Source organism: Sciurus carolinensis, chromosome 7 (genome assembly GCF_902686445.1).
Source record: "Sciurus carolinensis chromosome 7, mSciCar1.2, whole genome shotgun sequence".
Lineage (NCBI taxonomy): Eukaryota > Metazoa > Chordata > Mammalia > Rodentia > Sciuridae > Sciurus > Sciurus carolinensis.
The window spans coordinates 130,737,339-130,851,132 of record NC_062219.1 but is presented as its reverse complement, the minus strand read 5'-3'; the positions used below and the strand labels follow the sequence as shown (position 1 = coordinate 130,851,132).

At 48.9% G+C, this 113,794-nt stretch overlaps 17 non-coding genes across 17 annotated transcripts; 6 read left to right on the top strand and 11 right to left on the bottom strand.

Annotated features, from left to right (window-relative positions):
• The first annotated feature begins 3,065 nt into the window (after positions 1–3,065).
• On the top strand, positions 3,066–3,155 carry Trnar-ucu (transfer RNA arginine (anticodon UCU)). The gene is given in 2 exon segments: positions 3,066–3,102; positions 3,120–3,155. It is a non-coding gene; the product is annotated as a tRNA-Arg (tRNA).
• A 5,936-nt stretch (positions 3,156–9,091) lies between these two features.
• Trnal-caa (transfer RNA leucine (anticodon CAA)) lies at positions 9,092–9,196 on the bottom strand. The gene is made up of 2 exons: positions 9,159–9,196; positions 9,092–9,137 (listed from the first exon to the last, which is right to left on the bottom strand). It is a non-coding gene; the product is annotated as a tRNA-Leu (tRNA).
• Positions 9,197–10,585: 1,389 nt separating this feature from the next.
• Trnak-uuu (transfer RNA lysine (anticodon UUU)) lies at positions 10,586–10,658 on the top strand. The gene has a single exon. It is a non-coding gene; the product is annotated as a tRNA-Lys (tRNA).
• An 8,575-nt stretch (positions 10,659–19,233) lies between these two features.
• Positions 19,234–19,305, bottom strand: Trnad-guc (transfer RNA aspartic acid (anticodon GUC)). The gene has a single exon. It is a non-coding gene; the product is annotated as a tRNA-Asp (tRNA).
• A 1,311-nt stretch (positions 19,306–20,616) lies between these two features.
• Positions 20,617–20,689, bottom strand: Trnak-uuu (transfer RNA lysine (anticodon UUU)). Its single transcript has one exon. It is a non-coding gene; the product is annotated as a tRNA-Lys (tRNA).
• Positions 20,690–22,437: 1,748 nt separating this feature from the next.
• Positions 22,438–22,509, bottom strand: Trnam-cau (transfer RNA methionine (anticodon CAU)). The gene has a single exon. It is a non-coding gene; the product is annotated as a tRNA-Met (tRNA).
• Positions 22,510–63,559: 41,050 nt separating this feature from the next.
• Positions 63,560–63,653, top strand: Trnai-uau (transfer RNA isoleucine (anticodon UAU)). The gene is made up of 2 exons: positions 63,560–63,597; positions 63,618–63,653. It is a non-coding gene; the product is annotated as a tRNA-Ile (tRNA).
• A 14,752-nt stretch (positions 63,654–78,405) lies between these two features.
• On the top strand, positions 78,406–78,479 carry Trnai-aau (transfer RNA isoleucine (anticodon AAU)). Its single transcript has one exon. It is a non-coding gene; the product is annotated as a tRNA-Ile (tRNA).
• Positions 78,480–79,460: 981 nt separating this feature from the next.
• Positions 79,461–79,533, bottom strand: Trnar-acg (transfer RNA arginine (anticodon ACG)). Its single transcript has one exon. It is a non-coding gene; the product is annotated as a tRNA-Arg (tRNA).
• An 863-nt stretch (positions 79,534–80,396) lies between these two features.
• Trnas-cga (transfer RNA serine (anticodon CGA)) lies at positions 80,397–80,478 on the bottom strand. The gene has a single exon. It is a non-coding gene; the product is annotated as a tRNA-Ser (tRNA).
• Positions 80,479–85,122: 4,644 nt separating this feature from the next.
• On the bottom strand, positions 85,123–85,195 carry Trnav-aac (transfer RNA valine (anticodon AAC)). Its single transcript has one exon. It is a non-coding gene; the product is annotated as a tRNA-Val (tRNA).
• Positions 85,196–87,903: 2,708 nt separating this feature from the next.
• Trnat-agu (transfer RNA threonine (anticodon AGU)) lies at positions 87,904–87,977 on the bottom strand. The gene has a single exon. It is a non-coding gene; the product is annotated as a tRNA-Thr (tRNA).
• A 525-nt stretch (positions 87,978–88,502) lies between these two features.
• Trnai-aau (transfer RNA isoleucine (anticodon AAU)) lies at positions 88,503–88,576 on the top strand. Its single transcript has one exon. It is a non-coding gene; the product is annotated as a tRNA-Ile (tRNA).
• Positions 88,577–92,998: 4,422 nt separating this feature from the next.
• On the bottom strand, positions 92,999–93,081 carry Trnal-uaa (transfer RNA leucine (anticodon UAA)). Its single transcript has one exon. It is a non-coding gene; the product is annotated as a tRNA-Leu (tRNA).
• A 4,350-nt stretch (positions 93,082–97,431) lies between these two features.
• Trnat-agu (transfer RNA threonine (anticodon AGU)) lies at positions 97,432–97,505 on the top strand. The gene has a single exon. It is a non-coding gene; the product is annotated as a tRNA-Thr (tRNA).
• Positions 97,506–98,683: 1,178 nt separating this feature from the next.
• Positions 98,684–98,756, bottom strand: Trnav-cac (transfer RNA valine (anticodon CAC)). The gene has a single exon. It is a non-coding gene; the product is annotated as a tRNA-Val (tRNA).
• A 13,160-nt stretch (positions 98,757–111,916) lies between these two features.
• Trnav-aac (transfer RNA valine (anticodon AAC)) lies at positions 111,917–111,989 on the bottom strand. The gene has a single exon. It is a non-coding gene; the product is annotated as a tRNA-Val (tRNA).
• Between the last annotated feature and the right edge of the window lie 1,805 nt (positions 111,990–113,794).

Here is a 113,794-nt window from a genome sequence, read left to right as displayed (position 1 = left end):
ACACACTCTCTTTGTACAGAGAGCAGCTTGCACAGAGAACAGAGCATTACTGACTGACATGTTTTCTTTTATGCAACCTTTATTACCAACCATATGTTTAAAAAGATTTTACAACATATTTTAAGTCCTTATTTTCTGCCTGTCCCTATAAGAATATCTTCAGAGCAGTCCTCTAATATGGGTCCCCAAATGTTTTTTGAAAGTATTAATTTTTAGTTATGAAGATAAAAACTCATAAAAGTTCTTTATCAAAGTATCCATTCAAAAATAATTTTAAAAGTCTAATTAAAGGTCAACAGATGAGGAGGGTGAAGCCTCCATGAAACTACAAACCTCTACATCAATTATTCAAGTAACAAACTCAAGTTGTGCAGAACTGATTGTAAAGGGTAGTGAATAAGGCAGTTGATCCAATCAAGGACGGCTTGAGGAACATGTTCAACACCAAAGTCCTTGTATCTACAAATACAGAAATCATTTTTCTTATGCCATGAGGTAAAATAAATATTTCAGACAAATAAAAGCTCAACTACCTCTTGATTATTGCCCACACAGAAAATAGGAAGTCTGAAATAAACTACTCATAATTGGTCTTTAAAGTGTTGGTGTTCTCTCCACTCATACATTGTTGCAATTGGTGCAACCACTCTGGAAAGCAGGATGGAGATTCCTTAGAAAACTTGGAATGGAACCACCATTTGACCCAGTTATCCCATTCTTTGGCATATATCCAAGGGACTTAAAGTCAGCATACTAAGGGATGAGGCCACATCAATGTTCATAGCAGCTCAATTCATAATAGCTAAGCTATGGAACCAAGCTAGATGCCCTTCAATAGATGAATGGATAAAGAAAATGTGGTACATACACACAATGGAATATTACTCAGCCATAAAAAAGAATGAAATTATGGCACTTGCTGGTAAATGGATGGAACTGGAGGCTATCTTGCTAAATGAAATAAGCCAATCCCCAAAAAGCCAAAGGCTGAATGTTCTCTCTGATATGCGGATGCTGATTCACAATAGGTGAGCGTGGGGGAGGGAGGAGTGGAAGTTCACTGGATTGGGACAGGGTGGGGAAATGGGGGGAATGGAGGTGGGATGGGAATGGGAAGGAATCGGACATAACTTTCCTATGTTCATATATGAAGATACGACCCGTGTAACTCCACATCATGTACAACCACAAGAAAGGGAAGTTATATTCCATGTGTGTATGTCGAAATACATTCTACTGTCTTGTATAACTATAAAGAAAATTTAAAAAGTATTGGTATTCTCTCCATTTATCACTCACCTTCATCAAGATACTAAGAAAAAAGAAGCCACTCACTGCTCAGCGGCGTTTCACAGGTGCTTACGGGCGGAGAGGTAACTTCTGCTTCCTTCTGCTTCCTCCTCTTCTGCATCTCATATTCTACGCCATACGACGTGGGTCACTTTCCATATATTTGCCATCCTTTTGCCTTCAGGAAAAATAAAGGGGCGAAGGTATGGGAGGAAGGGAAGAGGAAGGCCAGACCTGGCGTGTCGGGAGCTAGGACCCTGGAAAGGTCACTCTGCTGCCACAGGGCGGGTGAAACCGCGAGAAGGAGCTGCGCAGGGAACCTGCAGCCTCGCCAGACGTTTTCGTTCTCAAACGAGAGCGCCCTCTCCACCCACCTCACTGAATGCTCCGTGGGAGGAACGGGAGCACCGCGGGGAAGTGGCTGAAGAAGTTCCCGCACGCAGGAGTCGACACGTCTCCCGACATCTTATTCTTCCTCCTCCTCATTCCGTCAGCGCCTCCAAGGAGTGAGGGCAGCTGTGTGCGCTGAGGCCCACCGGGCAGCCCCGCTGAGAAGGGGATGCAGCCGGAGCCGCGCGGGCGGGTGGGAGCGGCTGGGAGGGGGGAGAGCGCCGGCCGGGGAGCAGCGGGCGAAGGTGGGAGCAGCGGGCGAGGGTGGGAGCAGCTGGGAGGGTGGGAGCGGCGGGAGGGGGAAGAGCGGCGGCCAGGGAGCAGCTGCGAGGGTGGGAGCAGCGGGCGCGGGGAGAGCGGTGGCCGGGGAGCAGCTGGGAGGGTGGGAGCAGCTGGGAGGGTGGGAGCGGCGGGCGCGGGGAGAGCGGTGGCCGGGGAGCAGCGGGCGAAGGTGGGAGCAGCGGGCGAGGGTGGGAGCAGCTGGGAGGGTGGGAGCGGCGGGAGGGGGAAGAGCGGCGGCCAGGGAGCAGCTGCGAGGGTGGGAGCGGCGGGCGCGGGGAGAGTGGTGGCCGGGGAGCAGCTGGGAGGGTGGGAGCAGCTGGGAGGGTGGGAGCGGCGGGCGCGGGGAGAGCGGTGGCCGGGGAGCAGCTGCGAGGGTGGGAGCAGCTGGGAGGGTGGGAGCGGCGGCCGGGGAGCAGCTGCGAGGGTGGGAGCAGCTGCGAGGGTGGAGCGGCCGGGGCCTCGCGCCGCGCCCTGGCACCCAGCCCGAGGACGGCCGGCGGGCTGGCTCAGCCCTCGGCTGGGTAACACTCGACTTCCCTGCTCCGGGCTCAGCCCGCGTGCGTTTCCCGCGTTTCCCGGACCTACTCCCTCCCTGCGGGCGGGCCCTGCGCCTGCGCCGCGCCTCCCGGGCTTCTCTCCCACGCGGCCGCCGCCTTCCGGACGGCGCGGCCGAGCTTTCTGCCCTGGCCGCTGACTCTCCCCTGCGGCGTGAATCCTGGCCGCTCGCCCGTCCCGCCCCGCCAAACGCGGACCCGGGTTCGCGGGGTGGCTCCGGCTCCGCGCGCCGGGAGAGGCGTCCCCGCAGGCGTTCCGGACCGGAGGCCCGCGGAGAGGCCGGCCGCCAGGGCTGGAAGGGAAGAGGCCGCATCGACTGCGCGGACCCTTGGTCCGTGGCGGAACTTCTTGATCTCGCCGGGACCCGAGGCTGACGGCACCCACAGGCTCGGAAACCCGCGGCCAGGGTCGCGCGTCCCTGGCGTCGCTTGCTTGCTTTTGTTTCTCGTCTTCACGGTGACTGGGAACAAGGCGGGTCCTCAGGAAACGTACTACGTCAGGGACCGAGCAAGTGACCAACACCTGAGGAGAGCGCCGCGCCCCGGGAGGGCTCTGTGGCGCAATGGATAGCGCATTGGACTTCTAGCAAGGGTGTTGAAGCCATTCAAAGGTTGCGGGTTCGAGTCCCGCCAGAGTCGCAGGTGCTTTTTGTCCTGGACGGATCCTGGTTCTTAGGCATCTTGGGCCCTTGGACTCCACGGTTCTCTCTCCTCTGTGATGTGATGGATTCCTGGCCTTTGAAGACTGCCACCTCACCTGCATGTGGTGCTTTCCAGCTACAGGTGAATAAGATTCCTGTTGTGTGCGACCCCCACTTAAAAGTAGTTTTTAAATGAAATACCGTGGATCAAGAGGCCTAGCACGGATTTTGATTTGAAACAATGATCATTGAAAAGTCCTCGGTCCCCTAACCCTACAAATAAAACTGTAAACAAATTTCTTTCATCATAGGACCCCAAGTTAATTGCTTTCAGGGGCCAAGTACCCTGAGAACCCAGGGCCTTGTGCTTGCAAGGCAAGCACTCTACCGACTGAGCTATCTCCCCAGCCCCCAGGAAATCTTATGTGTTATATAAGCCCATATGTTTATGTGTAATGTATGGATAATGCATTTCTAGGAATAGGCACATATGCAAGTGCCCATCTTGTGTGGAGTGCTGACTTGGGTGTGGAGCTTGCTCTTTCTCCATGAGAACTGTGCACTGTTGCACAGCATGGGTCATAGCCTTGCTTTATGAACACCTTGCATCTTCCATCCAGGTTGCCTGGCATCATGTGATCTGGCCCAGCCCCACTGAAAGCCCTGGAACAGGCTCCTGTGCTTACCAAGGGTGAGAAACCCTAAAGTTCTTCTGGGTTGCAAATCCTGTAGGTTCAACAGTGCCTCCACTTGGCATGCAGATGCTGCTGCACAGAACTCGCCTTTGCTTGCCCAGCAGCGTGCACCACCCCCCACCCCCCACTGAGGCCTTTTCTTAAGCCATCCTACATGCTGTGGATTTTTCCTCTCCAACATGCACAGCATTTGGGCAGTGAGCTTTTCTTTCACTACTGAAACTGGAGTCTCTCCAATTGTGCTGGTGCATAGGGTCTGCTGAGGCTGCAGGCCTCTGTCCCCAGAAAGTGTCACAGCTCTGAGTGGTGAGCCAGCTTCCAAGCGTTGCAGCAGACCCACAACTCCTTCTTCCTTGGTTCCTGTTTGTGAATTCAGAGAATGAAATCCACAGAGCAGCAGGAGTGAGTGCAGAGTAGAATACTAAGCATAAGCGGAACTCCTGCAGTGGAAGCCAGCCCACAGCGGGCTCTCAGTCTAGGCGTTACATAGCTCTCAGGTCGAGCTATGGGTCCAAGTTTATGCTAATTAGGGTACTAATCCAACGCACTGGTCACCGAGTCCTGACTTCCGTCCAGGTCTGCCCCACTTTCATTTCTCATAGGAAGACAGGAGTTTGCAGTTGTCGGATGGTCTGCGCCCGCAGGTTCTGGGGTGCAGCAGGCCACATGCCGACCTAGGACAGGCGGCCAAGGAGGGCAGGTCTGCGAGGCTCGCTCCCTTCTCCTCAGAACCGCCCCGCCCACACGTGGGCTCAGCGGCCACAGGCTGTGCTTCCCACCGTGCTCCAGCCTTCCCGGCCACCGCTCCGCCAGCCCCGCTGCTCGGCAGGGACCGGTGGGCCAGCGGCACGACTTGGCAGCTGGGGAACCGTGTCACTGTGGACGGATAGCGTCAGTGCTAAGCACAGGCCGAGTGGTTATTGTCTCCTGCCCGCGTCTCTCGTTCTGAGTCACACGTCTGGCCAGGCCCGGCAACCTCCCCTGCTTATTCCTGCACAAGTCTCTTCATGAATGTCTGCAGTGTCTTACTCCAGCTGCAAGGTCGCCGTGGTCACTATCACATTGACACACGTGGGCAGAGCACTTCCGAGCTCCTTCCATGACGCTCGGCGTGCCGACCCTTCACTGGCGCGCAAGCCTGACTTCTTCCAGCACGTGGCCACCCGCCTGCCTCGCCTGCTTTCTTCTCCAAATTTCTCTTGGCTGGTATTCTCACAGGGCACAGCTTCTCTCTCCCTTTTCTCAAGGATCATCGTGTTGGTTTGCCTGTTTCCTAAAGCCTGCTTTGTAAGGATTGCTTCATTTTCTATATCACTCCCCTTCGCAGGGATTGATTCCAATGTATCAAATGTTTAGATTTTCCACAAGGATGTTTTCTAGCAGGATATATAGCAATATTTGTGCGTGCTTTATTCTTTTATGTGAATTATGTTTTCTGTACATACTCTTCCATTTCTAACATAATCATCATCATGTCCTTTAAGCACTATGGTGTGCATCTGTGATGGTTAATCACATCACCTTGAGTGGGCCATAGAATATCCAATTAAACACACTTCTGGGCCTGTCTATGAGGGTTTTTCCACATGAATCAGCATTTGAACTTGTGAACTGAGTAAAGTGGCTTCTGTTGAGGGGTAGAGAGTGGATACATTTGACCTGGTCCTGCCTCAGTGCGCGAGCTGGACATTTTGTTCTGCCGTGGGGCCAGGTGGCACCTCTGGTTTTCCTGGGTCCTGTTATGTGTGGCAGATCACAGAACTCCTCAGCCCAGTGAGTGCATGAGCCAGGCCCTTTGGTGATCTCTCTCCTCTTTCCCTTTCTTCCTATGCATACATACCTATAACATTTAATATATAAATTAGACAAAGGAAGAGACTGACAACAATAACTAATAACCATTATAACTAAGAACAATTATAACAATGTGCAGTAATAAAAGTTATGTAACTATGTTCTCTCTTGAAGGAATCAAGATGAATCATATTTTTGGACCATGGTTGATTACAGGGAAATGAAAACATGGAAAGTCTCCTCATATAGTCCCCATGTAACAGGGCTCCACTTCCTGCTTGGAACAGAACCCTTGTGGCTTATTTTAAAACTGACCTTTTTTTTTCCTTTCTTTTCTCCCTCTCCTCCTCCCTAACCTTGGGGAAAGCAAGATTACCCTTTCTTTTCCATCATACACCACAGGAGTGAAGTAATTCAGCTTTGGGATTGTGCCAGAGGACCTGAGAAATGGCTATCTCCCCAATCTAGAAGTGAATTATGACCCTGAGAAGGTCAGCTGGAACATAGCCTTTGAATCGTCTTTTTTAAAGTCCTCTATTCCCCTGATGGGCAGAACCACGGACTCTAGGACAAAGTCCCCTGTGTTTCTCCTTTGCTGGCAAAGCAACAAAACTTCTTTTTCCTTTTTCTCAAAACTTTTTCCTCATTCTTGCATTGGCATTGGGGAAGGATTGTGCTGTTGGTAACAGTTGTATGTCCTGTTGGTTCTGTCTCAGGGGAACACTGACTCATGTGACATCTCCTGTACTTTGAATCCTCACAACAAGATTCCCTCCTAGTTCCTGCCAGGTCAATTAACTGCCAGACGTCTTCACGCACATCATCATGGGGTCATGTGTGGGTTTTCCCCTGCACATACCCATGTAGGCCATTATCAGCATCCAGAAAATAATGGAAAGGATCAGCTCACAACAGTGCTAGGCTGTGTTCAATACTTTCTCAGGAAAAGAACATAAACGATGAATGCTGAACTAAACAAAAACTGAAATGTAACTATTCTAAAAGAATAAGAAGTGGTGGGTGATGGTCATGCTGATGAAGAGATAGTTCTTCACTGACCACAGAGCGAAGTGCATGGTGAATGTTTGCATCAGTTAATAACAGTAGCTATGCATATTATTTAGGAAAATAAAGATCTGAAAGTCCATGAGAAAAAAAGCTAAAAAGGTTAATTTTGGTGGCATTTAGATAGGATATCATGATAAATTAGAGGGCCGTGAGGCTTATGCATTTCACAGTAAGCCTTCTAGAATACTAGACCTTTTTTTTTTTTTTTGGTATGGGGGATTGAACTCAGGGGCACTCGACCACTGAGCCACATTCCCAGCCCTATTATGTATGTTATTTAGAGACAGGGTCTCTCACCTGAGTTGCTTAGTGCCTTGCTTTTTGCTGAGGCTGACTTTGAGCTGGAGATCCTCCTGCCTCAGTCTCCTGAGCTGCTAGGATTATAGGCATGCACCACCATGTCCGGCTAGAATACTGGACCTTTTAAGCTATAAACATGTGGAATTGTGCAAAACGCATTCATTTTTACCTTTAACGTGGGGACTATTTGCAAAGGTGCATGCAGGTAGAGAAAACCATCAGGGAAAGGGAGTTCTCAGGGACAGTTACAGACAGTATCATCAACCCCACACCTGAAACAGCATGGAGGCACGTGACTGCGTGAGCCAGGAGAGCCTTGCAGACTCGCCTTGAACAAGGATGTGACTATTAGGGTTTAGACATGAAGTGTCCCTCTAAGGCTCATGTGAAAAAATGCAAGAAAGTTCAGAGGTGAAATGGTTGGGTTATAAGACCCTCGACCATAGACAGGGATTACCTGGGTGGTACCTGTAGGCAGGTAGGGCGTGGCTGGAGGAGGTGAAGCACTGGATATGTGCCTTTGGGGCATTCACTTTGTCCCTGGTGAGCCAAGCTTAGTCTCTCTCTTTCCTGGTACCATGTTCTGAGCTGCTTTCCTCCACTGTGCCCTTCTGCCTTGATGTTCTGCCTCATCTTGGACCCAGAGCAATGGAGTTGGCTTGTATATGAACTGAGACCTCTGAAACCATAAGTTCCAGATAAACTTTTCTTCCTGTATGTTGTTCTTGTCAGGGTTTTTGGTCACAGCAGTGAAAAACCTGACTAAACCAGTACCTTCATCTTCCACTGGTAAATACCCACTTATAGTGACTTTCTTAGAGGTTGTTACTGTGCTTAGTTAATGAAGATCACTAAATGAAAGTCTTACCTAGCATCAGAAGGAAAATGTGATCCATAGCTCATTTTTGGTCATGTTATAGTCATTTCTCATCAAAATATTAATGCAAAAATGAAGACATTATTTTACACTCCTAGAATAAGTATTCTTTCCGTAGTAGATTGGATAACATTCTGCATTCCACATGTCACTGCTGGAGGGCAAAGGTCTTGCTGGTGGAGTTAGAAGAGGAGTCCTGCATGCAGGGAATGTCTGTCCATTGTGCAGCTAGAATTCATCTTCAGTCATAAGGGCCTGTGGGCCTGGAGAGGCCATGGTCGACAGGATCCTGGGGGAGAGAGGCATGGCCACTCTGCAGCCACACTGACACTTGATATGGAGTGAGTCAAGGGGGGCATGGTCCTTGGGGACCATCATTAGGGGTGGGGGTGGCACAGAGTAGGTGCTGCAGACCCCAGGTGGCCTCAGGACACTACTGGGATGTCTGCTGCATGGGCCCGCAGTGCAGCTGCAGCCCAAGAACTGGTGTTGACACACGGCAGCCCAGACGCCTGTGCTCTGTCCGACGAGGATGTCCCCCCACATTGGTGCATCAGCACTGTTCTGGAGGCCATGACCTCACGATCCACGTAAGAAACACCACACTCATCAATAGGACCACTCTGCTCCCCAAAATACTTTTCTTGGAATGAGATGGCTACATGGCCTGGGCCACCTAATGGCCAGGGCAGCTCAGATTTTCACAGAAGGGGCTCCAAAGCATGGCCCGGGTGGACTGGAGGCTGGCTTGCACTGGCTGGTCCAGGGTGCTGCTGCTGAGTGCAGTGGCTGCTTAGCTGGTCACCTTCCAGACTCTTCCCCAGAGGCTATAGTGCAGTGAGAACTTTTATGAAGAAACAAATCCTTAGGTAATTTAGGGCACAGTAAGAGCCTGATGACTCCAAAATGCACGCAAAGTGCCACCTGAAGAAGAAAAACAAATTAAGGCCTGAAAGGGGAAGGGCCGGCAGGGGGATCCCAGAGGGATCAGGCGTGAGAAATGTTGAGCTCTACTCTCTGGGAAGGAGAGAGCCAAACTGAAGCTGAAAACTGCAAACAGGGCTGAGGTCCCAAGATCACGCAGGACAACCTCATGGAGGAAGGTGCTTATGTTGGAATTAGTGCTTCAGTTCAAAAGCCCAAAGCGATTCCGTCTGCCACTTCAGTCGAGGTTCAAGATCCGAGAACAAAAAGCACTCCTGTCAGAAGTGGGATTCGAACCCACGCCTCCATGCGGAGACCAGAAACCCAGAACGGGAAGCATAGGCTTGAGTCTGGCGCCTTAGACCACTCGGCCATCCTGACAGCCACAGGGACCTTCCTATTAACATCTGATATTAGTTACTGACCGTGGGACACAGGTGACCCCTGGGACAGGTAGGATGCGAAGCAAGCCGAGCTGCCTGCAGACCCGTAGAGACCTGACGAGTCGCGATGCGCGGCCGGAGCACACCGCCCTCGCCCACGTCCCCGCGCCCTCCGCTGGCCTCCGCTGGCCTCCGCACCCCTCAGCGCCCTTCCTCACCCTCCATGCGGAAGGCGAGCCCCAGCGAGGAGTGGACGGATGTGGACTAGGCCATGAGCAGCACCTCCGACAAGCGGTAGGCTTGCTTCTGCCCCAAGCAAGGACCGTCGTGTTTCATTGGATCACAATTTGTCACCTAGGTACCCACAATATCTGAAACCAAATTAGTGAATGAGAGATTTGAACTCACAAGTGAAACGCTTTCCCAAATGCTAAAACAAACGAACAGACACGCGAAATACCGTTTTCCTTTTCCCCAGTACCCGCACAACTGGAGGCAGGTCTTGGAGGAGGTGGTCCGAGGTATCCAGAATGGGTTTGAGAGGACTTCAGCTTCTCCACCGAGGGACACTTGATGTCGGCACGCCAGTCTGCAACCTGCAGCTCGACTGGTTGACGCATGCAGAGACCAGGGGTGACCGAATCAGATCCAGATGCACCCAGTGTGTGAGGAGAAGCAAAAGCCACTGGAGGCCGCTGGGCTCTTGTTCCTGCCCTCTCTCTGCACAGGGGCTCCAGCAGGTCTTTAGAAGGAGTGGATGCTGACTGGACCACAGGCTGTGCTGCCCTGAACAGACTGGTCATTCCAGTCTCTGAGTTGGACTCAAGAAAAACTGTGGAGGCAAAAATGAGAGGAAAGCCTGCTGGTCAGCTCCCAGCTCTGCAGCTCTGGAGAACACAAGACCTCCTGTTTCTGGAAGTGCAGGAAAAACACTGAAAGGGACCACAGGACCTGATTTACCTGCTGTGTGTCAAAGTGACAGCCTTCAAGTCCTCCTTCCATCTTTAGATTTTCTGGAGGATTCTCCTCAGTTCAATCATTCTTGAAAATGACGCCTTCTTCCCCGTTCCCAGCTCCAATCTGGTAGGAGAGCCTGCCATCACCATCTCCAAGAATCTTCTGTCTCCCAGATTCATGAACTGCTTTCTGCAGTAATTGATTCTTGGAATAATCTTCCTTCTTCCCACAAGTGTGTACGTTCACCGACTTGGTTGTCCAATGATAGTAGAGTGTGGAGGTTAAACGACCTGTTCACAACATTGCTCAGGTGACTGAGCCACACTTTAGGAAGACCCTAGTAATCCCTGGAATCATGGGTTGATTTTCTCCCAGCTAGTCCCAGTGAATTTAATTTCTTATGAAACTAAATTCAGAGTACATTGTGGGAGCCTGGGTAGCTCAGTCGGTAGAGCATCAGACTTTTAATCTGAGGGTCCAGGGTTCAAGTCCCTGTTCAGGCGTCCAATGGCGGGCTTGTTTTGTTGTCCCTTCAGGAATACTTGACCAGTACTAACAGGAATACTTGACCAGTACTAACCTGTACTCTTGAAAGTGAGAATTGATCTAGTTTCACTTAATTTAACTCTCCAAAAATTAAACTGGCCTGTCTGTGAATTTCCTAAGGAAATGTAGAACCATGGGCAACAAGGAAGAGTATTAAAGCAACAAGAAATGCCATTGGCCATCCCTTTTGTGCTTTCCTTTCAAACTTTCTCTGCCCGCCCTTCAAGGCAGATGATCTATGAAACTCTGGAAGTGGCCACTCGCCGTGTTGCTCGCCTATAAACCCTGTAAACTCGGAAGGCTGAGGCAGGAGGATGGCAAGTAGAGGTCTACCTGACTTCAAATGGTTTGGGTTTTGTTGCCTGCTTGTTTTTGTCTTACTTTACGTACCTCTTTCATTTTCCTTTTTTGCTCTACATCTCTACTGGTGTGTTGTAGTTGTACATGGTGATGGGATTTGTTGCTGCGTATTTGTTCACCCACACAATTAACAAGGCAGCTTAGCCAACACCTCCCTGCACCTCCCTGCACCTCCCTGCACCTCCCCACCTCCCACTCCCCACCCCTGCTCCCTTTCCTCTGCTGAGCTCCCTTTGGTTTTCATCAGATCCACCCACACCTTTCTTTTCCTCTCTAGCTTCCACACAGGACAGAAAACATACCATCCTCAACTTTCTGACCTGGCATATTTCGCTTAACATAATGGTCTCTAGTTCCACCCATTTGCCTAAAATGACATGATTTCATTTTTCTTTATGTATGGATAAAACTCCATTGTGTACATATGCCACATGTTCTTTACCCAATCGTCTGTTGATGGACACCTAGGCTGGGCCCATCGTTGGGCTGTTGTGAATTGTGCTGCTATAAGCATTGGTAGGCATGCATCACTGCAGTTGAATGACTGACTGACTTGTCAGCATAAATACTGAGGAGTGGTACAGCTGGGTCATGTAGTGGTTCCGTGCCTAGTCTTTTGAGGAAGCTCCATACTGATTTCCACAGTGGTTGTGTTAATTTACAATCCCACCAACAGTGTAAAAGTGTTCATTTTTCTCCATAGCCTCTCCAGCATTTATTATTATTTGTATTCTTGATGCCTGCCATTCTGACTTGTATGGAATGAAATCTGTACTTTTGATTTGCATTTTCCTAATTGCTAATGAGTTGAACATTTTTTCATGTGTTTGTTGGCCATTTGTATTTCCTCTTTTGAGAAGTGTCTGTTGAGTTCATTTGCTCATTATTAATTGGGTTATTAGATTTTTTGGTATAAAGGTTTTTGAGCTCTTTATGTATTCTAGATACTAATACTCTATCAGAAGAGTGGCTAGCAAAGGTTTTTCTCCCATTCCGAAGCTTCTCTTTTCACATTCCTAATTGTTTCCTTTGCTGTGCGGAAGCTTTTCAATTTGATGCCATCCCATTTTCTCACTCTTGGCATGATTTCCTGAGCATTAGGAGTCCTACTGAAAGTGCCGTTGCCTGTGTTTGTGTGTTGAGTGTTGACCTTGCATTTTCTTCTAGGAGTTGCAAAGTTTTTGACCTAGTTCCTAAGTCTTTGATCCATTTCAAGGTGATTTTTGTGCAGCATGAGAGATAAGGGTCTAGGTTCATTCTGGTGCATATGGATAACCAGTTTCTCCAGCACCATGTGTTAAAAAGGCCATCTTTTCTCCATCATGTTTTTGGCAATTAGTCAAGGATTGGACGAGTGCAGATGACTGGATTTGTCTGTGTGTCTTCTATTCTGTACCATTGGTCTGTGTCTGCTTTATGCCAGTATCATGCAGTTTTTATTACTCTAGCTCTCTGGCATAATCTGCAGTCAGGTATTATGATGACTACAACATCTTTTTTTTGGCTTAGAATTGCTTTGGCTATTCTGGGTCTTTTATTCTTTGAATGAATCTTAGGACTGTTTTTTGTAGTTCTGTGAAGAATGTCATTTATATTTTGATGGGACTTGCGTCGAATCTGTATATTGCTTTTGGTAGAAGTATAAGTTATTTTAAAATATTCATGCTGCCTATCCATGTACATGAGATGTCTTCATCTTCTGAGGTCTTCAATTTCTTTCTCCTATGATCTATAGTTTTCACTGTAGAGGTCTTACACTTCTTTGGTTAGATTTATTCTTAAGTTTTGTGGGTTTTGTTTTTGATGCTATTATGAATGAATTTGTTTCTCAGCAGATTCATTTTTGGTATACAGGAAAGTTATTGATTTTTGTATGTTGATTTTGTAACCTACAACTTTGCTGAATTTATTAGCTCTAGCAGTCTTTGGTGGAATTCTTTGAATCTTCTAGGTATAGGATCAAATCATCTACAAACAGTGATAAATCAACTTCTTCTTTTCCTATTTTTACCCCTTTAATTCCTTTGATTGCCTAATTTCTCTAGCTAGACTTTCTAGCACTACATTAAATAGGAGTGGTGAGAGTGGACATCCTTGTCTTATTCCAGATTAAAAAAAAAAACTGATTTCAGTTTTTTCTTACTATGAGTTTGACTTTGAGTTTTTCATATTTAGCCTTATGTTGTTGAGGTAGGTTCCTTCTATCTGTAGTGTTTTCAGTGTTTTTATCATAATGGGTGCTAATTTTGTCAAAGGCCTCAAATGGGTGCTTCTACTGAGATGACTAGATGATTTTTGCTTTGAATTTTATTTATGTAATAAGTTGCATTTATTGATATAGTGTATTAAAGCACCCTTGAATCTCTGGAATAAAACCAACTTGGTCATGGTGTATAATATTCTTACTTTGTTGTTAAACAGGATTTGCTAATATTTATTAAGTATTTTTCCCTCTATGTTCATCAGGGATATTGATCTGAAATTTCCTTTCTTTAATGTGTCCTTATCTGGTTTGGTATGATTTTTATACTGGCTTCATAGAATTAATTTGGAAGTGTTCCATCCCTTTCTAGTTAATGGAATAATTTGAGGAGTATTGGCAATAATTCTTCTTTAAAGGTCTTGTAGAATTCAGCTGAGAATCCAGCTGGTCCTGGGATTTTCTTTGTTGGAAGTCCTTTTATTACTGCTACTATCTCATTGCTAGCTATTGGTCTGTTCTGGTTTTCTAGGTCCTCTTGATTCAGTTTTGGCAGATCATTTATGTCTAGAAATGTACCAACTTCTTCAAGGTTTTCCAATTTATTGGAGTTTGAGTTTCCAAAATAGTCCCTAATGTTCCACAGGACTTCTGTGATGTTGTGGCAATTGCTCCTTTTTTCATCTCTAATTTTATTAATTTGGGTTTTCTCTCTTTTCTTTTGCTAGTTTGACTGAGGGATTATCATTGAAAAGTTGATCTTTTCAATGACCAACTTCTTGTTTCATTGACCCTTTGTATTATTTTTTCTTCTCAACTTCATTGATTTAGGTTCTGATATTATTTTTTCCCTTCTACGGTTCTGGAATTGATTTGTCTTCTTTTTGAAGGGCCTTGAGATGCATAATTCCATGATTTCCCATTTGTGTGTAATGAATCAAAATGTGCCTGTAAAAATAAAAAATACTTTAATAAAAAACATTAAAAAATAATTCCATGATTATTTGGGATATTTTCTTATGTAGATGCTCATAGCTGTAAACTTTCTTCTTAGAACTGTGCTCATAGTGTCCCAGAGGTTCTGGTATATTATATCACTATTCTTATTTGTGTCTAAGACTTTTTAAATTTCTCCCTTGATTTATTCTATCACCCATTCATCACTCAAAAAAATATTGTTCAATCTCCATATGTTCATGTAGTTTCTGTAGGGTTTGTCACGTTGATTTCTAATTTCATTCCATTGTGACAAGATTCAAGGAATGATTTCAATTTGTGTGTGTGTGTGTGTGTGTGTGTGTGTGTGTGTGTGTGTGTATTTTCTGAGAGTTGCTTTGTGGCCTACAATATGGTCTGTTTTTGAGAAGCTTCCATGAGCTCCTGGGAAGAAAGTATTCAGTGGTTGTGGAATGGAATATTTTAGAGATGTCCGTTGAGTTCATTTGTGAAATATTGTAAGGATGTGTAGAATCATGGCAACAGGGAGAAGCATATTAGAACAAGAAAAATAATTTAATTACTCAACATTGTGCAAGTTTATATCCCCACCTAGTGTGGTTGAAATCCCTTATTCTAGAGGGGGAGGTTCCGTTTGGGCCCCACTGCTTGAACACAAGCTCCTCCTGGGGTCAGTGACATCTGTCTCTTGGATCTCAGAATTCCATAAGTCTTAGGGGGGGAGGGCAGTACACAGCTTCCCTACCCTGCAGAAGGCAGTTGGGGCTGGGGTTGTAGCTCAGGAGTAGAGCACTTGCCTGACACACAGAAGACGCTGGGTTGGTTCCCAGCAGGGGGAGCAGATGATAAGCCAAGTCTAACGTGTTTTGAGGTTAGGTTGGCCGTCCCTTTTGTGCTTTCCTTTCAAACCTGCTCTTCCGCCCTACGCTTTAGACAATCTATAAAACTCTGGAAATGGCTAGGCAGGGTGGCACACACCTATAAACCCCAGGACTCAGGGAGCTGAGGCAGGAGGATTCCAAGTTGGAGGTCAGCCTAAGACTTCAAGGCCTCGCCTGGTAGATTCTGAACGTACCAAGCTAGAGCTGCATTTGCTGCAGAATCATTTCCTCTTCTCCATCATGTCCTCTGTCCCCAGGAGAAAAGGCGAGAAGTGATTTCCACCAAGCACTGAATCTGAAAAATTATGGGGTTACCCCTCTTGCCCCTTAAACTGGATCTCAGAATCTGCTGTGCCTGATTTTAAATGCGAAGTATTTCATCAGAAACATACATTGAAAGATCCAAAGCCCGCTTTTCCCCAGGTGGAACCTCACGCATGATCTCTTGAGTCCTAATTCTGCTGGTGAAAGGGTGGGATCTCCAGAGGAGCTGGAGGAACCCACGGCTTCGGGGACTCCAGGCTCTCCAAGGTGTGCTCCCTCAGGCGGGCTCAGGCTAGCAGCCACACCTTGCATCGCTGGGCCGATCACCAGCCTCCACACTGCGCACCGGTTAAGCAACCTTCCCAGATGCGCAGTCTCCGGGCAAGTGAGGATGGAAAGGGAGCGCAGGAGTTCACTGGCGTCGACCGGTGACTGCGGGAAACGGCCGCAGAGCCCAGGAGATGGGGCAAGCGCAGGCACCTTTTCATTTTTTTAATGAACCCAGGCGGGGACGTGTGCAATCCAGTAATGACGGCAGTAAGCGAAGGTGGGCCAAGAAGGATGAGCGTTACCACGCACAGCACAGGATTCAAGCCCGCGTCTCCCTCGGGGTTCTTCGGCATCCTCACGATTGGCATTTCTCAGGTTCGCCAGGCTGGGTGGCGGGAAGGGCGGGGAAAGGGAGGCGAGGAACCGCGGAGCTTCCAGTGGCCCGCGCCCCGGCTTCCTGCGTAGCCGCCTGGGCCAGCGCTCCGCTCCTGCGGCGCTCGGCGCCTCTCGGGCCTCCTTTCCGCTCGCCGCTTCCACCCTTCTTTCTCGGCTTCTCCTCACCTGCACTGGGCCTTCCTTCCCCGTCCGCAGGCGCAAAGTGCAAACAGTGATGCGCCTTGCTTGGAACTCCGGTCCCGCGGCAACCCGTCCTCTGGAAACGTTTCGCTACGGTTGATATTGAAGTCCCTCTCTTCCAAAGACGGGAAGGGGTTGAGATGGGTCAAGAAATGCAAACGCGTGTGTCAAGCTGCAATGCGCTTTCTGCTGGGGGAGCCTGGAACGAGGGAAAGCGATGATTGGGGTCTCAGACTCTGTGGCAGGTCCAGCTTCTGCTGCGTCCTTTCTTGTTCACGTTGCAGGAAAGCACTCTTGCCGCTCCACACAGGTTGTCTCAGCTTCACACGGAAGGACAGCTTCGTTCTCTCCTTTTCCTTCTGTATTCATCGGTCGCCTCTGTCCCCTTCCTTCATCCAAAACGTTCCTGAATTTCTTCTCTATGTCTAATAGCAAGCTCTGGCAAAGCTATGGGATGTGAAGGGAAGTGTGAACAGAGCGCTGAGCACTCCAGGCGGCACGAGGGAGATAGAACTTCAACTAACCTTAGATTGTTCCGAGTTTTCTCAAGAAGAGATTTAGGATTCCCTCCCTTTCCAGTTTTAAGTCATCTGTCTTCTCTACTCAGGTAGGCAATGGCTTTGTTAGAGTGAATATTGAGGAAATCTACTCATCAAGAAGACATGGAGAGACCAAAGCCGTGGACATGCAGTGAGCTGGCCTTCAGGGGGCCCCATCTGTTATGTGGTTTAAAACGTGGGCTACGGTCCTGCCAGGAATTCAGGGAGGCTGCAGCTCTGGGGCAGAGCATTCGCAGTCCCTGCCTCAGCTTGTCCTCTCTTGGAAGCAGACAATCCCCTCATCCTTTAGTGTTCCGCTGAAACCATCAGACCAGAGCCTTGTGTCTCCTGAAGTGCACCAACCAACCTATTTACAGCTACTCTCAGTAAGTGATGATAACAATGACTGAGCTTCTGGACTCTGGCTTCACCTACCATTCGCATGATCCACCTGCATTTCTAGCTCATTCCCTCTAGCAGGGAACCTTTCTGGAATGGATGGTATGATTTGTAAGTGTTGGAGATCACTAGGCCTTGTCAGTTTGTATGTGTTCTGTCCTCAGCCCAGGCTGAAGGAGGCCCGACACGGTAAACCCTCCCCAGTGGTTTATGACACCTCTTCTCAGCCTCCTGTGTCCTCAATCCAGGGGGAAATTTTGAAGAAGAGCATGAACATTTATTGTCTTAAAATGCCTCCCCATAGACTGCCTGTAAATTGCAAGAAAGAAGCAGAAGTGTGATCACACAAAACAGGCAACATCTTGAGTGGATGACCAGAATGCATGTCACTGGGGCATGAGGGACAGAGAGGTCATGTGACTCCAGAGATGTCCTGATACTGCCCATGTGGTACCACTGCTGAAGATTCAAGATGTCAATCTAACCACGAGAAAATGTCCAAGGCAAAACAAAGCATGATTCATGATTTAAAAAAAAAAAAAAAAAAAAAAAGGATAGGGTGGGGTAAGACCATCGTCTTCAAACATCATTGTCCTAAATATCTATTCTAGATAAAAGGTAAAGGGAATGCAGCTAAATGAGATATGTGAATATGAATGGATCCTTTTTTTTGGATGGAAAAAAAGAATTCCAAGAACATTTTTAGATGAACTGAAAAAATCAGCATATGGATGGTAGATTAGGTTAAAAATGTTTCGTCCTTATAAATTTGAGTCTGACAAGTGTAGAGTGATCATGTAAGAAAATAGACTTGTTTTTAGGTAGTGTACACTGAGGTGCTTAGAAAAGCAGGGAGAGTGTTTACATAATCTATTTTAAATTGTTCAGAAAGAAAACGGTACAGAGAAGGGTTGCAGATGTGGCTCATTAGTAGAGCACTTGTCAAGCATGTGCAAGACCCTGGGCCCCATCTCCAGTGCTAGAAAAGGGGAAAAAAAAAAAAAAAAAAAAGATAATGAAGGTAAGGTAAAGGCTGTCATCTGAATCACTTTACATTTTGCAAGTCAAATTTTTTTCCAGATAAAAAGCTTTAAATCAAGTATGTTCGTGAACATGCTAGTATAAACATCAAGAATCATAAGACTTTGAAAAATTTACTTCTAAATTCAGCTGAATGAATTTTATAGGTTTTTATTTTTACATCATTTAGATTTTCCCAAATTCAAGAAATAAAAGAAACTAGCATGTCATATTATTATAGTACTTTGTAAATTATGTTAGCTAGTACCTACTAATTGTGGCATTAATTATCAGACTTTCTTTGGCCCACGCCAAGGTTTTTCATTTTTATGTATAAAAATACAGATGATTTAACCATTTAGAGCTATGGAAGTGTCAATCTAAATGTCTTTTTTTTTTTTTTTTTTGGTACCAGGGATTAAACCCAGGAGGGGCTTACCCCCTGAGCCACATCCCCAGCCCATTTCGTATTTTTTATCTTGCGAGAGGGTCTCACTGAGTTGCTTACGGCTCTGTAGGGGGAAAGTTGACTTGTTAGTAATTAATGGTAAATGATATTTGCCCATTCCGATTCCAAATATTTTTGCCCAATATAAATAGAATCGTAGTAGAAAAGACAACCAAGACATCACATTTATGGCTCTGCAGATTATTAACCAGTGCTCCATTCATCACTCATGTAGCTCCCCGGAATTCCCGACAGGAATCCTTTCCTAAACGTAGAGATGAGAGTTGGGGACCGGGAGAGGCTCAATAGCCAAGACGACGCCGGGTTTGCCCGTGAAGCAGCCGGAACCCGAACCCGGCTCCCGCGCAGGCCGCGCGCCTTGCAGCCAAGGGCACCTCCGGGCCTCGACCCGGGCCGCGCGGCAGCCCCGAGCCTCGCGGCGAGCTCGGCCACGCTCGCGAGCCCTGGGTGGAGAGGCGCGGCCACCGCTGAGAAACAGAACAAAACGTCGGCGGACTCGGGGTAGCCGCGAGGGGGCCTCCCAGCAAGAGCCAGGAGCCATGCAGTTGGACTCCAGTGACAGATTTAAAAAAAAAAAAAAAAAAAGGCAACGCTATCCTCCCCGTCGGGGAATCGAACCCCGGTCTCCCGCGTGACAGGCGGGGATACTCACCACTATACTAACGAGGAAGGCGGCGAGTGCGTCCGGAGAAGCGGTGTTGAAGAAACGCCTGCAGGTTGCAGCCCGACCCACTATTCTTTGCAGAGGATCCTAGGAAATACACCTGTTTTCACCCTGGAAACTGTTTTAAGAGCCTATGAAGCAAATTCCCTATGTTACTTCAGAAATCTGAAGACAACGCTGCAGTCGTTATGACTGTTGCTGTAAATAGGAGGTCATCAATAGCAAGGAAAAGTTCATTAGGAGTAAGGGATGCATTAAACTTTAAGAACTCCCTTCACGCCATCCTCCAACTCAAGTTCACTGATGGCAGATTTACTTCAAGGTTTACCTTTGCCTGCGAGTTGTTCTCAGACCACTAGGAGTTAGATGCCTTTCCTGTGTGTGTGTGTGTGTGTGTGTGTGTTTACTTATGGATACATACGTCTGCATTTCTACATGGAACAAAGGCAAGTTCCTAGACTTAGTTTGGGTCTTAGATTTTTCAGCGTGGTATTAAATGCCGTATAACCTTTTAGTACCATCAATCCCATTTCTAGAAATATTCCAGGTGAAATTCCAGCTGAGCTCCACAAATGTCTTCACAGAAGATAGTCATCGTTGCAATTCGAGGTAGCAGAAAATTGGAGGCAACCTGGATGCATCAGAAAAACCAGTGTGTGCACTGAAAGAAGCACAGTGGGTTTCCTGGATCAGTCAGAAGAAAGTTCCGCAAACCGCGGGGCTTGAAACAACAAGAGAGCTACCCTTGAGCCTGAAACCAAAGGGTCAGCACGACCATCCTCCCTCTGCGGCTCCAGGGACGGCCCCCTTGTAATGCTGCCCGGAGGCTGGTGTCTTCCGACCGTCCTCCCTGACCTCGGCTTGCAGTCCGACCACTCTGGTCAAGGTCGCGGAACGGCACTGTCCTGTTTTTCTGGTGGGAATGCAAATTGGTACAGTCTTTATGAAGAACAGCTTGACTGTATCTAGAAATATTACATGCCCGTTACTCAGTTCTCCCAATTTAATTTATCCTTAATTTAAATCCAGCAAAACGAAAGCACACGTGCCCAGCCTGTCTAAACCACAAGGAACCACAGCGACAGCCTGCAAAGGTCCCTGCTCTCAAAAGGTGCCACCCGTCTCCGCTGGGGGATGCCGAACCACCTCCACGTCCCACGGTTAACATGTTATTTTCCCATTCCTTCGGAAAGGCAGGGAAGTCTCCAGTTAGCGGTGGGAAAGGGCGGTTGCTGGGGCAGATGTGTCACACCCCTTGCTCTCAAAATGTGGCTCAGAGGTGCGCAGATTTAACCTGGCCCAAAAGAGCCGCCTAGCGCCTGAACAGGGACTTGAACCCTGGACCCTCAGATTAAAAGTCTGATGCTCTACCGACTGAGCTATCCAGGCTCCGCGGAGCGCCCCTCATTCGTTATATGAAACGACGGATTAATCACCCAGGTGCCAGGGACATCGCTGGAGTATCCCAGGGGCGCTGGGCCTCGGGCACCCGGCCTTCGTTCTACCGAGCTTTCCATCTGAACGGCTTGTTCGTTACACAGGTGGTGCAACCTTTATGACTGGACACGACGAGGAAACGGGCTCGGGTGACCTCCGCTCCGCCGTGAGCTCCCCGGAGCTGAGACCGCAGGCCGCGCCCTTAGAGGCCGCACCTGCTGGCGGAGGCGGCTTCCGACCGCGGGAGGTCCAAGTTTCCATTTCACCAGGGCTTCGGTAGCGGAAGAAGCTTCAGGAAGGCGCAGAGTCGGGTGAAGAATGAAAGGTACGGCCCTAGGCAGGCGCCGGTTCCCGCCGCTGCCTCCCGTGTTTTCTTGGCCTTTAAGAATGGGCAGTTTCCCGTGTTCCGAACTCTTGAGTAACAGATACGACACCCTCTTCCGAAGGTCGCGGCCGGGAGAACGGCCTGGAAATCCACCCCGCACGAGTTAAGCTCGCCCGCAGCTCGCCCGCAGCTCGCCCTGGAAATCCACCCCGCACGAGTCAAGCTCGCCCGCAGCTCGCCCTGGAAATCCACCCGCACGAGTCAAACTCGCCCGCAGCTCGCCCTGGAAATCCACCCCGCACGAGTCAAGCTGGCCCGCAGCTCGCCCTGGAAATCCACCCCGCACGAGTCAAGCTCGCCCGCAGCTCGCCCTGGAAATCCACCCCGCACGAGTCAAGCTGGCCCGCAGCTCGCCCTGGAAATCCACCCCGCACGAGTCAAGCTGGCCCGCAGCTCGCCCTGGAAATCCACCCCGCACGAGTCAAGCTCGCCCGCAGCTCGCCCTGGAAATCCACCCCGCACGAGTCAAGCTGGCCCGCAGCTCGCCCTGGAAATCCACCCCGCACGAGTTAAGCTGGCCCGCAGCTCGCCCTGGAAATCCACCCCGCACGAGTTAAGCTCGCCCGCAGCTCGCCCTGGAAATCCACCCCGCACGAGTTAAGCTCGTCCGCAGCTCGCCCTGGAAATCCACCCCGCACGAGTCAAGCTCGCCCGCAGCTCGCCCTGGAAATCCACCCCGCACGAGTCAAGCTCGCCCGCAGCTCGCCCTGGAAATCCACCCCGCACGAGTCAAGCTCGCCCGCAGCTCGCCCTGGAAATCCACCCCGCACGAGTTAAGCTGGCCCGCAGCTCGCCCTGGAAATCCACCCCGCACGAGTCAAGCTCGCCCGCAGCTCGCCCTGGTGACCTCGCGTCCTCTCTCGCCCGCCTGCGCCGCGCCTTTCGCGGCTCGGAATTCGCGAACTTGGCCCCGCAGCTGCCGCGGCTCCGCACAGGGAGCGAGGCCGCCCAGCTGCGCCCAGCCGGCTGCCGCACGGAGAGCCGCATCTAACTTAGCTTATTTCTGGTTTTTGTTTAACTCCCCATTTATTTTGAACTCCATCTGTTTAAAGACAGGGAGACCGAGCAGTGAAGCAACGTCGCGGCCTCGGTCAAGCTAGCTTTTCACACTGAAGACCTCTGCGGAGGGCAAAGCAGGTGGCGCGCGGGCCTGGAGACGGGAGCAAGGGGCCGCCAGTCCTCACAGGTCGCCAGACAATCCTGACACAGGCAGAAGAGGACAGGCAGGCAGTCCAGCGGCTCTCCGGACGCCGCGTGCCTCTCCCGGGTATGCTTGCGGAAAGCTTGGAAAGTGGCAAAAGCTGAAAAGAAGAGCTAGCAGAGGATGGTTTCGATCCATCGACCTCTGGGTTATGGGCCCAGCACGCTTCCGCTGCGCCACTCTGCTCCGCGGTTCCTGGCACTTCTCTGGATCCCAGTATCTCGTCCTCACTCTCCTCCACCAGCCACCCGAGTCGGCCTTGCCCCCTCCTCTAATCCGCCTTCTCCTGGGTTCCCCGCACAACTCGTCTTCCACGTTGTCATCTACGAACCGCTCCTAGGTCGCCTGCGCTCCACAGCCTGGGAACCTGGCGCTGCCCCGCAGGGCCAGGTACAGGGGTCCCCGGGGCCGGCTGGCGGGCTCAGGGGGTTCACTTGGCCTCCCGCCGGGGCCTGCGGTGGGGACTTCCTGGCGACCCCGCGACTGCCCCGCCGGGCCTTCGGAGGTGCGCCCCCGAAGCAGGTGCTGCGCTTGTGACTGTCCAGCTGTGCAGACCCGCCGCTGCAGGTGAAGCGCTTGCGGGTTGGCCGTCCAGCTGTGCAGACCCGCCGCTGCAGGTGAAGCGCTTGCCGGCTGTTTAACTGTGCAGACCCGCCGCTGCAGGTGCAGCTCTGGCCGGCTGTCCAGCTGTGCAGACTCGCCGCGGCAGGTGAAGCGCTTGCCGTCTGGCTGTCCAGCTGTGCAGACCAGCCGCTGCAGGTGCAGCTCTGGCCGGCCGTCCAGCTGTGCAGACCAGCCGCTGCAGGTGCAGCTCTGGCCGACCGTCCAGCTGTGCAGACCCGCCGCTGCGGGCAGTCTGAGCGCGCCCGATGTTTCTAGAAAGCGTGCCGCCTTGCGGCCTCCGCGCTCGCACTCCGGAGCAGCCTCTCCCCGCCGGTCCCAGCGTTCCTCCTCCACTCCTGGGTCTCCCACCCCTGGAGGCCCAGGAGCATCCTCATCGGAGACCGCTCGCCGTGCGCAGGCGTATTCGGAGTCTCCTCTGGGGGGAACTAGTTCCCTTTTCTTTCCCAGGCGCGCCCTTGGAGTTATCAAAGCCTAGAGGAATTTTCCCTGGCCGAGGGGTCTGCTCTCGGCTGACCGTCCGACCCTGGTTGCCTCCTGACTTACGCAACACCAACCCCGATTCCGCTGCTGGGCAGCGAGCCGGCCAAGAAGGCAGAGCAGCAGGGCTGGAGGGCGACCGGAGACCCGGGAGCCTTCCGGTGTCAAACCTCCCCGCCATGGTCACAGCCCCCAAGACCACGCCGCGCCCTGCCGGGTGGCCCGGACCCTCCCTTGTCACAGAAACCGTCACAATCCCCGACGCCCTGCAACCAAAACACCAGGACCCCCACAAGGAGAGCTCGATGGGGCTCTTCAAAGGGTAGTGAACCGGTAGCGGGGCAGGGAATCGAGGCAAAAGCAGGGGGCTCGGCTTCTCTGACTCTGCCTTCTTCCGTGTCAGGCAGTCCCTGTGCCGTCTAAGGCCAGGAGGTGGACCGCGGTGGGGGGACTTCTAATAAAACTGGAGGGCAGGAGGGGCACTGTCCTCCTCTTGGAGGGCACACTGTCCCTCGAGAGTGTCCTCGTTCCCCCTTCCTATCCCTTCCAATAAACTCATAACTGTTACTCCAAACCTCAGTTCTGAAAGCTTTCTGGTTTGTCTGCGAGAACGGGGATGAGGAGGGGGTCTCCGGCCACCTCAGCTTGGTCGCAGCCTTTGCACTGTAACAAACCATGCTCCTTTCTCTCTTTTTGGCCTCCAAACTGTCAGGAACCAGAAACTACGGTTCTTCAAGGGCAGAGATGCTGCTGCTTCTTCAGCTGAACTTGGCCACAGATGCTCCGAAATCGGAAGGGTGCTGACGTTGCTGCGTGCACCTAACCTGGGGGTACAGGGCTGGTCCTTTGCTGAGCTCCTTTCCTCCTCAACCCCCTGAATTCCTCAGGGCCCCGGCTCTTCCCTTTCTCATCCTCTTTGCCTAGAAGCTGCCGAATTTTTGCTTACCTGCAAAGAAGGAAGTCCTGGGCCAACTCTTCACCCCTGGCTTCACTCCCAGTGACCTACCCAACAGCATTCATAGAATCAAATTATTACCTCTCAGAAGAGAATTGCTGGCCTCTGCTCTGGAAGCCAGCAACTTTTGGTCCTAAATGGTCCTAAATGGTCTCACAGGGTAAAACCCTGAAAGAATTGGGAACAGGGGTAAGGCCCAGCTGTGGTCCAGGTTCTCTCAGAGAGGAGAGGGACAGTGTGCCTCTCCTGCTCTAGCTTTATTGGGGATCCCAGAGAAGTTTCCAGAGAGTCCCACCCAGGTCCACCTCTTGACTTTTGATTGACAGCAGAATGATATCAGACTTTCAAGTCCCCACAGCCATGACACTTCTAGGTCACTTTGGCCCATGCTGATTGGTTCTAATTGGATTCTTAACCATAGAGTCTTATGGACTTTGTGGTTAGAAAGAATTGTCCTTATCTCCCTGAGTTCCAGGATCTGGTCTTTCAGGGCAACTTGGGCTCCCCTTGTTGGTATTTTAGGTCTTTGTTTCTCCTGCAGATAAAAGGGAGTTTGCTGAGAAACGTGATATATCCTGTTCACTTAGCCAGGCAGGGCTGCAGGTAAGTTGCTTCTTGGAAAAGAAAGCATGTGGGTCAGCACAGTGGGCCTATTTCTAGAACTATCCCCTTCACCTCATTTCCCACCATGCACATCTGTCTGTCCCCTATCTCCTGGTGTCTGAAAGTGTCTGCTCTTTGTTATTAAGTCTGTAATGTGCTAATTTTTTTTTTTATCTGTATGAGAGTTGTGGCTTTCTGGAAAATTATCTTTGCACCTGCTATGTGAAGACAGTTTTGGGAGTGAGGGTAAGAAACTGATTAAACCTCTGTTGGAGAGAATCTGTCTTGCACACAGATTTATATTTAACAACTACATTTTTGGTAGGTGGATATTAGGGATTGAACCCAGGGACACCCATACACTGAGTCGCATCCCTGGCCCTTTTTATTTTTCTCACTAAGGTGCTTAGGGCTTCACTAAGTTGCTGAGACTGGCTGCCTCCTGCCTCGGCCTCCCAAACCACCATGATTACAGGCATGTGCCACTATGGTCAGCAACAATTACTTTTAAGAGATCTTAAAACCAGTAGTTATTGTCAATTCTCAGTATTGAATTAGCCATTAACTCAGTTAAGTGTAATTGTATTAATATTGTCATTAGAGACTTTTAAAATCTCACTTAAGTGGATAATGAAACTAATTTGTATGTTTCCACCTTTCCATTTCCTAGATTTATATAGCTGATGTCAGAAAAATTGTCAACCCATTAAAATTATTAATATTCTTAGATAATTTATATCAACTGATCTCTAATAACTTCATTACTTAGATTTTTTTCTTTGTATTACTGACAATTGAACCCAGCAGCCATCTACCACACAGCTACACCCCCAGCTCCTTTTTATTTTGGGATAGGGTCTAAGTTTCGGAGGCTGACCTGGAACTTGTGATCCTCCTGCCTCAGCCTCCCAAGCAAGCTGGGCTTACACATGTGCGCCACCTCAACCAACTTCCTTAGAAATTCTTTTAACCAATGACAGAGACTAACCTTTAGTCAGTTTTCTCTGCATTCTTCTCCAAATTAGGCCCTAACTTCTGGACTTATGCATTGGTCTCTGTAGCCAACAATTTTAGCACGGACTGTGCTAAGGCAGTTTAGCCGGAGTCCCTGTCTGTGCACCTGGCTGTCCTCCCTGGCTGATGGGGCTTCTCTTCTGATTACCTGGCCTGTTTTCAAGAATTCTTAGCTGGCAGAGCCGGAATCCCCCACCCCTGACGTCCCCTCTTGGCAACTTTCCGGGCTCTGATCTCCCTGCCGCCCACCCCACACTCACAGCTGCTTCCTGAAGGTGAAGTTCCACTTTCCCCTGTCCACCTGGAGGTGAGCCCGCATCTCTCACCCAGGGAGAAAACTCCAGTTTGTGGCCCCCCTTGAACGGTCTTCCTTGCCATCTTCAGCAGATGTGAAGAACGTCTTGTTTCTTTAGCATCAACACCACACATTCGCTTTTTTACATATGAATAACCAATGACTTAATGAACTTGGGCTATGGAAGATGCTAAGGGAAATATTTCTACGAGGTTTGAAAGGTGTCTTTGCTGCACACTTTGGCTTTCTGTGGCAGCTGAGCGCTGTGCAGAAAGAGTGGCTTTAACTGTCACGTGAAGGAGAGTGTCAAGTGGATCTGTACTCTGTGATAGGGATTTTCTTGGCATCCTGACATTAGCTTTGACTCACTGTGTAATGGAGTAGCTTAATCAGGGAAGCCAGAGACACAGGGGTGGCCTAGAGTTGGGCTTCTCAAAACTGCACGCTGGAATCACCTCAGACTTCACAATCTCCCCCCCGATCTGACTTAATGTTTATGGGGTGCAGATGGGCATCAGAGTTTTTGTCAGAGATCCCTGGTGATTTTAGTGTGCAGCAACATTTGGAAACAATCGAGGACTTTAGATTCCAAACGGGGCTTCTATACAAGTAACATCAGCATCTCCACAGAGTACAAATTCCAGGCCTGCTGAAAGAGAGTTTGATTGGCAACTTGGTGTGTCAATGAAAACTGCAAGTAATGGTCAGACCTGGTTGAGCATCACAAGTTGAGGCTAGCCTGAGCAATTTACCAAGACCCTGTCCCAAAATAAAAAGGGCCAAGCTTAAGGTGGGGTTGCACCTCAGTGGTAGAGTGCTTATCTAGCATGTGTGAAGCCCTGGGTTCGATCCTCATGCACCACATGAAAATAAATGAATAAAATAAAGGTATGTGTCCATCTACAATGGATTTAAATATTTTTTATTTAAATATTGAGAAGGGGGCTGGGAATATGGCCTAGTAGTTAAGCAACCTAGGTTCAATCCCAAAAAACAATAGAAACTCCATGGGAAGCGAGTACAAATATATAAGCAGAGATTTAATCCAGAAAGGAAAGTGGGGAGGGGTCCACCTCCAGAAACAGAACTGCCCCAGGACAAAGGCTGGCCCACTGAGTGGCTGGCGGGGTCTGCTGTTTATTAATCACTGCCGTAAGCAGTTTCTTGTGGAAGAGACGAGTCACTTGTCATGGCCACGCACTTGTGTGCATGGCTGATTTAATTGAGAATAGAGAGTGGGGGGCAGGAAGACTTGCAGCCCGTAAAGATCATGAATCAAGGCTTGAGAATGGAAGGATTTATCAGGTGATAAGTTATGGGTTAGGGTCCAAATGTAGAGCTATTACTGGGGAACAGACTGTGAATTGAGACCCAGGGCTGTCTATGTCCCACAGGGCCCTACCGCTGGAGATGGTGGTTGATGTGAATAAGAATACGTAGGCGCCTCCATTACATCGTGGGAGTGGGGAGGACAGAGACTTCACACCAGATTGGGGATGCAGGCTTAGCACCACCTGTCCCCTGTTCTGTCCTGTCTTAGATCCGCATTGTAACAAAATACCCAGGTGATTCCCATGCACCTGAGTGCAGTATAACAGGAGCAGTATAACTCAAGGGATGGTCAGCTGGCCAGCAGGATCAGCCTGTCCATCAGCAGGAACAGGGAACTTTAAAGAGGTGACTGCAGTCCATGTGTTCCCTTTGGAGTTGTAATTCATCGTTAACCTGGGAGATAGTCATTTCTGAGGTCTTCTGGCACCACCCACAAAGTCTGGATTACTTCATTCCTATGGTGGGTGTGTGCTCAGGGACAGATTAATCTGCCTAGCATGGGGAAGAGGGGAAGAAAGGTAATCCTGTTTCCCCTGAGCTTAGGGAGGGGAGAGATCAGGGAGGAGCAGGCAGAGAGGAAGAGAAAGAAACATGTCCATCGTAAACATAGATTGCAGTGGCAGAGCAGCAAGGGCCAGCTCAAAGAATAAAGTGGACCACTGCTACACTGGGAGCCAAGGAAACCTGCAAATTCCTCACTCCAGACCCACTGAAGACCAGTATCTCTGGGGGTTGAAGGACATGGAGACTTACAAAACCCTCAGGGAAAAAGAGCTCAGGAATTCGACCTGTTACAATCTCTCTTATCTGCCAAAATCCCCTGCCCACTCAAAGTAAGCCTGCCCAAAGCAACTCACCAACTCCTCCATGACCTGTCCCTGCTACACCCTATGTGGCTCAGACCCTCGTTGTAGCCTGCTGCCATTTTCCCCTTGAAAATGTGCTCCTGCATTGCCTAATAAAGAAAGCATTGCTGATCTGTCGAGGTCTGTCTCCACCTCTTTTTCTTTGTTTATTCCCTTTCATTTCCTTCCATTTGGTGCTGAAACCTGGGGCGGGTTTGGCCCTCTCTCCCCTCCCCATCCCTAGTGGCCCTCTCCCCTCTTTTCTCATCTCCCCTTCGTTTCTTTCCTTCTTTCCTCCTAATAGAGGGAGGCCCTTCGTGCTCTCCAAGTCCACCGTAGCTCAACAGCAGCCAGTATGTGACCTGAAATCAAGCCCAACCTTGGGATAGGTTTTCGCTGCCTTACTGCCATGTGGATGGAGCAAGGATCTGTCTCAGGCCCTCCGTTGGTGTAGGAGGCAGCCTCCTTCTGACCCTCTTCCCTCCAGGTCCTTCCTTCTCTTATGTATTCAGACCTCCGGATCAGAGACTGCTTTCTGCCACTCTGTTCCCACGTGCAACACTGGCCTTCTCATTCTTCAGAGGTAAGATCCCTCTGCTCTCTGAGTCACCCTGCCCAAGGTCCTCACATTTTGACTTGAAGTAGGACAGAAGAGGCTGGACATCTGAGGAATTTTCAGGAAGCAGATTTATTGACTGCAGGGTTCAGAGGTGGCTCATGCATAAGAATTCTTCCCCTGAACAGTGAGTTTAGAAATTCTCTGAACTTTAAACCCAGTGTGTGTGGGGGGACCTAGGAGGTTCATATGACAAGCACGATTGGTTCCATCCTCTAGACAGACAGGTTTCACAAGTTCTTTCTGAAAACGGCATTTATGAACAAAAAGGAAGCTACTAACCACAATGCCTTCTGCAGATTTTTGCTGATAGCTGATGTCCTGTGCAAAAAACTCTCTGATAAGAAGAGAAACTTGCCTGTCACATATATGGTGGGGGTTTCTGCTTAATGGTTGAAAGCACCCAGAAAAACACTTCAGGCACAGGAACTCACACAAGAGATTTTATTATGTGGACGAGCAGAGTGTCTGTCCTCAAGGGTGTGTGTGTGTGTGTGTGTGTGTGTGTGTGTGTGTGAGAGAGAGAGAGAGAGAGAGAGAGAGAGAGAGAATGAGAAGGCGTCCAGAGGTCACAGACGAGTTGACTGGAGACGAGGTGGCAGCACAGTGAGGGGGGTCATCGCTCCCATCAGGGTGTGCCGGGCAAAAGCCCAGGGGGTGAGGACGTGGTGCCAGGACTTGTGAGAGGAAGACCGAAGGGGAGCCTCCACCCAGGGAGGAAATTTCCACCATAACGATGGGTGACTCACCCCTCAGGTGGGGTCCACTAAGGGGTCAACCATAACTGTAAAATCGTGACTGGGGGAACCCCACTCCTCAACCACCTCGAGGGCACCGGACGATCAACAGTCATGTCTCAGGTCAGCAGAGGAGTGTTTAAGTCGACCTAGGGGAACACTCACCAATCTGAAAGCCAGTGGTGGATGTGGAATGGGGCATCCAGGTGAACGGAAGGTGAGACCAGCATCCAGCGGTCTGGGGCATCAGATGGGAGTCCATTCACCTGAGTGGCAGTAGAAGAGCCCATCCAAGTCACAGCACCAATGAAAGCACCCAGAAAACCACTCCAGATGCAGGAACTCACACAGAGATTGTATTAAGAAGATGAGCAGAGTGTCTGCCCTCGAGGGTGAGAAGGGGAGGCAGACATGGCAGGGGAGCTATTCTTAAGCAGTGGACGGGGCTGGGGAGATAGCCCAGTTGGTAGAGTGCTTACATGGCAAGCACAAGGCCCTGGGTTCAACCCCCAGTGCCGCAAAAAAAAAAAAAAACCAAAAAAAAAAAAAAAAAAAAACAATGAGCTTAAGCAGTGGACGTTTATGGGCTAATAACAATTGGACCAATGGCTGACAAGGAATTTCATGGGCTCCTTAGATCCCATGAACCTAGATCCAGATCTAGGTTTCAAAATTGTAGCGGGGGAGCAGAACAATGGCAGCAGCAAAATGGCAGGGGAGCAGTAATGGCTGTAGCCTTGTTAAGCCTTTGTCCCTTCACTGGTAAAGGTGCTTTGGGTGGGTGTCTCTGGCCTGCTTCAATCTGGACCCTGGAGGTCCTCCACCACTGAGATTGTGGAAGGGATGCCCTTTCATTCTCCCAGGAAACTCTGTCTGGTGACAAGAGCCATCAAGGGACACTTTGATATCAAGCACCACCCGTCAAACCTCTCCAACATGGGGGCAAACCAGTCCATCCCATGGGACTCCCCCTTAGTGTTGGGGGCTGTGCCATGTGCGCTGTGCCAGGATGGTGCCTGGTGGCCAGCCAGAAGTTGTTTTGATCACATGGCGGTATGCGTGCACAGGTCTTCCCGAGTGCTCCTGATCGCGCCTGCTCATGATTGGGCAGCCGGCTCCTCGCCTGATCTCAACTGGCATGGCCCCGCCCTCCGCCTCCTGGAGGGAATATAAGCGGGCAGTAGGTAGAAGGCAAGAAGCAGCAACTAGCAGAAAGAAGCACAAGTGGCAAGCAGTAGAAAGCGGCAGGCAAGCAGAAGGCAGATCGCAGAGCAGAGAACTGAGAACACACCTTTAGGTTGCAGATCACAGATCACAGTACGCGGGACGCATCACTAAAGCACCTTAGGTAGACAGTACCTTTAGTTCACAGGATGCAGGACGCACCTCTAAGAAGCAGCAGACCTTTAAGAAAGCGTAACAAGCCTGTCTCTCTCTAAAACTTCCTCTCAAAGCAAGTAAGCCTCATTTCCTCTATCCTCTATAAAAAAACAAGCAAGCAAGGAAGGAAACAGCACAAAAATAGAAATAGCTTAGTTTCCAGTCCACCTCTGATAAATACCTGCACAATTGTTGCTGCAGGCGGTAACAAATTGCCGTGGGCGGCGACACCTTAGGTTTTCTCATTAAAATTCTTAAAGTCCTTCACCTTCAATCTGATCTCAAGATAAATGCCTCATTAGTCTGAGTACACATACTCACCACAATCCAGATTGGACAACCCAAGTTAGTGGCCCAAATTCAAGAATTCAGGACCTTTGACTCCCAAAGGCCTCCAAGCCTTAAACAATTTCCTCCAATGAAATGGCAAATGGCCTGAGGGTCCTGACCTCCAAGCTTCCTCTCACCTGCCATCTCACCCTCATCATGCCAGCCTTGCTCTGCATCCAATTGACTCTTGCTGACTCCCCTCTCCATCAGCCCCCTACTGACTACCTGCTCCATAAGCCCCCAGGTCAGGTCCTGACTCCAGCTCTCTTCTTCACTGACTGCCCCTGTATTAGCAGATGAACCCCCACCAAAAGTAAGTGAAGCTGGAGGCTATATAGGAATGTTTAAGGATAAGAATGCCTGATGACTATCAAAGGAGACTGTCAGACTCACAAGCTTTTCCTGAGTCAGTTTGAAACCTACAGATCTTCCTAACCTCCTACAAAGGCAAGCTTGATCTGTGATTCTGTTTTCTAGTATGATTATCTAGCCCCAATATTTATCCCTCATATTCATCTAAAAGATATAATGTGGCACATAAAAGTCCTAACTAACTTTACCAAGAAAGCCCTAAAGGGATCTCTACTAAATACAAAGGTAATGCCAAAAGAAAGGTATTTTATAAAAATCAAATAGCTGTAGACATCTCACCTACAGCTCATGAGGACATCTGTGACATTGCAAAAGCTACATGTTGTGAATAATAATGCTATCAAATGGGCCCACTGTGCTCACCCCACAAGCTTTCTTTTCCAAGAAGCAATTTACCTGCAACCTTGCCTGGCCTCTGTGAACTGAATACGTCACATTCCTTAGCAAACCACCTCTTCACTGCAGGAGAAATGCAGGCCCAAAATAATGTTGACAAGAGGAACCCAAGTGTCCCTGTAGGAAGAGACTTTTGTAACCAGATTCTGAAATTCTGGAAGATAAGGATAGTTCCTCCTAGCCATAAAACCTGTAAGAATGTATGGTTGGGAATCCAGTTAGAACGGTCAGCATGGGCCAAGGTGACCTAGAGTTGCCATGACAGTGTGGACTTGAAAGTCCAATGTCACCCTGCTGTCATTCAAAAGTCAAGAGGTGGCTTGGATCCCCCTCCACCCAGGTGTTGGTAATGCCATCCTGACTTGCTTCCCTTCCTTTTTTGTGGGGAGAAATTTGGTATGTGGGACAGAGACAACTGAAGGCAGCTGGCCAGGGCCATTCCCTGGTGCTGCATGAAGGCCTCATGTCCTGAGTCTGACCCTGACAACTGTCAGGGATACAAAATATTGACACTATCTGTCTCTCTCTTTCTGATTGACTCGGCCTGATGGTGTAGGGCACCCTCGCCTTGGATCCTGAGATGAAATCTCAGTCTGATCTGAGATCTTTGGGAAAGAGGTGACCCATTATCCCCAGAGCATAAGCCAAACAATTTCTCCCTCTTCAGAAATGCTTCTTCTCCAATTCTGTCCATACTGTCTGCTTTTAAACAGAGACCCATCGTACGAGATTCTCAAGAGAGAGCTCCCCCAGCTTTAAATTAAACGACCTTCTCTAGACTCTTGTAAGACATATTTTCTTCTGAACTTCCCTCAACTGGCAAGAAAAAAGACTACAAAATCTGTCTTAGTTAATCAGAGTTAAACTACCCCTCATCTGTCCTCATTCAGAAATCCAAATTATTATTTTCTCTGATGGATATATCACCTAGAGCACTAACAGACTTGCCTCCCACTTCAAATTGAGGAGCATAGTATGAAATCAGGGTCCTGTGAGTATGAGGACCCCAAATACAAAGGGAACATAAGCGATTTTAAGGGCACAACTGGTTGGCAAATGCCCTCCCTTAAATTAAAATAGTTATCAAGGAGTTAGTATCCTCCATTCTGAGTGAGGCCCCAGTCAGAGGTCGTGGAAGGAAAGGCAGAAAATGCTGACCCCGAAGGCTCCAGGATTGGGGACATGTCCCCTAGCCAAGGGGACAGTTTTGTCAGCACAGGTGCTCATGCCCTGTTCTCTTTCATTTGTCCTCAAAAGTAATAGTAGGGGATGACCTAATCACAGTTGAGACCAAGGAGATCCTTACCGTTCCCTGCGTCCAACCTGGTCTGATTACCAACTGGGGAAGGAAAAAGGGTCTCCAGAGGAAACATAACCCACAGGAGCACACCTCAAGAGACTGATTTCACCAAAGAGAAGGGGTCAAGATGCCCTGTGTATGAGGTCTTGCCTTTCAAGCTCAAAACAGCAGCTTCCCTTGCTTCTTAGCTTCTGCCAGGTGGCCACCTCTCCAGGTCTTACAGAGCTTGAATGCCCCCAACCGATTTGAGGCCAAAAGAAAAAGAGAGTGTCATTTTTGAATCCAAGTCTAAAAGGCTGACTCTCTTCTCTGCTCCTGCACTCTGCCACTCTGCCTCTGCCACCCTGCTTTCTTAACAAGCTCCTCCCTAAACGTGCAGCACGAGGGGGGAAATGGAATGATCAAGTCTTCTTTATCTTGAGAATCATTACCTAAAGATTTCAGGGCTCTCTCATTCTTTCAACATCTGAGGTGACTCTAATCTCAGCCAAAAGTGCACTTTGGTCTGATAAAGATGTTCTGCATGCTCCTTTACTAATTACAACCATGCCCCTTTTTTTTTAAGAACTCCTGTTTTTTGAAAAAAATCTATATTTTAGAGATAAAGGTTTTATGGTGAATTTACATTTATCCTGCATGCTTAAATTGAAATAATTTTCCCATCAATCTTCTTTTATCTAACTATAGAGGTTTTTAAACTCTGTCTTTGTTCAGAGGCCGAATTTTCAAGGTGAGCTCTGAAATACATTGGAGAATCTCCTTTTTCAAAAACCTAAAAATGGAAATCTAATAGAGGGTTTCTCAAAATTAAATTAAGAAAGTGATATTTATTACACCCTTGTATTTGTGGCCTATTCATGATAGTTATTTAGAGAATAAACTTTGAGATCAGAGTGGAATAATTTTGGTTGTTTTTGCATTTTTGCAATCTACCACCCTGTCACGGTTACTGGTTTTGGGGTTTTGTTTTAAGCTCCACACTTCTAATAGAGGTTTTAATAAACAACAGTAGTACTGCCTCCTGCCTGTGTAGATCTATGTACAAACAACTGCAAGCCCTCTGTTTTCTGTCTCTTTTGTGGATGTGTGCACACCTGTGTATTGTGTTGTTTTGTGTACATATGTGCTTGTGTCCATTTATCATGTACATGGTTTCAAAATTTTCATATAGGTAAATGAGCACTTACAAATTAAATTTTAAAAGAGAAATGGATCCAAATATCTTCTAGTTCACATGACTTTAAATGTTCAATTTTAAATTAGGTAAACAGATGAAAGTAAAGATGCCTTTAAAATTACTAACTCACAAGTTTTTCTAGGTGGTCAGACAATTCACAGAGTGTTGGTTTCCATAAAATGTCTGGAATGTAATATCCATTATTTCTAGGACTTTTCTGCAACAGGAAAGAAGAGATAGCTAGTGCTGTTAACTATACTTGTCTGATATCTTGGTTTTTACAGTAAAAAATGAGTAAATGAGACTTAACATCAATGTCAGTGGGGTTAGTTATAAGTGTATTTGTTAGAGGAGACATCTGATTAGTTTACAAAGCTAAAGTGCTAAAAAATCCACTGCTAAATATTAAATCAAGACAACTCTTTGGGTTTGTTGCCAGCTGCCCACCCTTGCTTGGGGTCCACCGATAGCCTGGCCTGCCTGGGCCCTGCCCACACGAGTGTCCTCCCAGGAAGGCAGATGGCACAGAGGAGGTTATAAAAACTGAAGGAATAAATATAAGAATAAATGACCACTGAGATCCAAGATGGCAGACTAGAGGGACCACTGAGATCCAAGATGGCAGACTAGAGGGAGGCTGTGTTCCTTGTCACTCCATAACTCAGGTTTTAAGAAGAGGATATCTGTTTCTCTGTGAGGCAGTCTTTGCTGCTTTTCAATCCACTGGTGAAGAAAAGAGAAATGTTTATGGATGAGAAAGTCTTTTGTGTGGTAAAGTAAAAATTTGTATAATGTCTAAGTAAGTTGTAGAAGGTTTGTGGAGGGTAAATTTCCAAAAGTTTGCATGTAACTAAATTGATCATACATAAGTAGCAGTTAAAGTTACTCAATGTTCTTCCCTAAGGTCAAATATTAATATACTGATATAAACCAAAGTTTAATACTCTGTGTGTTGAAGTACAAGGATTTCTTAAAATTTTAATCTGCTCTTATCTTTCAAAATAATTTCTTGCCTATGTTAAGCTTTATTCTTTAGCGAAACTAGTCTTAAAAGAATAAGAGTTTGTATAACTCTGGTTAAATAGCAACTGTTATTTTAGACTATTACACTACATTACAGATTCTGAACTTTTCTGCAAAAGCTAAACTTGGTTAATATAACAACATCAGTGTAATCATGGGACTTTAACTAGCTTCTTTAACTATCTTTCACGTATATAAGTCTTTAAAGTGTAAGGTTTAGAAAATACTTTACCAAGGTAGTGCTCTTTAAACTAAAGTTTAAAGTAAAGGTTTGGTTTTATAAAAATTATGTTTCCTGGTCCATAGCTGTTATACAAACTAAATATGTTTTTACTTTTGTTAATTTCATTTTGTATTTTCCTTGCAAACCTAAACGGTTCTGTGTTAGTGCCTTACAGGAGTATAACATCTAATATAACTACCTAAGTTCACTTGAGATAGTAGGCCATCACCTATAGGATGATGTGAGACTAACCTCCAGCACTAATACTGACCCCAATTTAAAAAAAGGTAAATAGCTGTAAAGTTGCCGACATTAAAGGTAAAGCCCAGTACTCTTACTTAACACTGGATTCTCAAAACAGCAGCTTCCCTGACTTGCTGATGTTTAAGACCAGAACTTGGAGCCTAAAGTTTAGGAGTCAAATGGCCGAGTAAGAAAATATCCAATATTTGTCTCTATCCCTCAGAGGTCTGCTTGAACCCAGGAACCCAGGGGATTTCTCTAAGGGTTTGTGACTGTGGGCCACATGACTTCCCCAACAGGGAGATTAACGAGACCCTGGAAAGCCAACCAGGGCACATGCTGCAAAGAGGAGGATAATTGGAGAAGGAGAAATTCCTGATGCTTCCCAGGGAAGCCAGCATCAAGGAAATCTGGATGCATCCTGGCAGATGGCACTAGAAGAGCTGAGAGGCTGCTCACAAGTTCCCAAGAGTGACCACCTGAGGGAACTCAGCTGACTCTTAACAGTAGATAGGAACACGGTCAGGTTGACCAGCTTGGTCTTGTACACCTATAGCAAAAGCAGTTACAACCAAAGTACAGCCATACCTGAGCATTTAAAAGAAAAGACAATGGTTCTTTTAATGGAACTTAAGATGTACACTTATATCAGACCCACAGCCCTGGTGCCCCCCAAATTCCGAGGCATTTTTCTTTTGAAAGGCTCATATTTACCCTGCCTACCAAAAAATTAGACTGGCCTCAGCAGCTTAGTCTTCCTTACTTCTTAAGTTGATGTTTAATGAGCAAAGTTTGCCTATACTGATAATGGTGCACACGAAACACAAGCGCGCCCTTCCGTTTATTCTCCTACTCCTAGGTCCACAGATATCTGCCTGGATTGGCACAAGAGCAGCAGAATTAGGAACGGTGCTTTGCCGCATTATTTTTGTCCTGCCATGCTCCCGTCCTCATTCACTGCTCATCTCGTCACCAGCCAACAACCATCATGGTCCTCTCCAGTGCCCAGATGCACCAGATGCCCAGAGTCCACAAAATTCCAGAAGGTCGTAGAAATATGATCCTCCATGTGGAAAAAAAAAAAAAAAAAAACAGATTTCCAAATGGAACTCACTTTTCACTTCTGTCTGTATAGAGTTGCAGGCCTCGGTAGCCAAAAAGGGTTGTAACTCCTAAATGGTGGGCTACCCTCTCCAGTGCTGCAGGAGCTCACCACCAATTTCTTCTAATTTCAGGGTTTTTAATTCTGATGCCAAAAAAGAAACCCACAGACAATAACGGGTGAGAGTTAATGGCAGAGATGTACTGAATGGAAACCCTTGCAGTACCAGAAAGAACCACACAGCGGGATTTCTCAGACCAGCACCCTAGTCTGGGGATTTATGTAGCACTTGGTTCACAGCTATTGGTCCAAACATGGTAATTAGGGTCTGGAAATGTACTGACACTGTTGGTTAATTCTCACGTTTCAATTTCTATTCGGGTCTAGCCCACTTCCATTTCTCGTGGCAGGTTGAGGTCATGGGAGGTCAGAGGTCATGGGAGGTTGGAGGTCATGGGAGGTGGTGGAATGTTCTGTGCCTGCAGGTTCCGATCTGCAGTGCTGAAGAGCAGGGGCTCCTGCAGCAGGAGTGGGCACCGAACCTAGGCCTGGCCACCAAGCTGGACAGGTCAGGAGCCCAGGCTTGCAGGCCTCAGGTCCCCGCACCATCCTGGCAGGCTCTGTGGGCCATGTGCTGTGGTCTGCCACTCCACTACCCTGTTGCTATTTATGGGAAGTGACCAGTAGGCTGGATGGGCAGTGAAGGAGCTGGGGAGACTTGTTGCATGGAGCTGCCTCCCAGCTTCTACCGAGCCCCTTAGACGGGCCCTCTGCAGGTTCTACTGACTTCCGCAGCTCACACCCACCATCTGCTTAAGAGGCCAGAGTGGTCATTAACCCTCTCCCCTGACAGCAGTCAAGGGCCCCTTCTGAGGGACGGTTGAGGCAGAAGATAGATTAAATGCAGGAAGATAGAAATGGGGAGATGGGAGTATGAGATCCCACTGTCCCAGATTGAAACACTTGGCTAAACCTCTTATGTTCATTATTGGTAGCCTGACTAGAAGGTCCAGCCTCAACTGACTGGAAGGCCCACACACTGACTGGAAGGTCCACCCCACTGACTGGAAGGCCCAAAACTGACTGGAAAGCCCGCTCATGACTGGAAGACCCACTCAATGACTGGAGGGCCTATTCACAATGACTGGAAGGTGCATTTAAACTGATTGGAAGACCCATCACTGAGTGGAAGGCCCACTCACACTGACTGGAAGGCACACACACACTGATTGGAAGGCCCACTCACACTGACTGGAAGGTCCACTCACTGGAAGACCCACTCACACTGAATGGAAGGCCCACTCACACTGACTGGAAGCCTCACTCACACTGACTGGAAGGTCATTCATTGACGGGAACGTCCACTCACACTGACTGGAAGGCCCACTCACTGACTGGAAGGTCCACTAATTGACTGGAAGGTCCACTCACTCTGACTGGAAGGACTGCACACTGACTGGAAGGCCCACTCACACTGAATGGAAGACACACTTACACAGACTGGAAGGTCCACTGACTGACTGGAAGGCCCACTCAAAATGACTGTAAGACCCACTCACTGACTGGAAGGCCCACTGATGACTGGAATGTCCACTCACTGACTGGAAAACCCATTCACACTGACTGGAAGGCCCTCTCATGACTGGAAGGCCCACTCACTGACTGGAAGGCCCACTCACACTGTCTGGAAAGTCCACTGACTACCTGAAACCCACTCACACAGACTGGAAGGCCCACTCACACTGACTGGAAGGTCCACTCGCACTGACTGGAAGACCCAGTCACTGACTAAAAGACGAACTCACACTGACTGGTAGGCCCAATCACACTGACTGGAGGTTCCACTCACTGACTGGAAGACCCACTCACACTGACTGGAAGGTCCACTCAAACTGACTGGAACACCACTTACTGACAGGAAGACGAACTGACACTGACTGGAAGGCCCATTCACACGGACTGGAAGACCCGCTCACACATACTGGAAGACTCACTCACTGACTGGAAGGTCCACTCACTTACTGGAAGACCCACTCACACTGACTGGAAGGCCCAATCACACTGACTGGAAGTCCCACTCACACTGATCGGAAGGTCCACTCACTGACTGGAAGGTTCACTCACTGACTGGAAAGCCCACTCACACTGAAGGGAAGGCCCACTCACTGACTGGAAGGTTCACTCACTGACTGGAAGGCCCAATCACACTGACTGGAAGTCCCACTCACACTGACTGGAAAGTCCACTGACTACCCGAAACCCACTCACACAGACTGGAAGGCCCACTCACACTGACTGGAAGGTCCACTCAAACTGACTGGAAGACCCACTCACACTGACTGGAAGGCCCACTCACACTGACTGGAAGGTCCACTCACTGACTGGAAGACCCACTCACACTGACTGGAAGGCCCACTCACACTGACTGGAAGGACCACTCATGACTGGAAGGCCCGCTCACTGACTGGAAGGCCCATTCACACTGACTGGAAAGTCCACTGACTACCCGAAACCCACTCACACAGACTGGAAGGCCCACTCACACAGACTGGAAGGCCCACTCACACTGACTGGAAGGCCTACTCACACTGACTGGAAGGCCCACTCACTGACTAGAAGTCCCAATCACACTGACTGGAAAGCCCACTCACTGTCTGTAAGGCTCACTCAATGACTGGATGGCCCACTTACACTGACTGGAAGACCCACTCAGTGTTTGGAAGGCCCACTCACTGACTCTAAGGCCCACTCACACTGACTGGAAGACCCAATCAGTGACTGGAAGGCCCACTGAAACTGACTGGAAAGACCACTCACACTGACTGGAAGGCACGCTCACTGACTGGAAGACCCACTCTCTGACTGGAATGTCCACTCACTGACTGGAAAACCACTCAATGACTATAAGGCCCACTCACTGACTTGAAGCTCCACTAACTCACGGGAACACCCACTCACTGACTGGAAGGAACACTCACTGCCTGGAAGGCCCACTCACACTGACTGGAAGGTCCACTCATGACTGGAACACCACGTCACACTGAGTGGAAGACCCACTCACACTCACTGGAAGGCCCACTCACTGACTGGAGGGCCCACTCAGACTAACTATAAGCCCCAATCACTGACTGGAAGGCCCTCTACTGACTGGAAGGCCCACTCACTGACTGGAAGGCTGACGGAAACTGAGTGGAAGGCCCACTCACTGACTGGAAGTTTCACTCACACTGACAGGAAGCCCAATCACTGACTGGAAGGCCCACTCACACTGACTGGAAAGCCCACTCACCACTGGCAGGCCCACTCACTGACTGGAATTTCCACTCACACTGACTGGAAGGCCCACTCACAGTGAAAGGAAGGCCCACACACTGACTGGAGAGCCCATTCACACTGATTGGAAGGCCCACTCACTGTTTGGAAGGTTCGTCACACTGACTGGGAGACCCACTCACTGACTGGAAAGCCCACTCACACTGACAGTAAGGCCCAATTACTGACTGGAAAGCCGACCCACTGACTGGATGACCCACTCACAGTGACTGGAACGCCCTCTCACACTGACTGGAAGGCCCAATCACTGACTGGAAGGCCCACTCACACTGATTGGAAGGCCCACTCAAATTGACTGGAAGGCCCACTCAATGACTGAAAGGCTGACCCACTGACTGGAGGGCCCATTCACAGTGACTGGAAGACCCTCTCACACTGACCTGAAGGCCCAATCACTGACTGGATACCCACTCACACTGACCTGAAGTCCCACTCACACTGACTGGAAGACCTACTCACTGATTGGAAGGCCCACTCTCACCTACTGGAAGGCCCACTCACACTGACTCGAAGGCACGTTCATTGACTGGAGGACCCATTCTCACTGAATGGAAGGCCCACCCACTGACTGGAGGACACACTGACACTGACTGGAAGGCCCACTCACTGACTGCAACACCGAGTCACTGACTTTAAGGTCAACTCAATGAACGGAAAGCCCACTCACTGAATGTAAGGCCACTCACTGTATGGAAGGCCCACTTACACTGACTGGAAAGCACACTCACCCTGAGTGGAAGGCCCACTCACTCTGACCCAAAGGCCCACTCACTGCCTGGAAGGCCCACTCACACTGACTGGAAGATATACTCACACTAACTGGAAGGTCAACTCACACTGACTGGAAGACCCACTCACACCAACTGGAAGACCCACTCACACTCACTGGAAGGCACATTCACACTGACAGGAAGGCCCACTCACACTGACTGGAAGGTCCACAAATGACTGCAAGGACCACTTACTGTAAGGCCACTCACTGACTAGAAGGCCACTTCACTGACTAGAAGGCCACTCACTGACTGGAAGGCCATGTCACACTGAGTTGAAAGCCCACTCAAACAGACTGGAAGGTCCACTCACTGACTGGAGAGCCTACTCACACTAAAAAGAGGTCCCACTCACTGACTGGATGGCCCACTACTGACTGGAAGGTCTGCTCACACTGACTGGAAGCTCCACTCACACTGACTGGAAGGCTCACTCCCACTGAAGGGAAGGCCCACTCACTGACTGGAAACCCCACTCATGACTGGAAGGCACACTCATTGCCTGGAAGGCTCACTCACACTGACTGGAAAGCCTACTCACTGACTGGAAGGAACACTCACACTGACTGGAAGGCCCACTCACACTGACTGGAAGGCACGCTCACTGACTGGAAGACCCACTCTCTGACTGGAAAGTTCACTCACTGACTTGAAAATCACTCAATGACTATAAGGCCCACTCACTGACTTGAAGATCCACTAACTGACGGGAACACCCACTCAGTGACTGGAAGGAACACTCACTGCCTGGAAGGCCCACTCACACTGACTGGAAGGTCCACTCATGACTGGAAGGCCTACTACATGACTGTAAGGCCACTCACTGACTGGAAGGCACCTCACTGATTGGAAGGCCACTCACTAACTGGAAGGCCACACGTCACACTGAGTGGAAAGACCACTCAAACATACTGGAAGGCCCACTAACTGACTGGAAGGCCACTCACTGACTGGTAGGCCCACTCACTGACTGGAAAGCCCACTAAATGACAGGAAGCCCACTCACTGACTGCAAGGCCCACTCACTGACTAGAAGGCCGAATCAAACTGATTGGAAGGCCCACAGACTGACTGGAAGTACCACTCACTCTGACTGGAAGGTCCACTCACTGACTGGAAGTTCCACTCACACTGAATGAAAGGCCCACTCACACTGACTGGAAATCCCACTCCCTGACTGGAAGGCCCACTCACTGACTAGAAGTCCCAATCACACTGATTGGAAGCTCCATCACTGACTGCAAGGTTAACTCACTGACTAGAAAGCCCACTCATACTGATTAGAAGACACACTCACTGACTGGAAGCCCACTCAAACTGATTGGAAGACCTACTCACTGACTCAAAGGCCCAATCACACTGAATGGAAGCTCCATTCACTGTCTGCAAGATCCACTCGCTGACTGGAAGGCCCACTCATACTGATTAGAAGACCCCCTCATTGAATGGAAGGCACAAACACACTGATTGGAAGACCTATTCACAGAGTGGAAGGCCCATTCACTGACTGGATGGTCCACTCTCACTGACTGGAAAGACCACTCATACTGACTGGATGGCCCATTCTCTGTCTGGAAGGTCTATTCACACTAACTGGAAAGCCCACTAACTGACTGGAAGGCCAACTGACACTGACTGGAAGGCCCACTCAGTGAATGCAAGGCCCTCTCACACTGACTGGAAGGCCCACTCACTGACTGAAAGGCCCACTCACACTGACTGGTAGACCCAATCAATGACTGAAAGATCCACTCACACTGATTGGGAGGCTCACTCACTGATGGAAGGCCCACTCACACTGACTGGAAGGCCCACTCACTGACCGGAAGGCCCACTCCCTGACTGGAAGACCCACTCTCAGATGAAAATGTCCACTCACTGACTGGAAGGTCCATTCACTGACTGGAATGTCCCCTCCCTGACTGGAAGACCCACTCTCTGACTGAAATGTCCACTCACTGATGGGATGGTCCACTCACAGACTGGAAGGCCGATTCACATTGACTGTAAAACCCACTCACTGACTTGAAGGTTCACTCATACTGACTTGAAGGCCCACCCACTGACTGGCAGGCCCACTCACTGACTGGAAGGGCCATTCACACTGACTGGAAGGCGCACTCAATGACTGGAAGGCCAACTCACTGATTAGAAGGCTCACTCACACTGATTGGAAGGCCCACTCACTGACTGGAAGTCCACTCACTGACTGGAAGGAACACTCACACTGACTGTAAGGCCCACATACTGACTGGAAGGCCACTCACTGACTGGTAGGCCCACTCAGTGTCTGGAATGCCCACTAACTGACGGGAAGTCCAGTCACACTGACTGGAAGTTCCACTCACACTGACTGGAAGGCCCACTCACTGACTGGAAGGCCTACTTACTGAGTGGATGACCCACTCTCTGACTGGAATGTGCACGCACTGACTGGTACTTCCACTCACTGTTTGGAAGATCCAGTCATGAATGGAAGGTCCACTCACTGACTGGAAAACCACTCAATGAAAGTATGGCCCTCTCACTGACTTGAAGACCGACTCACTGACTGGAACACCCACTCACTGACTGGAAGGCCACCTCACTGACCGGAACACCCTCTCCCTGACTGTAATGCCACTCACTGACTGGAAGGCCCACTAACACTGACTGGAAAGCACACTCACACTGACTGGAAGGCCCACTAACACTGACTGGAAGGCCCACTCACTGACTGGAAGGCCCACTCACTGACTGGAAGGCCCATTCACATTGACTCGAAGTTCCCCTCATGACTGGAGGCTTACTCACTGACTGTAAGGCCACTCCATAACTGGAAGGCAAACTCACTGACTGGAAGGCCACTCACTGACTGGAAGGCCACCTCACATTGTGTGGAAAGCCCACTCACACTGACTAGAAGGCCCGTTCATACTGACTGGAAGGCCCACTCACAGACTGGAAGGCCCACTCATTGCCTGGAAGACCCAATCTTTGACTGGAAGGTCCAAATACTGACTGGAAGACCCACTCACTGCCTGGAAGGCCCGTTCACACTGACTGGAAGGCCCACTCACAGACTGGAAGGCCCACTCATTGCCTGGAAGACCCAATCTTTGACTGGAAGGTCCACATACTGACTGGAAGGCACACTCACTGACTGGAAGTTCCACTCACTGACTCGAAGTTCCACTCATGACTGGAAGGTCCACTCACTGACTGGAAATCCACTCAATGACTGGAAGGCCCACTCACTGAATGGGGAACCAATCATTGACTGGAAACCCAATCACTGACTGGAAGGCCAACTCACTGATCAGAAGACCCACTCAGTGACTGGCCACTCACTGACTGGAAGGCCCACTCACACTGACTGGAAAGCACACTCACACTGATAGGAATGCCTACTCACACTGACTGGAAGGCCCAATCACTGACTGGAAGGCCCACTCAAACTGACTCGGAGACCCACTTACACTAACTGGAAGGCCCACTCACATTGACTGGAATATCCACTCATGACTGGAAAGCCCACTCACCCTGACAGGAATGCCCACTCCCAAGAATGGAAGGTCCACTCATGACTGGAAGGACGACTCACTGACTGCAAGGCCACTCACTGAATGGAAGGCCCACTCACTGATTGGAAGTGCACTCACTGACTGGAAGGGCCACTCACTGACTAGAAGGACCACTCGCACTGGAATGCCCATTCACTGAGTGGAAGATCCACTCACTAACATGGAAGGCCCACTCACACTGACTGGAAGACCCACTAACAGTAATTGGAAGGCCCACTCATATTTACTGGAAGGCCCACTCACACCTACTGGAAGGCCCACTCAGTGACTGGCCACTCACTGAATGGAAGGCCCAATCACTCTGACTTGAAAGCACACTCACACTGACTGCAAGGTCCAATCGCTGACTGTAAGGCCCACTCACACTGATTGGAAGGCCCACACACAGACTGGAAGGCCCACTCACACTGATTGGAAGGCCCACACACTGACTGGAAGTCCCACTCACTGACTGGAAGGCCCAACACACTGATTGGAAGCACCATTCAATGATTGCAAGGCACACTCACTGACTGGAAGGCTCAATCACACTGATTGGAAGGCCCTTTCACTGACTGGAATGCCTTCTCACACTAACTGGAAGGCCCACTCACTGACTGGAAGGTCAACTGACAGTGATTGGAAGGCCCACTCACTGACTGGAAGGCCCACTCAAACTGACTGGAATACTAACTCAATTATTTGAAGACCCACTCACACTGATTGGAAGGACAACTCACTGATGGAATGCCCACTCAAACTGACTGGAATACTAGCTCAATTATTTGAAGACCCACTCACACTGATTGGAAGGACAACTCACTGACGGAAGGCCCACTCACACTACTGGAAGGCCCACTCACACTGATTGGAAGACCTACTCACTGACTCAAAGGCCCAATCATACTGATTCTAGGCCCATTCAAGACAAGAAGGCCCATTCACTGACTGGAAGGACCACTCACACTGACTGGAAGGCCCAATCACACTGATTGGAAGGCACATTCTCTGACTGGAAGGTCTATTCACACTAACAGGAAGGCCCACTCACTGACTGGAAGGCCCACTCACACTGACTGGAAGGCCCACTCATATTGAATGGAAGGCCCACTCACACTGACTGGAGGCCCATTCACTGACTGGAGAACCCACTCACACTGACAACAAGGCCCACGCACTGACTGGAGGACCCACTCACACTTACTGGACGACCCAGTCACACTGACTGGAAGACACTCACTGACTGGAAGGCCCACTCACACTGAATGGAAGAACGACTCACTGACTGGAAGGCCCACTCTCACTGACTGGAAGACCCACTCACACTGACTCGAAGGCCCATTAATTGACTGGAGGACCCACTCTCACTGAATGGAAGGCCCACCCACTGACTGGAGAACCCACTGACACAGACTGGAAGGCCCACTCACTGACTGGAAGGCCCACCCACTGACTGGAAGGCCAATTCACTGTTTGGACGGCCCAATCACACTGATTGGAAGGCACATTCGCTGACTGGATAGCCCATTCACTGACTGGAAGGCCGACTCTCACTGACTGAAAGGATCACTCACACTACTGGAAGGCCCACTCACTGACTGAAAGGCCACTCTCTGACTGAAGACCAACTAAATGACGGGAAGGCCATCTCACACTCAGTGGAAAGACCACTCATACTGACTGGCAGGCCTACTCACTGCCTGGAAGGCCCAATCACACAGATTGGAAGGCCCATGCACTGAGTGGAAGGCCCACTCACTGACTGGAAGGCACACTCACACTGATTGGAAGACCTATTCACAGACTGAAAGGCCCAATCACACAGATTGCAAGGCCCATTCAAGACGAGAAGGCCCATTCACTGACTGGAAGGAACACTCAAACTGACTGGATGGCCCACTCACTGACTGCAAGGCCCAAGCACACTGATTGGAAGGCCCATTCACTGACTGGAAGGTCTACTCACACTAACTGGAAGGGCCACTCATTGACTGGAATGCCAACTGACACTGAACGGAAGCCCACTCAGTGACTGCAAAGTCCACTCACACTTAGTGGAAGGCCCACTCACTGACTGGAAGGACCAATCACACTGAGTGGAACAAACACTCATTGACTGAAAGACCCACTCACACTGACTGGAAGACACACTCACACTGAATGGAAGAACGACACTGACTAGAAGGCCCATTCTCTGGCTGCAAGTTCCTCTCACTGACTGGAAGATCCACTCATGAATGGAAGGTCCACTCACTGACTGGAAAACCACTCAATGAATGTAAGGTCAACTCATTGACTTGAAGACCCACTCACTGACTGGAACACCCACTCGCTGACTGGAAGGCCCACTCACACTGACTGGTAGGCCCACTCACTGCATGGAAGGCCCACTCACAGTGACTTGAAGACCCACTCACACTATCTGGAAGGCCCACTCACACTGACTGGAAGACACTCTCACACAAACTGGAAGACCGACTCACACTGACTGGAAGGCCCACTCACAGTGACTGGAAGTCCCACTCACACTGACAGGAAGACCCACTCACACTGACTGGAAGGTCCACTCATGACTGAAAGGAGCACTCTCTGTAAGGCCACTCACTGCCTGGAAGGCCAACTCACACTGAGTGGAAAGCCCACTCAAAATGACTGAAAGGTCCACTCACTGACTGGAGGGCCCACTCACACTAACAAGAAGTCCCATTCACTGACTGGAAGGTCCACACACTGACTGGAAGACCAATTCACACTGACTGGAAGGCCCACTCACACTGACTGAAGGTTCACTCCCACTGACGGGAAGGCCTACTCACTGACTGGAAGGCCCGCTCAATGACTGGAAGTTTCACTCACTGAGTGGAAGGCTCACTCACACTGATTGGCAGGCCCACTCACTGATTGGAAGGCCACTCAATGACTGGAAGACCAACTCACACTGAGTGGAAAGTCCACTCACACTAATTGGAAGGCCCACTCGCACTGATTGGAAAGTCCACTCACACAGACTGGAAGGCCCACTCCCACTGAATGGAAGGTCCACTCATGACTGGAAGGCCCAGTCATTGACTGCAAGACCACTCACTGAATGGAAGGCCCACTCACACTGACTGGAAGGCCCACTCCCACTGAATGGAAGGTCCACTCATGACTGGAAGGCCCAGTCATTGACTGCAAGACCACTCACTGAATGGAAGGCCCACTCACACTGACTGGAAGGCCCACTCTGACTGGAAGACCCACTTACACTAACATGGAAGGCCCACTCACACTGACTGGAAGTTCCTCTCATGACTGCAGGATTACTCACTGTTGTAAGGCCACTCAATAACTGGAAGGCAAACTCACTGACTGGAAGGCCACTCACTGACTGGAAGGCTCATTCACAGACTGGAAGGCCCACTCTTTGATTGGAAGGTCCACACACTGACTCGAAATTCCATTCATGACTGGAAGGTCCACTCACTGACTGGAAAACCACTCAATGACTGGAAGGCCCACTCACTGACCAGAAGATCCACTCAGTGACTGGCCACTCACTGACTGGAAGGCCCACTCACACTGACTGGGAAGCACACTCACACTGACTGGAATGCCCACTCACACTGACTCTAAGACCCACTCAAACTAACTGGAAGGCCCATTCACACTGACTGGAATGTCCACTCATGACTGGAAGGCCCACTCACACTGACAGGAAGGCCCACTCACATTGACTGGAAGGTCCACTCATGACTGGCAGGCCTACTCACTGACTGGAAGGCCCAATCACACTGACTGGAAGGTCTACTCACACTAACTGGAAGCGCCACTCATTGACTGAAATGCCAACTGACACTGAATGGAAGCCCACTCAGTGACTGCAATGCCCACTCACTGAATGGAAGGCCCACTCACTGACTGGAAGTGCACTCACTGACTGGAAGGCCCACTCACTGACTAGAAGAACCACTCACACTGACTGGAATGCCCATTCACTGAGTGGAAGATCCACTCACACTAACATGGACGGCCCACTCACACTGACTGGAAGACCCACTCACAGTAATTGGAAGGCCCACTCACACCTACCGAAAGGCCCACTCACAATGACTGGAAGACCCACTCACACTGACTGAAAGACCAACTCACTGACATGAAGGCCCACTCACTGACTAGAAGGGAAACTCACACTGCCTGGAAGGCACACTCACTGTGACTGGAAGGCCCACTCACTGAATGGAAGGTCCACACACTATGACTGGAAGGCCCACTCACACTGAATGGAAGGCCCACGCACACTGATTGGAAGGCCCACACACTACCTGGAAGGCTCACTCACACTGATTGGAAGGCCCACTCACTGACTGGAAGGACCACTCACCCTGACTGGAAGTCACACTCACTGACTGGAAGACCCACTCACAATGATTGGAATACCCACTCACTGACTGGAAGGCCCAACACATTGAATGGAAGGCCCACTCACTATGACTGGAATGACCATTCACTGACTGGAAGGCCCACTCTCACCGACTGGAAGGATCGCTCACACAGAATTGAAGGCCCACTCACTGATAGGAAGGCCCACTCACTTACTGGAAGACCCACTCAAATTGACTGGAAGGCCCACTCACACAGAATGGAAGGGCCACTCAACTGGAAGGCCCACTAACTGACTGCGAGGCCACTCACTGACTGGAAGGCCCACTCACTGACTGGAAAGGCACTCACTGACTCAAAGGCCCACTCACTGACTGGAAGTACCACTCACAGTGACTGGAAGGCCCACTCACTGAGTGGAAGACCCACTAACACTAACTGGAAGGCCCACTCACACTGACTGGAAGACCCACTCACACTAATTGGAAGGCCCATTCACACTGACTGGAAGGCCAACTCACACTGACTGGAAGGCCCACTCACACAGTTTGGAAGGGCCACTCATGACTGGAAGGCCCACTCACTGCAAGGTCACTCACTGACTGGAAGGCACACTCACTGACTGGAAGGCCACTCACTGACTGGAAGGCCCTCTCATTGACTGGAAGGACCAGTCACAGTGACTGGAAGGCCCACTGACTGACTGGAAGACCCACTCACACTAACTGGAAGGCCCACTCACTGACTGGAAGACCCACTCACACTAACTGGAAGCCCACTCACACTGATTGGAAGACCTACTCACTGACTGGAAGGCCCACTCACTGACTAGAAGGCAAACTCACACTGACTGGAAGGCACACTCACTGACTGGAGAGACCACTCACACTGATTGGAAGATCCACTCACTGAATGGAAGGCCCACTCACTATGACTGGAAGGCCCACTCACTGACTGGAAGGCTCACACACACTGACTGGAAGGCCCACTCACTGACTGGAAGGCCCACTCACTGACTGGAAGTCCACTCACTTACTGAAAGGCACACTCACTGACTAGAATGACCACTCACATTGACTATAAGGCCACTCCCTGACTGGAAGGCCACTCACTGACAGGAAGGCCCACTCACACTGACTGGAAGGCCCGCTCACACTGACTCGAAGTTCCACTCACACTGACTGGAAGAACCACTCACAATGACTGGAAGGCCCACTCACCGACTGGAAGGTCCACTCACACTGAGTGGAAGGCCCTATCACTGACTGGAAGGCCCATTCACACTGAGTGGAAGGCGCACTCACTGACTGGAAGGTCCACTCCCTAACTGCAAGGCCCACTTACACTGACTGGAAAGCCCACTCACACTGACTAGAAGGCCCACTGCCTGAATGGAAGGCAACTGAAAGACTTGAAGGCCTACTCACACTGACTGGAAAGCCCACTCAAACTGTAAAGCCCATTCACTGACTGTAGTGACCACTTGCACTGACTGGAAGGCCCTCTCACTGAGTGGAAGGCCCACTCACACTGATTGGAAGGTCCACTCATTACTGGAAGGCCCACTCACTGACTCTAATGCCACTCACTGACTGGAAGGCCACCTCACTATTGGAAAGCCCACTCACAGTGACAGGAAGGCCCATTCACTGACTGGAAGGCCCACTCACTGAGTGGAATGCCCAGTCACACTGACTTGAAGGGTCACTCACTCTGACTGGAAGGTGCACTCACACTGATGGGAAGACACACTCACTGACTGGAAGGCCCACTCACTGACTGGAAGGCACACTCACTGCCTGGAAGGGTCACTCACACTCACTGGAAGGCCCACCCACTGACTGGAGGACTCACTGACACTGACTGGAAGGCCACTCACTGACTGGAAGGCCCTCTCACTGATTGTAAGGCCCACTCACTGACTGTATTCCCCGCTGACACTGACTGAAAGACCCCCTCAGTGACCTGAAGTCCCACTGACTGGAGGACCCACTCAGTCACCTGAAGGCCCACTGAAACTGACTGGAAGGCCCACTCACTGACTGGAAGGCCCACTCACTGACTGGAAGGTCCACTCTTTCACTGGAAGGCCCACTAACTGACTGGAAGACCCACTCTCTGATTGGAAGGTCCACTCAGTGAGCGGAAGTTCCACTCACTCAATGGAAGGTCCACTCATGAATGGAAGGTCCGCTCACTGACTGGAAAACCACTCAATGACTGGAAGACCCACTCACTGACCGAAGACCCACTCACTGCATGGAACACCCACTCCCTGACTGGAAGGCCAACTCACTGACCCGAAGACCCACTCACTGACTGGAAGGCCACTCACTGACTGGAAAGCCCACTCACACTGACTGGAAAGCACACTCACACTAACTGGAAGGTCCACTACACTGAGTGGAATGCCCACTCACTTACTGGAAGGCCCACTTACACTGACTTGAAGACCCAATCACACAAACTGGAAAGCCCACTCACACTGACTGGAAGACCCACTCACACTAACTGGAAGACCCACTCACACTGACTGGGATGCCCACTCACACTGACTGGAAGGTCCACTCACTGACTGGAAGGACAACACACTGACTGGAAGGCCACTCACTGAATGGAAGTCCACCTCACACTGACAGGAAGGCCCACTCACACTGATTTGAAGGCCCACTCACACTGACTGGAAGACCCACTCACACTAATTGGAAGGCCCACTCACACTGTTTGGAAGGCCCACTAACACTGACTGGAAGGACCACTCAAACTGAATGGAAGGTCCACTCATTACTGGAAGGTCCACTCACTGCCTGGAAGGGTCACTCACACTGACTGGAAGGCCCACTCACTGACTGGAAGGCCACTCACTGACTGGAAGGCCCACTCACTAACTGGAATGACCTCTCACACTGACTGGAATGCCCACTCACTGACTGGAAGGCCACTCACTGACAGGAATGCCCACTCACTGACTGGAAAGCCCACTCACTGACTGGAAGTCCACTCACTGGAAGGCCCACTCACTGACTGGAAGGCCCCCTCACACTGACTCGAAGTTCCACTCACACTAACAGGAACGTTCACTCACTGAATGGAAGGCCCACTTACACTGACTGGAAAGCCCACTCACACTGACTGGAAGGCGCACCCCTGAATGGAAGGCAACTGGAAGACTGGAAGGCCCACTCACACTGACTGGAAAGCCCACTGAAACTGACTGGAAAGCCCATTCACTGACTCTAGTGACCACTCACACTGACTGGAAGGCCTGCTTACTGAGTGGAAGGCCCACTCACACTGATTGGAAGGCCCGCTCACCGAGTGGAAGGCCCACTCACACTGATTGGAAGGCACACGTACAATGATTGGAAGGCCCACTCACTGACTGGAGGACCCACTCTCACTGACTGGAATGCCCACCCACTGACTGGAGGACCCACTCTCACTGACAGGAAGGCCCAAGCACACTGACTGGAAGGCCCATTCATTGACTGGAGGACCCACTGACACTTATTGGAAGGTCACTCACTGACTGAAAGGCCCACTCACACTGACAGGAAGACCCACTCAGTGACTGGAAGGCCCACTGAAACTGACTGGAAGGCCCACTCACTGACTGGAAGGCCCACTGAAACTGACTGGAAGGCCCACTCACTGACTCGAAGGCCCACTCATGGACTGCAAGACCCACTCTCTGACTGGAAGGTCCACTCTCTGACTGGAAGGACACTCACTAATTGGAAGGCCCACTCACAGACTGGACGGTCCACTCACTGACTGGAAGGCCTACTCACTGACTGTAAAGCCACTCAATGACTGGAAGGCCCACTCACACTGAATGGAAAACTCACTCATACTGACAGGAAGGCCCACTCTCATACTGGACGGCCCACTCACTGACTAGAAGGCCCACTCACTGACTGGAAGGCCACTCAATGAATGGAAAGCCCACTCACACTGACTGGAAGGCCCACTCACACTGACTGGAAAATCCACTCACACTGCTCCTGTTTCTAGGGGTGAGTCTGGATTCCATCACAGGTCTGATTGAGAGGCTCCTGTTTCTAGGGGTGAGTCTGGATTCCATCACAGGTCTAATTGAGAGGCTTCTGTTTGTAGGGGTGAGTCTGGATTCCATCACAGGTCTGACTGAGATGCTCCTATTTCAGGTGGTGAGTCTGGATTTCATCACAGGTCTGATTGAGAGGTTTCTGTTTCTAGGGGTGAGTCTGGATTCCATCACAGGTCTAATTGAGAAGCTTCTGTTTGTAGGGGTGAGTCTGGATTCCATCACAGGTCTGACTGAGATGCTCCTATTTCAGGGGCTGAGTCTGGATTCCATCACAGGTCTGATTGAGAGGTTCCTGTTTCTAGGGGTGAGTCTGGATTCCATCACAGGTCTAATTGAGAGGCTTCTGTTTGTAGGGGTGAGTCTGGATTCCATCACAGGTCTGACTGAGATGCTCCTATTTCAGGTGGTGAGTCTGGATTCGATCACAGGTCTGATTGAGAGGTTTCTGTTTCTAGGGGTGAGTCTGGATTCCATCACAGGTCTAATTGAGAGGCTTCTGTTTGTAGGGTTGAGTCTGGATTCCATCACAGGTCTGATTGAGAGGCTTCTGTTTCTAGGGGTGAGTCTGGATTCCATCACAGGTCTGACTGAGATGCTCCTATTTCAGGGGGTGAGTCTGGATTCCATCACGGGTCTGATTGAGAGGCTTCTGTTTCTAGGGGTGAGTCTGGATTCCATCACAGGTTTGATTGAGAGGCTTCTGTTTCTAGGGGTGAGTCTGGCTTCCATCACAGGTCTGACTGAGAGGCTCCTATTTCAGGGGGTGAGTCTGGATTCCATCACAGGTCTGACTGAGATGCTCCTATTTCAGGGGGTGAGTCTGGATTCCATCACGGGTCTGATTGAGAGGCTTCTGTTTCTAGGGGTGAGTCTGGATTCCATCACAGGTTTGATTGAGAGGCTTCTGTTTCTAGGGGTGAGTCTGGATTCTATCACAGGTCTGACTGAGATGCTCCTATTTCAGGGGGTGAGTCTGGATTCCATCACAGGTCTGACTGAGAGGCTCCTGTTTCTAGGGATGAGTCTGGATTCCATCACGGGTCTGACTGAGAGGCTCCTGTTCTCCACAGCATGGCCTGGCCCTGAAAACAGCATTTTAGGTTCTCCATCTGAAGACCAAGAAGCAGAAAACAGAAGCAGAAGCCCCGCAGAGCCCTGACCACTGGGCACAAGGCAGGCTTCTGCTCGTGCTGCTTGCCAGTCCACGTGCTTATGTACCCATGGTCTTTCTGCAGGTGTCGGGCAACATCAGTCAGGCCCCAGGCAGCCAGTGGATCAGGCAGTGAGACACCAGGGTTGTGAAGGTGTGACGGGAAGGCAGGGGAGGGGAACTGGCGCCTCCCTTGCCTCCAGCCTTGGTTGGGGATCAGTGAGAGGCCCAGGATGTGGAGGAAGAGCGCGCCCCAGGTCTGAAGAGCTCTGCCTGGGCAGGGGACATGCGCCCTGTCCTGTCCCACGGGCTCCCTGCTGGTAGGTGCCCTGTGGCCGTCCATCGTGTCCCGGCCTGACGCTTCCCCAGAGGAGCATGTAGAGTAACGAAATGTCCAAGCCCTCTCCACTGAGTCCCCCAGTCCTCTGGGATGAGAAGACAGCACACTGGGTCTTTGCAGCCTGGGGTTGAACAGCGGGAAATGAGCAGCTTCCGAAAGCCATGAACGTGGGGTAGGAAATGAAACCATTCCTACAGGACACAATGAAAGGTTGAAGGCGAGTAAACACCTCTCGCTTTAACCAAGGCAGGAGGAGAGTCCACACCTCTCGCTTTGACCGAGGCAGGAGACGATGTTATTTTCGTTTACTCTGCAGGCATCTTAGACCCGGACGAAGCAGCATTGCTGACACTCTTTCCGCCATCACATTAGCTTAGGTATGTGGTACCACGGGCCCATGGGCTGCGTCCTGTCTCCCAATTCACTTCCTTCTCCCTTGGGGTGAGATAGGTGATGGGGGTGGGGCGTGGGGGGACCAGGGAAGGGAAGGAAAGCAGGAAGGAGGGGAGGAGAGCGGAGAGAGGGCAGCGCAGGGTGCAGTGGTGGGGTGGAGAGAGACACCGGGAGAGGGGGAGAGGAGACCTGCGGGACCATGCACAGGGGACATGGTTCACAGCCTAGATTTAAAAGGCACTTTTATGAGTGTGCTTCACAAACAGCACGAGTCACTTGTTAGACTTCGTCCTCAGGTGCCCCAATATAGCCCTGTTGAAATTCCCAAAGCAGAACACATCACACACAAAGGGAAAAAGACCTTCCCCTCCCGCTAATGGTCAACGTGTCAGTGAATGGCCCCCGGCTGCAGTGGTCAACAGGTTCATAGACGACCCCATCCCTGTCAGTGAGTGACCCTCCTGCTGTCCTGGTCAACGTGTTGGTACACAACCCCCTGCTGTGATGGTCAGCGTGTGGTAAGTTACCACCCCACCCCGTGATCAATGGACCACTGGCCAACACGAATGAGCTGGAACAGCCTCTCAGCTGTCCCTGGACTGCTGGCCTCACCTGTGCAAACTCACACAGCCAAGCGGCAGCCGGGTCCCTCCGATGGCACACTTGACCTCAGAGTGCACCCCTTCTCTCATATATCCAAGCTGCTCAGTTTGAGCATCTTAAATTCCTTTCCACTGTGACGTCAAGGACCCTCATGACCCGAGTTGAGTCCAGTTCCCTTGTGGGACCTCCTTGGGACACTCGCCGGGTGACAGTGTGATCTTTACCTAGTTGGAATCTGTTTTAACAAGTGTCCAAGGGCGAGAGGCAGGCGTCAGGACTGGCGTTCCTCCAGGATCCTGGAGCTGTGAGTCTGCTTGGCTCGCGTTGCACCCCCTGTGCTTCGCATGGTGGGAACTCCAATGCCGCCCTGCTTTTCTTAACTATGGATTTTTTTTTGTAGCAGTAGTAGTAGTGGGGATTGAACTGGGGTGCTCTCCACTGAGTGACACCCACCCCCACCCCTTTAATTGATTTATTATTTTTAAAAATTCTGAGATAGGGTCTCTCAATTGCTCAGGCTGGCCTCAAATTTGTGATCCTCCTGCCTTGGCCTACTGGGAACACCTTGAGGTGGAGAAGTAGCAACCAGTCCACAGATTGCTCATGTGTTAGTAAATGCTTAATTGAATGAATGCATTTAAGGATCAGAAAACTTAATCTCAGCCCTGGGAGTCTGTAAGAGCATTAAGAAATAAGACACCAGCCTGGTGTGGTGGCTCATGCCTGTAATCTCAGCAACTCAGGAGGCTGAGGCAGGAAGATCACAAGCTGAAGCACCCTCAGCAATTAGAGAAGCCCTAAGCAACTTAGCGAGACTCTGTCTCGAGCTAAATATAATTAAAATAAATAAAATAAAACAGCAAAAGAAAAATTAGGTTCATATGATTCCTCTGAGCATAACAGACCTGTGTTTCACTGAGATTGCACATTTGTCTTTAGATATCCACGGGGACTGGTTCCAGGAGCTTCCAGCAGATATGAAACTCTGCAGACGCTCCTGTTCCTTATATAAAATTTGCATATAAACCATGAATGTGGGTTATACTTTAAATCATCTCTAGGTTTCTTATAATGCCTAACATAGTGCAAATGCTATGTCAGACGTTGCTGTTCTATATTGTTTAAGGGATACTTGGAAGAAACCCATGAAAACCACACCAGACACGGGAAATCACATAAGGGAGTTTATTAAGCAAACAAACTGTCTCCCTGCAGGGTAAGAGAGAAAATGAGAGGAAAAGAGAGGGCACGCTAGAAACAGTGGAAAAGCTAGGAGGAGAGAGTAGGAAAGAGAAAAGATGGCGGGGAAGCTATCCTTAAGCAGTTGAGTTCTGCAGGGGTAACAGTGGACCAATAACAGAGGAGAATTGCAAGCTGATTGATGGACCTATAGCTAGCTAGGATGTTCACAGACAGACAAGTAGTTGGGAGGCGGGGAAATGGCTGCAATGGAAAGGGCAGGGAGAGCAGCTTTCAGACTGACAAGCTAGGTTGTGATGCAACACAAAGGGCCCGGAAGAAGCTTTGTATTACAGATTGTCTAGATGTTAGTAACCATTCTTTAGTTTGTACTTAAGTAAGGTCATTTTGACCCACTTCTCCCTCTGCTAATGATTTCAGATCTCATGGTATCTGTAATTGTAAAAAATAGCAACAGATACTTATGATTGATGTACTGATTTACAGTATTAAAAAACCTACAACCATATGATCAGGGCTGTTCTCCCAATAGCCATTTTTTTGGGCTTTGTGTGAGACAGTCAGCCGGCTGGCTTAATAAAAGACTCAAATTTGAACTTCTTAGTGATACCGCCGTTTACCGGTGACGAGTTCTGCTCCTTCTAATGTTGAAGATTGAACACTAGAGAAGCACGCCAAGGCAAGCATATTAAGCAGGTTTATTTAAAGGGAATAATACAGACTTTCCCGGCAGGGAGAAGGGGGCCATGGCTGATGTTCTAAAAGTCCCAAGAAGTGAGCGCACCCTACATCTTTTTTAGGTTAAAGTCTCTTGTTCTCCAGTTTTCTCCCCCCTTATCTCTCTCTCCTTCCTGCCTACGTGACTAGGCCCGGTTTTGCATAAGTGAGAAGCCAAGGGCAGGGGGAGGGCCAAGGTGATTCAGGCAGGTAAGGGTCCAGGGGGCATTAATTAGCATCTCCTTGCTTGCAGTCCTTGATAAAGGCAGGTAAATTTGGTCATCAATGGGCTCCGGAGATCCTTGACATTCCATTCTTCCAGGGGCAGTCTCCAACTTCCAAAGGCAGGTGGCTTCATGGCTTCATTTCCTCGAATTGACCCGATTCCCTATTTCTACACTAACTACCTGTCCTTAATTCTGGCTTCATTAGTGGTGATCAGTCGGTTCTTAATTGCGCCCCATAACACTGAGTCTTCATCTGAGCCTGCAAATGTCCGATGGGCAACTAAAAGCAGGATAAAGCTTGCAATCCCTGCATGTGTCACCTCTCTCGAACTCTGGGTCACTTCCCTGCTGGGCAGACATGCTACCTATTTAAGGTGTGTTCCCTTATAGCTGTGATTCCACGCCCCCTCCCAAGGTTGAGGCACCCAGGTAAGAGTAACTAGGTGCAAGTCTTGAAAACACCTAGGTCAGTATTTCAGGATTGATCAGGCAGGCCTTACTGATAGAGGTGGTTACTTTTCCCCTTTGATTTTTGGGGTGAGTGATCTGGCCTAGGGCTCCAGCAACAACTTGCAACCAGATCTTCATCTCTTTGCAAAGTGGTTTTCCTATTTATTGTCTTCATGTTTTTCCATTTTTAAAACATAATATCATGTAGTACCCTAAAAACAACTTGCATGCGTCCATAATGACATTACTGTTGGTGAAACCAGAGTTTGAGATTCCCATTTGCCAATTTCCTTCTGGGGTCTTGCCTCACATATTTGAAGAATAAAATCCATGGACAAGAATGAAGGGAAGAGATTTATTTAAGTGAGAAGGGTGTGGGTCAATGGTGCAGGCTGAGACCTGTATGCAGGAGTTGCAATTGTTCATTGGTGCGTTCTGCATTTAAATGGCTCCTGGGTGTTTCCTTTCAGACTCAGTATCTCTGTTTTCCCAAATCCCTACCTCAGGAGACAGTATTTTTTTTTAAAACATCAACAATTTAAAACATTAACTTTCTGTCTGCTTTCCTTCGTCATCGTAACTATGCTTACGAAGCCCAAAGCTTGGGTTGCAGACCTGCCTTTGGCAATGAGGGTTCATATACCCGGGGACTACTGCGAGTCTTGTGCAACACTGTCCCTTAAGACGAAAGTCCCGGCAGGTATCTTAGGTCTGGATCCAGCCGGGGAACACAGCACCGAGAGTAATCAGGAAGGTTTATGCAAATCACTAGCACAGTGTCTAGCACATGCATCTTGGTCTCTTGGGATTGCTGTAGCAAGACATTTTAAACTGGGTGATTTATTAAGAACTGGAGACTGGGAGGCCCAAGTGGCTGCCTTTTACCCAAAGCTCAGTCCTTGTCCATGATGCCAATCTAATAATGAGTACACGGCTTCAAGAAAAAGGAAAAAGAAGGCTTACTGCCTTCACAGCAAAGAGGAAACAGGACACTCCTGTCTCAGAGGCTGTGATTCTGCCCATTGGCAGGAACAAGGGTTTTTTAAAGAGGTGATTCAAAGGTCACATTCTACATGTTCTCCGTTGGAGTAATTCACCTCTTAATATGAGAGACAGTCATTTCTGAGGTTTTCTGGTGCCATCCCCAAAGTCTGGATTATCTCATTCCTATGGTGGGTGTGTTCTTAGGGACAGGTAACTGTGCCTAGCGTGGAGAAGAAAGGTAATCAATCGTGTTTCCCCTGGGATTAGGGAGGGGAGAGATTAGGGAGGAGCAGGGAGAGGAAGTGAAAGAAACATGTCCATTTTAAAAATAAGTCAGTGGCAGAGCAGCAAGTGCTATATTCAAAGCATAAAGTAAACTAGTGTTACGCTTTCTCTGCTTCTAAGATGATGCCTACTGCTGTACATGGCAGAGAATGTTGTGGGGCGCAACTTAAGAACAGACCAGCCACCACTGAGAAGCCCAAATTTGAGTGTTTATTAGCCAGCCCGCCGACTGTCTCACACAACGCCACAAAAATGCCTATTGGGAGAACAGCCCCAACCATAGGGCTGCAGGGGTTTTTATACCATTGGTCAGTACATCAATCATAAGTGTCTGTTGCTATGATTTAAAATTACAAACATCATGAGATCTGAATCATTAGCAGAGGGGGAAGTGGGTCAAAATGACCTCACTTAGGTACAAACTAAAGAATGGTTACTAACGTCTAGACAATCACTGTTGACAACACTGTTGACATGGTACATTGTTTAGGAAAAATAGGAAGAAGAAAGAGAACAATTTTTCATTATGTAAGAACTGCCATCTTGTGTTGCCATACATGTCATGCTAAGCAACTGATGATGGGTACAGAGGCGGGGTGTTCCCATGGTCCTACTACTGGGGTTCAATATCGACCGATCCCCAGAGAGTCAAAGTGCACACACGGCAATGCAAATCGCACAACGAGGTTTTATTGCAAGCTCGAGCCTGGACCGCAACCAGCCTCTCAGACCACTACCACGGCTGAGTGGGGAGCGGCCCCGAGGGACGAGAAAGCACTCTACTTAAGAAATTTCCAATCATTCACATACAAAGACCTGTACATTATTGGTTAACATTGGAACAGCTAAACATTTGTTCTCTTTTGGTTGGGTCCTGCCAATTTATTTGAATCTCACTGGGTTCCGCCAAAACCGAATGGTCCTGGAGGAAGAAGGGAGGAGGGAGGGGGTGAACTATGCAGGAGATGAGTCAGGGCTAGGCCCCCTCCCCTGTCCTTGATAGATAAGGTTTCCGGGCAGCTGCCCATTTCTCGGACAGATATCTCTTAACAGCCGTGATAAACTCTGGGGGCCCAGTATGTCCTGTTTGTCCTGTATTGACTCTTGAGGGTAGCACCTGTGCGCCCTTTCCTGGGGGGGGAGGTTTTACAGGCCAGTTCCCGAAATGGCTTGTTCATACAACATGGCTGCACAGATGTCACCTTGTTCTCAACACTACATAACGTGGGGTCTCAGGGTAAAATGGAGTCTGTTTAGTCATTGCCCACATAGCCTGGCCCGTAACATTACCGTGGAGTCTAATATGTCAGCCCATTACAGGGAGAGACAGGGTCCAGGCAGCTTTCTGAGCCTCTATTTTTTTTTTTTTTTTTTTTGGGTGCTGGGGATCGAACCCAGGGCCTTGTGCTTGTAAGACAAGCATTCTACCTACTGAGCTATCTCCCAGCCCCCTGAGCCTCTATTTCTGTTTTAAGGACATTAATACCATTCCAACAGGCAGGGCCTGCATGACTTAGGCACTTCTCAGAGTTTCCCATACAGCGGGAAGTACATTTCTTTCTTTTTTCTTTTCCTTTCCTTTGGTAATGAGGGTTGAACCCAGAGGTGCTTAACCACTGACCCACAATCCTGTCTTTTCATTTTTTATTTTCAGTCAGGTCTTGCTAAGTTGCTTAAAGCCTCAGTAAATTATCCAGGCTGGCCTGGAACTTGTGATCCTCCTGCCTCAGCCTCCAGAGGCACTGGCGTTACAGTCCTGCCATCGTGCCAGATGGGGACTAAAGTTCGATATGAACTTTAGGGGGACAAGAGAAAAACATTCAATCCATAGCATGGTCGTAAACTCATCTACTTTGGGGTGCTGTTTCTTATAAGTGCAAAAGGACAGGAAGCAGACCTCAAGGGATTCAGAGAAGCCTTTATTCCTTCGCAGACTCCGTTGCCATTAGGGTCCACTTTCAGTATGGGAAAATGGCTGCCAGTTACAGAGGGGATTTTGGTTTTATGGGGTACAATGATGCAATCATTGGACGCTGTGTACCTGCAGCTTTGAACCTCAGGTGATAGTTGAACAGGTTAAAACTTTAATTTAGGAGGGTAGTTGCAAAAAGGTTGAAACTCATTGTCTGGGGAGATAAGAGTCCAGATCCTGAGGGAGGAGTACTCAAATCATGCCCATTATTATTTAGGACTAATTTGCCATGCGGGAAGGTCAAGGTTTAGGGTCTAGCATTCAGTATCCGCTGCTTTCCCCCAGGGCCCATTGTTATCAGGAAAGACTACTCTGGGAGAAGTTTAATGTTTGGTCAATTTTCTCCTTCCTCCTTCAAAGCCCCACCGTCCCTCCATTTTTCTTGGGGAGCTGTCTTATAGGAATATTGTTTTCCATAACTGTTCATTTCTGATAGCGATCTTTAGAGGTTCAAGGCAGTGTCAGGTCTCCTGTTGGGCGTGGAGGGAGCACAGAAGATTCTTCTGTGAGGTGGTTATCTACCAAGAAGCCAATGTGGCTCGTGTCTGCTAATTAGTTTAAGGTGGTTTTAAAACACGCAATGAGCCCACCTGTAATCCTAGCTGATCCGGAGGCTGAGTCAGGAGGATTACAAGTTCAAAGCCAGATTCAGCAATTTAGCGAGGTCCTAAGCAAATCAGCGAGACCCTGTCTCTAATATATATACATGTATATAATATATATGTTTAAAAGGGCTGCGGATATGACTCACTGGTAAAGCGCCCCTGGGTTCAATCCCTGGTTTTAAAACAAAACCACAAACTCCTAATGATACTACACAGCAATCCAACAGGTGTCCAGCCGTGAAAGCAGTTCCTCTGTTTCCTTCACTGTGTGTGGATAAACCTGACACAATTGTGTTGTTAGGTGCTGAGAAGTCGGGAACTTGTACCAATATCTTTCTCGCTGACAGGAATGATTCACGAAACCCTCAGATCTGGAGTCTCACGTGTGTGCGACAGCTGCACTGTTGCCAGATCAAAACAGGCGCGTAAAGAAGCGCAATCGGCGTTACACCTAGAGGCCGCAGGTGGATCCGCGTCACACGGACCCGGTGTGGAGTCTGGAGGAGGCGGGCCGGGATCGCGCTGGCGCGCACAGCGCCTCTGCCTCCTCGCGGATTACCTGCGTGTCCTCCTGCAGCAGGATCCCGCCGACTGCTGTGACTGCGGGCGGGATGCTCAGGCTGGCCTGGGAGGGCTGGGGATCCCCAGCGCAGAGGCGCTGGCGCGCAAAGGCGAGCCTGGAGCGCGGCGGGGCGCGGCGGGGAGCTGCGCGGGCCTCGGGGACGCGCAGCGGGGCCGCAGGCGGGCGCGGCTGCGCTTGCCCTCCGCTGGTGGGCGTCTCTCGGGCTGCCTGGCCGAGCCGGGGCTGCTGCACTTCGCCAGCGAGCTCGCGTCTTCCGCTAAAGCGCTCTGTTCCGCGGTGAAGGCCAGGAGGAGCGAGTCTCCCTTCTCGGGCACTGCCGGCTCCGTGGCACAGGGTGGTTCCGCTTCTTTTCCAGGCGAGGTGGCGCATCTCCATCACCGCCTGTTTTTGGCTGGGCGAGCCGTGGCAGGGGAGGCGCAAGCCGGCGCGCCCCGCGGGGCTGGGCTGGGCTGGGCTGGGCTAGGTCTGGCCGGGCGCAGCCCGACCCTGCAGGCGCGACGCGGCTGGGCTCGGCTGGGCTCGGCCGGGCTCGGCCCGGCTCGCGGCGGCGCGGCGCGGGGGTGCCCTTGCCTCTGTAGAGCACGCGGGGCCGGTGCGGGGAAAGCATGCTCCAGTGGCGCAATCGGTTAGCGCGCGGTACTTATACAGCAGTATATGTGCGGGTGATGCCGAGGTTGTGAGTTCGAGCCTCACCTGGAGCATGTTTTCTTCCCTTCACGGCTTCAGGCCTTTCGTTGTCATGCCTTTTCCCCTCCTCCTTAAGGAAAGCTTAAATGTTATATTTTCCGTGGTGGGAACGCAGAGATGGCTGTGATGCAGGACATTTGGTCGATCCCAAACATGGGAAGAAAAGCCATCAAGCGGGAGAGAGATCGAGCTCAGCAGGCACGATGTTTTCCCTTCGATCAGGGGCGCGCAGAACCATATTACTGCTTCAGGGGGGCTCCCCTTCTCCCTAATGAACCACTCGGCCCTCTGGGGACCGAAGAGGGCCTGCGATGTGCAGAAGCTGCTCCGGCGCCTCCGCGTGGGAGCGCGCGAAGCTCCAGGAGGCGCGGAGCTCTGCGCGGGAGCCTAGCACCCTCCTGGCCTACGAAGACCTGGCTGCGGGACCGCAAGTGCCCAGTTCCCGCAGCAGCCGAACGCCAGGCCCACGTGCGCGATCCGTGCGTACGATCTCCTAATCGCATCAGGAAATGCACAGATGTCTTTGGAGAATTACATTCATCTTGAAGCTTGGTTTCAAAATAATTGTGTGCAGGCTATTCTGTATCGGGTCTTTTCAGGATCCAGTCTACCTGGACTCTCTTCGGGTTTGCAGGACCCTCCTCTTGGCTTTTTCTTTTTCTTTTTTTAATATACTTTAGTTGTCCATGGACCTTTACTTTATCGAGCTTTGCCGTATTTATTTGCATGTGGTGCTGAGGACCCAATGCCTCACATGCTAGGCAAGCACTCTTCACTGAGCCAGGACCGCAGCCCTCCTTGGAGCTCTTTGTTCTCCCGTTCCTTCAACATGAAGGTTTTCCAGTCAGTCTGCAGCTGCAGCTTCCCTCTGTGTAATGATATTCCCATTCCGTGTTGTTCTTTTCCAACAGAATACGTAGAGATGTACACAACGGATTTACTGTAGGGATTGGCTCAAGTGATTGTGCAGACTGAGAATTCCCATGCTAAGTTTTCTGCAAGCTGGAGAACCAGGAAGCCAGGTGTGATTCGGTGGGCGAGAAGGCCTGAAGAAGGTGGGCATGGTAGGCCCGGAAGCCAGTGGTTACTGGTTAAGGGCCAGCGTCCAGGAGCCCTGAGAGCCCAGGCTCCGTGCTGGAGAGCAGAAGACCCAGCAATGAGTTCCTGCCTCTACTGCCTTTCATTCTGTTGGACCCTCAACTCCTGGGAAGATGCTAGCCCACCCTGGGGGGTTGGGGGGATTTCTTTCCCAGTCTGATTTGGAAATTAAACTCTTTTAGAAGCATCCTCAAACACACAACCGTAATAATGTCTTATTAGCTATCTGGTTATCTTTTAACCCAGTAAAGTTTACATACAATTAGCCTTCACAAGTCCAGCCCTCCAGGTGGCTCACATAAGCATCTCCTCAATAAACTATAAACTGCACTTCATCGTCAATAAAGACAGCAACAAGGACATACCCCAGCCTGCCATGATGTGCTTTCTACATGCAACTGAAAACACACTCATCCCTGCCCCAGAGGAGGAGGTAAAGTCCTTGCACCATACTTACTCTTGTCCTGGTATCCTGTGACTTAAGTCCCATGGAATGCGAGGAGTCATACTTAACACCCAAATAAAATCAATGTGGCTTATGTCATATGGTAAGAAAATGGAGGAAAGGAAAAGACTTTTGTCCAGTACATAAACACAAAGGTATTCATAACAAACGGGAGGAAATGCTCATGAATGAAAGTCCTCTGAACTGGTCACAGGGTCATAGCTGCTATTCATGGCCACCTTCCTCTACTCCCATTGCAGACTTCCTTGTTTTTAGCAAGCGCTTCAGTGGTCTTTTTTTTTTTTTTTTTTTTTTTTTTTTTTAAGCAGGGTGACCCACACCTTTCCCGAAGAGTCTGGGCCATTCCTTGCCCCAGCTGGACTGGGGTAGAGTTTTCTATAGACCTTAACCACAGGATAATGTTACCAGAGTCCTAGACCCAGAGGAAAACAAATCAGTTTGCCACTCACCCCCCAAAAAAACACATGGAAAAGTAATGGTGAAAAGCAGGAAAGGATCTTCAGTCAGTATAGCCACTAGAAGACAAGGGGACCCTGGTCTTAACTCTCTCTTCCAGGGGCTGACAGTGACTTTGAGGTTTTATGGAAAGTGGACTGGGGGCAAGGGTTGAGGTGCACAAAGCTGGAAGCCTTGCACAGCAGCCAAAGCAGGGCATCTTAGGCAGGTCTTGTCTATGACAAGAAAGTTGCTCTTCTCTTGGGAAGAGTTGCTCTTGTCACGAGAGGTCCATCAGACCTGTCGTTCCTGGACTCCAAAGTGACTGCGGAAGAAAATGACTCAGGAGGACTCAGAAGTAAGGAGGAAAAAGAGGCAAGAAGCAGTGAACATGGACTGAGCAACTGGACCTTCCTTCAAACCCCACCGTCAGGCCACCGTCCCATTTCCGCGAGGGCGTTTCTTTCTCGGCTATTCTTGCTGACTGGGGCAGTGTGGGCACCTTGGAATGGAAGACTGAGAGCATGAGAAGACTGTTTCTTGTGCTCCCCGAGACTGCGACGGGCATTGGCATGCTGGTGTGGCCGTAGGAGCACCAGTCTTAACGCAGTGCATGGAGCCGCACCCAAAGGGGAGAAGAGAAGAAGTGACTGTGCTGAACGCTCAGCATCTCCACTCAGAAGGATCGACTGCAGCTGGTGCCCCACAGTGCCAAGGGCAGCGACATGCTGTCCAGGTCCCTTGCTGCTTTGGTGACACTTTCTGAGCCATTGGGGACATACCCACAGTACACGCTCCCCTCTAGTGGCATTCATACTGTCTACTGCCACCCAATTTTGGAGGACAACCTTGTGGATTTGTGTGGTCTCCTCGTTTGAGAGGGTGATGGCCTGTGGGGCTTGGGTAGAAGCAAGCTTAGTTAGGGCTTCTGCTCGTAATTCCACATCAGTGCTGGTCCTGGGGTCAGCAGGGCTGCAGGGGGGAACAACCAAGGGGCCCTCCTCATATATGTGCTGGGCTTCGACCACACTTCAGTTTGTGGACTCTGGGAAAATGGGAACATCGTGTCCTGGCAGGCCTGGGTGGCCCCAGGTGCACCGGTCACCCCATTACAGGGCCAGCCCCTGGCCCCCACTGTACAGGCTGTGCCCCATGTCTTCACAGAGCAAGTGTGTCAGTTAAGCCACGTGGACTTGGGTGACAGTCGTCACACTCACTCACCTCCCAGGGACAGGTCACTCTCACCCAACTGAACCTGCTCTGCAGTTTGCCCCCACCTCCACTGTGACCTGTAACCCACACCAGGAGGCCCTGACCTGCTCTCTGACCAGAGCAAAAACATGCTGTTTTCTGGCAGTTGCTTTTAGAACCATCTTAGGGTCCTGTTGCTTAGAGGAAGGGAGTAGGCACTTTCCAACAGGTGAGGGGAAAACATCCTCCCAGATTCCAGACCACTGGGAGAACTGCCATATGGGCAGAGTGGCTGCCTGGGTGTTCCAAGGCAGGCAGAGGCGGCAGAGGGCTGGCAGCCTGAGGGTAAGGGCCACTCAGACAGGTTGGTCTGGAGCTGTTCTGGAATGAGGGGTAGCCAGGAGTTCATCGTTGTTCAGGGTGGTTTGCCTGAGTTTGCTTTTCGAAGAGATATTTCAGGTCTCTCAAGGGCTTCACCGTCCAGCGAGAAGACTGTTGGTCCTAAAGAGTGTCAGGAGGTCATTGTCCAGGGGTGTCCTTTTATCTCAAGTGAGGTGGATCTCAAACAGCAAGTTTGAGGAAGTGTGAGTGGCTAAAAGCTCATCATGGGAGTCTGTCTACTCTTCCATCAGCTGGTTTTCTGGATCCCGATTTTTCCTTGTCTTCAACAGAATTCAATCTCCTGTGGACAGGGTGTAGGTCCTCAGGGCAAGATCTTATTCCAGAGGAAGCACAGACCTTAGAGAGTAGAACTTGGAGCTGCTACTCACAATGCTGACTTTCATCTTCCTATTCTGAGAATGTGGAGAATATCTCCTTTGTGGACGTCTGAAAGCCCCCCGTGTATCTCCACAGGGTCTCATCGGGAGCCCATGTCCAGGAGCCAGTCTAATGCAGAGAAGGGCAGCAGGCAGCATCTTTTGCAGTGTTAACCTGGCCTCTTGATGTGTTCTGGCTGGAGCTTCTTCTGGAGGATGGTTCATCTTCTCTGTCTCACCTGTCAACTGAGTTCTGAGACAGCAGGTGGTCTCCAGTGGATTCCTAGGGCTCTACTCACCTTCTGCACTACCTTGGAGACAGAGGCAGGGCTCTTACCACTGTCTGAAGCCAGGTGTGTTGAACCCGAAGGTGACGACCTTCAGGAGCGCCCCAGCCACTTCCGAGGCCTTTCTGTCCTAGTGGGACAGCCCTCAATCCAACTGGAAAAGACGTCAACAGAAGCTGGTAGATATGTGATGTCTCCAGCAGCCCAGGTGTCTGGGTGAAGCCCACCTGCCGATCTTCAAAGGGGCATGACCACTGTGGCCTGGTTCTTGGCAGCCTTCCCTTTTTGGGTTGTTCCTGGAGCACGGTGGCATCTTTGTTGCTTTCCCCAGTTCCTGGCCTCTGAGGCGTGGTCAGCATAACAAGCGCCTCAATAAATAGGACCAGCTCTAGCAAACCCAAGCTCTGCAGGCAGGAGGACCACTCCAGGGGCACTTGCCTCCCTGGGAGGGGAAGGCCCGCTTCTTTAACCCCATTCTCAGGCTTTCCTCTCATCTGCTTCCAAATACTCAGGAGAGAAAGAAGTCAAGTCAAATTTGGCACCAGGGGTGCCAAAAGCATGACCACCTGCCACTGCCTGGCATTCGATGGTCGTGGTGGTTACGGGTTTCCTTTCTGATGTCGGGGGCAGTGTGTGGTGGCCACTTGGCTTGAGGAGAGCCTCCAGGAGTTTGCTATCTCCTGAGGGCGCTTAATGTCCTTACTCGTAGAGGTGAGGAGCACTCTTTCAGTGCCGTGGGAGAAAGGCATGTTTTAGACTGGTCAGCTTTTTCCCCTTCGGAAAGCTTGAGGGCCCAGTAAGGGCTGTTAATTCAGTCCTTTGAGTAGACATACCTGTGGGAGGGAATTTGACTCCACGTGGTCACCTCTGCTTACCCGGTGTGGCATTTCCCTGGTTCGTGAAGCCGCTTCCAGCGTGAAGACTTCCTGGTCTGTGTGGCTGACCCAGCAGGCCTGTCGGCTGGCAGAGGCAGCGTTAGGAACTTCTGCACGTTATGGTGTGAGGTTGTAGGCTCGGGACCTGTGGGCAGCAGGGTGGCTGGGTGTAGAGCTGATGTTTCTTGAAGGTCACCTTAGGGTCACCTAACAAGGTGGCCGATTTAGCCGGTGTCTGGCCCTGTGCGGCAGCAGGGTTAAGACCTGGTGTGGCACGTAGATGTGACTGCCAGTCCAAGCAGCAGGTTAGGGGACTCCTTCCCCCAGCAACCAGATGGGAACCTGAAGCCCAATTCCTTGTCACTCATGCACATACAGTTTGAATGACTTTCTAAGATCAGGCAGCATCAGAGCTGGGACATGGACTGGTCTTTGAGAGGTTCAGAGGCAGTTTGACGATCGGCTGTCTAAATGAAGGGCTTAAGTTCTGTCCCAATTAGAGCTTCACATAGGTCTGTAAGTCCCAGATGGGAGACTGACATCCTGCAGTCGCCCTCCCTCCCCAGGAATCCTCACAACTGTTTGCAGGTCCAGGGACCTGAAGGCAGGTAATGGCCTTTTCTCTGCCAGTCTCTGGTCTTCATCAGCCTGCTGTGACTGAAGCCCAGGTAAATAACTTCTTCCTTCTAGATCTGTACCTTATAACCCCACTCGGCCAGGTGACTGAGTCTGACTGGTGTTTTCTAGGCAGAGCTCATGAGCAGGGCTGGCGATCAGCACATCATCTACAGACTGGAGCAGTTTTCCCAGCTTACGGCAACATTCTCAAACCTTTAGCTAGTCCTTCTCCAAAGATCATGGGAAAGTTTTTGAATCCCAGGGGCAGTAGTGCTCAACAGTATGGAAGGTGGTTTTTGATGGAGGATCTGTCCATTCAAAGGCAAAAAGTAATTGACTCCCCTTTGAGCAGGATGGATTAAGTTGCATTAGAATTTGTTTGAAGTATGAGTCGGATTCCTGGGAATGCCTCCTGTCACCGACTATTGCTTTAAGCAGAGTGCCTTCTTTGAACATGACCTTACCAGGCTGGTGGAGGCCCGTTGGCCCCCACTGCCTGGTTGACAGGTCTCAGGATTTCAGGGCCACCGACTCCCCCTGGAGGCTTCTCCTGAGCTCCTGCCACTGAGGCTGAAGTGCTGCCCGGGTGGCACTTCCACCTGCGTTTGTGCTTCCCTGGGAGATCTTACTTGAACACAGGGTTTGCAGAGGCACGGGACTTCCAGTGCGCCCGGGAAGCTGAGTCACGAGGTGCAAGGAAGTCTGCTGCCAGGCTCTCCTGCTGCTCCTCTCACGGGCACAGTGTACCAGTCCTGCGTGTGGGAGGGCCGCACCCCGTGTTGGCTAAGAAGTAAGCAGACCGGTGCAGCAGGGCCCCCGTGGGGAAGTGGCTCGGGAGCGTGAGAGCCATCCTTGGCAGGCTCATCTTGACTCTGCTCTTTCCTGAGCCGACCCCTTTGGTCAGAGATTCGGGGGTTTTCCTTCCAGTGCCCGTTCTCATCACAGATTGCACATCCATCTTCTCCAGGGGCCTCTTCCCTTCCTGGGCAGCACCTCCAGTTCCAGGGTTCCAGCCCTGGGCATTTTGGATGAAGATGGTGTCTTGTTCAGCCTTTTTCATTTGTTTGTTTTTTAATTTTTTTTTCAGTACCTGGGGATTGAACCCAGGGACACTTAACCACTGAGCCACATCCTCAGCCCTTCTTATATTTTATTTAGAGACAGGGTCTCACTGAGTTGCTTAGGGCCTCGCTAAGTTGCTGAGGCTGGCTTTGAACTTGCCATCCTCCGGCCTCAGCCTCTCAAGCAGTTGGGATTACAGGTGTGTGCCACTGTGCCTGGCTTTGCTCAGCCCTTTCTATTATTCTCTCATTATATTTAAGGCTAGTCCATCACCTGAGAAGATCATGCCCACAACGCCTCAATTTTCTGTAACTTCCTCGTAATGCCAGGGCCATTCTGCCCAATGAAGGTCAATTTGACAATTCATGTGTCTGGGGGCTTCTGAGCCTAAGCCAGCATATTGCCTGTAAGTTTGATAAGTTCTTTTTAACCAGGTGAGGGGTATTCATTCTCCCCCTGTTGTAATGGTTGTATTTATCTAAGCATTTTGGCTCGCGTGCCCTCACCCCATAGGAACCTACCAAGACAGACCTGCAGTAGTGGTTCAGTCAAATGTCATTACTGTCATTTGGGTTCCAGACTGGTTCTTTCAAGAGTACTGCATTTCTCGGATCAGGGGAGCTTGGAGGGTCGGCCTGAGGGAGGATCTGGGATTCCTCCTTAGCCTTATTTAAGACAAGTCATCTCTGCAGGCATCATTATATTGCACAAAGCTTGTTTATCAGTCCAAGTGGGGCAGTGGGTTTCAAAAATGCTGCAAAGAGTCCCACTGACCTTTGGTGGGTCCTTGCAATAGGAGTTTAGAGTTTTTCCAACTTAACAAGTCAGGAGTAGAAAATGGGGTATAAATTCAAAAGTAGCCCACGGGTTGGCCTTGGGCATTTAGCCCTCCCGTCCAATACTCTTGCTTGGGGCAATGCCCTTCTCCGCTGGGGTGAGCCCTGCCCCTCCTGGTCTGATACCACTGGCTTTGGGAGGCACCTCCCCTGAGGTTGTGGGCACATCTGCCGAGTAGGAAGACCTTTTCCACTGGCAAAAGAAAAAGTCTTCAGAAAGTAGACACTGAGTCTACAGCTCCTTCAGGGTCTCCCACACAGCTGCCCCCGCCCACCCCATACAGATCCCGTCTTTAGCCTGTCAATGCCCCACTTCAGCATAGATACCTATGAGGCTACTCTTCAACCTGTGTCACAATCCAGGTGATCACAGGATGAGCACTTGTGTTTGGTTTTCAGCAATTTCAGCCTCACAGTGACAGGAAGTGAGGCTCCCTCGGGGTACACCAGAGGCCCTCAGGCCTTGGGGCTTGAGCTCCTCACCCTTTTCTTTCACACTGTCCAGCAATGCTAGAAGCTTATGTCATACATCCTTAGTTTCCCCAAAAGTTCCAAGTGTCATTCATGGAGTTACTTGGCTTCCTGACTCTTATAGATGGTTATCAGACTCTCTGTGCAGATATTTGCATATCTCTATAAACAGTCCACATCACGGACTACCAGTGTTCCCTTTATAACCAGAAATAGTTAAGTCTAGTCAGATCAGAGAGCCGATTCCAGAAGTCTCAAAACCAAGTCAGAAAGATTGTTATTCTATTTTCACTATTGGTATAAAAAATCTGTATTTGTCAGGGCTCTCCAGAGAAGCAAACCAATGAGACCTGTGGGACACGTACAGGGATTTCTTGAGTAATTGACTTGTAAGTGCTAAGCTAAGACCAAGAAAACTCATCTGCCCTCCACAAGCTGAAGAACCAGGAAAGAGTCGGGCATGGTGGGGCACCCTGTGACCCCAGCGCCTAGGAAGGCCAAGGCAGGAGGATGGCAAGTTCATCCTGACTCTCGCGATCTACGCCGTCTCGGCTCTCCACCCCTGCCCTGGACACACGGGTCTTCTTTATGCGTCATAGTGGTCCTTCTGCTACCATGTCACATAAGCAGGCCCATTCAGGATGGAGGCCTTTGTGCCCGACCTCTGACCTAGCAGGGGTGCGCTGATCTCTGGAAACCCTTTTCTGTTTTCGTTTCATGATTTCTTCCCCTGCTGGTGATCACTAGCGTGTGCTTCAGGGCCTGCTGGGAGCTCCATCTGCTACAGTTGAATCAGATGTGCTGCTGGGCTTCAGGCACTGCGCTCAGCACCTGACGCGTGCTTTAAACCTACGGGATTTTCTCCTTTTTTCCTTGCACCGGGTTCTCTCTCTACTGCCCAGATTGACCTCAAACTCCTGGGCCCAAGAGCTCCTCGTGCCTCAGCCTCTAGAGTAGCTGGGACCACAGGCATGTGCCATGGTGCCTGGTTTTACAGCAGCTTTCTAATTTACAAGGAGGAGACACTGGTTTTCATAATTGCAAAGGAATTACAATTGTGAAATCCATTGTATTTCAGTTTTTCAAATAGTTATGATCCCTTTTTTCCTGTGTAAAACAGTACAGGAAATAATTTTGTTAGGATCATTAGGTTCTAATAACACCCTCAAGAATCCGGTCTTAATAGACAAAGGCTATCATGGTTGATGTGAAAACGGGCAGCGCTATGCTTTTAAGTTGGGGTTCTAAATTCAAACCCTTGTTATGAAATTTGAACTCCTGCTCTTCTGAATTTTAAAATTCATCTTGGTGAGGACATTGAAAGGTCAGGGGAGACATGATGAGGGTATGAGTTACAATTCCAGAGAATAGGGACCCTTCTGTGGCAAACTAGCAGACACTGGATTTTGCATGTCTTTTTTTCTTTTTCTTTTCTTTTCTTTTCTTTTTTTTTTTTTTTTTTAATGATGTGCTACCGAGACTGGCTTGGCTTACACAGAAGGACTTCTAGGGCAAAGAGAAACTGTGTCCCAGAGGGGGCTTGAGGTCTCCAAAGATGGAGCAGACCTCTTGTTAAACCTTTCCATATTCCTGACCACACCACAGGAAGGAATTTAATGAGTCAGGTTAAAATGAAGAAGGGGATGTTTATTCCAAAGCAAAGTACACACCCAGGGCTGAGCGTGGGGGATCCCAAAAGCTTAGCACCATGCCCAGATAGGTTGTGATCTACACTGGTGAGAGGAGTTCAAAATGACAAGGTGTTGACCATGCACGAGGATCTCTGGAATTGGAGACAAAATCCTAAATGAGATTTCACCAAATCAAATCCAGCCATATCTTACAAGAATAATCTATTATGGCCACATAAAGCTTGTTTTATACTGTAAGGTTGGTTAACATAAAAATAAATGTTTTACCACATTAAACAATTAAAATTATATATACATATCAGTGTATGCAAAAAGTCTATGAACCCCTATTCATAATATAGCATGCAAACTGAGAATAAAATGAACTTCTATGTAGCCAGGCACAGTGGTACATGCCCTTGGTCTCAGCTATTCTGGAGGGTCACCTGAGTCCAAGAGTTCTACACTAGCCTGTCTGTTGCCCTTGTTATGAAATTTCATCTGTTTTGTTTTCAAAAAACAAAACATATCTTATTCCATTAAGTCAAGGATACTGGGTGGGGGAGCTGCAGTTGACTTATACTTGTTAGTGAGACAATAAAATACTTGTTAGTAAGACTTTAAAATCTTCCTCCTCTTGAGGCAAGGGACAAGATGGACTGTCCACTATTGTGGAGAGCAGTGGCTGGGACCATGGTCTTTGACTGCCTCAGAGCTGTGGCTGCCCTCTGCCCTGGGAACTTTCTGTACAAAGATGCAGGAAATTGCCCAGGAGCCGTGGTAGTGCCCAGCTGAGGAAGTTCTGTGCAAAGGCAGGGAACAACAGTATTCTTGACCTTGAGCTCGGGCACCAGCTTCCAGGGACAGAATCTTCAGCATAATAAGCTGATCTTCCAAGTGCTGTGACCGTCAAGCCTGGCTGCTTTGCAGAAACTTTCCCACAAGTAGCCTTTAGATGATGAAACCTGTATAATAAACATGCTGTGCTAGCTCTGGGTCACTGCCCTCTATCAGAGGTCAGTGTTCCAGCTGGTCCCAACTTCTTTTTGTACACATCTGTGTGTCTTTCTTAGTCCCCCATTGCCCTACATTGGTTTCTAGGGTTGGGTCAGGCAGGGTGCAGCATACTGTCGTAACCTCGTTCAGCATTGTGCTGGTGGCTCTGAGCATTGGGATAAGGCAGGAGAAAGAGAGGAGCAGAAAAACCAGGGAGAAAGAAGCAAAATCACTACTAATACACTTGACATGGTTGCATGCATACGCCCAAACTATTCACAGCTAGCATCAATGAGTACATTTAACAACTTATTGTACATAGAGTAGGTATGTAAGAAGTTTGTCTCTACACTCACAATAGTTAGGAATGAGATTTTAAAAGAAATGCCATCTGCAAACATCAAATATAGATATTTATTTTTATGTTAAAAATACTTTTATATAAAAAATTACCAAACATTGCTAAGAAAAATTGAAGACCTAAAACAGAGGAACATACCAAGATTCTGACCAGAAAGATTCAATGTCACTAAAATGTCAGTTTCCCAGAACTGACTGACGGAGTCTGTGTAACCACAAACAAAACTGTGGCAGAATTTTATTTTCAGGGAGGCTAAAAGGGCCAGAAAGTGAAGGTTAGCTGTAAAACTTACATTGGAATAACAATTTTTAAAATTCCAGTAGCTGAAGAAATCTGAAGAAGGAAAAGCAAAACTGTAGTTGCTTTATTAGCAGGTATTATGATTTTAAAGTTATAGAAATTAAAAGTGTGGTATTGGTGGAAAAGTAGATGTGTAAACTAATCAGACAGAACAGAAAGCGCTCACCTGTACACATACACACAGTTTTCTGTTTCTTGACAAAGGAGAAATTGCAATTCGGTGCAGAAAGGTTTAATGTCTCAATAAATAAAAGCTGGGGAGTCACATCCTCTCTCACAGCATGTATAAACTACAGATTACAGATGTTAATATTCAGCGATAAAGGTTCCAGAAGAAAACAGGCAGAGACAATTATTTCTGATATAGGATGCAGAAAACAATAACCATAAAGACTTATAAATTGGACTTCATTAAACTTTGAGACTTCAAAATGTTAAATTAGGAGACCCAAAGCCATTCAACAAACAGGTGTTCACAATGCATGCATACATATCCAAAGTGTATTCGCAATATTTAACAAACCCCTACAAATCAACAAAACACTGACAACCGTCTCAATTTTTTAAATGGAAAGAAATACATGGAATGGTGCAAACTATTAGTTATGAAAAATGGCAATTAAATCACAAAGAGCTACCTCTACCTCCTTCTAAAGTCAGTGATTGATAGCTTCACGTGCTGCACTGAGGTGCCTGTACGCCTGGTGGAGTAACCTGGAACATCTGTTCTGGAAAATGTTCTGATTTAGCAGAGTCCAGGAAAGCTGCATAGCCTGTGTCCTGTGACTCAGCACTACCATCTGTCCATCATGTACCTGCCTGATAAAGGAGTGCTCATGTCACCTGAAGCCGTGCACAAGTGCAGGACAGTGCTTTTCATGACAGGCCCAAGCTGGAGCCCCTTCAAAGGCTCTAGGACACCAGAATGGGTGAGTAAGATGTACTCTAGCTGTGAAATGGGAGTTAGTGAAAAGAAACAGTCATTTTTATAAGTAGAAAATTGATGAATCTGAAAGATGATTTGGATGAAAAGAGACAGGAATGATTCTATTTGATTCAGTGTACATGAAGTTTAAAAAGATAAAAATGACAGTGGCCACCTTTGGGAAGGGTAAGAGGAGAGCACATGTGTGTTTCGGTCAGGACTGTCATGCGCGATAGAACCTCGTAATGTTCCACAGGCGGTTCACTTAGGGTTTGCCAGCTTCATGCAACATGGCCACAGAGCGGATGGGTGAAAACTGAAAAAATAAAAGATATTTGAGTGTCCAATCTGAAATGATCCCGACTCATGCTGTTTTCAAGCACAGGAAATTTCTCGTGGCAGCAAGAAGCTTTGGATCATTGAACCTGAATGGTTGGTTGCACAGTTCGTATCCTTAGGAGCCATGTATAAACTTTTCCTTTATCACTTAATGTTTTCATTCTTCCTGACATAGGAAAGTTTGTGTTAGTTTCCTCACTGTCTTTTTAAAATTATTTTTCCTTTGTATAATTATTTTTGAAATGGGCAAAATAAGACAAAGGATTTTTTAAAAATGTTTTTGGAACTATAACATGAAAAAAATAAAAAAGACTATTTTAAAGGAAGGGGTGAGACAAAAAGCCAGCCTGAGGGCAGGCTTAAGTAGCCTCAGGTGGAGAGCCTCAGCCAAGACCCACGGGTCCGTGGTGCAGTCTGGGGCTCACAGCTGTGTCCCCTTTCCATGCCCTTTGGCTTTCACATTGCTACTTGGTACAACTCAAGCTACACTCTTAGGTCCATAGTGCCTTTTGTACAGGGCCCTGCATAAACTTATCACCATCATGGACCAGACTTTCGAAAATCCTCTGCCTGTACACTTGGTGCCTTTGTAGCTTCCAGTGAGTCCTCGAGGGAAAACAAGAAAATCACTGCCTCATTTAGTATGAACGCCATGTTGCTGAAGGCATCTGCAAATCAGGCCTGCAGTGTACTTCAGCCTGCTTAGCAGGCAGGAGGCCCTGGGTTCCAACTCCACCACTGCTGAGTAAATAAATAAAACCTAAAAATAAGAGAAGCCCGGGTAAGAGTATTTTTAATACTCTTCCTAATTCTCTCTGTTTCTGCCTTCACTTAGATTCTGGCAGGAGCAGTCTTTGCTGCCAGCACTTTGAATTGTATAAGAAACTTCTCTTATTTTTCACAGTTTTTGTTGTTTGCAGCTTCAGGAATAGTCTCAGGGTTTGGTTAGCCATTTAACCGTGCAGCAAAATAAGAAATGATATCTTAAACAAAATTGAACTTTAGTAACAGCTATTGATTATGTGTGACTTACATGCACATATATATACTGCAGTAAAATAAAATACAGTGTTAGTTAATTTTAGTTTGTTATTCATATGAATGGTTGCAGGTCTCCCGCCAGCCGTGCTGGAGCTGGGTGCTGCTTAGTCCTGCCGGCGTGAAGGGCCCTGGCCCCCTACCTTAAGGCAGAGCCTTAGGCAGGAGACGGGGACTCCAGGAACCCCACCTACCTGAGGAAGGAAGGAAGCGACGCTCTTGGTGTTGACGTCGCAGGAAAAGAGCCGCTTCTTTTGCGAAGGCTAGGTACGGACACCAGGACTCCACTAACCCTGGCGAACGTCCAGAGAACGCGTGGCTGCGGGGTCCTATCGGTTCCTTTCATGTGATTTTTTAAGGAATCAAAAGCCTTAGCCCTTGAAACCCTAGGAAAGAGCTCTCGAAGGCTAGAAAAGTAAAGTGTCAAAAAGCCTAGTGAGACCTTTTTAGAGTAGAGCCCCACACTTGCCCCTTGGACCACTGTCAGTTTTAGAATCGATACAATTATAACTTTTGATTGATTTTACTGTTAAATCAGCATGTTCGTTGAAAAATCACTAGGCGTCCGTCTGCAGGAATATTCGAAAGCTACGAAAGAAATCATACAAGCCCAGAAATGTGGAAAAGGAGACTTCCTGGGGCTGCAGGCCTTCTTCAATTTGTCTACACCAGTGGGCCGACCTGGGGCGACCGTGCACTCCCGGGCGGGATTTGAGGGACTCAACCTGCGGTGGGGCCGGGCCAGCCGACGCCGGCCATGGGGCTCTGGGCTGCTGGAAGCAACGGATCCTGCGTTCCGCGTCGGGAGAGGCTTGCAGCGTGCCAGGCGCGGCCAGGAGCCTCCGGGGGTGGAAGCGCCCGACTCCAGCCCGCGGGCGGTCTAACTCGGCCTGGAACCACTGACTCCGCGGTTTCTGACCCGAGTCTGGAGGCGAGTTTGGACCCGGCGGAGGTCAGTGGATACGGCTTAGAAGGTCTCTTCTGGAAAGGTGGAGAAAGAGAAGATCTTATTTTTATTTACAGAAACAAACGTCAATGATTGACGTGCCACTTTCTCTAACACCCGGACTCCTCTGCCCGGCCGGTTAGCTCAGCAGGCTAGAGCGCGGTGCTAATAACGCCGAGGTCGCGGGTTCGAGCCCCGTACGGGCCAGGCAGCGGGACTTTTTGATCACGGGCTCCAAGTTTGAGCTTTCTATCCTCCAACGAGGACTATTGAGAAGCAACGAAGAAAGGCAACTCAAAGTTTTAGGGAAAGTTTACTGAGGCGATTGGGCGAGCGGGAGCCTCGCGCCGGTCTCCCCGCAGCCGCCGACTGGGCGGAAAGCGGGACCCGGGAGTCGCGCGGCGCGTGCCGTACTCGCAGCCCCGAGGGCGCGGCGACACTTCCGCCTCCCGCGCCGCGGAGAGGGGCTCTCCGCCGGCCCCTGCCTCTCCGCCCTCCCGCGGTTCCGCCCTTCCCTCTTTCTCTCTCTCTCAAAAAAGAAAAGGAAACGGCGAGGGTAAGAACGAGGTCTCTCCTTTTTCCCACTCGCAGATCGCGACCTGACAGCGAGGAGCAAGACCAAGCGGCGCGCCCCACCGCCCTCGGGCCTGGGGGGCGGCCTGACTGACAGCCTTGCGGAAGCCAGCGCGAGGCAGTGCGGGTGGAAGACACGCCCTCCTTCTGCTGACTGACACTCACTGACACGAAGACACGCCCTCCTTCCGCTGACTGACATTTGTGCGGACGCGAGCGCGAGGTCCTGCGGGTGGAAGACACGCCCTCCTTCTGCTGACTGACACTCACGCTGACACTAAGACACGCCCTCCTTCCGCTGACTGACGTTCGTGCAGACGCGTGCGCGAGGCCGTACGGGTGAAGGACACGCCCTCCTTCTGCTGACTGACACTCACGCTGACACGAGGCACGCCCTCCTTCCGCTGACTGACATTTGTGCGGACGCGTGTGCGAGGCCCTGCGGGTGGAAGACACGCCCTCCTTGTCCTCTGCTGCTGCTTCGCCTTCCCCAGGGGTCTTAGTGACACGACGACGAAACGCGTCAGGAGGTGGCCTGCCCCCTACTTTTGAAGCCTTAGGCTCGAGATCAAAAACCATTTTTAATAAACAGCAATCGGAAGGAAAAGAAGCCAGCGAGCCAGCCAGGAGTCGAACCTAGAATCTTCTGATCCGTAGTCAGACGCGTTATCCATTGCGCCACTGGCCCACGCCTGCCGGGCCTCCTAATTACCACCCCTGCGAGTCCTGCCCGGCGCTGCAGCGCCCGAAAGAAAGATGACAGCACCAAAAACCGCGCGGGGAGAGACGGGAGAAACAGCAAAGCCCAACAGTACTAGAAAGCGCGGTTCATTTTTATTTTTATTTTTGGCATAATATACATTCACATAAAATATCTATTGAAAACAATGGCCGATTTTCATCTTTGAGACATTGGTTATGTGATGAGTGAATGCCAATTCCTTCAAAATGGTTTTTGTGAGCCTGCTCTCTCTTTTTTTGTGCCTGATTTTGAGCTCTTCATTACTTTTTTCAGATCACATTTGCCCACACTGGAATTCATTTTTTATGTGCTTAGCATGGGCGCTGCTGATGTAGATGGATCTGTAATAAGCGACCCATATTATTTTAAAATATCGTGTTTTGCGGTAATTTCGGGAGACAAGAATCATAATATTTTCTTCCTGTTGTTTAAAAAAGGCCAAAAATGTGATCACTCACCATGGGGCACTTTACTGTAAAATGGTATTGTAGCTCAATAGAGCCATTGAGGCACTCAGACATTTTTTTTTAAATGTAGTAAGAACAGTACGACTAAGCAGAACAAATTTTAAAAGAACACAATCCAATAGACATACACATTTTATTCCTAAAACTTGCGTAGCTGCTGCAAGTTGACCAAAACGGCTGGAAGCGTACGCGGGAGGGGCTCGTCTGCGACCCGGCATAACAGCAAAGGGGCCTTTGAGCTTCCGGAAGCCCCGGGAAGGGGCCTGCGCCATCCGCAATCAGCCACCGGCGCGGGTATTCGGAGGTGTAGGCCAACGGATTTGGGTGCAGAGAAAACGCAACCGCTGTGAGCAGGATTTGAACCTGCGCGGGGACACCCCATTGGATTTCGAGTCCAACGCCTTAACCACTCGGCCATCACAGCCCCTGGCGACCTGCACTCCACCTGTTAGACTGAAGACGGTAAGGACCCACCTGCAGCTCACAGGACGCTCTCGCCCAGTCCCGCGCACCCTAGGTCTCAGCCAGCAACGCCCCCGCGACGCCGGCCGCCACGCCAGCAAGAACAGCAGTCCGACCTTCTCCAGCACTGGCCATCTCTTCTGTGGGCCTGCCGCGTGTCAGGCACGTGAAGATGACCGTCGCAAAACAGGCGTGGACCCTGCTCTGACCGCACCCGGCATCTGTGGTAGACAAGCCCACTGTGGGAGCCGGAGCCGCCGGAGGACGAGCTGAACGCAGTCGCCTCTGCAGCGCGGGGAGCCTGCAGCCGGGGTCCGAGTGTCAGGCAGAGGCAGCCCCGCCGCTGCCGCTCCACCTCCTGCAGGCTCTTCTGCATTCGCTCTTGAGACTCGCACTTGAGGCAGTCTCTTACTCCTGCCTCTCTCACTCCCTCAGGTTTCCACCCAGGTTTCTGCATTGGTCGCCTTTTGTCATCTGTGTACTTCCCTCTCCCTTTCGACCAAGAGCTCCTGGGATGTGAATTAGTGTCTTCATCTTCACTGGTCTTTGCTTTCTGACACGCTAGGCATGGGGGAACCTGCCTGGTGCACAATGCAGCTTTGTTACTTGAACATGCATCTGTTGCTGGAACAAAGCTCCACAGCAATCATCTTTTCTCTGTTTCTGCCTCCGACCCAGGCCCTCTCTTCTCCCTCCCTGGCACCGCCAGAGTTACTGCTCAGCCTCACTCGCAGCCCCTGCAGTCTTCTCCGGCACATCCTCCGCTGGCCAGCTGATTCTGGCCAGAGAAAGCACACAATTGACTGAGCGGTCTCATTTTAAATGCAGGACAGTGTCTCAAACAGTCCTCAGGGCTGCCATTCCATGGTACCCTAAGACACCAGACCATCCCACCGCATTCTGCTGAGTCCCCTTCATGACCTTCCTAGGCTCAAAGCCCGACCCCTCCTCCCTCGTCTTCATGTTCAATTCATGATTTTGCTCCCCACTTCACTGAGAAAAGTAAAGCAATCAAAAGTGGTTTCTACAAACATCTGTCACCACCCCGACCCGCCTCATCCTCTGTACAGCTGCTGTGGCCTGTGCTCTTGCAAGTGCTGAAGCTGTTTCCCAGTCACCTGGTTGGCACAGCAGTAGCTTGCAGTTCTCCTTTGCCACCTGACTTTAGGGTAACAATGCCCATTGTTAGTGATGCACATTTAAGGTTCTTCAACAGCTTTTTGTGATCTGAGGGCTCATTTCATTTAGTGCTAATATTCCACGGTATGCATATGCCACAATGTATCCATTTGCCTACTGAAGGACAGCTGTTGGCAATTATAAAGCTGATATCAACATCTGTTGCAGGCATTTGCGCAGCTGGGTTTTCAGCTCCTTTGGATAGAGGCCAAGGAGTGTGATTGCTGGATGGTATGGCAAGTGTGTTTTAGCGTTGTAAGAAACTATTTAACTATCTTCCAAAGTGGCTCTAACATCTTGCAACCCCCCCACTCCCCTCCTGCAATCAATGAGCCACCAGTGTTCCACATCCCTGCCAGCAATGTGTTGTTCTGGACTTTGGCCATCCTGATGGGTGCATAGTGGTATCCCACTGTTTCATTTTGCATCTCCTTGATGACGTGTGATAGTCACATGTTAATTTGCATTTTGTATCTCACTTTAATGAGGTGTCTGTTAAGATTTTGACCCCTTTTAGTTCGTTTGTCTGTGTTCCTACCATTGTGTTTTTAAAGTTCTTTGTACATTTTGAACAACAGTCTTTTGTTGCTTGTCTTCTGTGGCTTGTCTTCTCACTTGATGTTTTAGCAGAGGAGAAATTTTAAAAGTTAACGAACTCATCAATTATTTCACCACAAGTCATGCCATGAAGATTATTTCCTATTATCTTCTAGGATTTCTGTAGTTTTGCCTTTTACACTTAGATCTGTGATCTGTCTTGAGTTATTTTTGTGAGTGGCAAGATCTATGTCTAGATTCATTTATTTTTGCATGTGGATGTCCAGATTTTCCAGACAAATGGCCTTTGCCTCATTGTGTGGCCTTTGCTCCTTTGCCAAAGACCAGCTTTCTGCTTCTGCAGGTTTGTTTCTGGGTTCTCTCTTCTGCTGCACTCATCTGTGTCCAGCACCCCTTCTCTTCCCTTGCCCATTTCTTCTCAGTCTCCATTGCTCTCCCGTCCTCCCCAGGATGGCTGTACTCTTATTTTAATGTGTGTGATCACCCCCTTATCCACTTCAGGCCTTTTCTTCAATATCATCTTAGCAGTGAACTATACCCCAAATACTACATTAAAAATGGGAAACTCCACCTATTCCAGTATTTTTCCTCCCCATTCTTTGATTTTTTTCTCCATACCACTTATAATCATCTTTTAAACACATTATGTAAGTTATCTATTTTGAGTATCATTGGTCTCCACTATGAGAATGCAAACTCTGGGAAAACAGGGACTGTGTTTAATGCTAGATCCCTGGAATTCAGACGTGTCTGGCAGATGGGTGACACTTTCTATTTGCTGAAAACACATGATCCTTTCTATACTTGCAGAGAGGTCATGGGGTAGAGGTGCAGGGTGCAGGCAGAGTCACTGAAGTGTGGAAGACAAGCACTCTTGGGAAGGGGGATGCTGCTTGCTACTGAGTCAAAGAACTTCCATCAAAGGACGCATGTAGCTGCTGCCACATTTCAGGGCACCGTTCGGAGGAAGCACTGCCTCTCCATCTGCAGAGTATCTTGACACTGGACTTCCTCTCTCTCTCTCTATGAGGTCAAACTCATCTTCATATGGTGTGCTTAGCCTCACTCTCTACCAGTGTCTTTTTGTAGATTCTTTCTTCTCCCAGAAAACTACAATAGAGAGGAACACTTTAGTCTCAGACACATGTGGGTACAAGGATTTGGTCGGAATTTCTACAACTCGTGTGACCTTGGGCAAGGTATTTAACTTCTTTAGCCTTTCCACTTCTCAGCAATGCATCTGTAAGACAGGTAAATAATTGTAAATAACAATTGCACTTATTGCTGAAGCTTTCTTTGTTAGTTCATTTATGAAAAATTATTAATTAATATAGTTATTAGTATTAATTAATATTATTAATTAAACAATTGATTTAATAGCTAGTACTAAGTGGTAGTTCTTAGTATAGTTCTGGTGACTTTCCCATTATCAGTTTCAACAGCATGATTTGTAAACTGAGATATGGGTTTTGGGAATTTGAAAGTACACCCATGTCCAACAGAATACTAAAGAAGAGCAAGTGCTGGGGAGTCAGGAGGGCTCGTTTGAATCACATCTCACACACCAGCTCCACCCTTAGGTGAGGTCAGTTACCCTGCAAGCCTCCAGGTCTCAAATTAGGAAAATAAAATTTTCCTCAGAGAGTCATGGTAAGGGTTGTTTTATTTCCAGCTTGAATCCAGTAAGTGCCTAGTATGTTGTAGGCACTGTGGATTCATTGATGAACAAGAACAGACGCTGCCCCTGCCCCACTGCGACTTACATTCCAGAGAGATGGACAGAAATCTGGTAATCGCACTGATACTTGCAGGCCGCGCAAGGGAAGGGAGCCCGTGGTGCCACCAGGGGGTTTAAGGAAGCAATTTCTCAAGAATAGATGCTGGGATCTAATCAAGAGCAAGAGGTAAGCAGGCAAAGGCAAGGGTCGTGTGTTTCAGCTGGAGGGGGCTCCTTTGCAAAGCTGCCTGGACAGAAGGAGAGCTGTCCGAGCGACCCGCACCCGCGGCGGGGAGCAGCCTGCGGGACTCGGCCGCGGGCGGACAGCAGGCGCAGGGCGCTCAGCGGCGCGCAGAGGCCGGTTCACGCAGCCACACTCGAGTGCTGCGAGGCACGGCTCATACACGATGGGCGGTGTTCTCAGGCTCTTCCCTCGCTCCCGTCGAGATTCCCGGGATCTGATCTCCTGTGGCTTAAACTCTAAGGAGATGGATGGAGGATTCTCGGTACCAAAGGGTCACGAGTGCACTGATACCAGGGGCAGGGGCCTCGGCAAGTTGTGCTCCTGCTCCGCGTCTCGGATCGCATCTCCCACCCGGCGCGGTCACTATGCAGGAGCAGACGCCGAGCTTAGAGGAAGGCACAGGGCGGGCTGGGAGGCTGTCTCCACCCTCCTGCTGGTGGATGTCGTTTAAAACGCGTTCCTTTCCCTCTTTTTTTATTTCCGAGAAATCCTGAAAACATTAAACTGACTTCAGAAATGGCCGGGCACCTCCCTTCTCCCGGGACGGAGAGCCTTCTGCTGGGAGGCTCTCCGATCCGCGGGCGCAGCCGCGGGGTCCCCGGGACCTCGTGGGGGCCCCGCCGGGTGGCGTCCGGTCCCCACCCTGTCCCAGAGCGGACGAGCGGCGGAAGGACTGGGGGAGAACCCGGCGCGCGCCTCTGGTGCGGAAGCGCTGAGCTCGGGCGTCCGCAGGTGCAGCAGCGCGCTCTCCACGCGCTCGGCGCCGCCCGTTCCCTTAGCTTCTCGGTGAGGGGCTCGTTCCACCAGGGCATGTGCGTCTCTTCCCAGCTCGAGGTTGCAGGGTGTTGCCGAGTCCCGGACCACAGGAGGACCGCGTCGCTGGAACGCAGCAAAAGGAGCTGCCTTGCTGTTTCCGCCCGGTTTCGAACCGGGGACCTTTCGCGTGTTAGGCGAACGTGATGACCACTACACTACGGAAACGGCGTGCTGGCGACACTTCTTTGAGGGCAAATGAACATTGTTTGCTGCCCCGGGTTGGTCCAGATGCCTTGTCTTCCGGGCAGAAAAATCCCGGCTCACCGTGCTGCTGCTCCGTCGCGCCCTCCACTTGCTAGAGAAACGCATCCCTCGCCAGTGACGGGCGATCAGCAGCAGCGACGCGTGAACCCTGCGCAAGTCCCCCGGGTTCACCGCAGCCCCGGGCGAGGTGGCAAGGAGCTGGGAAGCCGAGTGCGGTGGCCTGGTCTTTGGGAGCAATTCAAAGATTCAGGCTCAGAACAGAAAGAAATCAGACCCGGGAAGCGCGAACGTAAGGAAATGGGAATGTGAGGGCCGAATCCGGGAAGAGTGTACTCTGAGGACGGGGGGCCATACTTGATCCGAAGGGGATGAGAGAAATCGGAGAGGTTAGGGGCTAACCTGTGATCCTTGGGATGTGGATGTCATCCACTGAAGAGTTTTTGTTTTTATCAGGTTGGAATGACACACATTAAAAAGCACAGGTCACTGAAAAAAATGTGAGATCAACTTGAGGGTTCAACTCATGAAACACCAAGATTCACATTGAAAAACTATAATTATTCAAAGCCACATTGAAATGGCTTAAGTCAAAGATAAGCACATCTTAAAAGCAGCTGGAGAGAAAGAATTACATTTTAGGTTAAAAATTTAAATTGAACAGTAAATACCAATTTATTGAATTGATATTTGAATAAATATTAATTTTTATTTAATAATATAAATTTGTTAATTTATATTACAGAAGGCAAAAGGAACAAAGAACAGGTGAGTCAAAAAGAAAACAAATGATACAATGATGGATTTAAATCCAATCATATAAATAATTGCATTAAATGTAAATGGGATAAGCCATTAAAAGAAAAAATATTGTCAGTCTAGGTAGTAAAATTAAAAAGAGAGAGAGAATGCAAGCTGAAAGTAACACAAATAGAAAAACTTTTTTTTTTTGAAAAGGAACATAAATAGGTTAAAAGTAGTGACAGGCTGTAAAAACACCATGAAAAAACTGGTGTAGATATATCAATATCAGACAGAGTAGACTGCACAGCCAAAGACCAGAGATAAAGAGGGATAGTATATAAGGACAAAATGATCAGCTCACTAGGAAGATATATTAATGTCATATGAAGCCAGTTGAGAATCTGAAACAACAAAGTAGAAAATAGCAACCCATAACCATGGTGAGTTCAAAGACCCCTCTGCCTAGCGGGTGAGCAACTGAAAGAAAAGAGCAAGTGCTGTTGGCTGTGGCCCTACCCAGGCATCCCACCTAAGGGGCTTCTGTAGCATCATGACCAATCCTGCAGAAGCACCACTTCAAGAGCACATGGGAAATTCATCCAAGTGGAACCAAAGAGCAAGACTCAATACAAAATAAGGGATTAAATCATTTTAAAAATGTGATTTCTGACAACAGAATTAGAGTAGAAATCAGAAACAAAAAGATAATTAGAAAATCCTGACATTGGATTGTTACCATTGTTACCATTGTTATGTAACAAGTACACTTCTAAATAACCCCCATATTAAAGTACCACGAAAACCAGAAAATATTTTGCACTGAGAGTGAAAATGCCGCGTGAAGTCAGAGCAGCACTTGGAAGGGAAGCCGGGGCCTAACCGTGGAGGAGGAGGAAGGAAGTTCACCACTAGGGAGCTGTTTTGTGTTGTGAGTCAGCATCTGAGTTGTGTTGAGAACCGGTCTAGACCACCCGTGTTGAAGCAGAGGCAGAACGAGGGGGTTATTTCAGATGGCGAGGAGATCACTGAGCGCTCAAGCAGGGACAGGGCAGAAGGCTGCCCCAGGCCTTACAGCAGGACTTGGTGAGGATTCGAGGTGGAGCGAAAGGAGGGGCGTCGGACTTCACCAGGGTTTCTAACAAGATCGTTGAGTTTGGGCTGCTGTGCTAGTGGTGACTACAGGAAAGCCAGGCAGAGAAGGACATATGGAGGTTTGGGGGAGACTTCCCTTAGGGACTGTTTTGGACTGCTCAGCTCCAGACAGGCAGACAAAATCGATACGCTGAAGGAAGAAATTCTGAGAGACCCAGGAATGATGGACTCCAAAGCTTGTGGTCAGTACAGACGTAAATGTCCGTCCTGGGCAACACTAGGTGCTTAGGGTGACCTCGTGTGACCATGGCTAATCTGCAGGACTCAGAGAGCTGAAAACTGCATACTATATGGGTGTTGGACCCTGGAGGCTCAGCACTGGACAGTCCCAACGCAGGAAAGAGGGCACTTAAACGGGCGACAGGCCAGTGGGCACCAGGACCGAGTCTGCAAAGTAACTGAGGTTGGAAGTAGTTTCCTAGTGTGACTCTCACCATGCTAACTTCACACCTAAAGTTCCTGGTTGGGGAGAAAGAGAGGACAGGGCAAAGGGCCACAGGGAAGAGTGACCCAGGTCACAGCGCTGGGGTCCAGTCAGTGCACCGCGAACATTCGCAGCACGAACGCAGGAGTTTTCCGGGACTCCTCTTGTACAAACCACTAGCGGACACCCGTCATTCTTCATCGTTGCTGTGGCTCGCGGTTCATCTTTTCAGCGGTCTTCAAATCAAACCAGAGCCCGAGTGCGAATTAGCGAAGCATATTCAGGTTCCCTGGAAAAGAGCCTCGTGCAGATTCCTCGGCGGTGGAATGTGCCAAAACGACGGGGCGGCGGCAGGCCCCGCTGGGATTTGAACCCAGGATCTCCTGTTTACTAGACAGGCGCTTTAACCAGCTAAGCCACGGAGCCGGCCCGCAGGCGGCGCCTCGCTGCGCAGCATTTGGATGTGCTCTCGCACCCCTCAACCACGGCAGGCCTGGAGGTGGATTCCTTAGACGATCAGGAAACAAAAGAGGATGGATACCGCAGTCAAAACCAAAGAACTTTATTTTGAAAGGGAGGCTGTCGAGAGGAGATTGGAATGGCTCCCTCCCTTGGTCGTGTCCTGCATGGACCCACCAGGCTCTGCTGGCCAGGCGGGGGCCTTTGCTGAGCCCCAGGGGAAAGTGAATTGACGGCGTTGCCTCCCGGGTTTGAGCCGCCCGCTCCTTCCCCACTGTGGAGAAGCAGGTCTCTCGTGGAAGGTGAGCAGCTGACACATGACCGAGCCTGTGGGCTGCACCTGTCGCCTCCGGTTCTGAGCTCCGGCGCGGAGCCCTAGGCCAGGGGCGCAGCCGCCTGAGGTCTGGCCCCCCAGGGCACCGCCTCGCAGGGAGGAGGAGCAGCCTGCGGAGGGTAGTGGTTTATAAGCCCAGAAGGAAGGGGCATGCGCGTGGCCGGTTAGCTCAGCTGGTTAGAGCGTGGTGCTAATAACGCCAAGGTCGCGGGTTCGAGCCCCGTACGGGCCAGCGGTAGGACGCTCTTTTGTGCCCAACACCCACCATTCCCGAGCTGGGAAAAGAGGCGAATTCCTCAACTTCACGCGAGCAGAGGCCGGAAAGATAAAACTTACCCCAACACCAAGCCTGAGAACCACCTGCCCATCCCGGACACGCCACTTTGACCTCCTTAATAACGTACATGAATGAAATAGCTTTTTTTTTTTTAACAAATATCTTTCTAAGGTCATTTGCATAAACAAAACATTCATTTGACTCAAGAAGCAGAAAGTTAAAACATTGCACTTAATTTTTTAAAAGTTCCCACCAGGAAGGGGAGAGAGGGGAAAACACAGAGGGTTAAAAGGAGGGTTGGCATAACCAAAATACAATAAATGCATGCGTGGAAATGTCACAGGGAAACCCCTTAATGTGTACGATCAATATGCATTTGTAGGTATAATTAAAAAGATAACATCTTTCATCTTAAAATAAAATAAAATAAAATAAAACGTTCCAACCACATTCCATATAGCTTTAATAATTTTTCTGGATTTATTGTAATTGGTATTAGCATGCAATCAAGTCATTGTGAATACAGTGTATATCTTAACAAGTTAGTTATACACAGTAGAATTGAGTTGCAAACGCATCTATTAGTGATATGAATGGAACTAAGACTTTTAAATTAATTTATGTATTCATGATAGAATATTCCTTATTGCTAGAATAAGGCATATTATAGCTTGAGAAATGCAATTTTAATTTGCTTAACTTTTGTGTTGCATGCCCAAATCACATGATAATCTATTGTACTATTAAAAACATGTATCGCTGATAGCTAGGGCAGGCCCTCCTTTACTTTTCTTAAGAGCAAACTAAATAATCAGAAACCACTGACCTGCAAAATAATTGTGTGGCTGGATTGGGCAGGCTGTTTATTTTCTTACCAGCACAGTTATTCAGAGTTCTTTTGTTTGGTGCCTCAAGGAAGCCTTGGGTACTGACTGAGCCATGCAATTCCTCACTGGGAGTAGGGTTGTGACAACAGAAGAAAGCAAACCTTCACCTTGACAAGCAGGTCCTCAGGCAGGTTAGTCACAAAGGAGCCCACATGGAAGCCAAACACCTGGAAAGGGATTCTCTCAGAGCTGTCCCTGCTCACAGGATGCATCCCCCAGGCTGAACAAGGAGGCACTTGAGGAGATTCTCTTAGAGTCCTGTCCTAGGCCTGCTTAAACAGAGAGCTGTCAGAGTTTGTCTCCCTCTCAGGAAATCTGTGCATCTGCAGGAAGAGTGGAGTTGAGTTGTGTCTCACATGTTGTTCAGGCTCAAAGTACAAAAATATAGGTCCTCTTTTTCTCCACATATTTTTTGGGTTGGTACTCAATTTTCCTGAAGGTCTCTGAAGTTCAGTAGAGTCATTCTCAGTACAACAGGCACTTCCCAATTCTCAAGTCCCAGGAGATTTCTCTCCATGCTGCCTAAGGACCCTTTGGCCCCTGCCTCAGACTGAGGTTTTTGTTCTCAGAGCGCTGGAGAATCCCTGGAATGACAGGTGTGCAGCCTACCCCATGCTTCTCTGGCCAACATCCCCCGAGTCCTCCCTCCTGTGTCTGCACTCAGAGGTTTTCCCCTTCTCCTCAGCCATGATGCTGCTAATCCATCTTCACAATGCAGCTGGACTAGTCAACTAGCTCTTGGAGTTTGACCTAAGTGTTCCTGGTGAGTTTTCCAATGTTCTCCTTCTGAACATTGGTGGTGCTGAGACCACCTTGGAACTTTGGTTCTGCGGCAAAAGAGGGCTAGCTTTTGGCTTCTCTAGTGTTGAAAATTTCAGTAAGTCAACATTTACTGAACACCGTCTCTATCTTTCTGTGATGGACTTGTCTATTCAGATGTTTGCAGACAGTGACTACAAGACCGTAACTGTCTAGGTCGTGGGGAAGAGGTCCCACCCTCATGGACCCTCCAGGCTGGTGTAAAGAGACAAAAGGTAAGGCCTTTGGCAGATGAGAACTGTGAAGAGAAGTCAAGCAGAGGAACTGCTCAGAGAATGACCAGTGGAGCACTCTGTCCTTTGGGGTGGAGAGGACTTCCTAGTGAGGCAGGACAGGAGTTAAGAGATACCAACTTTCCCTTGGCTTTATGTTTCTGGAGGACTGAACCTCATTTGCCCCAGGAAGAGAGAAAGCCTGGCAGAAGGTGTGGCTCATTGTGCTGTCCAACCTGCCCACAGGCTGGGGGCCAAAAGTCTCTCCCACACTTTTTATTTCTCGAAGGGCTGGGAGTCTGACCTGGGCCCTGTGCATGCTAGGCGAGTACTCTACCACGTAGCCACAGCCAGCCCATTCCCACTCTACCATCCTACTTTTCCTCTCACCCACCAGAGCCCAGAATCATCCACCTGGTCATTAGCTGGGTAACTCTGACAGCCTTCAGTCAGCTCTGGATGAGCGCAGTTTCTTCCCCATCTGGAGCAGAACAAGGAGACAAAGAAGGATGTCTTTTGTTAGGTGCCAAAGAAATCTGAGAAAGAGCACATTTGCTCTGTCAGCAAGAGTCGATAAAACCTGAATGTGGGCCCAGTGGGTTTTCCCGCTTTATGATGTCATCCTGCTTTATGACGTCACTAGTGGTTCCAATGATAAGGAGGCAGGTTAAACTGCCCATGCTCAGTGGGTACTGCTTCCCTGGCAGCACTGCTTCCCGGCTTTGGCTCCCCACTGTTCCAGACTCTTCTCTCCTTCCTCTTCCATAAAAATCCTTAGCCTCAAAGCTTTTGTCTTAGACTTCAGCACCCCTTCCCCTTATTTTCGCTTTCATCTTCAGGCTGTTGGAATAATTCTTCTTATTCCTTGAAAATCTAATGCCTGAATCACTCCTCGCTGCATGCTGTGCATCATTGTTGCTGAAAGCTCAGTCCTCATTCCCGATGCCAATACAGTAATGAGCACAAGAATTTGAGAAAAGGGAAAAACAGTTTCATTGCTTTGCTAGCACAGGAGAAACACAGGGCACTTCTGACCCAGAGGCTGTGATTCTGCCTGTCAGGAGAGCTACGTTCCAGCTGTGCCCTGTCAGAGGTTGTAATTCACTTGAAGCCGTGAGAGAGAGTCGTTTCTTAGGTTCTCTGGTGCCCTCCTGAAGTCTGAATTACTTCATTCCTGTGGTGCAATGAGCTGAGGGACAGGTAACTTGGTCCAGGACCAGAAGAAGGTTAGTCTTGTTTCCCCCATGGATAGGGACGGGGAGAGGGAGAAGAGAAAGAGAGGGGAACCATATCAGTTCTAAAATAAACCTCCGTGGCAAAGCAGCAAGGACTATCTTCAGAGCACGAAGCAGATGGGCTCCTGTTACCCATGACTCGGTAAGTTTAGCCTCCCGGAAGATGATCTCTCACAGGTCTCTTGCCTTCCCATTCCCTGATCTCTCATCCAGTGATTGTGTTTTTCACACTTTCTTTGCAATCTCCTGTGGCCAAAATTTAGACCCATGTTTTCCGTCTGCTACTTCAGCTCACAGTAATAAATATGTCCCACATTTTGACCTTGTTTTTCTGTGTGCATGTATTTTATAACAGACAGTTGTGCAACCCACGTTTTGCTCCTGCCTCTAGGCAGATGGGTGTGCTTCTCCCAGATGTCTGCTCACTTCAGTCTCCGACTTTCTCAGCCTTTGCTCAAATGCCACTTGATCAGAATTATTTCCTGACCAACTGGTAGGCAACGCCAGTGCCCACCTCCCCATCCTGCCTGTCTGCTTTGTGGTTCTCTACTTGGCTGCCCATCATCTGCTTCCTTAAGGATGGAAGTGCTCATGAGAAGGAAGACTTTCTTTGAGCTCCTGACTACTGAATTCCAGGTGGGAGGGCAGAGCCTGGCGCCTAAGCAGAGTTAGAACTATTTGCTGAATGATGTTTGTTAGGGAGGAGTCCAGGGTTGAGCCTCCTTGGAAAAGATCACTGACAGTGGAGATGGAAAACCTGTGTGTGGTGGGGTGGGGGTTAACTTGAAATGGAAGAAGAACAAAGAGGAAAAGGGATAAAAATGCAAACGGGTATGCGCCAAAGAAGGCAAGTAAAGCAGGAAGATTAAAACAAATAACGGAAACAGATTAATGGGAATTGTGTGGCAGGGCAAGGGTTAGGTGCTTGGCGCTCAGGACAGGTCTCAGTGCAAGAGCCTGTGTGGGGCATGATGAGGTCCTGGGTTCGCGCCCAGGTCCGCAGAGGTCACCAGTGAAGTTCTGCGGAAAGAGCAGAAGAGAGTTGCTAATTCTTTTGTTCTTGTTTTTCTATTATTCTGTCAAAAATACTTATCATTTATTGGCAACATTGTTAGGATTGAGCAGGAAAGTGGGCAATTTCTTTACATTTGAAGAAACGTGGGCAAGTGTTGCTGCAAAAGGCTAGAAAGCCAGTACGCCAAAGCATTTGGGGCTAAAACCACCTACCGAGAGTGGGGTTCGAACCCACGCGGGCAACAGCCCATTGGATCTTAAGTCCAACGCCTTAACCACTCGGCCATCCCGGTTCCCTGAACCCAGCCCTCTCCTCGTCATACCGCTTTCTCCAGTGGTCTTGACCTCCCCAATTCCATCATTTCTGCCTGGAGAAATCTTAGCTTTTGATTCCAAAAGAAAGACCCGCGGCGGCGACGCGGGGTCGCAGCCCCCGCGGGAGCCTCCCCGCCACCGCCCCGCGCGCCCCAGCTCCCCCTGCAGACGCCGGTGCGCGCTGGGCTGGGGCCTCCTCTGCAGACGTCGGTGGGTGGGAAGCCCCCGCACCGGGTTCGTCCTGCAGCGAGCCCGGAGACCTCGGCGGACACAGGGCCTCTGATTTAGTCACACGTGCTCCAGCTGCCAGCTCGCGGTCCCCCGCCAGCTGCACCGTCGCAGCGGTCAGTCCTCGCCCGGAATACCCGGGGGGAGACCGATGCAGAGTACAGACCCCTCCTGCAAGGATCCTGACTAGAGCTAAGGCTGACCCCGCGTCTTCATTTTACCAAGCGCAGTTAGAGCTAAGGACTCGCAGTCACCGGAGGGTGGTTGGCACAATGACGCTCAGTCAGGTGCCAAGAACTGCCACAGGGATTTAAGCTCCCGGGTGGGAAGTTTGGGCGTCCGGAGGAGATGGTGCCGGGATGAAAGCCCGAAGCAGAGTTGGAGTATCGTTAGTTACGAGACGGTGCAGAACGCCTGGTGCCTATCCTGCTGCCTCCTTGAGCAGGCAGCGCAAGCACCTCGGCCTTGAGCGGTGCGTCACCGGCACAGAAAGCAAGGGAGTCAGTGAAGACTCTCCCCGGAGCCTCCCGGCTGGTGAACAACCAGCCCAGCTCTTACCTGGATGCTCGGACCAGCTGGGCCCTATCTAGAGCTTCCTCTGCACGTGGTCCAATCATAGACAAGGAGTGCCCTGGGGTCCTCTGACTACCTGACCCTGGATTTCTCTCTGTCCAGATGAAGGTTCCATTCCAGGAAAAGCAGATATGACCTTAGAGGTTCTGCTCTACCAAGAACTGAAGGAAGTTTAGGTCCCAGTGCTGGAACAAGAACAGGCTTGGGGAATGGCGATGGAGGAGACCGACAGAAGGTTCTACAGACAGCACACTAGAGCAAGAATTCGTCATGTCTACAGACCCAAAGGTTTCAGTAGTCTCTTAGTGCCACTACCCAATCACGCGTAGCATTTTAAAACATATATTTATCAGAGAGTTGGCATATTACATGTGGAAGTAAAAATAAAGCTATTTGAAATGTATGAAGGAGATAGTCCTATGTGCCAGTGAGAAGCCAGGGAGCAGAGAACTTTCATAAAGGTCAGGGACTGGGGGCGTTGCGCGATGGCAGAGACTTGCCTGGCATGTGTTAGGCAAGCAGCACAAAACAATATCAAAATAAATGCTACAAGCAAACAATAAGGTACCCATAGATGTTTTTGCTTGTATTAAAAACAAGAATAGGAATATAAAGGACACAATAGAAATACATATAAATATAAATAGATGTGATAATATAATATATTTGAATTATCTTAAAATGGTGAGATGACATATGGCAAGAAGCCATGCAAATCTACAAGATCAGGACAGCAAGATCAAAAGGAAATGGGCAAAGGACAGGACAGGCAACTCGAGAAGAGAACTATATAAAGACTGTACAGCATAATTGGTTACCACAGAAATAAGAAACAAAAAGATACCACTTTACTTACATTACCTTGTCAAAATGTAAAAGTTGAATAAAATCTGTTGCTGCAGGACTAGTGATATTAGAGTCCTCATGTCCTGGTAGTGGGAGTTTAAACTGACGAAACCATTCTGTGGTTCATCTAATTCAAATTAAGGGTAGTCACATTCCATGGTGGAGCTAATCTCTGAGGTCTAACTCTGGTCCCACTCTCCAATCAAGTACAGACATTATGAATGTGAGGAAGTTAATCAGAGCACCATTTGTGGTCTTTTGAACTTGGAAAAAGAAAACAAAACAAAACAAAGCCCTGATTTCCATTATTTGACAGTAGGTAGGTAAGTTGCTGTAAACACATACCTTAGGATATTAAGCAGTGCCAAAAGTAACAGTAAGTCCATAGAGCAACATGGATGGAATTTAAATTATACTACTATTAGAAAAGAACACTCAAGCAGAGGTGTGGGGTTCTGCTTCTGCAGAGGTGTGGGGTTCTGTGATCCCTGCTATGGGAGTTGTTTATGGGGGAAGACAATGGACATAAAAGTATGTGAAATAACTGATTTTAGTCATTCTTCTACTCTCACTGTAGGACTGTAACCCCTCATTGATATAAAAGGGAAATAAATGAGTACCTTACAAATGTTTTATCTTATTGCCTAGGGATTTCAGATCTCAGCACAGTAAGGAGAAATTTACCAGAATTATGCAGTGTTACTAAATTAAAGACATAAAGTTAGGATTCCAGGAAGGTCAAAGCAGGTAGAATTGGTGAGACAGAATATCAAACAGGAGAAATCTGCAAAGAGAGAGCTTCAGAGTTCTGCAGTGGTATCTTTTATCTTTGGTGGAATACTGATTTGTGCATGAATGGGATTAAAACTCCCTGAGTTGAAGAAAAGAAGTACTGGAACACTGTAATCTGACCAATTCACACCACACACCAAGGCGGGAATAGTCCCAACTGTAGTGAAGATAAGTTGTGAGCCAGTCTCACAAAGGTACAACCTTGCTTTTGGAGCTATATTAACCCAACTAATTTTGGAGTTACATTAGTCCAGTTAGCTTTGAATCCATCCTGAAAAAATTTTGGAACAGGTCACAGACGGATCAAATGGGTCCCAAGAAAAAATATTATTTAAACCCGTAAGAGAAAGGATCCTTGTAATGAAGTCATAGAAAGTTTGGAAACATCAACAGCAGTATCGTGGAATTTAGAAACAAAGGTATGAACTGAGCAGTCTAGCTAAGGAAATTTCCAAATAGAATTGTGCAGGTGTTTCCCAGTGTTGCCAGATAAACGATGCCAGGTGAGTTAAAGGAAGAGCTCTTAAATGTTAAGGAACCACAACTTTCTGGGTTTATAAAGAAAACTATTACACCCACCTACTCTGGAGAGAAAATTATGTTAAAATTAAGAAATAACTTTCAAGCAAAAATCAAATCCAGGGCACTATCAGAAAATGTGGACTGAAAACAAAGCTAAGTCTGGGATTATAAATCCTTTGTTAAGACCCCAGACTGATTTAGGTGGCATCTCAAGGGCATACCTCACATATACTGTTGCTGGAACAACAGACCTGCAGATCTCAGGGGGGTGGTTCTACGCATCTTCACAGGAAGCCCAGAGTAGAGGAGGGCTCATTGTCATGAGGTTTGTGAGTGTGACTTTTGTTTAAAAGGAGGTTGGCAAGCTTTCTCTTTAAAGAGTCGGACTGTAAATATCTTAGGCTTTGGGGTCCACCCAGTCTCTGCTGCAACTTCCCTACATCTCCCTACAACATCTACTGTTGTTACAAGAAAGCAGCCACAAACACCACAGTAAGGCTGAGTATACAGCTGTGTTCCAATTAAACGTCAGGGAAACAAAAAGCCAGATTTGGAGGACGGGGATCGTGTGCCAATCCCTTGAAGGAATAAACTCCAATAACTTTGATAAAATCACGAGGAAACTATAAGGGCTGGAGGAAACTATAAGCTCAGAGATAGGACACCTGTCTAGCATGCTGGAGACTCTGGGTTCCATTCCCAGCCCGAGGGAACACACACACACACAGTCGAGATATAATTGTAGTATTTGAACGTTGACAGATTGGACGAAGGGATGGAGGGCTGCCCAGCGCTGCTGCGCACCAGTGTGTCGCGCTTTTGTTTTATGCTTTTGAACGCGAGTGTGCATAGGGTTGCTTTACGCCTCCCCTGCCTGCCTGTCGGAGGTGAGAAACTTCCACCTACACAGGTGCGAACTGGGAGGACGCTTACTTGAGGTCCCTCAGCGAGGGCCGCACCTTTGCCTGGTCGAGGTAGGGCCATCCGGAGTGGAGCCAACACTGAAAAAGGAAGCAGACTTGGAGAGGATCGTGCATGGGGGGCGAGTCGAATCTTTGGGGGTCGACAGTGAGGGAAAGATTGGCAGACTCCAGGGCGCCTCCCCACCTCCCACCCATGGATGAAGAGGAACAGGCGAGCTCGCGGGAAGGGGGACGCCCCGTAGGCTCAGCCCCTCCCCAGACGCCCCCGGTCGCCAGCGCGGGCAGTGAGGGCGTCCTTCAGGTTCAGAGAGGTTTCCTCCAGGTGGACGGAGTTCTCTGGTTCGTACACCCAGGTGTGTCCTGCATCCCAAGAAAGTTCTGGAATCAGAAACACTGGCCGGCCCAGTTCTGCAAAATAACAAGTGCCTGGACGTCAGGCCGCGGGGCTCTGTGGCTTAGCTGGTTAAAGCGCCTGTCTAGTAAACAGGAGATCCTGGGTTCGAATCCCAGCAGGGCCTTCCCTCTCGCGTGAAGCCTCGTGCACAGAAGTTTTTGATCCAGGTAGGGACACCCGGGGCTTTACCCCCAGGAACCCTCGCTGCGCCTGCCCAGGAGCACGGTGGAGGCGTAGGAGGTGCTCAGGTGGGGCGCCTTCCTACCTGGCGAGCACGGTGCAGGCGTAGGAGCAGGTGGGTAGGAGGTGCTCAGGTGGGGCGCCTTCCTACCTGGCCTACAGGACGAAGTCCTGGCCTGGGGTCCGGAACCCCTATCGTCGAGTGTTGAGCTTTCGACGTGTAAAGTCTTGCGGCTGCTAAGTTTGATGAGTTCCCGCTTTGGGGGCATTTGGAGCGGAACCGGGCACACAATTGTGGGCACAGTGAAGAATGAACGTGTCCCTTGTTAGAAGTTCGTGAAGACTTACCACCAGCCACGGTAGAAAGTCCAGTCGAGGGCCGGACCTGCGCGAGCGCAGGTGGGCGCGGGGAGGCCAGTCTGTGCACGACCGCAGGTGCCCGTCAAAAGACGGGTTGGAAGGACCCCTTCAGGTGGAAAGAAATCCGCGTGACGGTCGTGTAAAGTGGTAAGTGTGAGCACAACTCTGCAGCTGCTCTCGGGCCGGCGCGGCGCACGCTTGCAGCCGGCCACTCCGAGGCCGCGGGCGCAGCCTGGGCGGCTCAGCCAGGCCTAGGCAGGTGACGGAGACCCTGTCTCAAGGCAAAAATTAAGAAGGGCGGGGATGTGCCTCAGTGGTTAAGCGTCCTGGGTTCAACTCCCGGCACCCCTAAAAAAGCCTCCTCAACCGAAATGACTTTTATTTTAATTTTTGGTCTTACATCAGAAGGAAAGGCTTGCATCCATTACGTGGCTGTCTGTTTGCACGTCTCTCCTCAGAGCAGGAGCTCAGTGAAGGACCCCCGTCCTGTCGAAGTGAACTGACACTGTTTCCCAACTCCAGGTATGTCGCCAGCGTCAGCGGGCTGGCGTCCCCAGAGGAGTAGGGCTCCCTGCCTTTACCTTCTTGGCTGGGTTGTTCGTGGGCGCTGGTGGATCTAATTCCGGTGTAGGAAGAATCTAGGTTGAATTCCGTATTGCAATTTGTAGGACTGAGTTGAACGGAGTGAGTTTGCAAGGAGGAGGCACATCAGCATAAGTTATGCAATATGAGTACTGGAAAGAGAAAGGAAAGAAGAAAGCATGTTTCCGCCCGGTTTCGAACCGGGGACCTTTCGCGTGTGAGGCGAACGTGATAACCACTACACTACGGAAACACCTGCTGGCGTCGTCCTGGAAGACCAACCAGGATTTTGTGGTTCACCAGTGCTGGTTCAAAACTTACAAAACCTGATCTCGGCTGACCCATTTAGGTGGAAAGGTTGGCTAGGGAATTCTCGGTGTCCCCTTTAGGTGGGAGGGGTGGTTAGGGCATTCTTGGGTGACCCCTTTAGGTGGGAAGGTTGGCTAGGGGATTCTCGGGTGACCCATTTAGGTGTGTTGGCTAGGGGATTCTCGGTGACCGCTTTAGGTGGAGGGGTGGTTGGGGGCTTCTTGGTGTCCCCTTTAGGTGGAGAGTTGACTGGGGGGCTTCTCGGTGTCCCCTTTAGGTGGGAAGGTTGGCTAGGGGCTTCTCGGGTGTCCCCTTTAGGTGAGAAGGTTGGCTAGGGCCTTTCAGGTGACCCCTTTAGGTGGAGGAGTGACTGGGGGCTTCTTGGTGTCCCCTTTAGGTGGAGGGGTGGTTGGGGGCTTCTTGGTGTCCCCTTTTGGTGGAGGGGTGGCTGGGGACTGCTCGGTGTCCCCTTTAGGTGGGAAGGTTGGCTAGGGGCTTCTCGGGTGTCCCCTTTAGGTGAGAAGGTTGGCTAGGGCCTTTTCGGGTGACCCCTTTAGGTGGAGGGGTGGCTAGGGTCTTCCTGCATCCCCTTCAGGTGGGACCAATGGCTGGGCCTGGGACTGGCCTCTCCCTCCCCAGGTCCCTGCAGGCTGGTAGGGCGGCAGCCTGGCTGTTGAGCGAGCTGCTCCTGCGCAGAGCCTGTTAGAAGGGGCAGGAGACTCCGGCGCCCAACACGGCCCCTCTGCCCTCCCCTGCCAACAGCGGGTTTTTCTCCGTCCCTCTTTGTGAGAGCCCGGTGGACCTCCTGGATGTCAGGTGCACGCCATGGTGGGCGGTGGCCGGGTCTTGGTGAGGTGCCCTCGGTCCCCGCGACCTGGTCCACTCTGCCTGGCCCAGGCTTCTGCTCTGGACGTCTCTGCTGAGGGGTGGTTTTGGGCCTGCCTGCCTCTCCGACTGGGACAGGTATTTGCCGGTGGCTCCTCAGACACATCCGAGCCATTGTTTTCAGTTTGTTTAGCTCTTTGTTTTTAAGGTTGATGACGTCCAGTTTCTTTCGGGCCTGACTGGATGATTTGTGCATTAAAATTTTACTATAGTTTACTCCCCAACTGTTGTCTTATCAGTTATCCACAAAATATGACACATCACAGTTCATAAATTTTAGTTCAAACTATTTCAAAATTTCCCTTGTAATTTGCCTTTGACCTGTAGATTATTTGGGAGTGTTACAAATTTCCTAGCACTTGAAGATATTCTGGGACTTTCTGGTTTAATACTATCCTGATGAGAGACCATTTTATTATTTCAGGCATTCAGTATCTCGAGAGATATTCTTAATGATCAGCTTTTTGTGGACTTTCTGTGGACACTTAAAAGAGTGTGTTTTGCTGACTTTTGGTGGCTGTATATCTCAAGATTCCAAAAGGTCAGTCGTTGGGCTGAGTGCCTGTTCAAACCTTTTGCAGCCTCACCTGTTGTTGTATTTACCTGTTGCTCTCTCTGTTACTGAGCGAAGTATGAAATTCTAGCCACAAGTGTGGGGTTTTCTATTTTTAGTTATGTCAGGTTTTTAAAATATATAATTTTGTTATAATTGTGGATTTGCAGAGAGGCTCCTGTGTCTTCAACTCAGTTCATCCCCAGTGACGTCACCTTGTGTAACTGCACTACAGTACCAGGAATCCGACATGGTTACACCATAGGAGTAGCTCTGGGTGGTTCTGTCTTGCATAGATTCCTAACCATTGCTGGGAAGTAGGCACAGAACAGCACTTCACCAGGGTGGCTCTCTCTGCCTTAGTTGGTCACACATGCTTCCCTCCCAAGACAATTCTGGTGTGCTCCTATCTGACCTTGTTGGTGGCCAGATGGCCTGGAGAGCCATGTCAGTTTTGGTATTGATAGTTCCTGCCTTTAACTGCAGAGGCATGTTCACAAGTTCATGGGCACTCATCTACTGAGGGACACAGTGCTTGCTATTTAATCCGGGTGTCATGAACACTTGGGTACAGATTTTTGTGTGGACATGTTTCCATTGTCATTTTAATTTTTATGTTTTGAAACTATGTTTTTGGATGCATACCCATTAAAATTGTTAGGTCTCTTTTTAATGTATTATCTCTCATCACTATGAAATGCCACCTTATTATTATGCAGTGTCTCTGTTTGTGGAAATACTCTTTGCCTTAAAGCCTGTATTCTTTGAATGCTGCCACACCAACTTTTGTTTGTTTGTTTGTCGTTGTTGTTTGGTACTGAGAATCGAACCCAGGTGTTTTAGTCAGCTATTTTGCTGCTGTGACTAAAAGACCTGACCAGAACAATTGTAGAGGAGGAAAAGTTTATTTGAGGGTTCACAGTTTCAGCGGTCTCAGTCCTTAGAAGGCCAGCTCCATTCCTCAGGGTTCAAGATGAGGTAGAACATCACTGTGGAAGAGAGTGGCAGAAGGAAGCAGCTCACATTGCCATCAGGAAGCAGAGAGACTCCACTCAACAGTTATAAAGTACATATCCCATAGCCATGCCCCCAATTAACCCCATCCTCCAGCCATACCCCACCTGCCTCCAGTTACCACTCAGTTAATCCCATCAGAGATCAATTCACTGATTGGGTTAAGTTTCTATCAACCCAATCATTTCTCCTCTGAACCTTTCTGCATCATCTCACACGTGAGCTTTTGGGGGACACCTCATATCCAAACCACAACACCAGCTCATGACCACTGAGCTGCACGCCAGCCTGTTTTGGTTTTTATTTTGGGACAGAGTCTTGCTAAAGGTGCTGTCATGTTGCAGCCAGGTGCCCCAACTTGTGTCCTCCCGCCTCAGCCTGCTGGTAGGCTGGGATTACAGGTTTGGGTCCCTGCCTCAGGCTCACGTTGACATTTTTTTGGTTGGTATTTGTGTATAGTTCACTCCATCCCTTTAGTCTTCTAGACCATTTACTTTACATCCTACGTATATTTCTTTCCAAAGTGTTTTCCATTGTGATAACATACATAAAGCTTGTCATTTAAGTCATTTTTAAGTCTACGTTTTGGTAGAATTTAGTATATTCACATTGCTGTGTATCCACCACCATCATCTACTCTACAACTTTCTGGTCATTCAGGATTGAAGCTCTGAACTATTAAATAATAACTTCCCATCCTCCCCTCTGCCCCAGCCCTTGGAAACTCTTTCCATACCTATGAATTTTACTCTTCTACAATTCATGCAATATTTACCCTTTATGATTGGCTTTTTTCACTCACATAATGTCCTCACAGTTCATTCATATTGTGGCATGTATCAGAATTTCTCTCCTGTTTAAAACTGAAAAACATTCCATTGTATGTCGATACCATATTTTGCTTATCTGCTGGTGGACATCTGAGTTGACTGCCCTGGCCGAGCACTGTGAACAATGCGGCTGTGAATGCTAAATACAAGTGTATGTGAGCCCCTTTCAATTCTCGTGGGTATGCACCTGCAAGTGGAATTGCTGTGTGATGCTGTGATCCTGTTTAACATTTGAGGAGCCAGAAAATGCTCTCTGAGGTGGCTGCACCACTGAGCATTCTCACTAGCAATCACAAGCATCTTAATTTTCCATATCCTCCCTGAGGATCTGTACTACTTGCCCCATATCCAGTAGCCACAGCACTGGGTCCCACGTTGTATCTCACTGCAGTTTTAATTTGCATTTCCCTGATGGTAAGTGAAGTTGAGCATCTTTTCATGCACTTGTTGGCCATTGTTTGTCTTCTTTGGAGAAAATTCCATTTGACCATTTCCAAATGGGCTTTTGTTGTTTTAGAATTGCAGGAGTTCTTTATATGTTATACGTGTTCATATTATCCTTCATCAGCTAAGTGATTTACAAATATTTTAAGCTGTTCTATGGGTTATCTTTTCACTTCTTGACAGTGTCCTTTGATACACAAAGACTTTAACCTGGTGAAGTTCACTTCCCCCTTTTGTTACTTCTGCTCTGGTGTTCTGCAAACAATCACTGACAAATCCAAGGACATGGACATTTTCTCCCAGCGTCTTCTGGCATTTAATGGTATTATCACTCTTGTTCAGTCATTGATCTGTTCTGAGTAGGTTTCTGTAGGTGGTGTGAGAAGGCACCAGCTTCGTTGCTGATTGCATGGGAGTCTGGTTCCCCAGCACCGTTGGTGGAAGGCTGTCTCCCGGTGGACGGTGGGTCTGGCAGAGTCGCAGGTTGGCTGACTTCACAGTAGGAGTTCCTCCTGAGCGCTCTCTGCTGCTCCCTGCTCCCCACACTGATCTTACTGTACACTAGCCCCACATGGTCTTCACTACCACAGCTTCTAGTAAGTTTTGCGGCCAGGAGTCATTGACCCTTCAACTTCATTTCCAGTTTCAAGATTTTGGTTTGGTAGGATCCCTGGAGATTCCATATGAATTTTTAAATGGCATTTTCTACTTATGGAAAAAAAATCATTGGGATTTTGATAGAGAGTGCCTTGAATTTGAAGATAGCCTTGGGTACTATTAACCTTGTGTCTGGGAACGTATTTCCCGTGACCATGCACAGACTTATAATTTATATGGGCCAATCCGCTGAATGTACCACCACAAGCCGTACAGGAAAAGATAGTATTTATTAAGACATATAAAGTATATACAAAAGGAAAACCATCCCAGGTTGCATACCAACTCGGCACCGGAGCGACATCAAAGGCATTTCGCAGCATACATAACCAAAGAAAGCAGTCTTGTCACCTTTGAGTTCTTCTCATCTCTCTTAAATACACTGGAATAAACATATAAAGTTATTGTCTGGAGCCACTGAGCTCAGTGCCATCGGTATGTTTGGTCTCCAGACCTGGATCTGGCCAGGAGCCAGGCCTTGAGAGCAGAAACCAGCTGTCTTTAAGTTTTTTTTGTTTTATTCTCAGGCAGAGAGCTTATCAGTCCTTGAACAGGGGCACTGCCAGACCACTAAGTTTCTCATGCAAGTGGTTTACTCCTTGCCCTGATTTCACTTTTTGAAAGCACTCTCAAACAAGACTCCATTTTTCTCTACACCTTGCTAAGTCTTCCAACCCATGAACATTTGTGCCTGCCCATTTATCTTTCATTTCTGTCAGCAATGTTTTGCAGTTTTCAGTATACAAGTCTTCCCCCTTAAGTTTATGCCTATTTTATTCTTGTTGAGGCTACTGTAGATAGAGATGTTTTCTTAATTTTCTTTTCAATTTTTTTATCAACAGTATGTAGAAATGCAATGGACTTTTGCATGTGAGTCTTGTGAGCTTCAATTTTGCTGGCTTTGCTTCTTAGAGGTAATGTGTGTGTGCGTGTGCGTATGTGTGTGTATGTGTGTGATCATTGGGCTTTCTTATGTAAAAATCATGTCCTCTATGGACAGAGATAACGTCTCTTCTTTTCCAATCTGAATATCTTATACTCCTCTTTCCCGCCTACTTGATTTGACTGGAATTGCCACTACTGTGCTGCACGGAGTGGAGCGAGTGCCTTCTGTGTCTTACTGTTGAGCTTAGGGCAACTGAATATGACCTTCATTGTGGGTTATTCATAAATGGCTTTTGTCATATCAAGGACATGTCCTTCTATTCCTGACTCATGAGCATCTTTATCACAAAAGGGCAGGATTTGTTACATGTCTTGTGGGTTGAGCTGACTGTGCAGCTCTTTCCTCTTTGTGGTATTTCCCGGTGTCGATTTCGTTGACTGGTTTCAGGGCTGAATCACCTCCCATCACAGCCTCCCATCTGCCTGGTTCACAGCCTTCCAACAGGTTACCACTGTCAAGAATTCCCTGCTGCTTTCCCAGGTGTGTGTGAGTGCACATACCACCTGACACACACATCCTCCTCCACCGCAACCTCAAGCAGCAGTTTTGGCACATCACTTTGTACTTTGCTTTTTCATGTAATGATATCTGTGAAGTTCTTTCAACTAAGCACATGAAAGTCCTCCTTGTTCTCTTTTAAATGTGCCTACTACTCCATTTTGTAGATATGCCATAATGTATTTAATTATTATGAGGATGAAGAGGTTTTTCCTAGTCTTTCTATTATTAAAAAATGCTACAGTGAATGATTAGACAAGAATAATTTCCTGAGGTGAGTACCCTTTGCAGGCTTATGGAACTATGCAGCAAGGGTTTTATGCTCTTGGAATGCTGACAGATCCTGCCTAACTGCCTTTCGTGGGGGCCGAGTATAGTTTCTTTCTTTGGGGTGAGAGTAATTTAAGAGGATCCTGGTTACACTCGACCCCTGATTTTATAATGTGCAGCAGATGATCTGCTGCAACTGTGAAGCCAAGCCAGGTAAGCCATGAAGACGGTAGGATCAGCAGCAAGGAGCTCTTGCAATGCTGGAACTTTTGTCAGAAGGGGCATCGCTAGCACACAAGCCATCTCTGGATGGATACCCGTGAAAGAGCACAGGCACAAATGAAGCCCTCACCCTTTGTGGTGACCCAGGTTACTGCAGGCTCAAAGCAAACGTGGCAGTTCCTGCCCTCCTTGGTGGCTGGCACCCTGGACCCCAGCAGACAGGGTTGTTGGAACTGTCTGACATCAGCAAGGAAGTCAGTTGATGGGACATCCGCAGGTGGGTTTCTCTACCTTTTTTCTGGGGGAAAGAATTGCCAGAAAACTCACTGAGCTTCACTACATGCTGGAGAATCTGTTACAAGATTCTGCAACACAGATTTTCCTGTTACTTCAAATGTCCACAAATGACAGCCCCACAATATGGATGGCATGGCTGAAAATATATTTTGGTCATTAAGAGCAAAGAAATGTTTATTAATAGCAAAGACCATGTTAATCTGAAAGTTTCCCTTAGCTCCAAGTACCTTTCCTCATTCTTTACCACTGGCTTACTTTGTGTGTGTGTGTGTGGGGGGGGCGCTGGGGATTGCACCAGCCCTTCCCAAGCCAGGCAAATGCTCTATCAAGTGCCCTACCACTGAGACCTTTACAAATGTTTATTTTGAGATAGGGTCTGGCTAAGTTGCTGAGGCTGACCTCCAACTTGGCAATCCTCTTGCCCCTGCCTCCTGATTAGCTGGGACTACCACAGCACACGTTTACTGTTTAGATTTACCTCAGGGATCACCTTTACCCATGAGTTTGTCTCTAACTAATGTAAACTAGATGTTCTTCTATTTTCATTATGAAAATCTTATATATACAAATTTCTCTGTGGAATAAAGATCACATCTTTTGTCTTAAAATATCTAGTTCTGAGATTCTGTGGTTCAGGCATTTAATGATCGTTTATTTCTGTGTAGTCCTCTAGACTGGTACCTAGCAATACCACCTCTAGGAATATACTCAGAAAACTCCAGCTTAGGCCCATGGTTGTTTTTGGAGACAAATAGTCACTGCAGCTATTTGAGGGAGCGGAGGTGTGTAACAACCCACTCGCTTGTCTGCAGGATGAGGAAGCATCAGAGGAGCGGCTAAAACCCCTGCAGCCCTCACTGCAAATGCAGCAGAGACAGGGACCCTGTCTGGTAAAAATCAATAAAAGCAAACAGGAAGTGGGTTTCCACAAAACTTTGATTTCTCAAAGTTAAAATCAGAGACAGATGAAGAATGGAAGGTGACACAGTACTGGAACACTCAGGCCTGGGGAGATGTAGGGATTGTGAGGGTGGATCTGGTCCACGCAGATCCCTGCCCTGTTGCTGGTCTGGAAAACCACCACTCACCATGGCCCTCTCCCCTAGCTCACGCCAAGGTCTCTCCTGGTCATGCATTTCCTTAGCACAAAGTGCCATGGTCTCCAGTGCCCCTTACTTGGGACCTCGGCTCCCAGATGATATTCCTTGACATCAAAGGTGAAATTCAATGTTCATTGGCAGGACAGAGAATCGGGCATAGTTCAGGACCAAATTATTTTATCCTCTCCCCAGGGTTCCCTGGACTGGCATTTGTGAAGGATTGGCTTACTGGGCTGGAGCCTTCCTGGGTCTTGAGTCATGGAGCTTTGATAGTGTTGGTTTTGATAAATGGATGATGTAAGGAGTTATAGTTTAGATATGAGGTGTCCCTCAAAAGCTCCTGTGTGAGACAATACGAGAATTCAGAGATGAAATGATTAGGTTATGAGAAGTGTAACCTAATAGTGGATTCATCTACTGGGTTAACTGGGCGGTAACCTTAAGCAGGTAGGATGTGGCTGTAGGAGGTGGGTCCCTGGGTGTGTGCCACTGGGGTACGTATTTTGTTCCTGGTGAGCGGAACTCTGTTTTCTTGTGCCCCGTTCTGAGTCGCTTTCTTCCTGTACACCCTGCTGCCATGAGGTTCTGCTTTACTTTGAACCCAGAGTAACTGAGTTTGCAGACCATGAACTGAACCTCTGAAACCGTTAGCTAAAATAACTTTTCCTCCTCTTGTCAGGTATTTGGTCACAGCAATGCAAAAAACAGAGAAAGGAGAAAATGTAGCAAATACAAAGATGGTCTAAAGGAAAAAATGAACCTCATGATACCAAACATGGAGTAGCTATTTTTATTCTGGACAACATCTAATAAACTAAATACATGCAAACCTTGTCACACCGACATTTCACTCTTTTTTGAACCCCCTACCAAACAGTTTATTCATTTGCCTTAAGAAAACATTCTAAGTAGCACACTTTTAATAAACCCAAAGTTGAAAATACCCAAATATTGAATTTAAGAATCCAAACACGAAGTACTTGTATTATAGGAGTCTATTTGTACAAATTTAAATCGCAAGCAAAAGTATGTTCTTAGAAATCAACGTAGTGGTTGTTGCATTTAAGAGTAGCAGGAAACAACCCAAAGGGAGTCGCCCAAGTCAGGAGTATCAATCTGGGTCCAGTTCAGAGGGGGACCACTCGGTAACTGGAGCTGGGACAGTTTGGAATAGTACTGACCACACCAGAGGAATGGATTAGGAAGGATCGCCAAGAAGAAAAGAGAAGTATAAAAGTAGAGAAATGTCTCCTCCCAGGATTGCCATGGTGCGCCCAAGAAAAGAAAGCACCTGCTGCTCCGCAGGACGAGGTGCGGACGGAGCAGGGAGGTGGAAGGTGCCTAGGCTACCTCGTCTGGGTGCGCCCTCAGTCGGGGACAGTGAGCCGGTCTCCAGAGGTCCTCCCGGGGCAGTGGGAGCCGGGCCACGCGCTGCGCTGCGCCGACTCCGTCTCTCGGCTGCCGCTCCAGCGCCCTCTAGTGACAAGCTCAGCATGGCGCTCGCCCCGAGGTAGCCTGGGAAGGCCCTGCCATCCTTTCCCTCCGCACAGTAGTGAGGGTACTAATTCTGAGTCTCCAGACGTGATCTGTCGAAATCTCGATGTCAAAACCCGTAAAGTAAAAAATCCCTAAAATCTAAAGTCCATAAATGTCAAAATCCTGAAGATCACATTCCCTAAAGAGTAAGATCCTGAATTCTGGATCATGCCAGAATTCCCCAAAACCTCGATCCCCAAGAGAAAAAGGCTAAATGAGAGGGACAGAAAGCCGCGAGTCGAGGAAGGCGCAGTCGGCTTTCTGTGTGCGCAGTAGGGTCGCACGTCACTCAGCCACGCGAGACCTGGGCCTTCACGCGGCCTCCCACCTGCCTCCAGCGAGTAGAAATAACCTGAGAAGCTCAGGGACCACCCGGATAGACAGCTCTCCGCAGAGGTTGCTCCAGGGCTGCGGAACACGCCTCGTGTGCACTAGTCTTGCTTGGAAGACAGACCGTGTACCACCTGGTCTAACAGAAAACTATGCCTGCTTGATGCCGGGCCAGGAAAAGCACTTTCAAAACGCTCCACCTTTATTTTTTATTTTTTGAGTCAGATACATACAATTCATTCCCCTGCTGGATCCAAAAATTTGAAAACTTATCCACTCATTTATGTACTAGTAACTAGAATAAGTGAAGCGTTTATAAATTCTTACTTGAAGATTTGGTAACCTTTGCAGAAAAAATGGATTCTAGTGGGTTCCCCCAACCATAGCGGCAGATTTGGAATGAGGCACCATGAGAGCTGCTGAATATGGATTTTAAAATGTTCCTAATGAAGTTTGTTTTTTTTCCCATTCAGTCCAATGCATTTGTTGAAAGATTCAGATGAGTGAATTAACCACATAACATAGCAAGGGTGAAAACTTCAGTTCAAAAATGCATCATTTGTCTGCGTTGACATCCCTTCCAGATGATGAAATTTCCAGGAGATTTTAATGAATAAAAACCGCATTTGCCTGAAGAAGTCATTGAGTCATGACTGGTTCAATAATACTTATGTGTGGGTAGGATACGAAGACACGGAAAGGCCTTGCTCTTTGATCACCAGGACTGTTTCCTGCTAAATCCACTTTTGGTATCTGAGAGCATGCTGAGCTGATTTCCGAGATGGCTGAACGACACAGAAGTATCACCCGGAAGACAGACGGGAAAACTTAGTAGTTGAGTCATATGTCAGTGTACAAGGAACACAAAGAGCAGTGCTGAGTAACAAATGAAGTTGAAGTGCACTGCTGGAGGACAGACATGCCCTAAACCAACAAAGAGGACTTTCAAAATGTAGGTAAGGACTGGCAAATTCTGATGGCTACCTCCGTGCAATTGCCCACAATCTATCCTGCAATTTATACCTCAAATGTTCTTCCTAATTTTTGCAAGTTTTTCCTCCTTTTCTTTTTCTTAAAGTTTTCTCCCCACTGTTTTAAATTGTCGGCATTATTGTAATCCCAGTGGCTGAGAAGGCTGAGGCAGGAGGATCGTGAGTTTAAAGTCAGTCTTGGCAGAAATGAGGCACTAAGCACTCAGGGAGACCCTGTTTCTAAATGAAATACAACAGGACTGAGGCTGTGGCTCAGTAGTTGACTTCAATTCCTGTTACCAAAAAAAGAAAAAGAAAGAAAAAAAAGCATTTCTTTTTATAATTTACTGTGCTCTGTATTTCATCTTTGCATCATTCCCAAAACTGAAGGTATTAATTGTGCAGACTTTGAGAGTTTTAATATTTTATGCATTTTTGGAAGTTTGTGAAAGTGCACATATCACAAAGCTGATTTCATGTGTAAGCGACTGTGCATGTGCTAAAAACATTAAAACATTCTCGATAAATGAAGAGATGTTCTTTTTGTACATTTGCATTTTTTGTTCTGGTGGTGGATTTTTTTTTTTTTTTTTTTTTTTTTTTTGTACTGGGGATTGAACCCTGCAGTGCCTAGCCACTGAACCACATCCCCAGCCCTTTTTGTTTTTTGACACAGGGTCTAGCTAAGTTGCTTAGGGCCTCACTAAATTGCTGAGGTTGGCTTTGAACTTGTGATCCTCCATCCTCCTGCTCAGCCTCCAGTGTTGTTGGATTCACCAGTGTGTGACATAGCACCTGGCCTATGCATTGTAAAAGATAAAATTTCTGAAGATCTTGACCCTTTGGTTACTGTATCATGGTGACCCCTCTTGGGTTTTGACTGATTTCCTCCAATGATCTAGTTTTTTTGTCTTAGTATTTCTTTTGTTGTTGTAGATAGACACAATACTTTTATATTATTTACTTATTTATTTTATGTGGTGCTGAGGATTGAACCCTGGGCCTCACATGTGTTAGGCGAGTGCCCTGCCACTGAGCCACAACCCCAGCCCCTTCTTGGTATTTCTGATAATCAGTTATAAAGCTGGGTACTCAAGCTTATTAACCACAGTGATGAGTATTTATGCATTTCTTTTTTGATCTATTTGTGAATGTGCTTCATTTGCTTTTAACTATTATGCCCCTTTGAGTTAACATACCTGCTTTTGTGGGCGTACATGTATGCTGTTGTTCCCACGTTGTTGTGTGAAGGGTGAGTCCGGCCCCTGTGCTTTCTGGCCTAGTGCCTTCTGCCATGTGATGATATATTGGGAAGGCTCTCCCCAGACGCTGGCATATTGACATTGGACTTCTAGCCTCAGCAACTGTGAGTCAGTACATTTCTGTCATTATAAGTAACCTAGTCTCAGGAATCCAGCTATAGCAGTCATCCCCTAGTTCCTAATTGCCTGACCCTGGCCTTGAGGTGATTGAGGCACAGGAAAATTGTCCCCTGGGTGTTAAGAACCTGGGACTGGGACGTTGGTTCTGGGCTGGTTACTCTGCATATCAAATGCATGCTCCTGCCCAGCCCTTCATCGTCTCTAAGAACTGGCTAATCGCCAGGACAGCCTTTTCCCAACTAGAAAGATTTTTTTTTGTTGTTACGTTTTAGGATGTCAAAACCTCATAATGAACAGAAAAATTTAAAGTTTGTACAACATAACCGTTCATTCCACAATTCTCCTGGCCTTCAGTCAGAACTTGGGTCAGTTAGGGTTCTTTACCTGATGAGTCCTCCATTGTCCCGTTTTGTGTCTCCAGTCCCTTCCTCCTTTCCCATTAACCTTGACTACTAGCGCTGCAAGTCCCAAGAGGTGCTAGTCCAGTCCCTGTGTCCCAGTCTGGTCCTCCTTGCCTTCACTGAGTTGCAGCGCCTCGTTTCCCCTGGGCAATCTGGATGAGGACTTGAACCTTCTCCTACCCCAAGACGGTTTTGTTTCCTGGACCAAACTCTGATCTGAGCTGGACTCCAGATTCTGAATTCTGGGACCTATCTGGGAGCAAGATATTTCTTCCTGCAAAGATCCCCCAGCCCAGGACCCACAGAATTTTTTCCATGCGAGTACAGTAAGCCTATCTTAACTCCAAGCCCAACCAGAAAGGCGCTGCGTTCAAGCGGAGCTGCGCGTGGATCCTTGGGATGCGGGGCACAGCATGCCAAGCAGAGGGGCGGTGCTGGCTGGGCCCAGCGGGACCTCTAGCTTCCTGCAAGGCGCTTGCATTTCCCTGGGAGCCGCCCCTTTCAGCCCTGGCGAAGAGCTGACTGAACAGTTGTGCTTCTCTGAGCATCAGCTGAAAATAGACTCCAATTCCCTGCTTGGCTCAAAGTGAACATATTCTTTGTTAGAAATCCCTGAGAAAACTGCAAAACCCCCACTTGTGCGGCTCCCGGGATTCCAAGGAAGCCAACCTCAGCGAGGCAGAGGGATGAGAGCTTGGGATGCGGTCCAGACAAGCTGGGGGAATCTCCTGCAAAAGGTGAAGATGGGGAAAGAAAATGAGCAGCGCCTGTTTCCGCCCGGCTTCGATCCAGGGACCTTTCGCGTGTTAGGCGAACGTGATTACCACTACACTACGGAAACCAGCTGGAAAGGGGGCCCGCTGAATTCTTGATTAATGCACCATCATGGCTGCTCCCAGTTTTTTCAGATTTTTCTTCGGGTTATGGTGAATTTTTCTCTTTACATTTGCTATTGATGATATGAAGCCTCAATGACCTATTTAAGTTGAGGGGAATTTGATAAACAGTTTGTACTTTTGTATAGTGAAATACAGTTCTTAGAAGTTACTTATACAATACAAACAGGTCTAGAATTCATGTTGAAACTTAATTCATGTTAAGATTAATGCATTTGTGAATGGTTAACCCATTTATTATTAAGTCTATTTATACTATTTAGATATATTTTCCATTATTTTATACTTGTTAAAATATTGATTAGTTTTCAAATTTTTATTCGTTTTAATGTTTAGTTCTGTACAACTAAAAACTGCAATGATAACCCAAAGGAATTCTTATAAAAGTAGAACATTGTATCCCCTAGAACAAAAATTAATACATAGTACTGTGCACATTTAGATTTATTAGCAAGAAAGGGTAGGGTAAAATTTATTTTTAAAATCTTCTAAACATCAATAACATTAGAAGAGAAATCTATGGGAAATTTAGTTTCAGAAAGAAAAAAAACACTTCAAAGTATAAAAGAACTTGATGATATATTTTTCTATAAATAGTAATTGTGTCCAACTCGGTCTCCTATTTATAACCTGTGGGATATATTTTTAAATGATGCAGGAATTTTGTATCTACTTATTTGCTTTGGTGCCGGGGATAAAACCAGTGTCTCCTGTGTGCTAAGTAGATACTTTACCACTGAGCTACATACACTACAGCCCCGAGAAAACTCTATTTCAATACCGATAATCATGATTAGAAGATCTCATCATCCTAAGTGATTAACATATTTAAAAAATATGTCCAAAATATGCCAGAGGAATTTTTCTTTTTCTCCCATCAAAAAGGTGAGGATATCAAAAAGTGAGATTTTGCCAAGCAGAGAAAGGGGGCCTACGGCTCAGCCTGAATGAAGGTTCGACAAGGAAGCGCTCCCGTCTTGGTGGCCATGCTGCAGAGGTGAGGTCACCCTGAAGACGGATCCTGTAGGCCTTCTCCATCGCAGGTGGAGGCTCGAGGAGGTCGCAGGACCCCGCACGAGGGGCTCCTGCGCGCCTTGGCTAGGATGCCATCCTTGCTTTAGCATCAGTTAGGATCTCAGTGGTGTGATCTCCGCTTGGGCTGGATGTCGTTTCTGGGGAGAATGCTCAGTAGAAACAGGTATTGCGCGGGCTCCTTGAAAGGCCCAGAGTGGCATCTGGTGTGAGACGAACGCGCGCCCACGAACGCGCCACACGCGTGCATATTCCCCCTGCGGAGGGTTCGGTGGGTGCATCCGTGGAACGCGGACGCCTGCAGCAGCTGGGGCCCCGACCAGATCAAAAACTCCGAGAACCCAAGGTCTGTGGCCTGGGAGAAGTAGGTCCTGCGGAGGGTCCTCTCGTGGCTCCCAGGATTCCTTAAAAGGAAGGCCAGCGTCGCTCGCTACGTTGGAAACGCCCGACCCCAAGGCAAGGCAAAACCCTTGGCACCTAGTCTGCAGATCCAGGGAGCGTGGGCTGGGCAGCACCGGGAGCGTGCGCTCAGGTAGCCAATTAGAGTTGCCTCGGAGAGGCTCTCCCTGAGACCCGGCCTTTCGTATTCCGTCGTCCTCCGCTTTCCCTCCAAGGGTCCTGTCCCTTCCTCAGGGTTAAGAAGCCAGTAAATAACGTAGCCCTTTTTTACCCCCACCGCCCCGGCAATGACTAGCTAACGACATTGACTCCCAGGCAT